The following is a 101,699-nucleotide window of genomic DNA, read 5'->3' as shown; positions in this document are numbered from 1 at the left end:
TGGCTTCAGATCAGTTTTATTTCTTGTGACGGCTTGGAGTGTAAACCAGAGGGCGAGGGCTCTTCTATGTTTATGTTTTGTTTTGTCTTTTTGCATGATTCTTGAACAGTGTGACAAATGGCGGGGGGGGGCAGGAATTGATCAAATGGCACGAAAATTTAGTTGTATAGAACTAAGTTTAGGAAATGCAACATAGTTTAGTTAACATGGCTGTTTTCTTTTGAAAAACTAAATCAATTGAAAGTGTTTGCAACAGAAGTAAATATGTGAGTTAACACGTTAGCTACAGTTGGTTGGATTCAATGTACCTCAGAACAGGGGGGCATTTTGGCGTTGCAGTTAAGAGACGGCAGTGATGGCTGGGTAAAATGCCTGCCACTCTTGTGGGAAACCCAGAGTTCCCAGCTGCAGCCCTGCCGCTCTTGTGGGGGGAAAAATATGCTGTACACACACAGCAAATATGTACAACAGTAACTTTTTTTCTTAGGATTTACTTATTTTGATTGGAAAGCAGAGTTACAGAGCAGAGGGACAGATCTTCCAGGATCTCCTCTCTATAGATCTGCCTTTCCAATAAAAATAAATACATCTTGGGCCCGGCGGCGTGGCATAGCGGCTAAAGTCCTCGCCTTGAAAGCCCCGGGATCCCATATGGGCGCCGGTTCTAATCCCGGCAGCTCCACTTCCCATCCAACTCCCTGCTTGTGGCCTGGGAAAGCAGTTGAGGACGGCCCAATGCATTGGGAGACCTGGAAGAGGTTCCTGGTCCCGGCTTCGGATCGGCGCGTACTGGCCCGTTGTGGCTCACTTGGGGAGTGAAACATCGGACGGAAGATCTTCCTCTCTGTCTCTCCTCCTCTCTGTATATCTGACTTTGTAATAAACAATAAAATCTTAAAAAATAAATAAATAAATAAATAAATACATCTTTTTAAAAGTCTTTTGATCAGTCTCTGATTCTTTTTCTGTCTCTGTAAATCTGCCTTTCAAGTAAAATGATTTGTTAAAGTGTTTATGCAGAGAGACACTGGTAACATTTCAAAAATGAAATTTATTTGAAATACAGAGTGAGGGAAATGGAGGTCTTCCCTCTGCTAGTTCACTCCCCTGATGCTGCGAGCAGCCAGGGCTGGGCCAAGAGGGACCCCATCCTGACCATCCATGTGGGTGTAGGGTCCAAGGACTTGAGTCAACATACACTGCCTTCCCAGGCACATTAGCAGGAAACTGGATCAGAAGCAGAGCAGCTGGGGCTACATACAACCCAGCGCTCGAAACTGCTGGGCACTTTGCAAGACCCTGAGTGAGATTTCTGGTCATATAGCAAATGAAGATGCATCCTACAAGCAGGATCCTGCTCCCAGGACCTTTTCTACATCCTAGGCACAGCCACCCTTAGGTGTAAGATCCCTGACTACCTGCTTCTCAGGGAGACGGGTCCTCGGGGATCGCCCCCTCCCACCTTCCCTGCTCATCACTGGACAGAGCAGCCATCCTCTCAGCAAACGCTGCTTGAGGCTCATCATCTGACAACATCCCAGGTGCGTGGATCCTCTGTGTCCACTAACACTGACCACAGCCAAGTTCACCCAAAACTGCACAAAAGCAAGAGAAAGACACTGACCACTGCTACTCAGTTCAGTGTCTACCAACAGCAAAAACAAACAGGAGTTTGTCCCCCTCCAGTGATATTCCGGGGACCTCAGCTCTTACTTGCTGGCTGCCTCCCTGCCTATGCCAGTGGCTCCTGTATTGAGTCTCTGCTCACGGTAAGGACCCTGAGTGCCAGGCTGCTGCCTTGACTAATTCAGGTTGATATGGTAATCTGGGAAGTGAACTAGCACTTGGATGATCTGTCTCTCTTTGACTTTCAAAATAGAATGAAAAAAAAATCTTTTAAAAAATATTTACTCATTCATTTTTTATTGGAAAATCGGATTTACAGAGAGGAGGAGAGGCAGAGAGGAAGATCCTCTGCCCGATGATTCACTCCCCAAGTGGCTGCAATGGCTGGAGCTGAGCTGATCCAAAACCAGGAGCCAGGAGCCAGGGGCCTCCTCTGGGTCTCCCATGTGGATGCAGGGTCTCAAGGCTTTCGGTCATCCTCAAAATTGCTTTCCCAGGCCACAAGCAGGATGCTGGATGGGAAGTTGGGCTGCTGCCTGGATTAGAACAACACCCATATGCGATCCCAGCACATTCAAGGCAAGGACTTTAGCCACTAGGCCACCGTGCTGGGCCCAAGGCTCGTTTATGTTGTTAAGTGGCAGGTTTGAGTTGCGACTTTTGAAGTATATGCTTGTGTACACTGACAGGTGTGTTGTCCCATACCTGAGACCTTATCAAGATGCTTTATGTTTCATCTCCCCAGTTTCTGAGCTGCACTTTGGACTAACATCGAATCCAGAAACCTACAGCCCTGTCTTCTCAGCGCTTTCCCACCAAAGAAAAGACCCAAGAAAAATGGTGGGTGCATTGTGTCTGGGTCGATGAGGATCATGTAGTAGCCTAAGCCGAGGCCTGCAGTGCTTCCATCTGATATGGGCTCAGGTTCGAATCCCGGCTGCTCCAGTTCCTATTCACTTCCCTGTTAATGCACATGGGAAGGCGGAAGAAGATAGCCCAGTAGAGTTGAAAACAAAATGGAGTTAACATGGGTAATTGCAATACTTTTCACTTTTGTAACTTCTGCTTTGCTTGCTTGGCCATGAGACTATGAGACTATGAGCTCGCAGGACAAGTAGCCTACATGACCTATGGCACGGATACTTTTCAGTTCCAAGTACTCAAGGTCTGAGGCTGGGTATCTCACAGGTGGTTTCAAGGCCTGAGTCTGGTTTATCTTCACCACTAGACTGGAGAAGAGCCAGACACAGGCTGTCCAGCCACAACAAGCTTTTGTAAACTGCCCCTATAAAAACCCTATAAATGTGCTCTTCGGGGCCACACTCTGTTAACAGGTGTTGATTCCGGTTGGTTGCCTTACCTTTCATTGTAATAAGATTTGTGATGAATGCAAATTCTGTTTCTGTGGTCGAGTGTGGTGGATTCAGCAGCCAAGTCCTTGAGCGCATGCATCCACCTGGGAGATGTGGAGGGAGCTCCTGGTTCCAGTCAGTCCTGCTTTGGTCTTTGCAGTTATTTGAGGAGTGAACCTGCTGGTGGAGAACACCTCACCTGCGTCCCCTTCTCTCTGTAATTGCTTTTCAAATAAAAATTGATCTTTAAATGGACGTAAATTTTGAGGTGACGAGACATTTTGCGTGACTTGAGCAGGTGGGTCGTGTGGCCAGAACTGGCGAGAAGCAGCACGGGGACTGCAGGAAGCCCGTCCGGGAGCCGGAGCAGCAGCTTGGGGAGACTTCACCAGGACTGGGGTCCGCAGGGCCGGGCGCTGCTTGCCCACGCACCGCTGTGGGGTCCAGCCCTGCAGACAAAGCCCGGAAGGCCATCCATACGGAGCCGGGCTCTGAGGCCGCTCCCCTCAAGAACACATTTTTTAGGTCCTTGTTGTGGAGTGTTTGAAGGGACAGGGGGTGGAAACTGTGGTTTTGCCAGCAAAAGACCCCGCAACGCGGCGTGGGGTCGCGGGTTTGCAGCTCGGTTTTCTCTCAGCACTTGCCAGGCCCGGAGCGTCCCGCGCGCCCCCTGCAGGCGGCGAGTGGCGCTGCGCCGAGAACTGCGCGGGAACGCGGCTCATCTGCATACCCACAGTGCAGTGCGCGCAGCACGCGTGCACAACGGCCACATTTACAGTCCAGTGCAGGAATGTCTGGTGAGGATTCGGACTTATCCCTCAAAACGCAACGTGAGTGCGTTTATTGTGCTGGTAGATGTCTCCGTGACGTAGTCACCGTGAGTTAAGTAGGAGTGTGTGGTGCCTGAGGAGTGAGTTGTGGTTGCTGGAGTTTATACTCTGGTTTCTCTTCAGATCGTATAAATCTTTCGCCTTTTACTAAAGATTTCCGTGGAGAGGAACAATTCTGAGTCTTTACCCAATTTTTTGAGGCCTTGTTTCGACAAGGCTATCTCAATATTGTTAAATAACAGAGTGGGCAAATATGTAGCGATATGCCTTACCGTTGTATAGGGGGTGTCTCAACCTACTCTTTGTTTGTAATAATCCGTCTGGGAATGCAGGTCTTAGTAGTTGGAGCTATTTTACTTCTAAGCCAGGTGCATATATGCAATAGTGCAACTTCTCAGTTTTTTGATTGAAACTGCAGAAGCCGAGGGGACTGCGAGCTAGGATGTTTATGTCTCCCAGTCTCCCAGGTGGTGCAGAGTCCCAATGCTTTAGGTCGTGCTCTGCTCCACTACTTTCCCAGGCCATAAGCAGGGAACTGGATGGCAAGCAGTGTCGTTGGGGTTAGAACCGGCGTTGATATGGGATCCTGACACGTTCAAGGCATCGAGTTCCTGAGTACCATTTGTTATAACAAAAGCAGATCGCCAGGCCAAAGAGGTTAAGAGGTGGGGAAGGGAGATTTGTTTTTTTTTTTTTTTTTTTTTGTCCCCAGCCTCTCACTTGGGTACAGGGGCCCAAGACCTTGAACCATTCTCTGCTGTTTTCCCTGTGTCAGAAATGGAGAAGCTGCAGCCAGGGCTAAAACTGGTACCCATGTGGGATGCCAGAAATACAGGCAGAAGCTGAACTGGCTACACCACAACTCTGGCCCCAAAAGATACGTTTAGGAGATAAATTACAGAAAACTGAATCCTAAATTCTGATAGCAAAGCTGCAGACTTTATGGGGTGCATGGTGCTGCAGAAGAAAGGCAAGCAGCAGCAGGAGGAGGAAGGTGAAGGAGAGGTGACTGTGGTTGGAGGGAGACCAGAGAGGACAGCAGGAAGAGATAGGATGTGGAAGCATCCAGAAGGAATAGGCAGTAGGCAGCTATGACAACGACTGAAACAACAGTTTTGGAGAAGGTGCCAAGGGAAGCCACTAGCCCAGGCTGGAGGCTTGTGATCAAGGCATGACAGGCTGCGCTGAGATGAGTAGGAACAGTGACTGCTAGGGCCTAGCTGCACCCCTACCCCACAAGGATGACTAGGGCTGAGTCCCCCTCCTCTGCCTCACATCCAGTTCCCTACTTATCCACCTGGGAAGGCTGCAGACAATGGCCCAAGTACCCAGGCCCTGCTGCCTACGTGAGAGACCTGGCTGGAGATACCTAGGGGCTGCTTCTTGTACCCCTCTTTTGATTTATTTTTTTGTTTGCCTTGCTTGCCTCCCACAGATATTCAGCAAGAATGCAGTGCTAGTCCTAGCTGACACGACGATAGCCGAGGCAGGCATCTGGCCCCAGGGTTAAGCAGCCTACACCCCACATCTGTGTACCTGGGCTCGATGCTTGCCTGGGGAGAGTAGGCATTGGTGCAATGGCTCAAAAGGCAAATCTTCCATTTTCAAGTGCTGACATCCCATATGGGCACCAGTTCATGTCCTGACTGCTCCACTTCCCATCTAACTCCCTCCTTATGGTCTGGGAAAGCAGCAGAAGATGGCCCAAGTCCTTGGGACCCTGCACGCACATGAGAGACCCAGAAGAAGCTCCTGGCTCCTAGCTTGAGACCAGCCCAGTTCCAGCCATTGTGACCATTCAGAGAGTGAGACTGAAGATCTCTGTGTGTGTAACTCTCCTTTTCATTCAAATAAGTGAATCTCTGTCTTTTTTTAAGATTCATTTATTTTTATTGCAAAGTCAGATATACAGAGAGGAGGAGAGACAGAGAAGAAGATCTTCCGTCTACTGGGTCACTCCCCAAGCTGCTGCAATGGCTGGAGCTGAGCCAATCTGAAGCCAGAAGCTAGAAGCCTCTTCCGGGTCTCCCATGTGGGTGCAGGGTCCCAAAGCTTTGGGCCGCCTTCGACTGCTTTCCCAGGCCACATAAAGGGAGCTGGATGGGAAGCAGGGCCACCGGGATTAGAATCGCGGACCATATGGGATCCTGGCGCATGCAAGGCGAGGACTTTAACCAATACACTATCTCACCGGGCCCACAAATAACTGAATCTTTAAAAAATAAAGTAAAGAAGAAAACACTCTCAGAGAACACAGCTCAGCCCCGTTTGCCCCCTACCCATCGCAGGGCGGTGGGCGAGTGGGTGGTATGTAGTGGAGATCACTGGCAGCTCCTCCTGAGTGGAGCCAGGCGTGGAGACGTGGAGATCCTCAGAGTGGCTCTGGCCTTGCCGGATGGCCCCTCTGTCCCCCCTGGGGTCAGCAAGAGAGGTGAGGATGGCTGGTGCTCATCTCATTGAGAAGGAGCCAACAAGAATAGACACAGAACATTCTGGCACCTGCCACAGCGTCAGCCGCGTGGGTAGGAGCGTGGCAGCACACCACCGCGGGTCTGTGTGTCAGAATCCCAGATGAAGGAAGGAGGGCACCCCAGGCGTGGAGGACATCTGTGTCCCCGAGCCAGGCCTGGCGGCCACTTGGCCATCTTACAACTGCCTCCCCACACTGCACACCACAGTAAAGACCCCTGGAAGTCTTGATAAAAGGGAGCGGATACACAATTCATTGCCACTTTAGGCCTAAATCAAAGGCAATGGCACACCCCTCCCCAACTTACACACCGGACCATTGTGGAATTTTCCAACGGTTCTGAAGCCTTTGAAGTGACCAGACCAGACAGTTGATTTATTTCCAGCGAACCTCTCCCTTTGAACCCAGAAGGGTCAAGGTTAATTACCTAATAAAACACACGGGCCCACAGCTGCCCCCAGAGGGCGCGCCGCTCTGCGGCTGGCATTCCCGATCCCGCCCTCCAACCATTTCCTTCATCAGGGTCCATTAAGAAGAAGAAGAAAACCTGATCCCTCATTTCCTCCCTGAGATATAAATTTTAATTTGCTGGAAAGCAACAAAGGGGCCCCAGACCCTGTGTCCTGCAGCCTGCAGGTAGGGACTCCTGCTCCCCCCTCCGGGAGAGACTCATTGATGCCCGTGCCATCAACTGGGTGCACCAGGCTTTGCTTGCCAGCTCAAGTGGCCGTTCACCAGCGCGCCCTGGGATGCTCACCAGAAGATTCCACTGGCAGCCACTTGGGGTGGCCACAATGGCAAGCTCCATGTCCCGTGAGGATGAAATAGGGTGTGTGTGGAGCCAGCAACAATCCCAGTGTTAGATTGGACGACACCTCTAGATCTTTAGTTGGAATTCTCCTCCGCTTCCTTCTTTTCCCACCTAGAGCTTGTTCTCCTGTATACTCCCTGTCCCTTCTCCCTGAGAACCCTCTCCTGACCCTCTACCTTTGCCTAGCCAGAGCCCAGGCTGCAAGCCTTGAAGCACAGTGTTGTACCCACAAAAATATCCCACTCGAGCTAACATCATGATGCCGTAGGTAAACCTGCTTTTTTACAACTCTGGCATTCCACATCCAACACCAGCTCCAGTCCTGGCTTCTCAGCTTCCGGCCCAGATCCCTCCTAACGCACCTGGGACAGTCCAAGTGCTTAGACTCCTGCACCCATGTGAGAGCCCTGATGGAGTTCACTGCTCCCGGCTTTGGCCTGGTCCAGACCCTGCCACTGCAGCTGTATGGAGAGGGAACGAAGGAGGAAAGATTCTCTGCAATTGCCTTTCTGGTAAGTAAGTAAAAATGTTTTTAAAATTTTATTTTTTATTGGAAAGGCAGATTTACAGAGAGGAGAGACACAAAGATCTTCCATCTGCTGGTTCACTCCCCAAATGGACACAATGGCCAGAGCTGAGCCAGTCTCTTCCGGGTCTCCCACATGGGTGCAGGATCCCTATGCTTTGGGCCATCCTCAACTAAACCAGGCCACAGGCAGGGAGCTGGATCGGAAGTGGAGCAGCTGAGATACAAACCCAAATGAGTTCCTGGCACTTGCAAGGTGGGGATTTAGTCACTGAGCAATCATGCTGGCCTGTAAAGTAATCTTTACAAAAATAAAAATAGGGGTCTGGTAGGCTAGTGGCTACCTATGTGGGAGACCTGGAAGAAGCTCCTGGCTCCTGGATTTAGATCGACTCAGCTCTGGCCATTGCAGCCACTTTGGGAGTGAACCAGCAGATGGAAGATCTTTCTCTCTGCCTCTCCTTCTCTCTGTAAATCTGCCTTTCCAATTTAAAAAAATCTAAAATAAATAAGTAAATAAAATAAAATGTAAACCACTAAGTACATTCATATATATGCTTTATTTCCATTGCATGATCATTTTATTATACTGCTATTCTGTATTATACTGCTATTCTTTATTGTCCTGTGCTTTAACTGTTTCAAATTTGTAAAAATGCATATATGTGTATATATAAAGGATTTATTTATTTGAAGTGTATTGTGATGGACAAGAGGGAGACACAGATTTTCCATCACAGGTTAGTTAAGACCAGGCCAGGCTGGACCCAGGAGCCTGGAACTCCATCTGGGTCTCCCGCATGAGTGCAGGGCCCCTGGTGCCTGGGCTGTTTTCTGATTTCCCAGCTGCAGCAGCGGGAAGCCGGATCGGAAGTGGAGCAGCCAGGACTCAAACCTGTGCTCCGATATGGCAGTGCTGGCCCAGCATGAAAGCATTAAAAAAAAAAAAGTTTTGTTTATTTTTATCGGAAAGGCAGATAGATCAGATTTATGGAGAGAAGGAGAGACAGATCCTCCTTCTGCTGCTGCTTCACTCCCCAGATGGCCACAATGGCCAGAGGTGAGCCAATCTGAAACCAGGAACTTCTGGGTCTGCCACGCGGGTGCAGGGTCCCGAGGCTTTGAACCATCCTCTCCTGCTTCCCCAGGCCATAAACAGGGAGTTGGATAGAAAGTGGAGCAGCTGGGACTTGATCTGGTACCTGTATGAGATTCTGGTGTTTGCATGTGTAGGATTTATCCATTGAGCCATCACATTGGGCCCACAGGAGAGCGTTTCTAATTAAAAAAAAAAAAAAAAAAAAGCCATGTTCTTTCCCAGTCCCACAGCTCTCTTCGCTCACTCCCACTTTTCTTGTTTTCTCTGTTTTGATTCAGACTCATGCAGTGGGTCCTGTCCCCTCTCTGTTTATCTGACTTTCAATTTTTAAAAAAACTCTTTTTAAAGATTTATTTTATTTTTATTGCAAAGTCAGATATATATAGAGAGGAGGAAAGACAGAGAAAGATCTTCCATCTGATGATTCACTCCCCAAGTGACCACAACGGCCGACGCTGTGCTGATCCGAAGCCAGGAGCCAGGAGCTCCTCTGGGTCTCCCACGCAGGTCCCAAGGCTTTGGGCCATCCTCGACTGCTTTCCCAGGCCACAAGCAGGGAGCTGGATGGGAAGCAGGGCCGTTGGGCTTAGAAACAGCACGCATATGGGATCCTGGTGAGTTCAAGGCGAGGACTTTAGCCGCTAGGCCACTGCGCTGCGCACCGCCCCCCCCCCAAAAAAAAAAAAACTTTAAGAAATAAGAAATCTTTCTCTTAAAAAAAAGGAAAAGGGAGGAGGAGGAGAGCAGCCAGGAACAGGAGTTCATGTAGGATGCCAGCAGTGCAGACGAAGGCTTAACCTGCTACACATACAACTCCAAGCCAGATTCCTTCCTTCCTTCCTTCTCCAAAATAAGCTAGCTTTTGAGTCCCAGTGTCAGACGGTGTGAAGACTCTTCATGTAGATACTGTCGCCTCCATGCCTGATTCCTGAGGCACCTGTACATATCCTTGGTCTCCCCTGAATGCATTAGGGACTGGGTGAGGTAGGAGGGAGTACTGCAAGCGACATGGCCGAGCCAGCCCGGGGGTCACTGGTTGGCATCTGGGAACTCGGTTTCTTCATCCAACAGGTGTGACCACTGCCCGCACACATCTACTGCCCCCTCCTGGCTGCTCAGTGAGTAACTACCCCCTCAACCCCCCTCCAGGCTTTTACCCCAGACAGTGCCTTCAGCTCTAGTGTCCTTCCACTCTTTCTACTCCTCTTAGAAGCCTTCCTTCTGGGACTCCAGGATCTCCAGTTGTCTCTCACAGCTTGATTCCGTGATTAGGATAGGCTGGGTCGGAACACATCCTAATTGATAAGATTGAATCTGATACCGGTAGGGGATTGGGTCAGGGTCCCTATGCTGCAATACCCGTTGACACCACAGGGTGGCAGCAAATTCCTCCAGTTACAGCCTTTCTCCCAGGAGCTCAGCAGGCAGCTGTCCCTACAAGCCAGAGAGACCAGGCCAGGGGCAGGAATCCAACCATTTTTTAAAAATGCATTTATTTGGGGCCTGGTGCGGTAGGCTAATGGCTAAAGTCCTCGCCTTGAACGCACCAGGATCTCATATGGGCGCTGTTTCTAAACCCAACAGCCCTGCTTCCAATCCAGCTCCCTGCTTGTGGCCTGGGAAAGCAGTCGAGGATGGCCCAAAGCCTTGGGACCCTGAACCCACGTGAGAGACCTGGAAGAGTTCCTGGTTTTGGATTGGCCACCAGACCTGCATGCCTGTTGGAGTCCTGCTCCCTGTAGTGGCCTGGGAAAGTAGTGGAAGATGACCCAAGTGCTTGAGAGATACAAACGAAGCTCGTAGGTTTGGCCCAGTCCCAGCCATCGTGGTCATTTGGGGAAGAAACCAGTAGATGGAAGCTCTCTGGTTTTTGTTTTTTTTTTTTTTTTTTTTTCCTTCTCTCTTCTCTCTCTCTATCTCTGCCTGATTTCAAATTAAAAAAAAACTGAAACCTTTTTTAAAAAATTAAAAAATATCAGACGTTTTTGAGGATGTGAAGAAGTTGGAACCCTCGTACATGGCTGAGGGGCGGTAAGACAGGGCAGTGGCTGTCACCATCCGCTGGTCAGCTCCCGAGAGAGCTGAACTCAGTCATTCTGTAACATGTAGTTCCATTCTTCAGTGTGTGGGACAAATGACCCCACACCACAACATGCCTGAAGCTATAACACCCTGCAACACACACACACACGATATACACAACCGTGTCACCCAGCATGGACAAAAAGCAGAAACATTCCAAACGCCCCATAGCGGTCAACTAGAGAGCTAGAACGTGCTAGATGCATACAATGGAACAGTATTCAGCATCAAACAGGAGCGAGATGATACCGTGTGCTGCCCAGAGGACGGGTTAGTGGACGACGGATTCTGTGAATCATGCAGAACAGCTCAATCTGTCTCTAGGGAGACAAAAAGCAGGCTGGCGGATGCCAGGTCAGGGGCCCGGGGCCAGGTGCACTTTGCAAAGTCAGATATATAGAGAGGAGGAGAGACAGAGAGGAAGATCTTCTGTCCGATGACTCACTCCCCAAGTGATCACAACAGTCGGCACTGCACCAATCCGAAGCCAGGAGCCAGGAACCTGCTCTGGGTCTCCCATGCGAGTGCAGGGTCCCAAAGCTTTGGCCCGTCCTCGACTGCCTTCCCAGGCCACAAGCAGGGAGCTGGATGGGAAGTGGAGCTGCCAGGATTAGAACTGGTGCCCATATGGGATCCCGGCGCGTTCAAGGCGAGGACTTTAGCCGCTAGGCCACGCCGCCGGGCCCATCCCTAATTATTTTTTAAGATTGATTTATTTACTTATCTGAAAGGTGGAGTACATTTTCCAGAGAGGGAGAGACAGAGATCTCGCACGGCTGGTCTTCTTCTCAAATGCCAGTGATAACCAGGGTTGGACCAAGCTAAAGCCAGGAATTCCATCTAGTTGTCCCATACAGCCGGCAGGAGCCCAAGCACTTGGGCCACTATATCCTGCGCTGCTCAGGCCTGTCCCAAGTAGGAAAATTAGGGTCCCTGCCTGACTCTAGCTGACAGATCTCCTAGGGTGGGAATAAGGACCTGAAAAACCACCCCAGGAGGGGCCCTTACCCAGAGTACACACAAAGCTGGGGGTCCCTGTGGCTCTGGGCTCCCACCCACCCCCAGGACCTGACAGGCCCCCAAGCACACCAGACACAAAAAGCTCAAGTTTCACTTTGGCAACAGGACTTTTATTGAGTCAAAAATGAGTGTGACAAACCCGAGCCAGGTGGCTCCCAAGAGAAGGGGGTGAGTGGAGGAGAGGGAGGACCCTGGACACTGCCTGTCATTTGGGAGAAGGGCAGAGCCCGCCGCCACTCCCAGAGTCCCCAGGGACCTGACGTGGGCTTCCTAGGCAAACACACAACTCCTAACCTGGGTCAGCTACGGGAACACGGAGGAGGGGTGGGGGTGGGCAGGGCTGTACATTCTAGTCTCAGTCTTAAGGAACACACATAGCTTTCATTTTGTTTTTAAATTTTTTTTTTCTTTCTGCTGTATAACCAAAAATAGCTATTTGTCTCCTTGGTTTTTTCCTCTTCTTGTTAAGTCATTCAGAGAGCAACACAACAGAAAACAAGACCTGAACAGTCACTGGACATTAACAACCCTAAGGACGCCTTGTAGAAAAATAGCTTCCGGCCCCTCCATGTCTCCTGGCGGCTGCACAGCTGCCCAGAGGTGGAGCAGGCTGGCGTGTCCCACCGGTCAGAGAACACTGCCCTCACCCCACCCCAGGCACCTGACACCTGTCCCTCCTGTGGGGCCTTTCAAGGCCCTGATCTGGGGAAGTGGCACCATCCCCACTCCTTCCCAGTCCACAGGAGGCAAGAGCAGAGTGGACAGCAGCTGGAACACTGCGGGTCATGCCCAGTGGGATAACTGTTTTCACTTCTCCTTTCCTCTCATTTTTGGCTTTTTGTTTGTTTTTCACATTTTCTCTGACCAATTCCATCTTCAGTTCTCTGCAGCCCTAGGGGCCACCCTTTTGGGGGAAAATGTGGGGGGGGTTCAACACGGCTGGGGCTGCAGGGGGGGTCCAGTGGCAGCACCCCCCAGCCTTGAGGTAGATGGCTCTGTCACACCTGCAAGGGGGACGTGCCTTTTCTTCTTCTTCTTCTTCTTCTTTTTTTTTTTCCCATTTTTCTATTCTGGACAAGAGGGGAGGGGAGTAGGGGGTGGGAGGCCCCTGGAGGGGGCTGAGGTAGGAGTACGTTGGGGCTCTAGGGAGCAGGGCAGGGCCAGGCCCCACTCCCCTAAGGACATTCATTTCGGCTGAGGTAGGTGCTGGGCACACAGCAAGTTCCATCCTGAGAAGGCAGCGCGCCACAGGGCGGTGCCAGGGAGGGTGGCAGCCGGGGCCGTGGGCCTAAAGTCTCCACTTCCCTCCCTCGCTCACTTTTCTAAAGGAAGTCATTCAGTTCCAAGTCGCAGGATGAGGGGTGCTGGGTGGCAGTTGAGGGGTGGGCTTGAACCCCTCGGGCTCCCTGGGAAGGCCTTCGACATCCCCCAGGGGCTGTCACCTGGCAACATGCAACTGGAGAAACCACATTTAACCTGAGAATGGGCTACTGCCCCGCAGGGGTGGGGCCTGCGTCCTGCAGGAGCTCGGGGGCACTTGCTTGGCTCCTCCCCTCGGGCAGGTGCAGCGGCATCAGTAGCACCGAGGGCTGGGTTTCCTCCCAGAGAGCCGCGCTGGTGGGATCCTGCTTGGGAAAGCCAGACACAAGGAGTTCAGCCAAGGGCCAGGCTCTGGTCCCGAGCAGGGCTGAGGACCCCCAAGGTGACCCTGCACCTGATCAGAGGCACAGAGACGCGCTGGCTCCCAGGGAACTCACCCTTGGTCTGGGCCCGGACTGCGCCGCGGTCCCTGGTGAGGGGAACAGTTGCTCCAGCTCCTTGGCATCCACATTGCCTTTCTCCTCCAGGCCCCGCTGACCCTGCTCACGCGGCCGCATCGCGTTCAAGGCCAGGATGCTAGGGTCCCTGTGGCTGCGAGGGCCCTGAGGAGGGGACAGCTGGTTTTCCACATCTTTACACAAAAGCACCCTAAAGGGTAAGACCAGAGTGAGATCGGAAGGACAGGGGGCCCCAAACTCTCTATCCCTGCAGGCTCCGCCCTTCACCCATCCAGCCTCCTCCCCTACTCCCTAGCCCCTGCACACCTGCCCCTTTGGCCAAACAGCAGGAAGAGGACGCAGAAGATGATGCAGGTGACCCCGATGTGGATGCCGATGACAATGCCTGCGGTGGACGTCTGGTTGCTGGCTTCCTCCTTGCGGCAGTCACAGGGTGGGCTCAGGACTGGGGACGGGGGCAAGGTGTGGCTGCGGCTCTCCCGGACTGAGGCATCGCCCACCCACCTCCCCACCCGCCTTTGGGGCCAACCCCCCAGCGGCTGCCACCCCCTCCCAGAAGTGGCGAAGATTCAGCCATCCTGCTTTATTGTTTTAGTTATCACTTCCTGAGTTTGTGCCACATATAGGGAGGGGGCCCTGAGCACACACCACCTCCTCCTTGCCACAGCTTTCTATAAAGTAGAGATTATTTTCTGTGGGTTATAGCAGGCAAAACTGGAGTTTGCAGGCTGGCGCTGGGGTACAGTGGGTTAATTGGCCACCTGTGATACCAACTGACCCATAGAAGTCAGTTCCAATCCAAATCCCTGCTAATGTGCCCAAGAAAGCAGCAGATGATGGTCCAGGAATGAAGACCCTGGCCACTCACATGGGAGACCCAGATGGAATTCTAGGCTCCTGGCTTTGGACTGGACCAGCTCTGGTGGTTGTGGCCATTTGGGGAGTGAACCAGTAAATGGAAGATCTCTCTCTCTCTCTTTCCGTCTATAACCTTACCTTTCAAATAAATAAATGTTAAAAATGAAACAAATCTGTGGCTCAGAATTCAAGGAACTTGTCCCCAGGCTACACAGCGAGGCTCCCCGAAGAGCATGACTTTAAGTTCATCTCCCCACAAGGGCTCTGCCACTGTTCCGCCTTCTGTCCCCCTGCAGCCCCCAAGCCCTGCTCTGCCTTCCTCAGATCCTCCCTGTCCCATCCAGGACACTCACTGGCCCTCTCAGATGTTCCCTGCAAAGACACGAGGCGGACGGTGGCGTTGCTGTCCCCGTGCTGGTTATAGGCGAGCAGCTTCACCTCGTACACTGCAGTGGGGTCTGGAGGAGGCAGAGGCAGGTACTCAAAGACTGCCCCACCAAGCAGCCATGTCCTGGCAGGAGAGGGAGGGGAGCCCACTGGCCACTTCCTGGCCCCCAGCCCCAGACTGTGTCCACCTCACCAAGCTGGCTGAGGTTGTAGGAGGAGGCGGTTCCGGGCAGCAGGATGGGACCAGTGAAGGCAGCCCCGCTTGCTGGGCGGTAAAACAGCTTGAAGCCACCCTCACGCTGGGCCAGGCGGGGCCAGGGCTCCCACAGCAGCTGCAGGGAGGTGTCGCCCAGAACCCGTGCTGACAGCATGGGTGAGGCGGGGGCTGTGGGTACAAGGAGGACTCTAGTGAAATTCTGCTTTAAATTCACCATTTAGATATTTTTGTTTTATTTGGAAGGTGGGGACAGAGAGAGGAGAGAGAAGGAAGATCTTGCATCCACTGATTGACTCCCTAAATCCAGCTGTGTAGCCAGGGCTGGGCCAGGCTGAAGCCAGGAGCCTTGGAGACTTAATGGAGTGGGGGGGCGGGTGGTCTCCCAAGTGGGGAGCCATTCCAAGTCCTTGAGCCACCACCTGGGATCTCTGATGGTGGACATCAGCACATTAGCAGGCATTGAAGGTAGAGCAGGATTTGAACCCAGGCACTTGGATATAGGAATGAGGCATCCAAGTTGGCAGCTTAACCACAGTACCCATCAGACTGTTCACTCTGAAGCTCTGACCACTCGCCCAGCCCCTGTTCTTTCTTCAGTCATATGAGCTGAGGCTGGACCAGTGGACTCATGCGTGGGCTTGCTCAGCTGGTGGCGCCTTCCCAGGGGATCAGAGATGAGCAAGGAGACCCAGCCCAGGGCGCCCCTGTGCCCTGACAGCCTGGGTGTGTCTGGTTAGTACTCCACATTCAGGCCTCACCTTCACCCCGGGTGCTGGCCATGGTGGGGACAGAAGCCGAGCTGGCCCCTCTGGGCGTGTAGGCCTTGATGTAGAAGCTGTAGGCCGTGGAGGGCTCCAGGTCACTGACCACATGCTGAAGGGTGCTTTTGCTGACCGCTTCCTGGTACTCCAGCTCTGGTGGGTCTAGGGAGGCAGCACATTTGGGGGTAGGGAGGTTAAGGGGGTGAGGGATCCCCATGGAACCTGGTAGAAGGAGGGTGGCCAGGGGTGGAGTTCAGAAAGCATTGGATCAGGACATTCGAGATCTCAAAGGAAGGGAAAGGGGGGCTTGGGCAGCGCCTTTACGCCCCATCCCACCCACCGGTGGCCTTCCGGATGTGCAGGACATAGCCAATGATGTCCTTGGTGTTGACCAGGGGCTCACTCCAGGACACGCGGACCTCAGTGGGTGACATGGAGGTGGCCTGAACGTTGCGAGGAGGCCCAGGCAGCCCCTCGGCCCACAGCACGGTCAGCCGGGCACTGGCCTGAGATGAGCCCGCACTGTTCTCAGCCACACATTGGTAGATGGCTTCATCCTCAGGGCCGATTCCAGAAATGGTCAGGGTGCTGTGAGGGCAGGCGAGTGGACAGAACTTCAGGTGCCTGTCCCCGGTGGGTCCCTGGGCGCCAGCCACCTCCTCCCACAGGGTTCATCCATCCCAGACCCTCACCCCAGCACACGGGCACCTGTTATTATTCTTGAGCCTGACGTGGCCTCCAGGCCCCAGCACCTGTCCATTCTTCAGCCAGGTGACGTGAGGGGGTGGCTCCCCCTGCGCTTGGCAGGTGAACATGGCCGTGGTCCCAGCTGGCCTGGAGATGGACTGTGGATGCTGCACAAACTCAGCAGGGGCTGTGGGGTGCACAGTGTGGTGAGCCCCCTCCACACACATTCATGTTCACCCCTGAGACTCCTCAGAATGGGGGGAGCCCAGCCTCCACCTGGCTCTGTGCTCAGCAGGAGGCTTACCTCCCTCCCCAGAGAGGGCTCCATTTTAATGACTGTTTAAAAGACTGACATCTGTATCCAAAAGTAATCAAGCTGATCTCCCTGTTGTGGGGAGGAGGGGGAATTGCTACATAAATAAGCATGCTAATAGGGTTGGCTGCACCCCAAAGTGATAATGACGAGAAGATGGATGCACCCCCAGAGGCTCTCACTCCCTCTCTCAATTCCACTCTCCTCCAACTCCAGGCTCGCAGTCTCCACCAGCAAGCCTCTATCATGTTCACTAACAGCCCATAGAGTTCTAAACCGATGGGACTGATGACCCCGCCTCCCCCATCTCCCATTCTAGGGGAAGGAAACGCTCCCCAGAAAGGTCCTGAAAAGGGAAATCCAAGCCTAGGTCCTGTGGTCAGTTGAATCTGATGGCCGGAGGCTGGATGGACTGGCTGTAGGCCGGTGCCTGGCTGGCTGCCTGAGCTTTGTCTCAGCTGGGTATGACAGTGTGCAAATACTCAGGATGCTGGGCATGCACAGACAGCAAATGTGAGATTGGAAGTGACACAAGTGTGAATGAACATGGCACACGGGGGAGAGACGTGGTGAGCAACATGGACATGGGTGGAGGGCAGCTGACATCAGCAAGGAGGACCAAGGCAGCCATGAGGCCTAGTGGCTGGGAACTCTGACGTCCCCCGAACCCTGTTCCCGACACACACATTCCTGGGCATGGCCTGGCAGCACAGAGTCAGCGCCAGTGAAGGACCTGGTGGTGGTGGTGTTGGGGTAACACAGGGTTCCTGGCTTCGGGTGGGGGTGGGGGCTAAGACTGCTCCTGAGAGAGGGAAGCAGGTAGTGGGTAAGTCTGGGGGTGGGTGAGGATGGCCAACCTCGTACCTTGCACCACCAGCCGGCCCTGTGCCGTCCTCCTCACCCGGGTTCCAGGCCTGTTGGCCGCACACACATACACACCCGAGTGTTGGACCGTCACATCTGAGATGATGAGGTTTCCTGTGCCCAGCACCTGGATACCTTCCACTCCGATGGGGCGGCCATCTGAGGAGCAGTACAGAGGGGCTGGGGTCAGGGAGCTGGGTGTGGGGCAAGAGGGGAGCAAGCCCAGGAACATTCCAGAATTCCAGAGAACTGCCCTTTTCATCAGTCTCCCAGCCCGGGGAACTGCAGAGGCAGCAGAGCCCCTGACCCTGGCCCCTCCTGACCTTGGAGACCCCTCCCCTCCAGCCTCACTCAGTGACAGGGATTAGATCAGCAGTTCCCAGCCTGATCTGACTCCCTTTGTTCCTGTACATTTGTTCATCATGCTTGGCTCCTGGAATGCCTCTAAGTCCCACAGGAAGAGGTTTGGTTAACTGTCTCCCAAACTTGTGGGAGCCCCATAGCAGGTTCATCCTCTTGACCCATCAGGGCTTGGAAATGCTGGGCCAGATGGTCCTCCGAATGCCCAGGCCGTTCCTCCCAGCCTCGGGCTGGGACAGGGCCCCCAAGCCCCAGCCCAGGAAGAGATTAGCACAGTCAGAACGCAAGGAGACAGCTCCCCATTCAGTGGCTGAAGTGGTGAAATCTACTCCATTATCCCAGCCACCCCCTCCCTCTGGTCCCCGAGCTGCCACAATGCTGCACAGTCTCGCAGCCCCACCCCGCCCCCTCCAGAGTGGCCCTCCCCGGTGACCTCTCCGTGGGGACAATGTGGGCCCATCTGCACCCTTCGATTCTCTCCTTCAGCTGCCGAGGGATTTAGGCTGCACTGGGGTTGGGGGCGGGTGAGGGCCCCTCCCCCGGGTGAAGCTTTGACAACTGGAACTTTGGAGAAGCTGCGGAGTGAGTGGGTCGGGGAGGGGACAGAGACTGGGGTGCCCAGAGTTTTGGGTGAGGGGGGAACGCCAGATCTTGATGCGGTAACCCCGGGAGCTAAGCCAGCCTCGTTGGGGGCCCGGGGAATGCACCAGGCAGGCCAATCTGACTCTCCACCCACCCAACCCCCATCCTACCAGACGGACGCCCAAGGAGAGCAAATAGGACTCCAAATGCCCCCACACCCCATCCCGCCCCAGGAGCTGGGGGCAGGAGGGGAAGCTCACCCAGGCGGCTCCAGGACACAATGGGGCGCGGGTTGCCCGTAGCGACGCACTCCAGCACCGCGGTCTGGTGCACTGTCAGGGTGAGGTTCTCAGGACCCACGAGGATGGTCGGCTCCTTGTAGGCCCCGGAGCCTGAGCCTAGAAGATGCAGAACTTCCTGGCTTCCAGCCTCCGAGCCCACCCACAGCCTAGTTCAAAACAACCGGCAAAGACAAGGCAACCTGCAGAGGGAGCTCCAGTTCCTAGCTCAGGGCCACAACTCCACCTGGGGCCCTGCCCCTCGCCCTGGGGCAAGGAGGGAAGCAGAGGGGGAGCCTTCCAAGGTGGGAAGACTCCCCAGAGTCCCTCTGAGCCCTCAGCAGCACTGAACTTGACTCTCTGCAGGTAATAGGGAGAGAGGCAGTGAGAAGGAGGAGGAGCCGGGAGGCTCAGGCACTCACCTGAGACCGTCAGCTTGGCCCCGTGGCTGACCCGGACGCTGGCGATGTTGGAGGCCACACAGTGGAAGATGCCGCTGTCCTCAGCCCGGAGCCCTGTGATCTGCAGGACACCCTTGGGCAGCAAGGTGTACCTGTTGGGAGGAGGGGCACCGTGGGCCCCTGAGGCATGGAGCACCAAGCGTCCAGGTGCTATGTTGGTATCACAGTCATCATCATCACTCTGACAGGTGGATGTCCCCACCAGCCCTCCCCGCTCCCCCCGGGACTCCAGCCTTGGTGAAGATTGTACAGCCATGTCCATCAGCCCAGCAACCACTAAGAAAGCCAGTGCCAGCTACTGCTGGAGGCAGGTGATTCCACCTCCCAGGCCATGGCCATGGGCAGGCCTCATCCAAATCCCTGCCCCAGGCTCACCTCTCATTATCCGTGTCGATGGGGACTCTGTCCTTCTCCCACATGATCAGGGGTTTGGGAAGCCCGTGGATTTGGCACTGGAAGCGGGCCACACCACCTTCCTCTCCCACGGTAGCCTGGGGATGCACGTGGAAGTCTGACATGGCTGGGGAAAAAGTGAATGGACTGGATCAGGTGCACTCCCGAAGTGCCGGGGGCTCATTGGATGGGATGTGTGGGTGTGGCCTCAGTATGAACCATCTTTCCCAAAGATACCCTGAGAAAGATCTGGACAAAGTCCTGAAGGGCAAATCTCTAACAGGGAACCCTTGGGCTGTCATGGGCCCTGGTGGAAGGGACACTGGTTCTCCTCCAAAGCTGACCCACGAAGGCATAGGTGCACAGGGCCACGGAGAAACATGCTGCATGTTTGTTTTTCAGAAATGGATGCTGATGTCCAGAGAGGAGAGCGACAAGCCCAGGGCCTCCCAGCTGGGACCCTGTGACTGAGACCCACTGGATTTTATTTTTGTCCTTCATTGCTCCCACTGTACGCGTCCTTACTCTACCTGCCCGTTCTTCTGCAGCTTCAGCATGCCTCAAAGGGTGGGGTATTGCTGGGAGGTGACAGGCAGAGCCAGCAATCTACATTTCAATGTGTCATAAATATTCAGGTCCCCCTCCTCACCTTTCAGGGAGCTGCTGGGCTGGCTTAGAGGGTGGGGTGCCTTTCCCCGGTTTCAGGCTGGTTAAGTGTTCCCGCCCACCCCCAAACCCCACCCCAAGAAGCCGGGGAGGAGGAGACCCTCCTCAGTCGGTTCCCAGCCTCTGCACTAAGGCTGCAATTTCATTAAAATCCACTTTGCTTCAAGTGCGAGAAGGCGGCTCGCCATCTGTCCAGGCAGGCGGGCGGGCAGCCCCTCCCCTCGGGCACTCCATCACCGGGGACAGGGGCTCACCTCCCAGGAGGGGCCCACCTCCCAGGAGGGGCCCTTCCCACCCTGCTGCAGCAGACACACATGAGGGTGTGGGGCCTGGCCCCTGCTCTCAGTGCTCTGGCGTGAGCAGGCAACCCTCTCCGTGGCCTTGCACGCCCTGTCTCAGGCATGCTTCACTTCAGTCTTTGTGCCCTCTTCCCCAGGGTCTGGGGCGGAGTGGCAGTGGGGGTGATGCTGGATCCTTTGTGGCGCTCCTTCTCCATCTCATCTGCATGCAGTTCATTAAATATAAACATGCATAAAAATCCCCGCTCTGGCCTCCTCCTCTCTAAGGGCCTCCTGGGAATTGGCTGATGGGTGTGTGTGTCTCTTTGTATGTACGTGTGGCACTGTGTCTCTCTGTATGTGGGCCGAGTGTCCACGTGGCTGGGGATGGAGGATTGACTCTGCCAGCTCTGGGGCTGCCGTAATTCTGGCTATCAATCACATGTGTACCTTGGAGCCCTTGGGTAGGAGGTGGAGGCCGGTGCCCAGCTGGGACCCATCAGGCCTGGGAAGGTCAGCCTCCCCGTGTCTCAGGCCAAAGGCCCGCAGGTCAGCCTGGAAGGCTCAGGGGAGGGGACCAAGTTGCTGCTGGGGCCCCACTACTGCCTGTGGCTCCAAACTGCATGCAGGAAGGCAGGGCTGGCTGTGGGCTGGAGGGTGGTGAGGGCACCCGGTTCCGGGTCAGTTGTCCCCCGCCCCAGGGCCCTGTCCATGTGGAAGCTGAGGAGCTGCCTGCGCCTTCCTCCCTTCAGCTGGAGAGAAGCAGCCAGTCCCCTAGGGACCTGGGCAGGGACTAATGGCTCTGCCGACTACAGATGCTTCCTCATTAAGGAACCAAATCCTTTTGTTGTTTCCAGTCCCAACTCTGGGTCCCTTGGATGCGGCCACAGTCAGGAGCTGGCCAGAAGAAAACTAACCATGGAGACCATGGAGACAGGAAGAGTCTGGTCTCCATGTCTGCCTCCCACCAAGAATTTCTGAAGGACAGTGGGACAGCTGCAAGTGCTGGGGTACTGGATAGAAGCATGAGAGCTAGGAGGTGTCATGGGTGATGATCCTTGGTCAGCCGGTAGCTGGAGTCCCAGGTGCCTGGGAGCCCTTGCACACAGCTGAGCCTCTGCCCTGTCCATATGGGCCTTCCATCACAAAGCCACCTCGCTGCAGTTCTGCCAAGCATTTTGCGTGGGGTAGCTCATGGGGCAGGCACCTGCTGCTCAGGGTTGGGATGCCAATCCCCTGCAGAAGTGCCTGGGGTCAGGGAGTGCACTGAGTGAGCTGGAGCTCTGCTTCTGATGTGGGCTTCCTGCTAACGTGCACCTGGAGAGGCAGCAGGGGTTGGCTTGGGTACGTGGCTCCATGCCATCCACGTTTGTGGGAGACCTGGATGGAGTATCTGTCTATTAGATTCAGCCTGGTTGTTGGGGGTAGAGGGAATTTTGGGGGTGTGAACCAGCAGATGGAAGACTTCTGTTTCAGCAATGTTGTTCAGAAGTGTCTGAAGACAAAACACTTCGCATGTGAAGGAAAAGCAGTGGCTGAGGCACCCTCCTGGGCATCTCTGTTCTCCAGTGCCTTTCTAGTAGTCCCAGAGCAGGATACCCTGCCATGTATACTGCCTGTTGGAACCCTCTCTCTTCACAGGTTGGAGCCCCAGGAATGGTCCCTCAACTCCATTCCCAGGAGCCCAGCTGCATAGTTGTGGTCCCAAGAGAGGTACTATGCAATAATAGGAAGGTGTGGCCCTGTTAGTCCAAGATTCACCCCCCCTACTTTTGCAGACTGTGGCACACAGCCCCTAGAGGAGCGGTCCTCTCAGCTGTCAAGGGAGTCCTGGGCCAGGTGCTCAGGGCCCTCCCAGCCCCACAAACAAACTCTGTACATCTCCAGTCTATGGGCAGGCAGACTCTGCTTAGGTGGAGAACCTCAAGTGTCTTGCACAAATGCATTGTTCATGAGTCATAGTGTTTACGGCCTCAGGGCCAGTCTCCCCAGGCGGGTGCAAGGTGCATTGTGTGTGGGTTTGACCTTGCACTTGGCTTGCACTAGGAGTTACACTAGGGTCACAGAGGAATTGTGGCCATAGCCTCTGGGCAGAGGATTCCTCAGCAGAGCTGGATGAGTGAGGTGAAGGCTGCAGCTGCAACCAGGAGCACTCTAATCACTGAGCAAGTCATCCCGGGAGGCCACTGGGTGGTCAAGGAGAGGGTGGGTGAGTTGCTGCTGTGGCTGAAGACCCCATTCACAGCCAGTGATAGAGGTCTCGTATCCACGGCTGGTGGATGGGGCCTGCTGCTGGGACCTGGGCTGCCAATGCTTTATGCTCCTGCTGTTGCCTGTTGGCCTGGTCGGGGAGTTTTGGGTCCCCCACTTGAAGCTGGAAGAGGTAATGACAGAAGTTTGCAGGGGAATCCTTCCAGGTGAGAAGCCATAGAGAGCCACAGGGAGGCAGTTGGGAGCAAGGAAGAAGAAGGCATCTTTGTCCCCAGGCTATCTGGGAAGAAATAGCTGGGCTCTCCCTGCCCCCACCATGGGTATAGCCAGGGGGTGGAGGGTGAGCTAGGCAGTGTACCTCGTGGGCAGGAAACAGTTCCGGACACCCCTATAAATCACCCCGCAGGGAGGGGGGTCTCCTAAGAACCAGAACTAGGGCTACTTGGGGAGGGGAGGGGGCACTTAGGTCCTGGACCAGGGACCTCTGGTGAGGTCAGGCCTGCATTTGATTAGACAGGCTCCAGGGGGATGCAGGGGTCAGCGAGGGGTCGGGGCAGAGTGCCGGAAAGGAAACTCGGGTCTCCCGCCCTCCCCCCCCCCCCAGCCAGGCTCCTATCCAGTGTGTGATGATAAAGAGATGTGTGCAAGCATTTGCATCAGGATTGTAAGAACAGACTTTGCAAAAGCATGTGGCACAGGGGTCTGAGCCGCCAGCTGTTCGATCTTTGTACAGCCATCCAAGAGGGGGCCTGGAACCACAGAGACCCTTCTAGGGCCCGTGGGGGCCAGGTTACTCCTTGTGTCCAGCCTTGCCGAGGATCAGGGTCATGCAGCCCCCTGGATCCCAGCTCCTACTTAGGTAGTTTGAACGATTGTAACATTTCTGGCTACATCAGACACATGCCTGAATCCCAGACACTTTAAACCACCGCCCCTGACTTTTCCTTCAAGTTTCAAGTAAGTTGGCCCTCAGTATCCATAGGGGCTAGGACCCAGGACCCCCGCCCCTCTGGAAAACACCAAAATTTGCAGATGGTCAAGTCTTCACTTTTAGGGGCCAGTGTTGCAGTTCTGATGCTGTTTTTGAGGTCACAGGCCCTTCCTCCAGTCACACTGAGGTCTCCCTCCCAAGATGGCATCTAGAAGTGGCCACAGGATCCAACACGATAGCCTTGTGGCTGAAGTCCTCGCCTTGCACGCGCCGGGATCCCATATGGGCACCAGTACTAATCCCAGCAGCCCCGCTTCCTATCCAGTTCCCTGCTTGTGACCTGGGTAAGCAGTCGAGGATGGCCCAAAGCCTTGGGACCCTGCATCTGTGTGGGAGATATGAAAGAAGCTCCTGGCTCCTGGCTTCAGATCGGCTCAGCTCCAGCCATTGCAGCCATTTGGGGAGTTAATCATTGGAGGGAAGATCTTACTTTTTGTCTCTCCTCTTCTCTGTATATCTGACTTTCCAATCAATCAATCAATCAAACAATAAATAAATAAAAGATTTTTGTTTGTTTTTGAATATTTATTTATTTTTATTATAAAGTCACATATAGAGAGGAGGAGAGACAGAGAGGAAGATCTTCTGTCCGATGATTCACTCCCCAGGTGTCCACAATGGCCAGAGCTGCACTAATCTGAAGCCAGGAGCCCAGAACCTATTCCACATGGGTGCAGGATCCCAAGGTTTTGGGCTGTCCTCGACAGCTTTCCCAGGCCACAAGCAGGGAGCTGGATGGGAAGTGGGACCGCTGGGATTAGAATTGGCACCCATATGGGATACCGGCATGTTCAAGCAAGCACTTTAGCCATTAGGTTATTGAGTTAGGCTCAGTAAAATAAATCTTTTAAAAAAAAAATGTAGGCACAGTCCCTTGGGAACAGTCTGCACCCACAGGGCCTTCTGTCGGTTAATGCTAGTTTCGACTGTCCCCTGTCACCTCCCTGTGCTATTCGGTATATGGAGGCCAGGAGCCATACAGTTCCTTAGATTCCTTAGCCACGTGTCAGGTACTCAGCCACCATAGGTAGCTCCATAAGAGACTACACCCATGGACTGTCACTAAAAGATGGCATCCCACAGTTCCAGACCAAGCCCATGACTCCCTGCTCACCCTTTCTCCCTGGCTGTCCTCCTCCTCCTCCCCCACCTCTTCCCCTCTTTATCATCAGCCCAGTGCTGCCCCACCTGGGCTGGTGTGGAAGTAGGGTGGGGTGGGAATTGGAGACCAGTGATCAGGCCCATGGGAGATGCTGCACTAAGGCTGTCCTTTGTGCCCATACAGAAGCTGCCACACAGGACGAACTGGGCTCCCAGTGGTGTGGGGAGGGACACCCGCTGAGAACTTCTGTCCCAGAGGATCGTCATGTCTGCATCACAAACTTCCCAGACCTCTGCCTTTCACTTTTGCCCTTCACCTGGGGGGCCATAAGTGGACAGGTCAGTAAGGAGTGCCCACACCTCCCCCTCCACTGTGGAGGGAAAGTGGTGGAATCTTGTGTGAAGAGACAGCTGAGCAGGTGGTGGGGGTATTGGGGAAGAGGGGTTGGGACCTCCAGACCTCAGTGCGGAGAGACAGAATGGGTAAAATCTGATTGGGGGGGTGCCATGAGGGGGGCTTGCTTTTCTATCTTAGCTGTGCCCTGCGGGCTTCAAAGAGGCCCCCCAATCAACAAGCTGTCAGTTGGAAGAGGCCGCTGGGTCATTGAGGCCTTGATTCTTCTAGTAAAATGTTTATGAAGCCTATAAACTTGAACATTTATTGGCCAAGCTCATTGTGGGGGTTGGATGTGGCTCTCCGAGGTGCAGTTAAAGCACCTGCTGAACTTGGGCCCTAGTGGCTTGACCAGGGCTTCTCCCAACCCCACCCCAGGGAAGCTCTGCTGGGTCGGGGGCCTGGACACAGTGGTCCTGGGAGGATCCTTACATATTTCCTATCATGGATGGTCTGTGAAAACAGGGAAGTATTGGCAGAGAGTCCCAAGCCTGGGAAGTTTGTGACCTGCTCAAGGTTCTCTGGCCCAGCCCACCCTTTCCAACCCCCTGTCCCATTCCTCCCATCACCCACCCAGTCCTGATCCAGGCTCTGATAGGGAAGAGCTGCAGGCTGAGGGATAAGAGAAGCAGGAATATAGAAGCCAACCTAAGGGTTGAATTACGGTTATGTGTCTATGGGCCGACATTAGGGTGCAGCTACCAATCACAACAAAGGCCAGCATCCCATGTGAGAACCAGTTTAGTTTCCTGCTCTGCTTCTGACTCAGCTCCCTGTGCCTGCGAAAGCAGCAGAGGATGGCCCAAGCACCTGGACTTCAACATGCATGTGGAAGACCCAGATGGAGTTTCATGCTCCTGATTGCAGTCTGGTCCAGCCCTGGTCACTGCAACCCTTTGAAGAGTAAACCAGCAGATGGAAGATTTCTCTACCACTCTGCTTTTCAAATAAATAAATTTTTAGATTGAGTCCAGGAACAGCCATTGGGCATAGTGGTTAAGACACTGTTTGGGATGCTCTCATTTCTCACCAGAATGCCTGGGTTCAAGTCCCACCTCTGCTCCTGATTCTAGCCACCCTGGCAGGCAGCAGATGAAGGCTTGAGTCATATCCTGGGCTGGCCCTGGCTGTGATGAGCCTGTAGGGAGTTGACCAACAGATGGAAGATCTCTCTCTGTCTCTCAAATGAATCATAAAAAGAGTTGGAGTCTGGACACTTTGTAGAGCAGGGAGGGGCTGTGTGAGGTCTGGTGTTGGACGTGGGAGTGAGTGGTTTGGGAGGACCACAGTGGCTCCGAAGCCCTGCTCAGCCTCACTAGGAGTGAGTGACCCAGCTGGGCCTTGGCCGGGTGACTCTGCCTTCCTCTGTCTGCCTCCACAGGCCCCTCACTCCCTCCCATGGGCCCCTGAATCTCAGCCCCTCCTTTCCCTGCACTCCACCACCAGCTCTCCACTCCTCCCCCACCCCCATTCCAACACAAAAGGCAACTTTGTCTTTCAAGTCAGCAGCCATAAATCCCATCTCTCCCTTTCTCAGCCACCTCGGCTACCTCGGACAAATGGGGGGCCTGGCTGGGGGTGAGGGAGGGCCGGGGTTAGGGGTGGCGAGCTCAGCTCGAGAGGCGGCCTAGCATCCTGCAGTGGCTGCTGGGGGACCCTTTGATGCCAATGGCCTCTGAGGCCCAAGGCGTGGCCACAGCGGAGGCCTCTGGGGGCTCTCACAGTGGCTGGGCTGGGCCGGCTGCTTGTAATCAATCAGTCTCACAGGCTGGGGGCTCCTACAGGTCAAGCCCAGCTCCTGCTGCCCCTGCCCTGCAGCAGTGTGCCATGTAGGCTGTGGGCCCTGCTTTGTACGCTCCAAAAGTGATTCTCATTTCCAACAGCATGGCTCTTTTTCCATATATCGGGGTGTGGGGGGGCTGCATCTTGGCTGGGGTGCATGCGTGTCTGGTTCTTACAGCAGTCCCACAGGCTAGCTTCTAAGCTTTCACTCTGGCATGCCACACAGGGTGTTTCGATTATCGTCCTCCACCCCAGTGGCCCTTTACTCATAGGTGCCATGCCAGGTGGCCATAACACATACTGGGCAGATGATCATCACTGCTGGGCCAGGTCCTCGCACAGTCATCTGACTCTGAAATCTGCAAAAATGCACAACCACATTAAGATTCGACAGTACTTACACAGGTCACATCCCGAAAGGCAGGGACTGGCAGCAGGTCATGGGCCCTGGGTACATGAGCCAGGCAGTGAAGGTAGTAGCAGCAGTTACAGAGCGGGCTGACTCAGAACCCAGGGCTCTGTCCCTGCACCCCAGCTGCACACCCCTGCATGGGGCAGAATGCACTCAAATGCTACTCAGACTTGACTACAGATGGCTCCACTCTTATTTAGTTGCCCTAGGGCTTGGTGCTGAGTTTTACAGAAGGTCACAAATGCACAAGAGCACCAAGATAAGGTGGTGTGATAACCGCCACCCCCATGGTCGCTGTACCCAGTCTCCACAGTTCTATCAGCACAGATGGATAAACAGCCAGGGTGCTTGGTCCCAGGGTGGCCTCTCCCCTAGCACCTCCAACTCTGCCCTCCAGGGAATCATCCCTGCAGGAGCTTGGGCAGGTGGGGGCAGGTAGTGGGGGTGCTTACATGCCTATACCCCTTGCATGCCATATGCGGGATGCACTGGTCTTCCTGCTTTCAGGAGCCATGGGACAAATGTTCTGGGATGCTAATGGCTCCCCATGGCAAGCAGGAGTGGCCTCAAGCCTTCTAATAATTTTGTGTATGATCCTGGTAGTCACAACCCCTCTCTGGCCCTCTGTTCTCCTCTGTAAGATGGGCAGTGGAGCAGGATGAATCATAAAGCACTGCCCAGCTGTAACCTTGGAGACTCCATTGCTCCCAAGCGCTAGCCCTCAGGGACCGCATCAGGGGCTGGGAGTTGACCTGGGAACCCCGCTCTGCCTTGGACTTGAGAATGTCCAGGCCCAGCAGAGCTCCCTCTGTACAAACTGCCTTCCTCTGCCGGTGTCAGGGTCACCAATCTTCCTTAAGTAAACCTGCCTGGGCCCACAATATCCTGAACTTCCGTGGATCTGCTCAGAACGCCGGATCTCCTCTCCTCCCGGAAGAGCATCTGGTTAGGGGGCCCAGGCCGGAGCTATTAAGTAAATTGCTTTCACATGACCATGAGGACGGCCTCACCAAAACAGATCCTTCCTCCAAATTTCCAGAGCTATAGTGCAGGATTTGTAAGGACCAAGACAAGCTGTGTGGCTAGGGACTGGAGAAGCAAGCTGGGACGTAGCCTGGCTCTGTCCCAGGCTCCTAATGCAGACTTTCTCCTCCAAGCTTCATTTCCCTCATCTGAAAAATGGGAGTAGGGGTGAGGGGTAGACAGGAGTCTCTAAGGTCCAGCCCAAACCTAGCACTCCAGGACAGGGGCAGATGCTGTAACATAGTGAGTTAAGCAGCTGCTTGGTATACCCACAGCCAGTAATAGTGCTGGGACCAAGTCCCGTCCCTGCTTCCAGTCTAGTTTCCTGCTAATGCACCTGCTAGGCATGGTGATGGTCCAAGCATTTAGGACCCTGCTAGCCATGCTGGAGACCCAGATGGAGTCCCTGCTCCTAGCTTTGGTCTGGTTCAGTCCTGGATGTTGTGGGCATTTGGAAGAGTAAACCAATGCATTGGAATATCTCTTCCTCTCTCTATAACTCAGCCTTTCAAACAAACACATTAAAATAAAATATATGAAAGTAGCACTGTGCTCTTGGAACACAGCTGTCCCATCGAATCCTGGTGGCTCAACCTTGTACTGCCAAGGATTAATGCCAGCAGACTCCCCAGCAACTGCCTGGAACATGGTGTTGGGGAAGGGGAGAGTCCCGGACTCTCTGATAGTAAATGGGTTACCAATCTTGGAAATGGACTTATTTGGAGAACCCTACTGCTGCCCTCTAGTGGTTGAAGTCTCCTAAAAACTTGCAGAAGGTTTCAGATGTTTTCTTCCCAATTCAAATAAGCAATTATTCCCACACCAGCCCAGAAGTCGCTTCCTCTTCCCATCTATCAACAACCTCATTGTGCACCAATCGCCCAAGTTACAAACTAATAAAGTTTTTGTTCTTCCTCAGCCCTCCTTCTCCCATACTTAACTGGTCACTCAAGTTTTCCCCCTACAAGCTTCTCACCCCCAGTCCTCTGCCTCCTCCATCCAGAAGCCTTCATTCTTTTCCTGAATATGCAAGATGATGCTCAGGTTCTCCATTGCTCCAAGTCTGCTGGTGATGGCGTTCAAGGCCTTCATCATCAGGGTCCTCTTTCCATCTTCAAAGCCATCAAATTCTGTGATCACACAAGGCAAGTTTGCCTTCCTCCTACTTATCACAGGAACTCACCCTTTCACACCTTGGCAGCTGCAGGCCCCTCTCCCTGCAACCCACCTGCCCCTTTCTTTAAGAACACTTCCGCCTTCCACAACCCCTCAAGGAAGCAGAATTAGTGCCTGACACTGAGGTGCTGCCTGCACCTGCGTCCTAGCAGGTAGCTGATTCTGAGGGTCAGCTGCCCACACATCTCATCTGCTCACCCCCCTTTTTCTCTCCTGCATCTGGAACAAACACCACGGAAGTGGTAAGCCCTCATCCTGAACCTTTAAGCGTCATTCCCATCATCCCCACTCTGCCTTCAGGAAGTCCTCCACCTGGGCCTCATCTTCTTTCAGGACGATAACAGAGCTGGACTGCCCCCACCCCTTCTCAAACCTGCAATGTCACAAGGGCAGATTTCTAGACCCCACGGCCAGAGGTTCACAGTCAGGGTCTGCTGCGGTGCCAGGAATCTGCATTCCTAGATCATCACACCCCCCCCCACCCTCCTCCTCGGGCGAGTCAGATGCATGGAGACCCCTGACCCTGGGCCCGGCAGGGTCTCTCTCAATCAAGCCTCCCAGGCCGCCTGCAGGTGCGGGAGGGCAGCGGGCCTCCACCGCCAGGGAGTGCTGCGCGGAGCCCGGCTCTCCTCCGCCGGGCCCCCAGTCCAGGCATTCGCGCGGCCGGCGCCCGGGGCGCTGCGAGCGGCGGCCTAAGTGGGACCATCTGCTCCCGTCGTCGGAGGGCAGAGCTTTGTGTCACGCTCCCAGCCCCCTCACTCGCCGCGTCCCGGGGCTCGGAGGAGAAGAGCCCCGGAGGTCCGGCTGAAGGTGCGGGCCGGGCTGGACTCCCCTGGGCGCAGGCGGCAGCGCGCGGGAGCCAGCGCGGGCAGGCTCGGTTCCCACCGGCGGCCGGGCCACGGGGCCCCTTTGAAGTGGCCGCAGCTGCGCCCCGGGCCCCGCTAATCCGCGCCGCCGCCTCCCCCAGCACCGCGGAGCTGTCGGCGCTGAATGGCGCGGGCTAATTACCTCGCTCGCACCGCCGCGGGTGAATGCGAGAGTCCGGCATTGTGCGCGGCGAATGGAGAAAATAAGACGGCCATTGTCCCCGCACGCCAAACGAGGGTTTGATGTCGCTGAGGCGAGCGAGGCACCATTTCCCGCCACCCTCTTCCCCCACTCCACCCCCAGCCCTTCGGCTGCGGATCGCCTGAGGGAAACTGAGGAAGCGGCTGGAGGTGTCCTCTTGGGGAAGGCGGGCTCCTCTTCCCCACCCGGGCCATCACCTCCACGGGCTGAGGTGATCCCCCGCTCTGTCCCTAACGCAGATAAGCCAGGCCTGACTCTGCCTGCAGTTACAGCTGGAGATTTCACCTGGGATCGCATAAAGCGATGGGATACCGTGCACTATGGCTACCTCAGGGCCATCCGCCAGCTGAAGGAGCTGGGAGAGACACTCAGGGGACAGAATGTGGGGGGCACGTAAGCAGCCAGGCCGACGTGGGCGGTGGAGTGAATGGCTGGAGCAGGGAGCGTTTGGGTAACGGGTGCTTACGGAACCCCCGACTCCACGCGAGCCCGAGGCCTTTCTTTATCACCCCATCAGGATATGGGGCAGCTAAGTCATGCAAGCTGTGGACCACACTCTGCACCCCAGGGGTTCTCCCGCTGCCTCTGCACACCTGCAGAAGGGGACTGTTTGTGGGGTGGGGCTGCCTGCCGCTATCGTTCAGGACCTAACAATGTCGTCCTCCGGATACCTCTCCACAAGCAGGTGTCCAGACTTTGAGATTTGCATTTTTTTTTCTTTGAAAGCCAGTTATACAGAGATCTTCTATCTGTTGGTTCATTTCCCCAACTTCCATAAAGTCTGGAGGTCCCTCACCTCCTCTACTTCCCATTCCAGCTTTCCACTAAATCTATACCCCAGGAGGCAACAGGTGATGGTTCCAGTACTTGGGTTCCTGCCATCCCTGTGGGAGACCTGGACCAAGTTTCCCAGCTCTGGGTTCAGCTGGACCAGACCCCGCATTGGCAGGCTTTGGGGAGAGTGAACCAGCAGGCACAGGATCTTTCTCCTTCTTTCTGTAAATCTGATCTGCCTTCCCAATGAAAATAAATAAATTTTAAGAAAAACGACATTGGGCCTGGTATAGTAGCCTACTGGCTAAAGTCCTCACCTTGTATGTGTCAGGATCCCATATGGGTGCTAGTTCTAATCCCAGCGGCCCTGCTTCCCATCCAGCTCCCTATTTGTAGCCTGAGAAAGAAGTAGAGGACAGGCCAAAGCCTTGGGACTCTGCACCTGTGTGGGAGACCTGGAAGAAGCTCCACTCTCCTGGGGATGGTCTCAGCTCCTGCTGCTGGGGCCGCTGGGGCCACTGGGGCCACTGCGGGAATGAATCGGCGGGCAGAAGATCTTCTCTCCTCCTCTGTATATCTGACTTTCTAATAACAATAAATAAATCTTTAAAAAAGAAAAGAAAAAGAAGGTAGCGTCTCAAGGCTTTTTCATGAAAAGGTAAGACATAAGCCCTTTGCAGTCTACATACCATCAAAGCCTTCAAGCAGGCACATCTGCCCAGCCATTGCTCACTGGAGAATAAAAACAGAGAAGGGACAACAGCCATTGTGGAGGGACGGAACAGGCAGCAGCCAAGCCATTCCTTGCCCTGCCAGCCAGTCACAGTGGATGCTCCCAGGCACTGGCTGTAACCGGGATCCGATCCTTGAGCAGCATACGGCTCAGCTCGCGGCTTTCCCAACTCTTGATCCTGAAGCAAGGTTTAATCAGCCTCAATCGTCACCCCAGACGTGGTCATCATGTTTTCTTTTGTAACTCTCCTAGCTGAATCTTCATCTGAGAATCGTATTTCTGCTGCCTAAGGCTCTAGCAGCATACGTCCACTTGGCATCCCAGCACCTGCCATCACCAGAACACCCTGCTACATGGGCCCATCTGTCCCATGAATCAGCTAGAGAACTCCACACATAAAAGTAGACCTGCTTGTGATTGGGAGGCTTGGAGCTCCAACTCCAGCCTAACTCCCTCTTTTTTGCACCTCCTGCCTCTGACCACTCCTCCATTACCCGCTTCCTTCCAAACCGAGAACTCGAAGGAAAGACAGAGTCACCTGTTCTAAGGGTGGGTGGGTGGGGGGAGACTTATCCAAGGGAAAAGCAGCACGAGTTAAGACCATTCTAGTGCCTTCCCCAGGGTAAGCCCTGCCTGGCCCCCACCCTTCTCCTAAGCAGCCTGCAGACCGGGGGAGAGATAGGCCAGATTGTCTGCCCCAGAACAGAGCTGGCCTTCAGATCCCATTCTCCCACCCCCAAGAAGCACAGCCAAGCACAGGGGCCAATGGCTTCTTCTTGATCCAATCGAAGCATCACACCAGCTTGCTTCTCAGGACCCTGACTTTGGATAGTTGGACGGGAAGATGATTTCAGAAGTAAAAAACAGAAACAGAAGAAGGCACATTAGACGGGCTCTGTCCTCAGGTTCACACTGTGGAGTCTCACTGTGTGTGATCTGAGAGGATGGATCCAGAAGAGCCCAATCCCGAGCCAGGTGTTGGTTGCAGCCGTGCAGATGCTGCTTGAGACACTCACACACCCTCCTGAGGGGTGCCTGGGTGAGTCCTAGCTCTGCTCCCACTTCTGGCACTTAAATGTACACCCTGAGAAGCAGGTGATGGCTCAAGTGTTTGGGTCCCTGCCACTTCCGTGGGAGACCTGGATGGAGTTCCAGGCTCCTGGTTTTGGCATTTGGGGAGTGAGTCAGCAGATGGAAGGATCTCCCTCTACTCATTTCTCTATCTCTCCTGTTAAAATACCTAAGATAAACGCATTCAGAAAATTTTTGAAAGAAGAAAAATTTTTGAATATTCTAATCCGATTTGCCCATCACACCCAAATTAGGGCACCTTAGGGTGTCAGAGGCTTTGAATACAGCTTTAAGAAATCTCAAAATTCAGAGTGAAGAAGATTGTTGCAGAAAAAGGGCAAATGAGAAACAAGTGGCAAAACAAGAATAACCCGAAAGGGGGCAAAGGTGGAAGTGGCAGAGCAAGATCCTATAACTGTCTATTACCAGCTAGGTACTGGGTTTTGGTTCTCGAAGGTGCCACTTCGTGCTGGGCCTGAAATTAGAGCTCAAAATCGCTGAGACCCATGAGCACCCTGGAAAAGAACACCCAACACCTTTGTGTCACAGCTCCAGGCACCCAGGTCTTGGTACAAGCCCCGTCCATGTGCTGCATTTTCACGGAAGTGACACAAACACAGGCAGGACAGGAGACTGGGGGAAGGAACAAGCAGGAGCACAATGAATCAGCAAACACTCCCTCCCCTCATGCCTGAACGATGTGCACCTGCTCATGGTCAAGTCTACCATCAAGGTTTCCGGGGATTCCTGGAACTGGCCCATTTCCAGGTTGGCCCACACACTTGCCTAGCTATAGGCCCTCACTGGCAATTCCAGGACTACACACTCCTAGCCAGATGGGAGCGAGGGAGCTGAGAACTGAGAGCTCCCTCTCCATTCCCCTTTCCCATGTTTGCCCACTCCAGGCCTCTTCCAGCTTCCTGGTTGGGAGAGGATTGAAATGTGGGAGATATTCTTTTGGATGCTGTGTGCAGCAGTCTGAGGCCAGTAATGACTCTGAGGCATGACCTCCTGGACGCCCATGCGTTTGCATAGCACATACTGGGCTCACACCCGCCCAGACACACAGGGGCAGGGAAGAGGTGGCCGCACACAGTGCCAGGGAAGGGGATGACCCTCCTAATTCTCACCTGTGCAGGAGGAGCGACCAACTCCTTCTCCACCATTCCGTGCCACCCCCCCTCCTCCTCCGCTAGACCATGGGCAGTGACCATGTCCTAGAAATCTGCCTGGGCCAGCCACTTAGGACCTGGGCACAGCTAGGCCTGCACAATGGAGGAAGGCTGAGCTAAAGGGGATGAGAACAAGGGTACTTTTCTGCAGAACTTGCATCTGATGTTCTAGAAGAGAGGCCAGCACCAGTGAGTTGCAGAGTAGGGGTATGGAGGGCATGGGGAGCAAAGGGAGGGGTGGGAACTGGGAACACCCATGATCAAGACAAAAACTAATTCAGGTTCCAGAATATTCCAGAACTAGGAAGGAACTATAGGTATCTTTGACTATGACATTCTCCACACTACCCTTCACCCGTGGGGCCCAGGAAAGCAAGCAGATGAGGTCACAGTCCCACAGGAGGGAGCTGAAATCTTTCCTTTTAAAAAAATCTATTTATTTTTATTTGAAAGGCAGATTTACAGAGAAAGAGAAGGAAAGACAGAAAGAGGTCTTCTATCCACTTGTTCACTCCAAATGGCCACAATGGCCAGAACTGGGCTACTCGGAAGTCAGGAGTCTGGAGCTTCTTCCAGGTCTCCCAGGTGGGTGTAGGGGCCTAGGGACTTGGGCCATCCTCTTACAGCTTTTCTCAGGCAGCAGGGAGTCGGGCAGCAGGGACTCGAACCCATATCCATATGAGATGCAAGTACCCAGATGGTGATGCAGACTAAGGTTTAATCTACTATGCCCCGGTGCAAGCCCCTGAAATTTAAGATTTTAAGAGCAGCAGCTTCTCTCTTCCTCTTTCTTCCCTCCAAATAAAAGCAAAAAGGGGGAGAATGTTGGGTTGAGGTGTAGGGGTTATGATACTGCTTCGGACACCCACGTCCCCTATCAGTGTCCAAGGTTGAGTCTCAGCTCCTCTTCCGATTCCAGCTTCCTGCTAATGTACACTGTGGGTGGCAACTGGTGATGGCTCGCACATTTAGGTCCCTGCCACCCGGGTGGAGGACTTGGATGGAGTCCTGGGCTTCAGCCTGGCCCAGTCTGGGCTGTTGCAGCCATTTGGAGAGTGAAGCAACAGATAGAGGATCTCTCTCTCTCTGTAACTCTGCCTTTCAAAGAAATAGATCTTTAAAAAAAAAAAAAAAGGAGGTGGAGGAGGGGCAGGGCACTGCTCCCTCCGTTTCCCACAGAGGCAGATGGAGGTTGCTCCACTGTGCTAAGAGCAGGAGAGAACTGAACGCAGAGCTGGTCCTCAGGGTGCCTGCAGTGTCCCCACAGCTGGGCAGGAGTGGGTGAGGCTGTAGTCCCAGGAGTGTTTGGGGATGAAGTCTGGGGTGTCCCTGATCTCTCTCCTACAGTCACAGAGTGCCTGCAGACATGTTCCCTGGTGGGTCAGGGCTAGGTTGGGAGGAGACTGTGCAGAGGTGGGTGCAGTGTTGGACAGTGTCATGATCCCCTGGCACTCAGGGCCTACAGGCTGGGGATGGGAGTGGGAACCAGGAAGCTCACCAGGAGTCAGGTTGCAGAGACCTGAGTGGGGAGAAGCTCTGAGCATCTAGGGACTGTTCCCTGGTCCCCACTCTTGGCTCCAACCCCAGAGGTCCAGAACCCCTCAGACACAGTGCCCTACTCTCCTCCCTAGTCAGGAATCCCCAATCTATGCTTGGAGCTGGTACCTGCCTGGCAGACCCAGCCGCCCCAGCCTGCAGGGCCCCATGGTTACCAGGCAGCTAGTTGTCCAGCCATCATTGAACAGGCCAAGAGGGCAGGGGCCCCCTGCACACCCTTCCCCCAGGCTGGGAGAGGTCTCCCCACCTCCACAATAGGCAGGGACTATGAATGAGAGGAGAGGGAGAAAGAGGAGAGGACGTGGCTCCTTGAGGTTTTAAGCCACCTTGCCCTGGGGACACCGGTGGCTATGGCCCAGGCAGGGGACAGGACAAGGACACTCCAGCTTGGGTTCTCCAGGCTGATTATGGCTTCTCCCCCCAAGTCCCCCTCCCGCCAGGCCCCCTGGGGAGAAGGAGCCTTCTCAAGCCCTGATAGTTCCTCTCCTGTGATTTGTTCTGAATTTTCAAACAAAGAGTAATTATGACAGATGTGCAGCAATCAGCATCATTATGCAGAAGTAAGGCAGGGGAGGGAGCTGGGGGGGCAAGGGGAGGGGGCTGCCTTCCCTCCTGGGAAATGGCAGTTCCACAGCCCCCTTCAGCAGCCCCAGCACCATCTTCTTGCCAGCACTGTACCTGGCCCCTCTGGGCCCTGCCTCCCAGCTGGTGCCAGCCTACCCGAGGTGGGGTGGGGGGAGTGAACAGCAGCAGTCCAGCAGCAGCAGTCCAGCAGCAGCTGGGGCCAACTCAGCCTAACCCATGCAGAAATGGCTCCCAGCTTGGCCAAGCTGCTCTCTGGCCCCAACTCCCATGCTCACCCCAGATATTTGATATTCAATGCTGCTTTACTGAGGTGGGCAGTTAAAGACACCGTTAGGATATACCTGCTTCTTGTATCAGAGTGCCTGGATCTGAGTCCCAGTTCCATTTCTAACTCCTGCTTCTCGCTCATGCATGCCCGGGTGACACCACGACAGGTGTCACAACACCTGAGACCTAGGGCGCCTGCATCCAAGGCCTCTGCAACCCACCATGGATACAAACAGCTCAGGCCCTAGCCTGCACAGTGAATTACCCTGTCAGGGCCTCAGCATTCTAACCTATAAAATTAGTCTCCAAGTCTTGTCCCACCATTTTCCTCTTTTCTTTAAGATTTATTTATTTGTTTGAAGGAATGGCATAAAGACAAGGAGAAAGAGAGAGAATTTTCCATCTACTGGTTCATTTTTTTTTTTTCATTTTTTATGGTTGATTCACTTTTTCTATGACTTCCACAGCTGGGGTTGGGCTCAGTTGAAGCCAGAAGCCAGGACTTTCATCCCAATCCTTCTCCCACATGAGGGCAGGGGAGCAAACGTTTGGGCCATCCTCTGTTGCTTTCCCAGGTAAATTGGCAGAGAGCTGGATGACAGTGAAGCAGCCTACGATCGAACTCGTGCTCCAGCATGGTATGCTGGCATCACTAGCGGTGACTTACCCTTATTCGCTGGGCCTCGCTGGTGTTGGCCCCTATCCAGAAGCTCTCAGCCCCTCCCTAGACCTCCACTTGAAGACTGGGGAGCTATCTCATGTCCTAGGTAGGATGGGATGGGATGGGCTGGGGACATGGTAAGAACCATCTGCTTCAGCCTGCAGTTCATATGGAAGGGTCTGGAACTTGGTTATCTGTCCCGGTGGTCCGCCCCCTCCTCTCCATTTAGGTGGTCTGGTCTCCATCTGCCCACCCCAAGTCCTTAGGGCCTCCTGATAACAGCACACTCCCAGTCCCCCCTCCCCAACTAACATTCCAGTGGCCTTGAGGGCAGCAGCCAGACCAGAAAGTCCAGTTCCTGGTCATTATCACTGCCTTCCATCTGCACTGCAACCCAACACCAGCATTCCAGACAACAGCCAGGGCTGCCCCCACACCCGCTGTGGTGGTCAGTGTCAGCAGGCCAGGCCCCAGCCGGGCTAGGAGCTCTCAGATTCCACTCCGTGAAGTCGGCCTCAGGGGTGCTCTGATTGGCTGAGGAGGCTACCAGCCTCTCTCCCTTGGGGGTTCTCTTCACCTTGCCCTCTGCAGAGGTCTGAGCTGGAGAAGAGATGCCCGCCAGGCACAGCCCCAAGATGGGGGCACCGGGATTCCCACCATCGGAGGAAGCAGGAGGCGGATGGAATGAGAGGAAAGAAGAGACAGAGAAGCTGCAGAATGAAGGGAGGTGGTCAGGTCAGTTAGGAGAACTGGTAAGAACTGAGGCACATTAGAGATGAATACACCCAGGGGAAGGGACGGGGATGGGTGGGAGAGGAGGTGGGTGGTCGGGTGGTTGGAGTGACAAAAGCCAAGAGCATTGAAACTCAGATCCAGAGCAGATGGGGCAGGGTGAGTGTTAGGCCCAGTCACTAAGATGCCTCATGCCACAGGAGAGTGCTGGGTTCAAGTCCCAACTTCCTGCTAAGCAACCCCCTGGGAAGCAACAGGTGATGGCTCTGTTCCTTGGGTTCCTGCCATCTACCTGGGATACCTAGACTGAGTTCTGGCTTCAGCCTGCTGAGCCCTGGCTATTGCTATCTAGCATTTGGGGAGTGAAGCAATGGATGGACAGTGTCTTGTTCTCGCAAATAAATAGATAATAGTTTTACCTGGGCCCAGTGCGATAGCCTAGCAGCTAAAGTCCTCTCCTTGAACACGCCGGGATTCCATATGGGCACCGGTTCTAATCCTGGTGGCCCTGCTTCCCATTCAGCTCCCTGCTTGTGGCCTGGGAAAGCAGTTGAAGACGACCCAAAGCCTTGGGACCCTGAACCCGCATGGAAGACCCGGAAGAGACTCCTGGCTCCTGGCTTTGGATTGGCTCAGCTCCAGCCATTCGTACCGCTTGGGGAGGAAATTAGCAGACATTAGATCTGACTTTCTAATAAAAAAATTTTTACTTAAAAAAAAAAAAGAATTATCCTGCCATAGCCTGAATCAAGTGAATGAGCATCCCCAGGCCCGTCTAGCTTGCCTGTGAGACTGCCCACTCCTCCAACTCCCTGGAGTCTGGGGGCCTGGCCAGGAGTGCCTCCTGCTAGAGGTGTTTTGTACCTTTGCTCTGCCTCTGAGTCTCTCTCAAGGACTCCTCTTAGATTGGAATGCAGCACCAAATGAGCATATCTCTTAGAAAATATTTACTTTACTTGAAAGCCAGTTACAGAGCAACACAGAAACATTAATTTTCCATCCACTGGGTTATTCCCCAAATGGCTACAATGGCCAGACCTGGACAGGTCCAAAGACAGAGCCAAGAGCTTCTTCTGGGTCTCCAACATGGGTGGTAGGGGTCCAAGGCATTAATTTAGGCCATCCTCTGCTGCCTTCCCAGGCCATTAGCAGGGAGCTGGATTGAAAGTGAAGCAGCCAGGACTTAAACCATCACCTGTATGGGATGCAGGTGCTTACAGGTGGAGGATTAGCTTGCTATGCCACCATGCCAGCCCCTAAGAAAGGAGTGCAAAAAAATTGACGCAAGGAAAGCCAGCTCAGACACCAGAGATGCTGTTTGAGGAGGTGTGGGTAGCACAGAACAGCAGCCAGGTGTCTGAACACTCACTTCATGAACCAGAAAACAATAAACCAGGAAGCTATCTGAAGCTGGGCTTAGGGCATCGTCAGCTTAGGACGCCTGCATTCCATATCAGAGTGCCTGGTTCAAGTCCCTGCTATGCACTTCTTAACCTGCTTCCTGCCACTGGGCACCCTGGGAACAGTAGCGGGGATGGCCCAGATCCTTAAATTCTTGCCACCCAGGGGGAGACCTGGAAGGGGTTCTGGGCTCCTGGCTTCAGCCTGGCCCAGCTGAGGCATCTTGGGAGTGAGTCAGAGTAGATCTCTCTCCTTTGTGTCTCTGGTCACTCTGCCTTTCAAATACAACAAAAATTCATCAATAAACATTTCTTTCTTTCTTTCTAAGTGTTATGGATACCAAGTAGGGCCCATATGGGATCCTGGTGTTTATAAGGGAGAGGATTAGCCAACTGAGCCATCACACCAGGCCCTGTAATGTAAATAAACATTTCAAAAAGAGGTAACTATGGCTTAAATGCTTGGAGGTGCCCACAGGCCTACAATGGGCAGCTGCCAGCCTCTGCCCTGAGGCACTGGGCTGGCCTCCTCTGGACTGGGTGCAATTGGCCCAGATAGGGTCTGGTGGAGTGCCCTCCCACTGCCCCTGGGTTGGCTATTTCTCTCCACCCCAACACAGGCCCTCTGGCTCGTGGGAGGAGGGATTCCTGCAGGAAAGTTCTTTCTGGACACATAGACCCAATGCTGCAGCTCGTGACACGCATCCTTGGAGCTGACTCCTGTAGACGCAGGTGCCCATCCAGGCACACACACCATGGCCTCGATCATCCCTGTTGTAGCCAGACATTGGCAGTGCCATAGGAGTCTAGTGGAAGCAAGCAGGGCTGTGCAGTTCAGACAAAGACAGGAGCAAGCTGTGGAGTGTTTCTGGATGCCCTTCTGTCCCATTCTACTTTTATTGAAAAGCTGTGCAGACCAGCCTTCAAGCTGCTGAGGGGAGTAGTCTCTCTCTCTCTCTCTCTCTCACACACACACACACACACACAGCCTGTGGGTGGTGGTGGTAGGCGGTGTTTTGAAGAAGAGGGCAAGGCAACACAAACCATCCAGGAGTAAGAGGGTCTTTTCTCCTGGGGGTGGGGAGGGAGCGAGGGTGGATGGGCCAGTGCTGTTGCATTCGCAGGCTGCAAATGCCTGTCCTATTCAGTGGCCCACATTCCCAGCCCAGGCGCCCGGCCTGCTGACAATGCCGGGCACGGGAACAGAGAAGATTTGCACATTGTGTTCAAGGGGCCAGCTGGCTGCCTGCGCAGTGCGGCCAAGGTGTGGGAACCAGAAGCGCGCGACTTCCACACTCTGAGTCTGGTGGGTGGGGCTGCAGGGGGGGAGCCTTGTCCCCCCTCCTCCTCCCCTCTCCTCTCCTCCCCCCCACCTCTTGCAGTTGGGGCCCAAAGAGCCTGAGGACATAGGCTCCAGCCAGCCAGAGAGAGGAAGGGCTAAGTCAGGAGACCCAACGCAGCTTTTCCATCTGGGAAGTTGCACTCCATCTGGCTGCGGAGTCTCCAGGCACTCGCAGCGTCTGCCTTCTTGCCACCCCCATCACAGACACACACACTGCCCATGCACGTTATAAGACCCAGGCTGCCCCTCACCCTGCTCCCTGCGGCCATGCTGTCTATTACAGGCAGGAAGAGGGGCACAGGGGCAGAAAAGAGGAGAGAAAGAGATCCTGAGAGAAGCAGTGAATGTTGGAGCTGTGACCCAGGCCACCAGGCTACGCACTCCTTCTGTGTTTACAGAGTTTCGTGGGCAGCGCCACAAGCCAGAGAAGCACAATAGGGTGGGAAGCTTGCACTCTCACGGAGGAGACAGATGGGTACCCAGCCTCCAGAAGTCACTTAACAAGGCCAGCAGTACCCAAGGGAGGGAGGGTGTGCCCGTAGGCCGCAGACCACAACACGGGATGCCAGCAGCTGAGCAGCCTTTGGGGAGGCATCAAGCATGGGAAGGATGGGCCAGAACTCACCAGCAAATGCCCGAAGGAGACAGGCATGTTCTGAGTGGACAACAAGGAAACCTCAAATCCCCAGAGCCGACACAGAGGTCTCAGTGTTCAACCACCCTCTGCAAATTCATGATGAGAAAAGCAAAGCCCAGAGAGCGTAAGCGGCTTAACCACAGTCACACAGTACTCCTTCAATCCACACAGGGCCTCGTCACGCCTCCCACAGCTTCTCAGGTGGGTCAGAAGGGGCCTGCTTTGTGGAGTGCTAAGCTCTTTTCCTTTTTTTTTTCTTTTTCTTGGATTTTTTTTTTTTTAATTGGACAGTCAGATACATAGAGAGGAGGAGAGACAGAGAAGATCTTCCATCTACTGACTCCTTTCCCAAGTGGCTGCAACGGCAGGAGCTAAGCCAATCCGAAGCCAGGAGCCTAGAGCTTCTTCCGGGTCTCCCATGTGATTGCAGGGTCCCAAAGCTTTGGGCCGTCCTCGACTGCTTTCCCAGGCCACAAGCAGAGAACTGGAAGGGAAGCGGGGCCGCCAGGATTTGAACTGAAGCCCATATGGGATCCCGGCGCGTGTGAGGTGAGGACTTTAGCCACTAGGCTATCATGCTGAGCCCAGCTCTTTAAAAAAAAAAAATTACAGGGCAGATAAACAGAAGGGGTACAGATCTTTCCATTTGCTGGTTCACTCACCTGGTGCATACAACCACTAGGGCGGGATCAGGAACTCTATCCGGGTCTCCCATGTGGGTGGCAGGGACTCAAAGACCTAAGTCAAAATCTGCCATCTCCCAGGTTGTGTATTAGCAAGAGGCTGAATTCCAACCTGGACACCCTGCACAGGGTGTGAGTGCCAAGCCAGGTGCCTGCACCTCCATGCTAAGCTCTCGTACGGAGCACAGCGAGTGCCTAACCTTCCCTCCCAGGGAAGCTTATTTTCCCTATATATTTTTTTCTAAGATTTACTTATTTATTTGAAAGACAGAGTTACATGGAGAGAGGGACAGAGGGACCAATAGAACCACTGGCTGGTTCACTTCCTCAAATGGCCACAACAGCTAGAGCTGGGTCACTCCCAAACCAGGAACCAGCAGTTTCTTCTGGGTCTCCCATGTGGTTGGCAGCATCCCAAGTGCCTGGAATATCTTCTGCTGCTTCCCTAGGTTCAGTAGTAGGGAGCTGGATTGGAATAGGCACAGTTGCGATTTGAACCAGTGCCCATATGGGATGCCAGCACCATAGATAAGGGCACTGCAAGGCTAACCCTTCAAAATTTGAATTTGATCAGCTCCAGGCTGAATGGTAGGTCACAGAGCTTTTCACTGTTTTCCCGAGACCAAGCTGAGGTCAACAAGTGAGGGACATGGATGCATCAGGCGCTGGGGCCCCCAGTAATGTCCTTGCCTGAGGTTATTTAATCCTTCTTGGGGGTCATCCAGGCACACAAATCTAGACAGGTGAGGGCCAATGTGTGTGGGCTCTGGGTAGGGTGGCAGGAGGACTTATGAGCTACCAGACTCAGCCTACACCCAAAGGGTTGGAAGAACCTGCAGGCTGGTCCAGGAAGAGGTTAAAATCCATCAAGATGCACTAAGCTCCAATAATTTCACTCCCCAATAGGTTTCCCTGGAGTGTGCCCTAAAAGGACCCTGGGGAGGGAGGAGCTAGGGGCTGGGCATGGAGAAGGCAATTTGCTGTTACTGGAGATGAACCTGCACAGGCAGCCAAGACTACACACGCCAGGCTGTGCCACGGGCAGCACCTATAAATAAAGTATGCAGAGTGGAGGGCCCCTCCCTGAGAGCTCCTGTGTGCCAGGCAAAGTGTGGGCATGAAGGGCCTCCATAGGCACAAATATAAATTTATCTTTAAAAAAAAATTATTTGAGGGCCCAGAGCAGTAACCTAGTGACTAAAGTCCTCGCCTTGCTTGCGCCAGGATCCCACAAGGGCACTGGTTCATGTCCTGACATCCCGCTTGTGGCCTGGCAAAGCAGTCAAGGATGGCCCAAAGCCTTGGGACCCTGCACCTGCATGGGAGACCCAGAAGAAGCTCCGGGCTTCCGGCTTCAGATTGGCTCAGCTCCGGTCATTGAAGCTGCTAGGGGAGTGAATCAACAGATGGAGGAACTTCCTCTCTGTCTCTCCTCCTCTCTGTTTATCTGACTTTCCAATAAAAAAATAAAATAAATCTTTAAAAAATTATTTGAGAAACAAAGAGAGGTAGATAAAGCTCCCAACCTCTGATTCACCCCTCAAATGCCTGCAATGCCTGGGGCTGGGTTAGAGCCAAAGCCAGGAACTCAATGGAGGTATCCCACTGAGGAGGAAAAAAAAACAACTACTTGAGCCATCACCTGCTGTCACCCCCAGAGGGCCTGTACTGACAGGAAGTTGAAACTGAGAGTGGAACCAAATACCAGGCACTCTGATATGGGGTGCGGACATTCAAATCAGTGTCTAAATCATGAGGCTCCCAGCCTGAACTTAAACTTTTAAGTGCATTTTTCGTGAACTTTCTGGAATTCTCTCATGCAAGATATGCCCGCTTGTTTTTAAAATTGATTGCATTTATTTACTTTATTTGAAACTTTGGGACACACACACGCGCACACACAAATGAGGGAGAGAGAGAAGTATTTTTCATCTACCGTTCACTCCAAAAAAGCTTGCAATAGGTAGACGCCCAAAGCCAGGAGCTCCATCTGGAGCCCCCAACATAAGTGGCAGGGGCCCAACCTCATCCTTTACTTTCAGAGAGTACAAATCAGCAGGAAAGTGGAGCAGGGAGTTGAACCCTGAGACTGTAATATGGGATACAGACATTTCAATTGACACCTGGTATGCCCATTTCACAGGTGAGAAAACTGAGCTCAGCATGCATGAACTTGTCCAGCGTCTCACCACCACCGAGGTTCAATTTCAAGGCAGAGCACTCCAGGGCAGAGAACCATGCTGCCAGGCACCTGCACTGCTCCATCCTACTGGGTAACAGTAACAGCCTGTGGGGCAGCCCCTGGGTCAGGCTGAATTTCAAAGACATGCTAGGACACTAGGGCAGATGGATGAAAGGAAGAACACTCTCTCCCAGCAACCGCACCATGTCAGCCTTGCAGGGTTGGCCACCAGGTCCTACTGACAACTTTTCAACTTTTCAAAAGGCTGATGGGTGGAAAGAGGACAACCCAGGCAGCCCCATAGCTTTGGGGGTTATTGGGCATGCTGGCACACTGGTGTGAGAAAAGGGGACCCAACCATGCTTGCTGCTCAACAGCCACCCCAAAGTGCCAACGCTCCCTCCTCTCCCCTCTGTCCCGCCCTCCTACCTTAGCTCAATTTCTTACCCTGTTAGGAGTCCAGGGAAACCAAACATTTTGAAAAACACATTACCTCCCAAGGGGCAGACACAAAGCCCTGGGGACTTAACTCCCCAGAATCCTGGGCCGGTGGGGCTGTGGCTTCAGTATGGACCCAGGCCACGGAGCTGGGTGCACCCATGAGAAGTTTCCTTTTTCTGCACTCACAAACCTTCCTGAGGTTCCCCACCCCCTCACATTCAGCCATCTGCTCCGGCTGCACAGGGATAAAGGGTGGCTGAGCCAGGAGAGTAGCAGGCAGTGTCCAAGTCCAGGGCAGCCTCCCAGCCAGCTCCATATGGGAGCCCACAGCCACCTTCCTTCGAACAAAGGGACATGTCCCACACTGCCTGCCTTGGAGCCATTCATCACTGGCCAGCCGCTCAGAGCAACTGCGGAGCAACTGCTCAGAGCGAATGCCCTCAGAGCCTGGAAGAAACTTGTCAGTGTTTGTTCCTTCATGAGGAGAGAGGCAGCAGCAAGCAAGCTGGAGGTTGTGGACACCAGGCAGTCCTGGCTCTTTTACTGGCATTGAAGAGAAGGAGCTGGACCCACAAACATGTCACTTGAGGCACCTGTATTCCACACTGGGTTCGAGTCTGATTCCAGCTTTCTGCTCATTGCACCCCAGGCAATGGTTTAAGTTCATGGGTCCCCGACACTCAGGTGGGAGTTTCTGATGGAATTCTTGGCTCTCGGCCTAACCTACTCTTGGCTGTTGAGGACATCTGAAGAGTGAACCAGCAAATGGGAGGTCTCTTTCTATCTCCGTCTATCGCTATCTATCTAAATGACACAGATGTGCTATCCACTGGTTCACTCCCCAGATGTCTGCAATAGCCGAGGTTGGGCTAAGTCAAAGTCAGGTTCCTGGAACTCATTCCAAGTCTCTGCACTGAGTGGCAGGGACTCCATCATCTGCTGCCATCTATGATGTGTATCCGCAGGAAGCTGGATTGGAAGTGGAGGAGCTGGAGTCGAGGTTTCTACCAGGCATTCCAATAGAACAGGTGGGCAAACCAACTACTATGCCAAAAGCACAAAATAAAGGTTAAAATAAGGTTAAACCTTAAAGTTTTTTGTTGTTGCTTTTTTCAAAAAGATCTATTAATTTTTATTGGAAAGTCAGATATTCAGAGAGAAGGAGAGACAGAGAGGAAGATCTTCCATCCACTGATTCACTCTCCAAGCAGCCGCAACGGCCAGAGCTGAGCTGAACCTAAGCCAGGAACCCAGAACTTCCTCCAGGTCCCCCAAGTGGGTACAGGGTCCCAAGACCGTGGGTCATCCTTGACTGCTTTCCCAGGCCACAAGCAGGGAGTTGGACAGGAAGCAGGTCTGCCAGGATTAAAACCGGTGCCCATATGGGATCCCAGCACATGCAAGTCAAGGAATCTAGCTGCTAGGCTACCTTGCCAGGCCCTGTTGTTGCTTTTTTAAAATGAACACGGATATCCCCTAAGGCTCAGTTTACTCCTCCATGAAATGGAATAATAATGGTCTCTGTTTCCAGGTTCACTGTGATGAATAAACAGGATAACACTAAAACGCTGCTGATTCCCACTGACTGCGCCACTTCCCATCCAGCTCCCTGCTAATGGCCGAGGGAAGCAGGAGAAGATGACTCAAGTGCTTAGGCCTCTGTACCCATGTGGGAGACCCCGATGAAGCTCCTGGCTCCTGGCTTTGGATCGGCCTAACTGGCTATTGTGGCCATCTGGGGAGTGAATCAGAAGATGAAAGATCTCTCTCTTCTCTCTTTCTCTGTCTCCCTCTCTGTGTAACTCTGACCTTCAAATAGATAAATCTTTTCTAAGAAAGAGCAATAATTCTCAGCCATGACTCCCACCCCAGCCTAGGCTGCCACCTCCCTGACACATGGATAGCTCAGGTTACACAGCAATGCACCCAGATTAAACAACTGTGGCAGAATGTGTGTGGGACCGGCGGTTAAAGCGCAGACATTATTCTCATCACGAGCAGTCACTCAGCACGGGCTTGCCCTTCTCCACTCAGAAAAGCACTTTAGCACGAAGGTAAGCAGGAGTGAGTGCATCATTGAAATAACACTGAAATTATCTTGCCAGATTTTTTTAAGTTTCTTTATTTGAAAAGCAGAGTTACAGAGAAGGAGGAACACACACACACAGACTGAGAGCTAGCTTCCATCCTCTGATTTACTCCTCAGATGGCAAGGGCCATGTTCAGGCCAAAGCCAGCAGCCAGGAGCTCCCTCCAGCCTCCCACCTGGGTGTAGGGAGCCAAGCACTTGGCCGTCCCCAATGCTTGTCCAGGTACATTAGCAGAGCGCCGGATAGGAAGTAGGACAGCAGGAATCAAGCTGGTGCCTGTGTGGGATACTGACATTGCAGGTGGCAGCTTTATCCACTCTGCCATAATACTGCCCCTAAATAAACCTTTTTAAAACATGGCGGGATTGGAGTTGGCATGGCACATTGGGTTAAGCTGCTACTTGTGACACCGCCATCCCATATGGGTGTTGGTTCGAGTCCCTACTTTTCTGCTTCCAATCCAGCTCCCTGTCAAAAGTGCAGGAAAAGCCTTGGAAGACGGTCCAAGTGCCAACCACCCACATGGGAGACCTGGATAAGGTTCCCGGCTTCAGCCAGGCCCAGTCCTTGTGGTCATCTGGCAAGTAACCAGCAGCAGAAGTGGTTTCTCTGTGTGTTTTCCCCTCTGTCTTACCCATGTAGTGATTTGAAAGGTAGCGCCACAGAGAGAAGAGGAGGAAGAGGAGAGCCACATAGACAATTACATGTCTTCCATGTGCTGCCTGAGACTCCAGCCAGGTCTCCCACATTAGCGGCAAAGGATCCAAGTACTTGGGCCATCTTCCACTGCCTTCCACTTGCACAATAGCAAGAAGAGGGTCAGAAACAGAGCAGCGGGAACTGAAATGGCTCTCTGGTATGGGATGCTGGAGTCACAAACAGCAGCTTAAGCCACTGCACCACAGCTTCAACCAACCCTGTTTTGTATATGTTTATTCATTTTCACCTACTTGAAAGAGTGACGAGAGACAGAGAGAGAGAGAGAGAGTGTGTATGGAGAAAGATACAGAGCTCTTCCATTGCTGGTCTTATGCCACAAAATACCTGCAATATCCAGGATTGGGCCAGGACAAACCCAGGAGCCAGGGATCCCGTACAGCTCTCCCATTTAGGGAGCAGGAACCCAAGCACTTGAGCCATCATCTGCTGCCTTCCAGCATGCACAGTAACAGGGAGCTGGATTAGAAGCAGAGCTACTCTCATGTTGCATCCCAAATAGCTGCTTAATGGACTATCCCACAATGCCCCTACTCCAGGACTTTAAAAATCAACATAGAATTAAAAATTGCTTGTAGCTAAAACTGTTATAGGGTCTGTTGCAGTAGCCTAGTGGTTAAAATCCTTGCCTCGCATGCACCAGGATCCCATATCGGTGCTGGTTTATATTTGGCTGCTCCACTTCCCAACTGGCTCCCTGCTTGTGGCCTGGGAAAGCCGAGGACAGTTCAAAGCTTTGGGATCCTGCACCTATGTGGGAGACCCAGAAGCTCCTGGCTCCTGGCTTTGGATCGGCTCAGCTCTGTTCATTGTGGTCATTTAGGGAGTGAACCAGCAGATGAAAGATCTTTCTCTCTGTCTCTCCTTTCTGCCAATCTGCTTTTCCAATAAAAATAATAAATAAATCCTTAAAAATATTTTATAAGTCATTATTAAAGAATGGCAAGTGTTTAGGCACAGGAATCCTACTCAGTGGGCAGGGAGACTCACAGCAGGTATGAGAGGCCCAGAGAAACTGAGGGTGCACACCAAGGGGTCCAGCCACCCCCTCTTCCAGGAGTGTGCAGGTACATTCCTGTCAAATCACATCTAAACAGTTATCAGTTACTCCACCGCCAATCATCAGTTATTGCCAGGGAAGTCTCTATGGCCCCCTGCTGGGCAAGGAATGCTCCAGAAACCACATACCCTGGGACTGCCCCCACCCCACTCACTGGCAGGCCCCAGGGTCACAGCTCACACAAGGGGGAAAGCAGGGACGTCCACTTACTTGCAGCCTGGATGCGGGCTTTGCGACTGACCACCAGCCCGAAGCGGTTCTGAGCCACGCACTCATAGTCGCCCTCATCTGAGGGGCTGCCGTCTGGCTCCAGCCGAAAATGGTGGATCATCAGGGAGCCGTTGCCAAGCAAGGTGGAGTGGGGGCTGTCAGGCAGTTCCACCCCGTTCTTTCTCCAGGTGACTCGTACTGGAGGGGTCCCCTCCACCTGGCAGCCCAGGACCACAGGCTGCCCAGGTACTGCCACTTCATCACTGGGCTCCATAGCAAACGCTAGTTCTGCAGAGTGGTCGAGACCTGCATGCAGGCGGGGGTGGAGAGATGTGAAGAAAAGGGGGTCAGCATGGAATGAGCAGCCAGGAGGAAGTCCCTCTAACCGCCCCCTCCCCTGCCAAGTCCCCGGGCTTCAAACCACTTGCTGAAATCCTGCTGCTTTTTGGTAGCCAAACCAACAACAGGGCAAGGGCTGGGATGTGTGGTCCCAGTCCCTAGGCTGTGCCTCTTTTGAGCCACCCTAGAATGCCCTGGGCATAGTGAGGAGTGATAAGGAGTGGCCACCTCCAACTCTAATTTCACAGCTCTCAGGGAGAAAAGGTTCCTGGAAGTTTTACATTCAGCTTTACATTCAGATGGACTAGGGAGTTGAGAGAAGGAAGCTGAGTTGAGGGAACAGGGCACTCCAGCCGCTCCCCACCCCCCAACCCCGGTTGCGAAACCAAGTCACCGTGCCAGTGACAACCTTCATCCCCGCAAGAGGGATGAACCCGGCCATAGACCCCTTCCTTGTCTTCCCAAGGAGCCAGCGACCCCACAGCCCGTCCCTCCCAGCCTGGGACACTGGCGCGAACGGAAGGGGAGGGAGGAGGAGCAGCCACGCCGGGGCGTGCCCACCCCAGGTAGTGTCTTAAGGCGTCTAAAAAGTACTGGTCCTCCAGCGTCCCCCAGACCGCCCTTTCAGTCGCCAGAGCCCCCAGCCCCACCCGTTACCCGCCTCCGGGCCGAAGTTTGTCCCGGATGCGGACAGACGCAACGCTCTCCTTCTCGGAGGGGACAAGCAGAGCCAACAGCCCAGATAGGGTCTGCAGGGACCTTGGGCGTGGGAGGTGGGGGTAGGGGTTGGATCCGCACTCCTCTCCGGGGAACGTAGGCCCAAAGCAGCCACCGCTACCGAGGTGATGGAGGTGGCCGAGTCCTGGGCAGTGGAGCCCACCGGGCCCGTGAACCTGGGTCAGGGTCTCCCCGCGGGAGCACTCTCCGGGAAGGGCGGGGACCTGGGCATCCCCGCCACTCGCTGGGGCTGGATCTCGGGGCGCCTCTCCTCCCGGTCTCGGCTCCTGGATCCTGTGCCCAGCCTCCCCTTTCCCACGCGCTGCCCGCGGTAGTCTTCCCTCTCTTCTCCTAGCCCCAACTCTTTTCTCCTCGAAAAGTCTTCTTCCTCCTCCTCCTCCTCGGACTCTCCCGCGCACTCGCTAGCTAGGTCGGCTTAGCACAGCAGATCAAGTCCGGGTCCCCAGGCCAGTCTGTAGTCTTCTGTCTCGGCCGCCTGGACTTCTTCGGGTACACCGCCAGGTTCCGCGCACCCAACTTACGCCCTCCGTTGGGGACCAGCCGCATGGAATCCCCTGGCTCGTTTCCCTCTGTCCCCAAGCCCAGTGCACCCAGCAGCTCTTGCCTCACCGCACTCCTGGCTCCTCGGGCCGGGTTTTGGGTCATGCCCTGAGTCCTGCCCTGAGTCTCGGAGTTACAGTGCACCCAGCCCTGGTTTCTCCGTCCTCAGCATCCCCCCTTCCGCCTCCGGCCGCCCAGTCTCACCACTTGTCCCAGTCCCGCTTCCCTTCGTCCCACTCTGTCCCTCCCGCGTGGGATCGGTCCTCAGGTCGGCATCCTACTCTCTCCCCCTAGCGCTCGCGGACGCTCCTCTCGCTCTCCCTCGGGCTCTATCCGGAGCTGCCCGTGCCGCGGCCACCCTCGCTCACCCTTGCTCGGCGCGGGCAGCAGCAGTAGCAGCAGTAGCAGCAGCGGCGGCGGCTTCAGCAGCAGCCGGGGCCAGCGCGGCACTGGCGGGCGGCACGGGGACGCGGCGCGCGGTGCAGCCATGGGGCTGTGGGTCCTCTTCAGCTCAGCGACGCGCTGCTCCCGGGCCTCGAGCAGCTCACAGTGTCCCACGGGGCCGGTGCCAGGGCCGGGGCCGGGACTCCGGCCGGGGCCGAGCCCGAGCAGCGGGGGACTGGGTCTGCATGCCTGTCTAGAAGCTCAAGGCGCACAGGGGGAGCGCTGCTTGCGCCATCTTGCACCCACCCTGGCGATCTGTCAGCCTCGCCCGGGGTGCGCGCTCACCACTCGCACCGCCCGCGCAGCCCCGCCCTTCTCCTCTGCCCGCCGCCCCCTCTCCTCCCCTCCCAGTCCCCTCCCCCCAGTCCCTCTCCCCGGAGGCCCGAGTCTGGGGAACAAAAGAGCCGGTGAGCGCTTTAAGCGGCCGGACATTCCCGGCTGTGCGGCGGACGCGCCCCCTGCGCTTTGAACTGTGGCTGGAGCGGTCGGCGCCGTCCGGGGCTGCCCGGGACCCCCTCCCACCAGCCCCAGACTCGGGGTAGGGGTGAGGAGGCCAAGGCAGTGAATCTCGGCTGCGGAAAAACGCGCACAGCTACTGGATTTGTTCTGAGCCACTCTGCCCGCCGCACCCTCCTCCGTGGTGCCCCGGTGCAGGTTTCAGAGATCGTCGCCTAAAAGCTAAACAGAGTTGGTGAAGACTCTGCGGGTTTCCTACACTCAAATGCCAGGGCGTTCAGCTGCAAGATCTGCCTCTTCAGGCTGAGGGGACGTGTCGCTGGCCGGGGCTGGGTTGTGCTTGGCTCGCTGAGAATGATGAAGGAGCCCAGGTCCCGCTCGCTTCCGTCCACCTGCTGCGTGACCCGGCCGAAGAGGAGGGTCTCTATCCCTGGTTGCAACCTGGAGACCTTTAACCGGCCCACGTGGCCTGGTCCCTGGAAAATCCCCTTAAAGTTAGCGTCCCACTCACCCATCCTTGCCCCAGAGATCTTCCATGTTTCCAGACGAAAAGGCTGTGGCGAGTAGGTTTGTGTCTTAAGACGTCTATTCGAGTGGACTCCTTGCATCTTGGTCATTCAGTGTGAATCTAAGGCTAGCACCATGTGATAGGCTGCTGAGCCCATGTCTCGCAGCAGCTGCTGAGTTATGGGAGGTGGCCGGCTGGAGGAGGTAACTTCAGCTCTTGGCTCCTCAGGCTTGGTCCTGAGATACTAGGGCTTTGATCCCAGCTCTGAAAGTTCGGGTGTAGCAGCAGGAAAGTTATAACCCAAACCCAGGTTTACACCAGACAGCTTGTGGATGGGCCTGGTCATTAATGATAGAGTTTGCACACAGTCCAAGGGTTCCTTACACTGCTGGGACAGCTGAAAGCCAAGCATGGCAAAGCGTGAGAGCCACAGAAGGTGGTGGAGAAATTGATGGTCAAGGATCTCAGAACACTAAAGCCACTTCCCACCCACCCATCCCAGTATACTTCCTGGTGGGGAAGGGAATGACTGATGGGGCTGTGGAGGCCACAGGCAAGGTGGCACATGCGTGGACCCCAAGGTCCTGGCACTCCTCTCTGCCAAGGCTGAATTCCCCACAAGGGCTTTTCCAGCTAGTGCTGACTCTGGCGAGGTCAAGGCTGTCCTCAATCACTGTTACTTTAAATTCATTTTGAAAAGTGTTTAATTTTTCTTTATCGCAGCCCTTGGTCTGAGACTGATATGCAAATGATGGCTCTCTTGCCGCTTGCAAGTCATGTGATATCTTTCTGTAGGACCTGCCAATTAGCTCTGGGTCTACCCCTCACCCGCTGCCCCAGTCACTTTGGGGGTGATCTGGCGCAGGGCAGCACCCTGGCCCTTGGTCCCCTCCAAAAGAAAGAGCATAATCTGGGTTGGGTGAAGAACGCAACACAGCTGCCGGGCTGTGATCTGGGGTGAGTGTAGTGTGGAATTTGTTGAGCCCCTGCATGGTGAAAGGACCCCAATATCTGAAGGTTACGGTGGAGAGGCACATGTAGAGTCTGACCTCTGGAAAGAGCATCCAGAAGTACAGCCAGGAATAGTTTAAGAGAGAGAGAGATTGATTTACATGTGGGGCCTTTGTCTTGGCTTAGTGAACTAAACCTCCCTCTGCAATGCCAAGATCTCAACTAACTTCACCTGCAAACATCGACATCCCATATGGGCACTAGTTCGTGTCCTGGCTGCTCCACTTCCCATCCAGCTCCCTGCTTGTGGCCTGGGCAAGCAATGGAGGGTAACCCGAAGCCTTGGGACCCTGCAGCCATGTGGGAAACCTAGAGGAAGCTCCTGACTCCAGATTGGCTCAGTTCTGGCCATTGCAGCCACTTGGGGAGTAAACCAACAGATGCATGGTATTTCTGTCTCCTCCTCTCTGTAAATCTCTTTTTTCAATAAAAATAAATATATCTTCAAAGGAATGTTTCCTGTCCTGGTAGAAATTAAACTGTGTAGGGTACAAAGGCTCCACAGAGAATGATACACACACACACACACACACACAATCTGCAAAATAGTTTATTCATTAGAGGAAATGATACATGATCAATGCCTTAGCTTAACACTAAAGAATATAATTGCAAGGAGGGAACAAAAAAAATGTTGGGGAAAATAATTAAATAAAATAACACAACACAAACAGAGATAAATGAGCAAATACCGATTACGCTTGTCATGCACAGGGAAAAGGAAGATTATAAAATGAGACTCAAAAAAGTAAGGCCTCCATGGCAGGTGGATGAAGGGCTTTAATGCCCTGTAAGAGGGCAAGAGGTTCTTTTCTAATAAAACCACTGCTACAGAGTTATAAGTCTGACGCTTCCAAATCACTGAGAGCCCAAATCCTACATACCGCTAGTGAGGAACGGTCGTTTTCTTATCAACTCTGACTTATAGGCAGATACCAGATTTATTACTTATTTGCTTTTGAGAAACAATTTTCCACCCAACCTAATGGGTTATAAATTGTCTCATTTGCAGCTATTTAATTTAAACCAGAACCTTGGTGCCTGTTAAACAAGAACATGAAAAATGACTATGCGCTGTAGTGCTCAGAACCTACTGTTAAAACAGCCACTTAACTCAGGGCCATTTTTTTCTTTTCTGAAAAAGAAAAAAAAGAATCAAACCAGCAAAAAATAAAAATGAAGCTTCTGACCTTCAAAGCAATGAGGAAAGATACACTGTGCTGTTCGCCGCTGCGACACTGAAGGCTGCCGAAATGGAACAAGTGACAATTCTGTCTTTAACGAGATACAAGTCCAACATGAATAATCCGTAGTTATCCTAGGCTGGCTGTGGCGGGAGGAGGGATGGGCTGGTAAAACGTAGGTGCAGATGTCAATTGTGAGTGACATCCGAGTGCTGAGTGCAATAAACACGGATGCTCTAGGGTTCGGAGGAAGCTCGACTCTGCTGAAGACATTTCACCTTTTTTTTTTTTTTTAAAGAAAAACGCAAGATAGACTGGATATTTCTAATTTGGCCCAGAAGCCAGAGTTAACTCTTGAAGTGCCAGTCAGTGAAAAAGACACAAGGAGAGAAGCAAGGATTACCTCCCCCCAACCATGTTTTATATTCCTGTGAGAAGAGGAGGTGAAGAATCAAAAAACGACATAGCTGTCACAAAGCACAGAATAATCACCAAGCTTGTCCCCTGTGTGGTAGGATAACAGCAGATGACTTCAGGATTCAGTTGAAAGGGCACACAAAAGGAAATGAACCAACCACCCTTTTTCTGTGCAAATGGAACCCAGGATGGAGTCGCAGGTGTACAGGTGGGAAGCCTTCCCCTCCTTCATCCTCAGCTGCGAAGCCATCTCCTAGCACGGAAGGAAGTTGTGGCACGCTAAGCTTCGGGGTCACAGCCCCCTTCCCTGTCTTAAAAAGTCTCTCCCCCACGTGACTTGGGTCCCCCATCTCTCCCTACCCTGACCCCAATGGGAAAGATGCCAGGGCAGCTGGCAGGCCTTCCCCAGCCCTGTGCCTGGGTCTTTCCAGGCCAAGGAGGGTGTGCCAGGGGAGGTCCCCAGCGGACACAGCAGCCCAGCCGTGGTCTTGAAGCGAATGTGAGGTAGCCATGTTGTTAGGGAAAAGCAGATGGCAAGGTCAGAGGGAAGTATGAGAGACAGCCAAAGTCTAGGCTGGGGCTGGGATGTGTCCAGACAGTGAGGACCACAGAACTGGGGTAGGGGGTGGGGAGGCATGCAGTAAAGGCCAGTGGGAGCGAGAGAAGCAGTGTTTCTAAACCAGGCACTTCCCGAATCACAAAAACTGAGTGGCACGTAGGGGGGCTGCAGCCCTGGGAGTGTCAGGGTCCCAGCCCAATCAGGCAGGAGAGTTGGCTTGTCATTGTCTGTCAGCGAGGGCCAGAAGACACTCTCAGAGTGTGTAATACCAGGTTGGGGGCCCACAATGAGGCTAGGGACTGGCCCTTCAGAGGCACTGCCCTGATTTGGGGGGCCAATGAAACCAGACGGCCCACCGCCTGGGCCACGGCTTGCCAGCTCACCCAGAGCACGTACACGTGCTTCCCAAAGTGCACATCACATGCACCTGTGTGTCCTCATGATCCATTTCTTCCTCTGCTCTCCGTCCTCCCAGCCCAAGCATCCCAAGAGGCTCCAAAGGGCTTGATGGGTTTAGGAGCTATAGATGCACAAACGCACATGTGTGGCTTTGCATGCCACACCCCCTGATGCAGAGCAGCCTGATCTAGACTGCACCCTTCAGGAAACTAAGCAGATGAGGAAACCGGAGCTCGGGGCAGGCTGGGGCTGGCCCCTAGTGTGCAAGGGGCTTTGGGCTGGCAGCTCTTCCCCGGGGTCTCCTCCAGGGTCTCCCTAGGCTGGAGGTCCTGGAAGGAACAGGGACTGCTGACTACCTCTGGTGAGCAGGTGAGTTGGTCTGGCCCTGGAGCTGCCTCACTCCCTCCCAGGTCCCTGTCCAGCCAGTCTGCCCCCTGCTCGATGCCCATGATGCCCGAGGTCAGGTCAGGGGCCTCCAAAGGCCGGGGACTCTCAGGCTCCAAGTCTTGGAGTTGAAGATCAGGGCTGCCGTGGGAGGCACTGAAATCAGAGTGCACGATGACCTCGGCCTCCACTTGGTTCCTGCAGGCAGGGGGTGGCTTCTTTCTTCCGGTGCCCTGGACAGAGCAGGGAACACAGACAAGATGGCCATCGTGAGCAGTGCATGGGGCAGTGGTTGGGGAGGGGACTGACGCTTCATCACAACATCGTCTTGTGGGCAGTGCTGAGGACACGTGAACAGTGCAACATGGAGGCCAGCTGGGGACATGGAATTCTCCCCCATCTGCTTTTGTCCTGCACTTCCACGAAGGCAGCCTCAGCCAGGCTCCTCCCTGGAAGTGGGGGAAGAGCCGAATGCTCTCAGACCAGGGTTACCCGCATCACCATGGTCCACGATGATCATGAGTGGAGGAAGGACTTCCCCCACCTCGAGGGACTCCCCACACCCCCATTATCCCTCCTTCTCCCATGCTCCCTCATTCCTGCTATAGTCCTCAGGGGAAAGTTACGGCCCCAGGGGTGCACAGAGACCCCCATGCTTCCTCCAAGGACACTGACCTTGATGGCGTCATACACCAGAGCCTGCAGCAACAGTGTCTGCCCAGTACCCGCAGGAGGCAGCAGGGCCCGGGTCAGAGCAGGTCTGGGGCCTGTCTGGGGCAGTTCACAGCTAGCCCAGGGACCTGCCCAGCTCGGCCCACCTGGCTGGGCCCAGGAGATCTGCAGTGGAAAGAGAGGAGGATGCTGGGTGTGAGGGAGGGCCCTGACCAGGATTGGCTGGGCTGGGAGGAAGGGGAGACAAGGAGGGAAGGAGAAGGGCCTCACTTTGTTCCAGTCCCCGTCTCTCTTGGCCACAGCCACTCTGACCACGCTGGGGAATGCTGGTCATGGAGCTGACACCCAGCTCCAGGGATGTGGTGTCCTGTCCAAGGGTACCCCCTCCTTGTCCACGCCATGGGAACCAAGGGCACACGCTGTGCTCTGGCGCCCTCTGGCGTCCTATCTGGAAACGAGCCCAACTCCGGCTCACCTTTCTCTTAGAGTGGCCCAGGCAGTCGGACACACCGCCTCCCATCAGGCTGTGCACTTCAGCCCTGTCCTCCACGTCGGAGGGCGGCGGGGACCAGTCCTGGGGGCGGGGATGCACGAGGGACTCAAGTTCATGGGCAGCTGGAGGGCTTGGGGGACCGATCCGGGCTCTGGAATACAGCGCTGGGTTGCCAGGGGTGGCTGTGGAGGACAGCCCCGGCAGGGCTTCCCTGGAGGGGAGAGATGGAAAACAAAGCATAATGGGCAGAGGGTGAGGGGCTCTGGGGGAGGGTCCTGCTTGACGCTGCAGCCTGGTTTCTTCATCTGCCACTGTCCAGGTGACCTCCTCCCCCTTCAAGGCATCCCATCATCCTACAGGCATCCCAAAACCTGGGGTCCTTCCTTCCAAGAAGCTGGGGGCAACTGAGAAAGCAGCAGCAAATACTGTGGGGCTAGGAGTTCCCCTAAAACCACCCTCCTTGTCAAGAATATATCACTCCCTGCCCCTTACATCCCAGCTGGGAAGGGATTCTTGCAGTCCCTAAGGCCCATTGTAGCCTCATTCCTGTCCCTGCTGGCTGATCTCGGGGTGGGGCAATCTCCTGGGCCCACCTGTGGGGGCTGCGGCGCAGGCCAGCGCACATGCAGGCCAGGAGGCAGAGCAGGCCCAGGCACACGCCCACGATGATGCCGGTGACTGAATGCACATCCAGGGAGTCTACCAGGGAGAAGAGGGTCAAGGCAGGTGAAAACCAGGAGATGCAGCTCCCACTGCATGGTTGCCACTGGCCTGCACCTCATCCTGGGACACTCCATGATCTTCTGGGATGAGGACAAGAGGGGCTGGTGGCCTTCCAGGAACCCCCCCCCCGCTCACTACCTCCCGGTTCCCCCTGCCCACTGTACTCCTGCAGCAGCCCCAGAAGGCATCACACCCCCTCTCCTCCGAGGCTGCCACCACCTGAAAGCCATTCCTACTTTCTTAAACTGAAGATGCCCTGCATGTTCATGTGGCACTCACCCCTGGAGCTTGTCGCCCCACCAGGCTGGTGGCAGGGGGTGTGAAGTGGGATAGGGTGGGGTAGGGGACACCCTGTTCTCCCCTTCCCTGCTACCTGACAGCCTCTCTTGCAGAGTGATCACGTCCTGCAGATGTGAGAAGGGCCCAGGTCCCACCTCCGTGCGAGCTCCCATCTTGAAAAAGTACCGGGTGTCGCTCTCCAACCCGTGCACCTCTGCACTGAAGATGTTTCCTGGAGGGGAGAGGGAAGGGGCGTGGCTGAGGCTGGAGGGAGGAAGGGCTGACAAAGTCGGCTCCTCCCTCTCGGGCTCTGGCTCCTGGGTGCTCCCTCCAAGAAGTCCCACTCCCTAACACCCGCAGCACCACCCTAGGCTAACCCAGCTGAAGCTGACTGGGAAAGTGCCGTGGTGCTCACCCTCCGTGGTGAGCAGCGTCCACTGGTGCTCGGGCTGGGTATGGTTGTTGCTGTACAGGATCAGGTACTCCACAATCTCTCCATTGGGCTCTGTGGGCGGGCACCAGTGCAACCGGACCGTGGACGGTGTCAGGGGGCTCAGGCGCAGGTCAGACGGGGGCGTCGAAGGCCCTGGGATGCAGAGGAGGATGGGAAGAGGCAGGGTCGTGGAGAACCCAGTGTGTGCTGGGGGAGCCAGGCCACGAGGTCACAGTCTCCCGTCTTCCTCCCAGGGCCACTCACGGTCAGGTAGAGTGGAGCGCTCCACCACAGAGCCGAAAGGGCCATCCATGTCCACGCCATGCGACTGCACTGCAAACTCGTACTTGGTGAAGGGCTTCAGGCCTCCGATGAGGATGTTTTCTCCCGGGCTGGCGAGGCAAGCACCAATCTCTCCCAGTCTGCTCCTCTGCCTTCAGCCACAGGACCTAACCTGGGCCAGGAGAGTTGCCAGAGCCTCCTATTCCAGGAAACCCTCCTGGGTTACATCAAGTTCTGCTCCACCCGAGGAACCACCCACTGGGCGGCATCTCCTCCTGGGCTGGGTCCTGCTGATGGGGTGACTTCAAGGCTCAACTGCCCCTGATGCAGGGTCTGCCCCGCCCCATGAGCTGGACCGCAAGTAAGTGCCCCTGCCCATCAGGGTGGACACGCCTGGAGAGCAGGACCATGCAGACCTACAGGCACGAGGCAGAGCCCCTGCAGCCACTCACTGTGGGGTGTGACATGTATCCCCACAACTCCCATGCCACCCTCTGCCCACCTGGTGTAATACGTGACCAGGGAGGCGTTCCGAAGCCCCCAGGGGCTGAAGCGCACAGTGTAGTTGACGATCTTGACTGTGGTGAAGTCTGGCTTCTTCCACCGCAGCCAGATGGATGTGGAACTGTTGGATTCGGCGTGGACATGGGCTGGGGGAAGTGGGGGACCCCTCTGGATGGGCAGGTCTGCAAAGTGAAGAGCATGGTGAAAAGTGGCTTACAGTTCTCGGGCACCCCCTCTGTCCGTGCAGTGAGCTGGGAGGCACCTTTCGCACGTCACAGGTAAGAAAACAGAGGCTGTGGGATCGAGCGGTAGCATAGCAATTATCTGCCTGAGGTGCCAGCATCCCCTATGGGCACCAGTTCAAGTCCCGGCTGCTCCATTTCCCATCCAGCTCCCTGCTTACAAAAGATGCAGAGGACGGTCCAAATCCTTGGGACCCTGAACCCACATGGGAAACCCAGAAGAAGCTTCCGCCTCCTGGCTTCAGCCTGGCCCTGTTCCAGCTATGGTAGCAGGTGGAACTGACAGATGAAACTCCTCATTCTCTACCTCTGGCTAGCTGTGTGACTTTGAAGAAGTGGCTTAACTCTTCTGTGCTTCTGTTTCCTACCCTGAGGAGTGCAGCAGTACCCACCTCGTGGGGTTGTTTTAAGAATGAAATGAGTCAATTTCTATAAAGCAGGTAGGAAAATGTCTGGCATATGGGAAGAGCTAGCCGACGATAAATGTCTATCTTACACATGTAGACCATCATCAGTGACAGAGGGGACCTAATTTGGGTCATTCGTCACTACAACCGCAGATGCTCAGTAAAATATTGGCTGAAGGACTGAACAAACACACTGCAGAACCCACGGTTTTGGCTGGAGTGCTTGCTCAGCCTGCTAGACCACAGGGTTGCATGCCAGCCTGGAGCCAGGGGCAGGGGGAGGCCAAGGAGGTCCCTCATGGAGCGCTGTGCAGCTCCACTGTGGTGGGAAGATGGCTGCCTGGGAACCAGAGTCCTGGGCCTGGGCTGGGCGTTGTGCCATCTTGCACAAGCCCCTGGCCTTGCTGAATCGCAGCTTTCCAGTGGGTCCCATGGGAACATGCTCCCTGCTGGGGTGTTCAGGGATAACCTTTTATTTCCAGTCTTTAAAAAATGATTTCTTTATTTGTGAGGCAGAATTGAAAGTTTTCCATCTGCTGGGCCATTCCCCAGATGACGGTAATGGTTAGTGGCTACTTAGGCCAAAGCCAGGAGCCACAAGATTTATCTGGGTCTCCCATGTGGATGCAGGAGCCCAAGCACTTGGGCCGTCCTCTGCTGCTTTCCAAGGCTCATGAGCAGGGAACTGGATGGGAAGTAGAGCAGCCAGGACGCGAACCGGTGTCATAGGGGATACCATCACTTGCAGGCAGAGGATCAGCCAACTAAGCCACCGCAGCAGTTCCATTAATCTTTAAAAACCAAAACAAATAAAGCAAGTGCAAACAGCAGCCATCAGGAACCAGAGAAAGCATCTATCTGGGAGAATGGGCATGAAGGTAGGTGGAGATGACCGCACCTGTGGCCCACCAGGGCTGGCTCCCGACCTATGGGTTGTAACTGCCTGCTTCCCTGCCCTGCCCTGCCCTGCCCTGCCCTGCCCTGCCCACCACCCTCACCTGGAGTGGGTGCCTTTTCCGTCTTGCCCTTCCACACGGCCGCGTAGCCGTCCTCATGCTTGTTGAAGGCCACAAGCTTCACCTCATACAGCTGCCCGGGCACTGTGGGAGCACAGAGGGTCAGCCGCTGGCCCCTAGGACCACACGCACCCAGCCTGTCCCTCCACCCCTGCCCAGCGCTCCTCACCCAGCTGGGTCAGCTCATACTGCTTCACTTTCTTCTTGAGGCGTACAGGTCCCACGTCCCACACCTGGTCCCCACGGCCCCCTGGGGGGCGGTCACCATTGGCTTCCTCCTCCTCTTCCTCGTCGGCCCCCACCTCCCGCCAGTAGAGTTTGTAGCCAGAGATCTGGGCAGGGTGTGGGGGTGGCTGCCAGGAGATCACCAGGGACTCCATCCTGGCCCGCACCTTCAGCTCTGCAGGGGCAAAAGGGACTGGGGGCAGAGGGATAGGTGAGGTGGGCGGGTGGTGGGGGAAGGAGACAGGAAGATGGGTTCAGTGAGAGCCTTCTCCCAGGACTGCCCCACATGGCTGTCACCTTGGGTTGGGGGGCCCTGGGCTCATGCTGGGATGGCTCCTAGGCACTGACGACCAGGTGGGGCACCTCTGGAGGCACAGGAGGCATCACTGCAGGTCCCCCAAAGGAATGATGTAGATGAGGGGTCACCCAGGTGAGGGAGGAGGAGGGGGACCACGAGAGCCCACTAGGAGCCCAAGACACAGCAGTCTGTTACACGTTAGACACCACTCGATGCCTCTGCGTTAGAACTTTGTCCTCCTAACCCTACAAAACAGCCCAAAATACTACTACCCCCATTTTACAGATTAGAAAACTGAGATTTACAAAAAAATCATCCAATGCCCATATGGATGGCACCCATCCCAGGTTGTGCCTGCATTTAATCACTCATTCGTGTGTACCTCTTGTGTAAAAAAGAAACAGTTTATTTCTGAAGCACAAGTCACTCTCCTGCCCCCTACAACAGCCAGTGATGCCTCCGGGCTGTGGCCCCTGCATGTGCACGTGGGATCACATAGCAGACAGAGGGGCCACCTGGGTTCCTCGGCTCCACCCCACACCATCATCCGCACTGCCCTGTCCCAGCAGCCATACCATGGCTCTGATTGTGCACGCTGGGAGTTCTGTGCTGCACCCACTGAGACGGGGCCCCATAGCCGGCCCCTGTACTTGCTGAGATCCGCACTCGGTAGCCCTTGTTGGGCAGAAGCGAGTGTAGCGTCAGCTCGGTTTCATTCCCCGGCACCTCGGTGGAGGAGATCTGATCTGCGGGCACAGGGAGGGCTGGGCTGTGGGTGGCCACCCTGGGCTCCCCTGTATTGTCTCTTGCTCCTCTGCTGTTGGCTCCGCAGTGTCCACCAGAGTCAGAGGCCTCAGCACTGACCCTGGAGTTGACTCTGGGGTCCTCAACCACACTTGTGCTCAGCCTGGGGCTGTGCCAGGGGCACGGGGCAGAGAGGGATATGTTCTCCTCACCCTTGACCCCCACACCAGGGTGCAGGCCTAAGGGATTGACTTGGAAGGCTAGCAGGTGTAACTTGGTACCTAGAGCCCAATGACTGCGCCCCATGGTTGCTTCCTCACTCTTCCTTCCTCATCCTCACCTTGGCCCCCACTAACCTGCCTCCTATGTATCCCTTTCCCAGCCCCACCCATAGATCACTTACACCTGCCATAACACAGGTGTCCCTGTGCCTCAGTTTCCCCATCCTTCGCCTACCTTTTAGGCTGAAGGGATGCCAAGGATGAGCCTGGAGGTCAGCGCTCAGGAGCACACACCACAGACCCAAGTCCCCCTCTACCTACGTTCTTCACCCCTGCAGCCAATCCCCCAGTCCACACTCTTCCACCGTCCCCCTCCCCATCACACCTTGCTCTCCTCATTACCTAAAACCAACCCTTCCCATTGACCCCCAGCCGCCCCCCCGCCCCCATGCTCACCTTCCTTCCCCAGACCATACTCAATCTTGTACTTCACCACCTGCCCGTTGCTCAGGCTGGGGGGCAGGGGCAGCCATGCCACTCTGATGTCTGAGGGGTTGGGACTGGATAGGGAGAGCTGGGGCGCCATGCTGGGGACTGAAACAGAAGCACTTCCGTTGGCTGAGTTGGCACCACTGGCATGGGCAGGGGAAATGGGTTGGGGGGCCAAGGGCCTGGGTCACACGGCAAGGAGGCCCAAGCCCAAAGTGGGCCTCTCAGGGGAGCCCCAGGTTGCAGCAGGAGGCTGTGTCCTTTCCACTCGGAAGCTGCTAAGGGTTTGGAGGTAGAACCTTCCAGAACGAGTGGGCCCTGTGTAACACACGGGGGTCAGGGCAACTGAACAATAGAGGGAACGCAGCACCCGAGCTGGAAACCCAGCTGAGATGATGGCCAGGCCATGTCCCTCTCCTCTTCTGGACCTCAGTTTCCTAATTGGAAACTTGGGAGGAGCAGCCATGCCCACTCCCTCCCAGGGTGCAAAGGAAGTTACAAGGTAAGGAGAGGTGACTTGGAATACATCAATGAGAGAGGACAAGTGCCCAGCCCCAGGGGACGCACTGGGCCCAAGCTGTCAGGTCCGGAGACCCCTACCGTCATCCAGGGTGTGGACCAGTGCTGGGGTGGATGTGCGGCTGGCCCCTAGCTGGGAGTAGGCCACCACGTAGAACTCATAATCCGTGTTGGGCTCCAGGTCTCGAACCTGGAGCTCAGTGGTGTCATTGTTCACTGCAAACTGGTATTCCACATTGTCCATGCCTGGGGGTTGGCAAAGGAGACAAAGGGGGACAGTCACACGGTCACCCCAGGCCCCCACCAGCTGTTGTCTGTCTAGGGCCCCTTCTTGTTGTCCCAGTTGTAGAGTCCCTTCGCTTCTGGGGAAGTTCTTCTGGGTGTCTAACTGAGATGACTTCTGTTGTGGTTGGTTAGAAAAGATGAGAGATGATCCCACGAACACAAAGGGGTGTAGAACCTCACATACACCTGACCCCTCCGGTACCAGGCTGAAAAGAGGTGTACAACCCATCCAGTCCATAGCCCCGTGGTACCATCAAGACACCCCAGGCACCCCCCACCTCCCCTGACCGCCTGGGGTCACAGAGGTACCTCGAGCCTTCTGGTAGTGCAGGGAAAACCCGATGATCTGTTCACTATGCAGCTCCGGCCGCTCCCAGGCCACCAGCACAGCCGAGCTGCTCAGCGGCGTGGCGGTGACACGCGTGGGGGCGCTGGGCAGGCCCTCGCGGACCACTACTGCCAGCGGGGCGGCGGCGCACGCAGTCCCCGCGCCATTCTCGGCCACGCACTGGTAGTAGCCGGCGTCCTGCAGGCCGATCTGCGTGATGACCAGGCTGCCGCCGCCTCCCTGCACCTTAACGCGCCCGTTGGGCCGCAGTGGCGCTCCGTCGTGCAGCCAGCGCAGCGCGGGCCGCGGCTCCCCGGACGCGCGGCACACGAAACGCGCGGTGCTGGCCCGCGTCCGCGACAGCGCCTCGGGTGCCTGCGAGATGGCCGGGGCCGCTGCAGGAGGAGCGGGCGACGCTGAGCACGGGCGTCAGGGGCTCGGACTCCCCCGCCCCCGGGTACCCCGACAGCCCCACTCCCTCCTGTGGCCACGTGGGACTCTCCCAGCCCCTACTGCTTCGATACAGCTCCGTGCCTTCTCGATCCCATGGCCTCTGGAGCTCTTCCTGTCTCCAAACTGTCCCAGGTCTCCTCCCCTTCCCCCTAAATACCTGCCGCCCTGGCATCTGCGGCACTTGCCGCTTTTCTTTCCACCGCTGGCTCCCAAGGTGCCACCCGATCCCACCCTCCACCGTCGCCTCCGGGTGCTCCAACCTGGCCCTCGTCAGCCTCCTGCCTTTCACTCCATCCCGTCCACGAAGGGCTCTTCCCCATCAGCCCTGACTTTCCCTCGACCCTCCCGACCTCCAGGATCAGACCCCGGGGTTCCTCTGCCTCCCGCCCGCGTTCCCTTCTGCCCCCACCCCTAGCCGCCCCGACTCACCCAGCACGCGGAGCTCGGCGGCGGCCGTGGCAAAGTCGCGCGTGCGGGGCTTGTTGGCGCGGCACACGTACACGCCCGAATGTCGGGGCTGCGCGCTGGCGATGAGCAGGTTGGTGCGGCCTAGGACGATGACGTCCGTGGAGATGGGCTTCCCGTCTGCGGAGCGGTGGGGTAGGGAGAAGGGCTAGGCGAGCTGCAGGGAGGCGCTGGGAGCTGCCTCCGTCTTCTCTCCAGCCCTCAGGAACCGGAACCCTCCATACCCGGGAAGGGGAGTCCAACAAGCCCCCCAACCAACTCTCCTGCAATCACAGGATGTCCTGGGGCGAGCCCTCCAGCCTCAGATGAGGTGGTGGGAGGTTTAGACCGAAGGGACTCCTCACTCCCGCAGCGCCATGACAGAGCTGAGGTGCAGAGAGCTCCAAGGGAGAGGGGCGCCGCGGACAAGCTCTGGCCTAACCACAGGAATAAATGCAGATGGCCGAGAAGCAGGGAGTGATCACCTACATGGAACCAAAGACACGCATCCTAGCAACACGGATGTGGGTACAGGTGCTGCGGCACACACAGCAGGCTAAGTCTGCTTGGGATGGTGACAGCCCACACCAGACAGTCCCTCCTCCTTGCTGATGGCACAAGGGCTTGAGTCCCTGCCACCCATGTGGGAGACCCAGATGGAGCCCCTGGCTCCTGGCTTCTGCCTGGCCTAACCCTGGCTTTTGCAGATATCTGGAGAGTGATTCAGTGAATAGGGGTTATTTCTTGCTTTCTAAATCTCATCTTCTATCTCTGCCTTTTAAATGAATCAATGAATGCATCTCTTTGAAATTGAATGTTGAGGGACTAGTTCCGTGGTGCAGTAAGCTAGTCCTCCACCTGCAACCACCAGCATGCCACATGGGTGCCGGTTCAAGTCCTGGCTGCTCCACTTCCTATTCAGCTCCCTGCCTATGACCTGGGAAAGCAGTAGAGAATGATCCAAGTCCATGGAAGAAGCTCCTGACTTCCAGCTTCAGATCAGCTCAGCTCTGGCCGTTGCAGCCATTTGGGGAGTAAACCAGCAGATGGAAGACCTTCTATTACATGGACATTAAAAACAGTTTGGGGAAAAGTTTTGAGGTGTGGAAATGCTTATGATATATTACTAAATGAATGCACATCTTGAAAACATTTTCCTAATTTTAGGGAAAATTTTAACATGTATATAAACATCTGTAGGAAAAAATACACTATAATAATATTTTAAAAAATATTTGTTTATTTTTATTGGAAAGTCAGATATACAGAGCAGAGGAGTGACAGAGAGGAAGATCTTCCATCCCCTAATTCACTGCCCAAGTGGCTGCCATGGCCAGGGCTGAGTTGCTCCGAAGCCAGGAGACAGAAGCTTAACTGGCACCCATATGGGATCCCTGCGCATGCAAGGTGAGGACTTTAGCCACTAGGCTGCTGTGCTGGGCCCTACAGTAACATTTTTAAAAGTATTTTTAAAGACTATTTGAAAGTCAAAGTGGGGCCTGGTGCGGTGGCCTAGTGGCTGAAGTCCTCACCTTGAACACGCTGGGATCCCATGTGGGCACTGGTTCTAATCCTGGTGGCCCCACTTTCTGTCCAGCTCCCTGCTTGTGGCCTGGGAAGGCAGTCAAGGATGGCCCAAGGCCTTGGGACCCTGCACCTGTGTGGGAGATCCCGAGGGGGCTCCTGGCTCTTGGCTTCGAATCGGCTCAGCACCGGCCGTTGCGGCTCACTTGGGGAGTAAATCATCAGATGGAGGATCTTTCTCTCTGTCTCTCCTCCTCTATGTATATCTGACTTTCCAATAAAAATAAATAAATCTTTAAAAAAAACCCAGAAAGTCAAAGTGGCAGAGAGAAAGAGAGACAGAAGTCATCTGCTGGTTTACCCCTACATGACTCCAACAGCCAAGTCAGCAAGATTGAAGCCAGGAGCCAGGTACTGCAGTCTGGTTTCCCACATAGGTGGCAGACACACAAGCCCTTGGGACATCTTCCACCACCTTCCCTGGTTAGTTCAGCAAGAAGCTGGAATTGGAAGCCCCGCACTCTGATCTGGGCTGCAGGAGCCCCATGCAGTGTCTCGGCTGCTATGCCAAAGACCCTCCGCTGACCTGAATGGTGGTCTGGGAAAGTGGAGGATGGCTCAAGTTCTTGGGTCCCTGCACCCACGGGGAAGACACAGAAGAAACCTGTGGCTCCTGGCTTCTGCCATTTGGGGAGTGGAACAGCACATGGAAGATCTCTCTCTGTTCTCTCTCAACCTCTGCCTTGCAAATAAAACAAGAATTTTTTTAAAGAGAAAGATATGTAAACTTATAGAGAGGAAGCAATACAGAGCTGACAGGATGCATTCATGTAAGGAACACCAGCTTGTAGCCTCACTTCTGCTAGCAGCCTGGGACAGGTTGCTTAGCAACCAAGGGCAACTGGAGAAGCCTTCGCTTGCCAGCAAAGAGCACATTGGGGGTAGCATGGCTTCTAAAGCTTGGGTCTCGGCTGTCCACTCCCCAAACCCCCAGTTTTGTAATCTTTCCCTTGGGAAGAGGAGTCCTGTGGCTCTGCCTCTCCTCAAAGGGCCCCTGACGGTTAGGACAGGACATCTGCTTGGAAGGCTGCAAAGTGCCACCTGTCACAGCCACAGCTCCGGCCCCGAGGCAGCTCCAGTAATTCTGCCCCCTTAGCACTTCTCACCCGCTGCCCTGATACTGTGGAACTCCTCCACACCGTGTGTCCTGTCTTCCTTCCTCACACTGTAAGTTCAGAGGGGCAGGTCCCTGCTTCTCTCATCTGTCTGTGCTATTGCCATGCCCATGCTGAGCAGCCATACCAGACACGCTGGTTGTGGGGGCGGGCACAGCCGGCATACGAAGGTTGGGGACCACTGAGTGGTCACTCATGCCACTCCCTGGCTTGCAGGTATGTGAGATGCCACATCCTCTCTTCCCCCGCCCTCAGATCCCCCCAAGATAAGCTTGTCCCTCCCTCCCCGCTTACCTTGTCGGACCCAAGACACAAAAGGGGTTGGGTCAGCCGAGGCTACGCATTCCATCACTACGCTCTGGCCAGATACCACGGTGGTGTTCTCGGGGGCCGCCACAATGACCACATCCTGTTCCCTAGCAGACACCAGGGACCCTACAGCGAGAGGCCAGGCCAGATGTTCAGTGACCTGGTGGGGTAGGTGCGGCCCAGAAGCAACCAGGGTTCCATCTGATGGTTGCAGAAAGCAGCCACCAGGTCCAGCAGAGCCAGCTGGGAATCAGAGCCCTTTGTCTTGGAGCCAGAATAGCCTGGCCTCTGACCTGGCACAAGAGCAGTCCCTGGGCAGGCCACAGCAGCCCCATTCATCCCTCCCAAGTCCTCTAACTCTAAACAGAGAATGGCAGGCATCACAGGTGGAGTGTCTGACTTGGGGAAAAGAGTTTCCAATTGAAGCACTGTTGTGACTGTGTGGCCTTAGGCAAATCCCACTCCCAAAGGGCCACAGGCTCGCATGTGCAAAAGGTGATGAGGGGATAGGCTCCAGTTGCTGTGGGCTTGGCACCTCCCCAAGTCCTGACTCCCTGCCAGGGGCTGGGGGGGTTGCTGGCCTGCTGAATAGAACAGCGAATACTTGGTTCGACCAGCAGGTGGCAGCAGAGACCCCCAGGTGCAGGTGGGAGCACACAGTAGCTGGAGAGCTGGTCACCTCTTTCCACCACCAGTTCAGCCCTGGAGAGTGGTTCCTAATCCAGGAGTGGGAGTTGGGGGGTGAGGGGACAGGAGGTGGGAGGGAGGCCAGGCAGAGGAGGGACAAGCCAGGAGCGAATCAGCAGAGCCCCTGTGGGTGGCCGTGTTCCCCTCTGAGTGTGGCTGTTCTGATGCCCTTTCTTAGCTGGGAATTTGAGAAGGCGCCCAGGGTCACACAGATGGTGAGCAGAGAAGGCAGGATTCAAACCAGGTCTTTCTGACCCAGAGCCTGTGCCCTTGCCCCTTCTGCCACATGGGGGGAGGGGCTTTTCAAAGGAGGAGGGAAGGATGGCAGTCAAGGCATGGGGTAGGGGTGCGATACCTCAGCGCTGGAGCCCTAGGGGCATACTGTGGGGCAGGAGGGACAGGGCTTCCCAGGAGGGGACACGGGACAGCATCTCAGATGTCTCCCTTCCCTGTTCCTCTCCAAGCTTCAGGCACGCAGAGACCCTGCAAGGGGCTGGGTATTGCCCTGATAGTGGGAACCCTGGCAGCCAGTCCTGCTTCTATCCCCCACTTCTCCTGCCCCAGGGGACCGATGCACCTGTCACCTAGGTGAGAGAAGAGCCTGGACCTCTTGAGGCACCTGCTGGCTCCTAGGTGGCTGACTCCAGAACCAGCATCCCTCCCCAACCCCCCAGGATTCCCATCCCTATCCTTTACCTCTGGGGACCACACTGAGCAGGGCCTCCTGGCTGACGCGTTGGCGGGCCATGTTTGTGGCCACACAGCGGTAGGAGCCGGCATCGCTGTCCTGCACATCCAGGATCTGGAGGACTCCATTGGGCAGAGTGATGAGCCTGTGAGGGAGAGGGCAGCCGTGAGGTGGGCACACAGGGGGCCGCTGCAGCGGGGGCTCCTGGTAGGCCAGAGGCCTTCTCCACCTGTGAGGTCAGTAAACGTGAGAAAGGTTAGAAAGGAAGAGAAGGGACGGGGGGCGTGGTGGGGGACAGGACAGCTGCCTTGCTGGTGGTCGTGCAGTGGGGGCTGGAGACATCCTAACACCAAAGTTGTGCAGCACTTTTGACCCAGCAATTGCCCACTCTGGAACTTGACCCTACAGAAATGTCACAGGATATTCACTCAGGCCTGCCTGATGGGTGTTAGCAAGAAGACCGGAAACACTCCATTTGTCCATCTAGGTGGGGACTGGTGGATCGGGGTGGGTACCCAGGTGGCTGTCCTATGTGTGCCAGTAGGGAGTGATCATGAATAATAAATGGGGTCACGTCTGCCTGTGACCTTGTCAGTGCACTGAATGTCCCTGTGGTTGGGAGATGGTGAGGGGAGGCTTCTGTACAGTCTACCTGCTTAAAGATTTATTTATTTTTATTGGAAAGGGAGAGTTACAAAGAGAGAGGTCTTTCATCTGCTGGCCCACTCCCCGCATGGCTGCAATGGCTAGAGCTTGAGCTGATCTGAAACCAGAAGGCAGGAGCTTCTTCTGGGTCTCCCGTGTGGGTATAGGGGTCCAAGGACTTGGGACATCCACTGTTTCCCAGGCCATTAGCAGGGAACTGGGTTGGAAGTAGAGCAGCTGGGACTCAGACTGGCACCAATGCGGGTTGCCCGTGCCACTGGAGGAGGTTTAGCCTGCTATGCAACGGAACTGGCCACCAGTCTAAATATTTCTACTTCCTGACTGTTACTTCCTCCTTCCCTGGGAGAGGGGGAATCTCTCTTTGGTACACATCAACATATTTGACTGGAAAATAAGTCCAAAAGGAACACAACTTCCATTTGGTGGCAAAATCGAGGCTTGGGGCTGCCATTGTGGTGCAGCTCGTTAACCAGCCACCTGCAGCATTGGTGTCTCATGGAGCACCGATTCAAGTCTCAGCTGCTCCATTTCTGATCTAGCTCCCTGCTAATGTGCCTGAGAAGGCAGTGGCTGACGACTCAAGGGCTCAGCCCCTGACACCCGTGTGGGAGACCCCGAGGGAGTTCTAGGCTCCTGGTTTTAGCCTGAGCCAGCCCTGTCAGCTACAGGCATTTAGGGAGTGAACTGGCAGATTTTTCTTCCTCTTTCTCTCTTTTTAAAAGATTTATTTTATTTTTATTGGAAAATCAGATATATATAGAGAAGGAGAGACAGAGAAAGATCTTCCATCCGATGATTCACTCCCCAAGTGACTGCAATGGCCAGAGCTGAGCCAATCCGAAGCCAGGAGCCAGGAGCCTCTTCCATGTCTCCCATGTGGGTGCAGGGTCCCAAGACTTTGGGGCGTCCTCAACTGCTTTTCCAGGCCACAAGCAGGGAGCTGGATGGGAAGTGGGACAGCCAGGATTAGAAGTGGCGCCCATATGGGAAACCGGTGCATGCAAGTTAAGGACTTTAGCCACGAGGCTACCGTGCCAGGCCCAAATGCTTTTCAAATAAATAGATAAACCTTTTTTTTTTTTTTTTTACAGATTTATTTATTTTTTATTGGAAAGTTAGATATACAGTGAGGAGAGACAGGAAGATCTTCTGTCTGATGATTCACTCCCCCAAGAGGCCACAATGGCTGGAGCTGAGCCAATCCGAAACCAGGAGCCTTTTCCAGGTTTCCCACGCGGGTGCAGGGTCCCAAAGCTTTGGGCCATCCTCGACTGCATTCCTAGGCCACAAGCAGGGAGCTGGATGGGAAGTGGGGCCGCTGGGATTAGAACCAGCATCCATATGGGATCCTGGAGCGTTCAAGGCGAGGACCTTAACTGCTACGCTATTGTGCCGGACCCCAATAAATAGATAAGTCTTAAAGAAAAATGTAAAAACAGGCCTTAGAAGAAGGAGGGTGTTTTCTGAGATTCTCATAGCTAGAGTGGAGTTAAAACTTGAACTTCTGGTGCCAAACACCATGTTTCCCCTCCCCTGCCCTAGCCTGCCCGTGGCAGTGTCTGCCAACACTGATGCAAGGCCAGTGGGGTCCACCCTGTTACTCAGGCCTTTAGCATGATTCAGGGCAGTCTCCATGGGGTGGGTGCAGTGAGGAGCAAGCAGGTGGTGATCCCTGCTGGGCCAGTACCAAGGGCAGAGTGCCTCTCTCAGCAGAGCCAATGGGGCTGGCTCCTGTGCCGCAGACTGTGGCAGGCGCAGAGGGAGCAATGGGGCAAGAACCTTTAGCTGTTTGGGGAGCAGGGACTGAAAACAAAAACATGGGGGAGGAGGAACCCAAGGACCTGGAGACTCGAACACATAAACATTCAGAGAGGGGGCTGGCATGTTGGTTTAACTGGCTAGTCCTTCATGTCTAAGTGCCAGCATCCCATATAGGCACCGGTTCGTGTTCCAGCTGCTCCAGTTCCCATTAAGCTCTCTGCTTGTGGTCTGGGAAAACAGCGAAGGATGGCCCAAGTCCTTGGGCCCCTGCCCACATGGGAGACCCAGAAGAAGTTTCTAGCTCCTAGCTTCGGATCAGCTCGGCTCTGGTCATTGATGTCATTTGGGGAGTGAAGATCTTTCTGTTTCTCTTTCTTTCTGTAAATCTGCCTTTTCAATCAAAATAAATAAAACTGAACAAACAAACAAACAAACAAAAACCTCAGAGAGAGACATAAAGTGGCATCAGTTTTTTCCTCGCCCCTAGACAAATGTGCCTCTGCCCAGCCTCTCTCAGGCCCCACAAGAGTGCTGAGGTTGGTTAGGGGGATCAAGGGTGAAGGCATAGGGAGGCAAGAGTGCCTGGAGGAAGAATTTTTTTTTAAAGATTTTTATTATTATTATTACTGGAAAACTGGATATATAGAGAGGAGGAAAGACAGAGAGGAAGATCTTCCGTCCGATGATTCACTCCCCAAGTGAGCCGCAACGGCCGGTGCGCGCCAATCCGAAGCCAGGAACCTGGAACCTCTTCCAGGTCTCCCACGCGGGTGCAGGGTCCCAAGGCTTTGGGCCATCCTCTACTGCCTTCCCAGGCCACAAGCAGGGAGCTGGATGGGAAGTGGAGCTGCCGGGATTAGAACCTGTGCCCATAGGGGATCCCGGTGCGTTCAAGGCGAGGACTTTAGCCGCTAGGCCACGCTGCCGGGCCCCTGGAGGAAGAATCTTGAAGTCGGGTCCCACTTGCTGCCATGGAATGGCTGGGATGTCCCTTCCTCCAGGACTCTCCATCATGTTCTGGCTCCACATTCTTGCCATCCTGTCTCCGTCTAGCTGCGCTCACAACATGGCCAGGAGCTGCCCTCACTTCCTGACTCCACAGGTCCCTGGTATTTCCAGGGAAATCATGTTTCAAGGACCCAAGGACTCCAAGGGCCCAAATAAAATAATTTTTAAAAAAAATTACATTTTGTTGGGCACGGTACAATAAAATCCTTGCCTTGCATGTGCCGGGAGCCCATACGGGCACCAGGTCATGTATCAGCTGTTTCACTTCCTATCCAGCTCCCTGCTTGTGGTCTCAAAAAGCAGTGGAGGATGACCAAAGTCTTGGGACCCTGCAACCGTGTGGGCGACCTGGTTCGAGTCCTGGTTCTGCTTTTAGTCCAACATCCTGCTCAAGTGGATGCTGGGAGGCAACGGGTAGGTGGACAGCTCAAGGAAAACCTGGGTGGAATTTCTGGCTCCTGGCTCCGGCCTGGCCCAGCACAGGCTGTGGTAGGCATTTGGGGAATCAACCAGCAGATGGAAGATTTCTCTTACTCTCTCTCTCTCTGTGTCATTTTGCCTTTCAAGTAGATGACAAGAAATAACAGTAAGAAGTCTTCTCTGCATTAAAAACAAAATGTTACATTGCATTTTTAGATGCCCAAATATGAGGTTAGTGGGGCAAGAAGACATCATCGAACAGTGTCCATGAGGCAATTCTATTTTTGGAAAATAGATAATTGGCAGGCTAGGATGTGCCCAGGGAAAGTCAAGGATGGCAGGTTGGAGAGCCGCTTTCTTTCTTTCATGGGAGTGGGATGACTGGAGACTTCTGTGTTGTGCTTGTGAAGATCTGTGTTTTTACAATGAATATGTATTAGTTTGGAAATCTAAAAAAAATTTTAAATTCAAATGTTTTAAGGCATGTGTTCCCATTCACTTTGTTTTGTAACTCTAGGCTCCAACAAGACAAGCTGCTGTGGTGTGGTAGAGAGAACTGGTTCCAACATGTGTGGCTTTGGCAGGTGGCACCGCATCTCCGAGCCACCACTTTCTCATCTGAGAAGTGGGTCGAGTTCCCCTCCTGCCCGTTTCAACAATGCTGAGCGTCTCCTCATTAGATAGTGGACTTGACCAGTAGATGACCTGCAAGCTCCACGCTTGGGAAGGGAACAGGCTCTAGGGAAATGTTTACGAAATTTCCAGGGAACACTGCAGATGGCCACAGCTGGGCTCAGCCGGTGGGTAACTTTCTGTCCTTTTTGTTAGTGTTGGCATGACTGATCAATGAAGAAAAAATTCATGCAACAAACTGGAGGAATGTACTAGGTATGGGAGGCAAGCCTACTCCAAAGGATGGGATTATTCTTTATCCAAAGAATCCAAAGACCCCTTGGATTCAAGGACACAGAAGGAGCGGCACAGCTGCTCTGAATTTCCCAAGAGCCACGGAGCCCCCGCCCCAGCCGCTGTGAGCTCCGCCCGTGGGAGGCCGGGATTACGGGAGGTTGAACGTCCACGGCGGACATGGGAGCGAGCAGAGCAGAAGACAGCACCAAGGAACCTGGGCTACTGAGGTCCACTTCTTCTTGTGTTCTTGGACTGTGAGCAAATGATGGCCACACAAGGACTTCAAGGGGCTCTGCTGGACACTCATTTGTTTTACTCCAGTGGTGGCAGGTTTATCTTCAACTCCTTTCTATTTTCGGTGTCACTGGTTTTATTTAGGATGTTTAATATTTCTGTTTTATTGATAATGCTTTTTTTTATATGTGTTAGAGCAAGTTGTGATAAAGAAAAGTAGCAAGAATGCGCCAGGATCCCGTATGGGCGTCGGTTTGCATTCCAGCTGCTCTACCTCCCATCCACTCCCTGCTTGTGGCCTGGGAATACAGTTAAGGATGGCTCAAAACTTCGGGACCCTGCACCTGCATGGGAGATCCAGGCTTTGGATCAGCTCAGCTCTGGCCATTGCTGCCACTTGGGGAGTGAACCAGCAGATGGAAGATCTGTCTCTCCTCTCTATAAATCTGCCTTTCCAATAAAAATAAATGCATCTTTTTTTAAAAGAAGAAAAAAGTAGTAGCAAGAGAGGAAATGGTACAAAGATGGCCAACTCAGGAAGTCAGTTGGGCATGCCCAGCAGGTGGGACGCATCCGTCACCAGTTCCTATGGAAGACAAATTCTCTCAGATAAGTGGACATATGGGTAAGTCCTGCAGAATGGCATGGAGGTCTGGTGTGCACTGTGAGTTCCAAAAGCACACGCTGAGTGTGTCCATGCAGCGCACATGTGCCCAGCCCCCACCCTCCTTCAAACCCCAGGGCTGGGTTCCTGAACAGCGTCATGTGTTCACAGTCTATCTGGGTATGCGTCAAAATACATACTTTGGGCATCATCAAGTTGCTGTTTGAAACAACTCTCTATCCCAACCCCCACACTCCCCAACACACACACACACACACACACACACACACACACAATGTGCTGGTACAAGTGAGCCACGCTTATTTATAGATGGGGATCATTTTTCAGAGCACCACGGGGTGACCACTCCTACAACCAAGGCTCTGGCCTGGGGCTTCAAAGGATCAGAGGTCTGAACTAGATGCTGAGAGGGGAGGGTTGAACCCCTCTGTTTGCTGGGAAAATGTAGTGGGGGGCACGTAACTTCTTCGCTCTGAGCCCATGCTGGACCAGAGATTCTGCATGGCACCTGCAGCCCCCACTCAACCAACCTCCACTCTGCATCTGCCAGAAATTAGAGTATCACCCACAGCAGAGCTTGGGTGCCCCGCACTCCAAGGACAAGCTGTGGGAGCTGGGCTAAGTGACTCCCAGCTCTGATTTTCCCTTACAGAGTAGCCCAGCTCACAGCACCCATCCCAACCACCCACACAGATCTGGAAGGGCACTCTCTAGGTGTCAAGTAAAAATAAATTCAGTTTGTGATAGGACTCCATTTTATTTTAAATAAAAGATAACCGCAAGGCATCTAGTGTGCACTGTAGGCAAAAGAGGCTACTTAGAGAGGCTGGTGTTGTGGCACCGACGGGTTACATTGCAGCTGTGACAATGACATCCCATAACAGACCCTGGATTCAAGTCCTGGCTGCTCCACTCTCCACCCAGCCCCCTGCTAATGCACCAAGGAAAGCAGTGGCGGAAGGCCAAGTGCCTGGCCTCCTGCATTCACATGAGACCTGGATGGAGACCTGGATGAAGTTCGAGGCCCCTGGTTTTGGACTGGTCCAGACATGGCCATTGTGGCTATTTGGGGGAATAAACCAGAGGACGGAAGCTCTCTCTGCCTCTCCCTTTCTCTGTAACTCTGCCTTTCCAATAAAATAAAGGAATCTTTATAAAAAGAATTCTTAAGAACTTTTATTCTACGGAGACTGCTTTTTGGGAAACCGGTTTCTAATTTGGTCCTTTCTTTTCATTTTGGAGACAGCAGGGGAGTGGGGCTGGCATAGGGTGGGCACAAAGAAGAGACTTGCTGAGAGCCACCGGGGACTGACCCGCTGCTTAGGTCGGCAGGCTCTCTCATGCCCCCTCTCCTCTCCTTGGCTCCCACAACCAGCTGTGGCTTCTCTCCCCCAAGTGTCTCCTACATTCACATCCCAACTCAGACTTGGACAAAAAGCCTGAGGGGTGTGGCCGACCCAGCGCTATCTAACAGCCTGTGATCCTGGGGAGGAAGGGAGACTCTGGGGTCCAGTATCTTAGAGCCCGAGGAACCCCACTCCCACCTGAGGGGATAAGGAGACAGATCCAGCTGGTTCACTGCACCATGTCCAATGACCGAGGCAGGACAGTAGGTCAGAGAGCATGCCTGGCCTTCCCCGTAGCCCCAGCAGGGAGCAAGGCCTAGGTGTAGCCGCTGTGTCCCCTCCCTGGAACTGCCTCCCTGCCACCCCTGGTCCATCGTTTTGATGGGGAAAGAGGAGGTGAAACAGCAAGGACTTCTACAATCCACTCATCAGACAGCTGCCCACCTCCCAGCACCATGATACCGCTAGACAGACCAAGGGGGAAAAGACACTATGGGCCCAGGAGGGAACTGCACAGGGGAGACAGCCCTTCCAATACCTCAGAGCCCCAACACTGCGGCACTCACGCTCCATGGGGCCTCTCTGGCCCTGAGTGTCCTCCAGAAAGCAGGTGTCTGTGCTCTCCCCGGGCCTGGGGACCACCAACCTCCCCACCCAGGTGCTCTTCCCAGTCAAGAGAGGAACTGTAAGTCAGGGATTGGCAGGCTCCTGGTTCAGTTTGGGCAGAAGAGACCATCCCCTTCCCCGCCCCGCACCACCTTTCCTCTGCATCGTCCACCTGCTGGGACCCACCTGCCACAGGGCACTCACCGAGGCTCCTCAGGCAGCGGCAGTTGGTCCTTCTCCCAGGTGATGCTGGGCGCTGGCAGCCCCTGGGTGTGGCACTCAAAGCGAGCGGTCCCGTTTTCCTCCACTGTCTGTGGCTCCGGGTGCAGAAAGAAGTCTGCAAGCTCTGGAGAGGTGGATTGCAAGCGAGAAGCAGGAGAGAGGCCACCCCCACACACATGGGCATGCATGGATGGACACACAGATACATGGATATACATATGGACACACAGCACAGCAAGTACAGACCAGGAACAGGCAGTTGAAGAGAGGTAGTGAGGGGTGAGAAGTAGCAACTCTTGGTTAGATGCTGCCGGCACTATGGAGCCCAGCACCCTCTGCCCCCTCCCACCTCCAAGAGGGCCAGACTTCAGTAAGGCCAAATTTTTTTTGGCCTGCAAATGATTTCAAGCCACCTGTGCTTCTGGGCTATGTAACTGGCCTTGACTGCATATACTGCACCTGTTGCTGTGCGGGAGGGACTCCCCAGGAGATGCCTGATGCTGTTGCTAAAAATCCCAAATGCTAGAAAGCAGGAGGGAGGGCAGTAGAGAAAGTGGGAAGATGCAGGCACTTACTGGCGAGTCTGACCACGGCAGCCTGGCTGGCCACCACTCCGAGGGGGCTGTGTGCCACGCAGGAGTAGCTGCCCTCAATGATCCCCGAAGCCCCAGGGGCTGCCTCGTCACTATCATCAGGTGCTAGGGGCTGGGACAGCTGCAGAGAGCCACTGGGCAGCAGGTGCAGGTGGTCATGCTCCGGCAGGGTGTCTCCATCCTTGCTCCATGTCACCCTGGTGGGGGGTCCAGCAGCAGCAACCCCCAAGCTGCAGTTGAGCACGGCAACCTGCCCTGGACCCAGGATCACTTGCAGCGGCCCTGTGTCACAGCTCAACTGCACAGCTGTCTCCTGGGGCAACAGCGGCTCCCCTGTGGAGAGGAGGAGGTATGAAGCCATCAGTGTGGGTCCTCCCACCTCCCCCAGTCTCTGCTTTTGAGTTACCCTCCCTCAAGAGAGGGAGGGGGCAATCATAGGCAGAGAGGTCAAATAGGAAGACCCTGGGTCTGCATCCCAGCTCTCCCCAGAAAGCCACACCTCTGTGACTATCTTGTACTGCTCAGTTCTCCATCCACAGAAAGACACAATCAGCCAGACAGGAGATGCAAGCCGAGTGTCTACCTGCTGACACATGAGTAAATCCATCGCTCGGTCAGGAAAGGAATCAAGTACAGACACATACCCCATTGTGGCTGAACTCCAAAAACCTTACAGTAAGTCAAAGTCAGTCCCCACATGTCACATACTCTGTGTGCTTATTTCTGTGAAACAGCCAGGATGAGCAAACCCATCAGGACAGAAAAGAGGGGCAAGTACTGGGGCACACCACATTAAGCTGACACCTGTGCCACCTGTACCACCACTTTTCCCACATGGATGCTGGTGTGCGTACTAGCTGCTCCACTTCCAATTCAGTTTTCCCTACTGCTGTACCTTGGGAAGGCAGCAGAAGATGGCCCAGGCACTTGGGCCCCTGCACCCATGTGGGAGACCCAGGCTCCTGGTTTCAGCCAGCCCAGCCCTAGCTGTTGTAGCCATGGAGGGAGTGAACCAGTGGATAGAAGACATCTGTATCTTTGCAGTGGTGCTTTTCAAATAAATGCATAAATCTTAAAACTGGAAAAAAAAAAAAGCAAATAGACAGTCTATGTATTCTAGCCAGAGCTGCGATAGGGGGAGTTGGGGAGGGCAGGGGGAAGAGTGTAAAATCCAGTCACAAAATGGAGTCACTTTCATTCGGGCCTGCATAAGTTTGCTAACTTGCTCTTTACGTTTCTGTACAAAATGCTTTGCCAGTTTCCTGCTTTTTGGCCAGAGCACAAGGAATAACATGCCCTGCCAGCAAACCCTGGTCCAAGGAATCAATGTTATATGATTTATTCACTCATTGTTCCTAGGGCTGCCTCCTATGGCTGCCAGAGCCCACCCGTTGTCCCCATGGCAGCCTCCTGTGGTTGCTATAGCGCAAGCATTGTCCACCCATTGTTCTCTGGCAACCTCTTGTGGCTGCCCAACTCACCTGGTTCCCATGGCTGTATAACTCACTCTTTCTTTCTTTCTTTTTTTTTTTAAAGATTTATTTATTTTTTATTACAAAGTCAGATATACAGAGAGGAGGAGAGACAGAGAGGAAGATCTTCCGTCCGATGATTCACTCTCTAAGTGAGCCACAACGGGCTGGTGCGCGCCGATCCGAAGCCGGGAACCAGGAACCTCTTCCAGGTCTCCCACACGGGTGCAGTGTCCCAATGCATTGGGCCATCCTCAACTGCTTTCCCAGGCCACAAGCAGGGAGCTGGATGGGAAGTGGAGCAGCCGGGATTAGAACCGGCGCCGATATGGGATCCCGGGGCGTTCAAGGCGAGGACTTTAGCCGCTATAAAAAACCCATCTAACCCTCACCTCGGGATCACTCTCTGAAGGAGAGTTGACCTCAGCCGGTTGGTCTGTTTGCCTACCTTCTCAATAAACTTGACTGCTTTGCGGAATTGTCTGGGCTGCACTTCTTGGGGATAGGCTCAGTTTGGATGCAACAAGAGGTGGACAGGGAAAAAACTGGGAAGAGATTGAGTCTTGTTTGGGGATGATGCGAAGTTCCAGAGGAACTTCCATGGCCACACAGCCTTACACATACACTAGGATGATTGGCTCATACCCTGCCAGAAGAGAACTCCGTGGTCTGTGAATTGTATCTAAATAATAGAACACACACACACAGTAACTTGTTCCTCACAGGACTGTTGTAAGCATTAAGATGGTACTAGAGGTTGGTACTGTGGTGTAGTATGCTAAGCCTCCACCTGTGGAAAGGCGAGCATCCCACACAGGCGCTGGTTGGGGTCCTGATTGTTCCATTTCCCATCCAGCTCCCTGGGAAAGCAGCAGAGGATGGTCCAGGTCCTTGAGCTCCTGTACCCATGTGGGAGAACCAAAAGAAGCTCCTGGCTCCTGGTTTTGGATTTGCCCAACTATAAGACATTGTGGCCATTTGGGTCGGTGGAAGTTCTCTTCTCTTCTCTCTCTCTCTCTCTCTCTCTCTCTCTCTCTCTCTCTCTCTCCCTGTGTCTCCCCCTCCTTATCTCTGCTTTTCAAATAAAAGATAAATTTTTAAAAAGATGTCTCACAGGTATGAGAAAGAAAATGAGTTAAGTGTGTCTGTGAATACATATATATCTTGAATAAAGAAAAGTAAGTCCCACAGGTGTATATTGTAGTGCAACAGGCTGTCATCTCCTGGAAAACCCATATACCACATCTGAGCATCCCACAATGGCTGGAGCTGTGCCGGGCCAAAGCCAGAAGCCTGGATCTTCCTTCAGGTCTACCACTTGGATGCAGGGCACAAGCACTCGGGGCCATCTTCCATTCCTTTCCGAGGAACATTCGCAGGAAGCTGCATCAGAAACGGAGCAGCCAACCTGGGACCTTGAACCCAGCTGGTGTGTGGAGCCAACCAGAATGAAGAGAGGCAGACTTGCTTGCCATTGCCCAGGCAGGGAGAGGGGAAGGGCTGCATGCCCGCAGATAGCAGCTGGATTCCTCCAGCGGAATTGGGGGCAAGTTCCCTATGGGACTGAGCTCTGCCAGAGGCACCCTCTCCTACACAGGTGCTGGAGACACTGAGCATGCCAGCCTGAGCTAAGCTCCCTCAGACCTCACAGCAGGTCAGGGTCAACCCCAAGGCAGGGTTCCCAAGCCCTAGAGGGTCTTACAGACCCCCAGTGCTGGCTTTGCACGGAGAAGGCAACACCTGCCATTTAGGGTTCAGAAGAAGAGAACATAGGCCACATTCACAACTTTGCTCTCTTTCTTTCATTTTTAAAGATTTATTTATTTTTATTGGAAAGAAAGATATAAAGAGAGAAGAAGAGACAGATCTTCCATCCACTGGCTTATTCCCCAAGTGGCCACAATGGACAGAGCTGATCTAATATGAAGACAGGAGCCAGTAGCTTCTCCCCAGCCTTCCACATGGATATAGGGTCCCAAGGACTTGGGCTGTCCTTAACTGCTTTCTCAGGCCATAAGCAGGGAGTGGGCTGGGAATTGGAGCAGCCAGGACACTAACCGGTACCCATATGGGATTCCTGTGGTTGCAAGGTGAAGATCTAGTCACTAGGCTATCGCGCTGGGCCCAATATTCACAACTTTGACCTGCATCTCAGTCACCATCACCATAGAGAAAGGACTGGTCCTCCAAGGTGTGTCTTGAAAGAGGATGACACCATGCCTGCCTGTCCTGCAATGCTCAGTGACCTGACATCCCCTCGTAGCCTCTGGCTGATGCCCCACTTCACAGTAGCATGGTGTCTCTGAGTGTGATCCAGGAGCACAAGCCAGGACTATGGTCCAGGCTCTGGCAAGGCAGCATCCCAGGGGCCCAGCACAAAGCACCATGCCTGGGAGACCAGGAGACTCCTTCATTATAGTCCAACTGTGTGACCTTGGGTCAGTAATTTCCCCTTCTTTAAAAAAAAATTATATTTGGGGCAGGCACAGTGGCATAGTAGAATACTACTCAGCTTGCAAGTGTTGGCATCCCATATGGGTATCGGTTCATGTCCCAGCTGTTCCACTTTCCATCCAACTCCCTGCTTATGATCTGGCAAAGCAGTGGAGGATGGCCCAAAACCTTGGGACCCTGTATTCATGTGGGTGACCTGGAAGGAGTTCTTGGCTCCTGGCTTCATATCAGCCCAGCTCTGGTCATTGCCAGAGCCATCTGGGAAGGAACCAGCAGATGAAAGACCTCTTTCTTTCTTCTACTCTCTCTGTAAAAATCTGTCTTTCAAATAAAAATAAATATGTAAATGAATCTTTAAAAACACTTGAAGGACACAGCAACAGAGAGAAAGAAGGAGAGAGTGAAATGTCCTATCCACTGGTTTACTCCCCAAATAGCCACAATAGGCCAAAGCCAGGAACCAGAAATGCCACGGGGGTTTCCTATATGGATAATAGGGGCCCAAGCACGTGAGCCATCTCCTCCTGCCTTCCCTGGTTCACTAGAAGAGAGCTTGATGGGAAGCGGAGTACCTGGGACTTGAACCAGTGCTCCAATATGGGATGCCTGCATTGCACGCAGTGGCTTACTACACTGCACCACCACACTGGCCCCCATTTCCCGCTGTGGCCCTCAGTTTACTGGAACATGGCAGGTGATCTCTGGAATTCTGTGATTGTATCCGAAGATATAGACACACATTCCAGAATAAACACGACACCATCTCAGATATACTCACAGAACTGGCAGACACACACACACACCTGTCTCCGTCACGCTTATCACATGTCACCTCCTGCACACACACACGCACACACCTGTGTGTGGACCCCAGGTTCCCTTCTCACTACTTCTATAGAAGGACAGGACTTGGGGAAGAAAAGAAGTCACCAGTGGCTTAGATGAGGAAGGTTGACAGAGGAGCTGTGAGCTGGGCCATTGCCTTTTTCCAGCCCATCAGCAGGGCTCTACTGGACACCTTGAGCGCCCTGGTGGGAGGGGCAGCCCCTGCCCTTGCTCAGTTTCCATAGTGGCAGAGGTGGAAAGAGCCTTTGGCCTTGGAGCAAGGTTCCACTGTCCCTGCCCTACCTGTGAGCTCTATGAGAAGCCACCTACCCTTCCACAGGTGTGCAAGCAACAGTGAGGCTGGAGCAGAGTGAGTCCGGGTCCCAGCCCCGGGGCCCCACATGCCTCACTGCAGGACTGGGAATGCCCTCTTTTTTTTTTTTAATTATTTATTATTTAACTTCAGTAATTACATTGTATTATGTGACACAGTTACATAGATACTTGGGTTCTCCCCACCCCTCCCCAAACCCTCCCACCATGGTGGATTCCTCCACCTAGTTGCATAAGCACAGCTCAAGTTCAGTTGAGATTCCCCCATTGCAAGCGTATACCAAACATAGAGTCCAGCATCTTATTGTCCAGTCAAGTTCAACGGCTTCTTAGGTATACCCTCTCTGGTCTGAAGACAGAGCCAGCAGAGTATCATCCCAGTCAATTGAAAGCTCCAACATACCATCAGCAAAAATTTACATCATTATGGAATTAATTGACATAGTAATGAGTAACCAATATGTTAAAAGTAAATGCGAGTTCCCAGTCACCTTCTGTGACCACCTCACCTATACTTCAATTTTAGTTTATATACAACATATAACATTCAAAACATAACATGTTATACATAACATCATATCATCTTAAATTAAGGCAAACATGTGGTATTTAACCTTTTGGGATTGGCTCATTTCCCTTAGCATTATGGTTTCCAGTTTGGCCCATTTGGCCACAAAGAACTGCATTTTGTTTTTTTTAATAGCTGAGTAGTATTCCATGGAGTAGATGAACCATAGCTTTCTTATCCAATCCTCTGTTGATGGGCATTTTGGTTGCTTCCATGTTTTTGCAATTACTGATTGTGCTGCTATGAGCATAGGAGTGCATGTTGGTTTCTCATAAAACATGGGAATGCCCTCTTGAGAGGCAAATGTTCATGGCCTTCTAAGCAGCCAGGCCCCGGATTCCGCCAGGCAAGGCCGGGCTGCCAGCCCAGCAACTTCCCAGCACTTAAAGCAGTTGGTTTGGGTTTCAGGAGAGAACAGCCCCACACAACACCAATCCCCAGCCCTCGGGCAGCCTCCCTGCCCTCCACTGCACTGTCCCAGGCTTGGAAAAATCCCCTGCCGCGCTGAACAAACAATGTGAACAGTTGGGGCCCCTGGGCAGCTGCTGGGTTTGTCAGCAGCCCTGGCCAGTGGGCAAGACAGCCCGGCAGCCAGAGCAGGCTCCCATGTCAATCTTGCTGAATATTCATGGATCAGCAGATGTCTGCCTTCTGCCAGGGCACCCCCTCTTCCCAACTCGGAGGAGTCCAGCGGAGCAACATCAACAGAGGGGAACAGGGGACCCCCTACCCACGGCAACAGGGTCTGAGAAGCTGGAGGAGTTCCATTCTACAGATGGGCAAGCTGAGCCCAGAGAGGGACTCTCAGTGCCTTTCAAGTGATGGGCCCAGCCTGGAGGAAAGAATTGCTCTCTGCTGTGGTGCCCATTGTCACTTTGTGCCCAAGACCCATGTGCTTAGACGTGACTCAGGTGCCAGCCCCTCTGGCAGGCTGCCCCGCCTTCCCCAAGTTCCTTATACAGAGGTTCCTGGAGGTCCCTCACCCATTCACCCCCTTGCCTAAACAGACAACGGGGTGTGGCAAGGAGACAACCTTTGTCCCTAGGGCCAGTGTCCTGGGTTGTGCCAGGTCACTTGTCACAGGGCTTTGAGTCAGCCACTTTTTCCCCTCTGACTCTGGAGGACTCCAGGTTAGGATGAAGATGCTCCCTGCTTCTCAAGCACTTTCACCAAAACTCTCCCAGTGCCCAGCAGCACAGGGCTCATGCCTGCCCGCCTGGCAGGTTTCTCTTAGGCCCACCAGGCACTGATCATTTTTCTGCACAGGAGGATCCTCCATGAGCAACCTTCTTCTAAACATGGAGACACACAGGGATGTGTTTGCCCAGGGGCTTCAAGGCTACCCCTTTCCTGTCACCTCAAGGCCATTGCCATTGGCTGGCATCTGGAGAACCCTCTCCCATGGACAGTTTCAGCCCCGCCCTTAGGACCAGCACAGACACCTAGTGGGTGCCCACCACCAACTTGATCTCTGACAATCTCTCATCCTTGTCTCCACTGTTGGGCAGGTGCAGCCAAGGCAAAGGGCTTGTGCTTTTGGGAACCTGGGGCTATCTCTCAGCGACCCTCCCCCTACCTTAATCTCCCCCACCCCTTACACCTGGTCCAACAGATCACTGTGTCCACTTACGGGACAAATTAAGATTTGCAAGGACTGGGGCCCAGCACGGTAGCCTAATTGCTAACGTCCTCGCCTTGCATGCGCCAGGATCCCATATGGGTGCCGATTCGTACCCTGACTGCTCCACTTCCCGTCTAGCTCCTTGCTTGTGGCCTGGGAAAGCAGTAGAGGACAGCCCAAAGACTTGGGATTCCGTACCTGCATCAGTGCAGAAGAGGCTCCTGGCTATGGATTGGCTCAGCTCTGGCCACTGTGGCCACTTGGGGAATGAACCAGCAGATGAAAGATCTTCCTCTCTGTCTCTCCTTCTCTCTGCAAATCTGACTTTCCAATAAAAATAAAATAAATCTTAAAAAAAAAAAAAGATTTGAGAGGGCCAAGAGGAACTCAAGCAGAAAGAGTCTCAAAGCCCCAAGGCTAGCTCAGAGCAGCCAGGGAAGGCAGCAGGGAGCCCCAGGTGGTGGATCTTGGGGGATCTCCCAAGAAAGGAGCGGGGTGTGGGGTGGGGTGGGGCTGAGGGAGGCCAGGCTCTCTCCTTCATTAAGCACTGGGCTGGGCATGCTCATCCATTTTCAGGCTGATTTGCAATTTGCTCTCAAGTCTGTCTCACTATCCCTGCAGCTCCTCTCCTAGGAAACAAGAGCTTCTTCCAGAATCTGGGCTCTAGTCTCACCCCTCACCCAGTCCCTCCCACCCACAGCTGGAAGGGGTGCTGGGATGTGGCCTGGGGGCCCAGGCAGGCCTCAGCCTCTACTTTATCTGCTGTTCAGAGGCAGCTATCGGCAGAGCCACACTCAGTTGGAGCTGCCTCCTGGCCTGACCCTGTCCCCGAGGGCCCTCCCTGTGTGGCCACACCCACCCCACCCCCCAGTTCTCTGAAAGCCAGCTCTGCTGTTCCCACTGCTGCTGGCACAGCTCTCTGTCCCTGGGGACAGCTGCTCCATGCTGCCTAACTCGGTCGCCTCTCCTGTTTCTGTTCCTAAGGCACCTGTGGGCACCTGGGCCATAGCAATCTAGCACTCTGCTGAGATTGTGTCCCTGCCAGTTTTGTGGCTTCTCAGTGTCTAGCATGGTGCTTGGCATATAATAGGAATTGGTATTCCTGGATCTGATGAACAGGACATGGGAGGGGGGACCATGCTCTGAGGCTACAGAGCCCCTCCTCAAGGATTTGGGCCATCCTCTGTTGCTTTCCCAGGCTATGAGCAGAGAGTCGGATAGGAAGTGGAGCAGCCAGGAGATAAACCAGAGCCCACATGGGATGCCGGCGAAGGTGAGGATTTAGCGCCTAAGCCATCACACTGGGCCCAAGTTGGATTCTACAGGAGACCTGGATTCAGTTCCTGGCTCCTGGCTCCTGGCTCCTGGCTCCTGGCTCTGACCCCAACCACAGCAGGTACTTGGGGTATAAACCAGCAGACAGCAGGTCCCTGTGTCTCTCTAATTAACTCATTAATATCTCTTTTTCCCATCCCTACCTGCATCTTCGAGCACATACTTGTCAGAGCTCTGTCCTCCTAACTAGGTGAAAAAGTAATGAACCCTTTAGTGAATCACCATGAGTTCTAGGTTGGTCCCTGATACAGACCTCACCTGACCCTAGTGACCCCACAGTGTCCGGAGCCAAAACCTCAGTGGAAGCTGGCCACAGTGGCTTGCGGCTCAGTGGGTCCAGAACACAAGGTTTGGTTTCTCTGTAGGTTGAGCCCCAGAACATTCTCTCTGGTTGTCCTTCCCTGCATTGCCACCACCCTGCCCCATCACCAACAGCTCCCATCACCCGGCCTTTGCCAGGCAGGGGTTCCTCTCTGCCAGCCACTTTCACTTCTCCTCTGCTGCCCTCCACTCCAACAGAGAGCTGGAAGCCCCCAGGCCCACCCGGCACTGACATCTGTTCAGCATCTGGAGTTCTGTGTCAAATCTGCTTGCTGCACCTCAGAAACACTGGGAGGGAATGGGAGTGTGAGTGTGTGTGTGTGTGTGGGGGGGGAGATGCAGGGTGGATGCCAGAGCCTAGCCAGACTGGCTGAGGTCAGGGATGAGTGGATGGGTGGGGGGGAACACAGGGCCAGAGCTGAAAGCTTGTGGTGTGTTGGGGAGAACAGGGCTGTGCCCCAGAGCCAATAGGAAGTTTGGGAAGTCAACTAGGTTTTCTCATCTGTAAGATGGGTTGTGCTAAAGCTACTTACCAGCCTCTTGCGGTACTGATATAAGAAGATGCTCTAAATGTGAGGTCACTTACTTGGACAGAGTTGCCTTTGGGACTCAAGAGGTGTGTTCCTGTTGACTTCTTTCTCCCCCACCCCCTCCAAGCCCATTCTACTGATTTCATTCACTCCCTCCCCATCTCAGGCAGCTTCTCCCACACCGCGGCCACCACAGCTTCTTCTGCAACAGCCTCCTAAGGGACCCGGACTTTCTGCCTCCAGACCTGCCAACCTCATTCACTAGCGGGGCTGCAGCTGGCTGTCACAAAGCATATTTCACACCTGCCAAGGGCTTCACCAGTGGCTCTGGGTCAAGGGTTACAAGGCCCTCCTGAGCTGGGGTTGCCCCCACCTCCAGCCTCTTTTTGCAATAACGGTCAACTCCTGGACCATCCCTCTCCCACCTGCTCAACTCACTCCTGGTACTCTGCAACTGCAAGCAATCAGTCACCTCTCCCCATCACACTCTCCTAGTGCGAGACTAACTGCCCTTCGAACCCCGAATTCTATCCAACACCACTAGGTGTTGGATAGAATTGGTCCCTGGTGCACAGCCTGCACCAGGGACCAAGTCTGTCTCTTTGGTCACCGTTGACTGGGCTCGTCCCATGGGTTGCCCTACAAACACAGTCAAGATGTGTTGAATAAATGAATGATTTTAGCCCAGATGAGGGTAACTGCACAGGAGTGTTCCCAGGCCTGCTAAGCTCTGCACACTCAAAGAAGGGGGGGGGGGGGCGAGGAAGGCCAGCAGGGGGCCTCTCCGGAGTGGGGTGGGGATAGGGCCTTCTTCCAGCAGGGAGCGGCCAGTTGAAACCCTTGCCGGGCAGACAGCATTGGACAAGGCATCTACGCGGTGCCCAGTCCGGATCTTGGTTTGCTGGGTGATCCTGAGCCAGCTTCCGCAGCTCTGGCAAGAATAGAAAGCGGGTGGAAGGCGCGACTGTTCTTTAATCCCCCGTGCGCCCCGGAGGGCAAACGCCCCTCGGTCACTTCCCCGCCCCTTTCACCTGACCACTGCGGGTCCCCTCCCCCGGGCCAGCGTCCCGCGGCCCGGGCTAGCTTCGTGGGGCGTGGCTTCGTGGGGGAAGGCAGGGGTCGGCACAGTTCCCGTCACTTTCCCACCCGCTGTTTTCCTGGAGATGGGCCTGGGGCTGGCCGGGCTGAGGCTGCTCCTTACCCCGCTCCGCCCCGCCGCCCTCCCGCCTCCCTCCCACGTGGCCTGGCGGAGTGGATCTAGAAAGCCGCAGCAGCTGGAGAGCAATCCCCCTCCCCACCCCCACTGCCTGCTCCCTCCCGGATTCGCCCCGGACACAGCCTCCGCTCCCCGCTCGGCGGGGAAGGCAGGACCAGGCGAACAAAGCGGGCAGCCCAGCCCCCTCCCGGCCCGGCCACCGACCCATGTTCCACGGGCCGCCCCCAAGACGCACACCCGATCTAAAGCCAGAGGGGCCGGGGGCGCAAGGAAGGACACCCCCTTTCGCCCCCCGCGCGTCACACTCGCGAGTCCAGCTCCGACTCCTAGTTGCATGGACAACTGTGGTTACCCCTATCCCAACTCGACCCCACGGTGCGGGGCTGAAGGGAGCCCGCGCCGATCTCCGTGGGCCCCTGGCGGGAGTGGGGCTGGAGTGACACGCGTCCCACTCCCACCCTGAGAGCCGGCGTTGGACACGAAAGCAACCAATTTCTGGCTTTCTGACCACCTCCCCTTCAAGCCCAATCCACTCTGGGCCGAGGGCTTGGGGGAGCTACACCGAACCCCCTCAAGTGGTGCCAGGCACCACACCCACCGAGCAAAGTTGCGCGTGGCTTTATCACCAACCAGTCAATCAGCACAGTCCTCCCCAGGGGCAAGGACACACCCCACAAGCCAAGGCCAAATAGCAGCTGAGCCCCAGAAACACCGTCGCACACACACAGACACCCGGAACAAGCGGAGATACAGTCGCAAGCCCTGTCCCCTGCTCTTCCACGCTCTCCGCGGCGCGGGTAGGGACAGCTCCGGCCCCGCCGAGGCCACGCCGCGGCCGCCACACGCACTGCGGAGCCGCGCGCCCGCGAGATCTGCCACCCCGCCGGACACACGGCACACACACACAGGCGCGCGCGCGCGCCACACTTTGCCAGCCCAGGACGCACACCCGCTGCGGACAAGTGCGCGCCCCCGCCCGCGGACCCCCACCCCAGCAGGATCCCCGCCCCCATCTCCCCGCACGCGTGCATTACGGACCGGGACGCACGCCAGCCCCGCAGCCCAGTGCGGCGCGGGGCTACTCCCGCCACCGCCGCGGCGCCCGCCCTTACCGCGCGCCGCCAGCAGGCAGAAGGTCAACACTAGCAGCCCGCGCCCGCTGCCCGCGTCCCCCCCGCGCCATGGGGCCCGCCTCGGGCCGCAGCCGCCGCTGCCGCCTTCTCCCGGCGCCTCGGCCGCCGCCGCCGCCACCGCGGGGGGAGGGCGCGCCGGGCGTCAGTGGCCCGGGGAGGCGCGGCGCCGCGGGCGGGGGCGCGGCCTCGGGGGCCCGGGCCCGAGCGGGGGCCGGCGTGGGGGCCGGGGCCGCGGCCGGCTCGCCCGCCCCTCCATCGCCATCTTGGGCGAGCGGCCCAAGCGGGAGGAGTGCGGGGTAAGGGGGGGCGCTAGGCACCCCGCGCCGCAGTGCCTTGCCAGTCCGAGTCCCTTCCCAGGGTCGGCTCCTCGATCTCCGGGTCTCTCTGTCTTCACTACTTTGCCCTGCCTCGGCCTCGGGAATCTGCTCCGTCCTGTGTTTGGAGGTCGAACCCCAAGACTGGTCTAGAGAGCCTTGTCCATTCTGGTACAGGTCATGGACCCGAGCCCCCCACTGTAAGGCACCCACCGAGGACCAGCTCATCATATCCCTTCCTTCCCTGCTTTTGGGCCTCCTTCCCTGGTTCTTGCCAGTAACCAAGGCTGCAGGACACCTGCCCTGCCCTGGTCAATGCTATCTTCCCAGCAAGCCTTGGGAAGGAAAGACGAGATTGGTCCCATTTTACGGATGGGAAAACGGAGGCTTGGGACGGTGAAGTGGCTCTTTAGGTGGGGTCCAGGACACAGCAGCTGACTCTTGAAGCTCTTCACCATGCAGTTTTTGTTTTGTTTTGTTTTTTAAGATTGATTTATTTTTATTGGAAAGGTAGACTTACTGAGAGAAGGAAAGACAGAAAGATCTTCCATCCACTGGTTCACTCCCCAAGTGGCCACAACAGCCAAAGTAAAGCTGATCTGAAGCCAGGAGCCAGGAGCTTCTTCCAGGTTCCCCATGTGAGTGCAGGGTCCCAAGCCTCCGGGCTGTCCTCGACTGCTTTCCCAGGCCACAGGCAGGGAGCTGGAACGGAAGCGAAGCAGCTGGGATACAAACCAGCATCCATATGGGCTCTCAGCACATAAAAGCCAGTAGGCTGCCGTGTGTGTTGGGGGGCGGGGCCCTCACCGTGTGGTTTAAGGCCCAGCAGTACTAACTTCCCCTCACATGGCCAGAATGGTGGCCTCAGGTGGCCATACAGAGTTAATGTTCTAGCAAAGGAGTAAGCTGTCACGCCCAGGGTGTGAGAGGAGCACAGATTTAAAGACCCATCTAAGTCCCCTTCCAGCTGCAAGGTGACACAGTTATTGGTGTTCCCATGACTTAGGGCTATTGTGCCTTGGCACCCGTTTGCTCCTGTTTCTCCCACATGGGTGATAGGGACCCAAGTGCTTGAGCCACCATCGCTGCCTCCAAGGCCCCTCAGCAGGAAGCTGGATCAGAAGCAGCAGCAGCAGCAGCTTAACCTGCTTCAAACACAACGCCCACCTCCACCTGTCAGATTGTTCACTGTCCACTTTCCCATTCTGACCTCTGCACTGTTGCAACAGCTTTCTTCCCAGTCTCTGTTCTGGCCTTGTCCCTGTTTTGCTTTTTTCTCAGCTCAGCAGCCAGAGTTATCCTTGTGTGGAAGGCAATCATCGGAGCCAGCATGGTGGCCCAGAAGGTCAAACTGCAGACGATCTATACTGGAGCATCATTTAGAGTTCCGGCTGCTCCACTTCTGATCCAATTCCCTGCCAACATGCCCAAGAGGCAGCACATGATGGCCCAAGGGCTTGGGCCCCTGCCCTGCAACTGGGAGATTCGGATGGGGTTCCAGGTTGCTAGCTTCAGCCTGATCCAGCCTTGGTCATTGCAGCCATTTGGCCTCAGCAAACAGAAGATAAACTGTGTTGTCTCTCTCCCTTCCTTCACTTTGCTTTTCATATAAATTAAACTGTTGGTCAAATCCTGCAAGTAGCGCTTGTCTGTAGAAACCAGAGCCTGTGTTAGGACCCACTGAATCTGGAACCATGTTGGAACCCCCTGACTTATCCTGTACCATTCATCCCCTTTATTTACCAACACCACACCCTACCTCCAACTACAGTGTCCTCCCTGTTGCAACTAACATGGGGGGAGTGGAAAAAACACCTGCTGCAAAGGTATATACATTGGCAATGAAAATACATTGCAACGGCTGGCACCATGGCATAGCATTTAAAACTGCCACCTGCTGTGTTGGCACCCTATATGGATACCAATTCAGGTCCCAGATGCTCTGCTTCTGTTATAGCTCCCTGTTAATGTGCCTGGGAAAAAGCAGCAGAAGATGATCCAAAAGTGCTTGGGCCCCTGTACCTATGTGGGAGACCCGGAAGAAGCACCTGGCTCCTGGCTTCGGACTTGTCCAGTTCCAGCTGTTGGGATCTTTTGGGAAGTGAACCAGCAGATAGAAGATCTTTCTCTCTGTGTGTTTCCTCTCTCTGTGTAACTCTGACATTTGGGCCCAGTGCAATGGCACAGAGGGCTAATCATCTGTCCTATGGTGCTAACATCCCACATGGGTGCCAATTTTAGTCCTGGTTGCTCCACTTCTGATCCAGTTCTCTGTGGCCTGGGAAAGCAGTTGAGGAAGCACTGGGACATTGAAAGCATTGGGACTCTGCACCTGCATGGGAGACCTTGAAGAAGCTCCTGACTCCTGGTTTTGGAATGGCTTAGGTCCAGCCATTGCAGCCACTTCGGAAGTGAACCAGTAGACTGAACATCTTTCTGTCTGCTAGTTCACTTCCCCAATAGCCATAATGGCCAGAACTGATCTGATCCAAAGACAGAAGCCAGGAGCTCCCCCTAGATTTCCCACGTTGACTCAGGGTCACAAAGACCTGGGCCTCCACTGCTTTCCCAGGCCACAAGCAGGAAGCTGGGAAGGAAGTGGAGCAGCTGAGAGATGAACTGTAGCCCATATGGGATCCAGTGCATACACAGCAGGGGATTAGCCAATCATCATGCCAGGCATTCCAGATAAATCTTATTTTAAAAAAGGATTGATTAGTAACAATCATTTAAGCTGAAGAAAGGTGAGATCAAAAGCTCTGCATGAATGACAGCCAAGTCGATAAGCATCGTATGGATTCAGCTCTAGTCACTGGGATGTCAACACTGGATAGATACCATCTGAGTCACACTAGGGATGTAGTGAAAGGATGAGGGGGAGGAGCAGACCTAGGAGAGAAAAAAAGCAGCTAGATTGTAATCTTTCATAGTAGAACAGCACTTGAAAGTGTACACAAACTGAAAAAAGCCCGCCGAGCCACAATATAAACCTGTTATTCAGATTTATTCTGGAACTGGTTTCAAACTCTGTGCCTGTGTGGTCATGAGACAATTAAAGCTTAAAACCTTTTTGGAAGAAAGGAAGCCAGTCACAATATCCTTCCATTGGATGCCTTCCTGCCCTGGTCCACCCTTGCCTCTCTCTGCTTGTCCACCTGCCCTGTTTTCCATCAGTAGCTCCTTCCTGCCTGGAGCAGAGGGCCTGATGCCTGGATGCCTGCCCTGCTCTGGGTGCCCCTGCTCCCTGCCCATGCTGCTCCTGGGAAACAGGGATTCAGCCAACTCCTCTTCAGCCACCCTGTGCAAGGGCCCCTGCATACCCAGCACCACAGGCTGACCCTCCCCAACCTCCCCCCAACTCTCTGCACACTCTGCCGGTCGCCAGACACACTAACTTGGCAGCATGGGGTACCACCAGCCCTGCTATCACCCCCTCCTTGGAAGCCACAAGCCTGTTGCTGGATACTTTGTGTCCGGGACCCCTGCCTAAATCTGGGCCTCCCCCACGAGCCTCCTTCCTGGGTACTTTCCATGTAAACAGGCACACGCGCACACACACATACATACATCTGTCCCATAGCCTGCTCGCTTCCATGACAAACAGCCTGCTGAGGTGAAGCCAGCAGAAGAGCTGGGGCAGAGCTGCAAGCCCATTGGCTCCCATCCCTTCTGCATCCGTGGCATTCCTGCCATCTCCCAAGCGGCATGGCATCTTTTTAGTTCTATCATGTCTGCATTTGGAGTATTCCCTTTCCCTGGAATGACTTCTTGCCTGGAGGAGCCTTGTATTTCAATGCCTGCTCTAAATGTTGAATATGATCTGAGTGCAGCCCATCCAGGCCATCCTCCTCCTCCTCCTCTTCTGCTGCCCAGTTAATCAATAGCTTTTGTCTGGCTAATGTCTATATACCAGGTGTTGGGAGCTGGGCTGTGGGATTTCTCCCATCAGGACTTCAGTGGTGGGGGCTGGCATGACGATTCAACTGGTTAATCCTCTACCTTCAAGTGCCAGCATTTCATATGGGCACTGGCTCATGTCCTGGATGCTCCACTTCCCATCCAACTCCCTGCTTGTGGCCTGGGAAAGCAATCGAGGATGGCCCAAAGCCTTGGGACCCTGCACCCATGTGGGAGACCAGGGAGAAATTCCTGGCTTCAGATCAGCTCAGCTCTGGCCATTGCGGCCATTTGGGGTATGAACCAGCAGATGGAAGATCTTTCTCTGTCTTTGCTTCCATCCGTAAATCTACCTTTCCAATAAGAAACAAACAAATCCTAACAATAAAATAAATAAAAAGATTTCAGCAGCCACCAGCTCTCTGTTGTGAACTAGGAAGCAGAAACACAGAGAGGTCAAGCCACTTGGTTGAGATCGCACAGCAGGGAGTGAGTCTGAATGGGGCAGCACGGCAGGCCCCTCACTGCTGTTCTTCCAGGGAGCTGATGAGTCTGTTTTTGCAGGGACCCTCTCTTATTCACAACCCCCGCAAGCCCCTTCACTGGAGATCCCTTCGTTGTCTGGCTCCTCTGCTACTGCCCAGATCCCCAGCCTGTGGCAGGGACCAAGCCTGTGGGAGGCGGGCAATCCCTGCTGCCCACCAGGAGTGAGTGTCGCTCTTCTGCATCAGGACCTCAGGCAGGGAAGAGTAATAGTGTATCTCCTCACCAGTCCTGTGTGCTGTGATGATGGATGGACCAGTTAGGAAAGACCGTGAGAGCAGCTGGTACTCAGAGGAAAGTACGCACCTGCTCCCTGGTAGCACATCATCTCCCCAACGAGGGCCTCACAGTTGCTGATGGTGCTGTTTAGTGTGCGGTGCCACACCAGGAGATCTAGAAAAGAGCTCCGGCCAAGGCTTCTGCTTCCATCCCGTTGCTTTCCCCACTTCCCCGCAGCTGAGTCATGACCCTCTCCCCTCCCCTCCCTTCCTCTCCCTTCCCCTCCCTTCCCCTCCTCTGCTTTCTCCTGGGGACCAACTTGACAGCTCAAGTTCTACAGAGCACACTGCTCCGCTTGGCAGCCCTGAAGGGCCTGGAGCCTGATCCTGGGGAGGAGGGCCAACTTCAGTTGTTGTGGAAATTGCATCCAGGGCCTCCCTCTGCTGTGCCAAGCCTGTCCCTGGCCTTTTGCCCTCCCAGGGAAGGCTGTGGGGGTGTCAGCATCCTCTCTGAGAGGCCAGCAAAGTAAGGTCAGAGAGCAGCAGGGCTGCTCCGGTTCCCCATGGCTGGACTGGGACCCAGGAAGGCCAGATGCCAGATTTGCTTCTCTGTCCCAGCCACCCCGGCTGCTATTCTGCCTTTCCCTGGGTGAGTTAAGGCAGATTGCTCACCAAGACCCACCCAGAACATGCAGCATGAGCTCAGTCCCCAGAGCGGTTCAGAAATCAGGCAAATATCCACACTGTCTTGATTCCAAGATACTCTGTAAAAACATTTACTTACTTGAAAATCAGAGTCAGAGAGAGAGAGAGAGAGAGAGAGAGAGAGAGAGAGAGAGAGAAAGAGAGATCTTGTATCCACTGGTTCACTCTGGAGATGGTCATAACTGCTCGGGGCTGGGCCAGGACTAAGCCAGGAGCCTCTCCTGGATCTCCTACGTGAGTGCAGGGACCCAAGCACTTGGCCCATCTTCTGCTGCATTCCAAGGTGCATTAGCTAGGAGTTGGATCAGAAGTGGAGCAGCCAGAACTCAAACCAGGGTCCATATCAGCATCCCAGGTGGTGGCTTTACCCGCTATGCCACAACACCTCCTGCTTGACAATTTCTTAAGCCACATTTTAATATTGGGGGGGGGGTGTGATTTTTGTTTATTTACTTGAAAGGCAGATGACACAAAGAGAAAGACTTCATTCCCCAAGTGGTCTTAACAGCTGGGGTTAGGTCAGGACAAAGTCAGGAGCTAGAAACTCCATCATGGTCTCCCACGTGGGTGCAGGAGTCCAGGCACTTGGGCTATCCTCTGTGTTTTCCCAGGTGCATGAGCAGGGAGCTGGATGGAAGTAGAGCCCCTGGGACTCGAACTGTGGACCATATGGGATGCTGATGGTGCAGGCAGCAGCTTACCTTACTGCTCTACTACACTGGCCCCAGGATTGCATGTTGAACCTCCTAGTGCTGCTTTCCTAGATCCTTGTCCAGCTCCTAGTTCGTTCTGTGCCTTAGGGAATGTTATTTGACCTCCTGTACCTCAGAGAGCCAGCCTGAGTTTGGTGCCAGCCGTGTCCCCGACAGTGGTGTGGCTTTGCAAGGATCTCAGTGTCTAAGTTTCCTTATCTGTGAAACAGGAAGAAGGACCTCTGATTTCTGACTAATTGTGCTCAGCTGCAGGATGTGGAAGAAACCCAGCTGCTGAGGGTGAAATCAAGGCTGGACACTGGGCTTTGCTCTGTGGATGCCACCCAGAACAGACTTGGTCAATTCCTCTGCTGAGCTGCGGACCAGGAGCAGGCGGAGACTGCTGGGGGTGAGGCAGAGGCTCCGCGGTCTTCGGTCTTCGTAGCAAAGGAGAGCAGTCGGTGTGGTGGTTTCTAAGGATCTACTCCCACTCTGGCTTGGCGGGAGTAAAACCTCGCAGAGACTATTCTGGCTGTTTGAAAGGGTCACTGAAGGAGCTTGTAAAAAATGAAGAAAAAAAATTGTAAGCAGGGCAGGACCCCAGTCCACCCCGCCTCGCCATTTGGATGCAGTTGGCTCAAAGAGGGACTCTGGGCTTTCAAAGCTCCCCAGGCAATTGTAACAACTATCCAGGGGAAAGCACCCATGGCTTCAGGGGGAACCCCAAAATAAAAACCCAGTGACAGTCAGTGAGCTAGCCATCAGGCAAGCCTAAGTGAGGGTGGGCAAATAATTTTGTTTGTTTTTGTTAAGATTTATTTGAAAGGTAGAGAGTTATACAGAAAGAGAAAGAGAGAGGGAGGGGATGAGCCATCTGCTGGATCACTTCCCAAATGGCCCTGACGACCTGGACTGGTCCAGGCCAGGTCAAAGCCAGGAGCCAGGAGCTTTATCCAGGATGCAGGGAGCCAACGGTGTGGACCATCTTCTATGGCTTTCTCAGGCACAGTAGCAGAGAGCTGGATCGGAAGTGGAGCAGCTGGAACTTGAACCGCTGCCCATGTGGGATGCCAACACTGTATGTGGCAGCTTAATCCATATGCCACAGAACCACCCCCAGATATTTTCTTCCCTTTGGAAATTTTATGGTATTCAGGTATCCAATTAGTGAGTCCCACATACTAGACTCCAGAGTCAGAATAATGAGGAGACTGAAGCAAGCATAAGGGGCAGGGGGCAGTGTTGTGGTACATCAGGTAAACTCCGCACACTACAATGGATCATTTGTTTCGATCCTGCCTGCGTTCCAATCCAGCTGTGCGCCAATACGCCTGGGAAGGCAACGGATGACGGCCCAGGTGCTTAGGTTCCTGCCACCACACAGGGGGAGCCTGAACAGAGTTCTGAGCCTGTAGCAGTCCCGGCTGTTGGGGCCATTCGAGGAACGATCTCTCCTTCTCATGCCACCTCTCAAAAAGAATATGCTAGAACATTAGCTGCTGTACCTGAGAACATCATTACTAAACTCTCTATGTGGGGCACCAAGTGCCTCATGTGAAACAACCAATGTTAGTATTCTTAGTTCCTGTTCGTATTGTTGTCTCACAGCTGGGAAAATGAGCATCTGAAGACAACGTGAACTTGAGTAGTTTATGTGCTGTGGGCCAGTAGTAGCAGCAGGGGTCAAAGGCCACTGCTAGTCTCCTGGTGTTCCTCTGGCTCTCTCCCAGGGGGTGATTACTGACTATTCCCTGTAGAAGGCCCGAGGGTCCACAGGGCAGCTGGTGGGGACTGTGCACGGGTTAGGCTCATCAGTGACGTGCAGGGCGTGGTTGATGAGGGAAGGCAAGAGATCAGATCAGGTGGCTTGCAGCCTGAAGTATCAGGCAGAATTCAGAATTTCATTCACAATGGCAGCACTACTTACGGCGGTGCAGAATGAGAAACAGCTTGCCTGTGTGTGTGTGTGTGTGGTCGGGGAGGGGGGAGTGACATGGAAGGCCAGCTGGAGCGACTGGGTCCAGGCCTCAGCTGTGCCTCCTGACTCCAGCTTCCTGCTAATGTGGACCCTGGGAGGCCGTGGTGATGGCTCAAGCCATTGGGTTCTCCCCACGGGAGAGCTGGATTGAATTCCAGGCTTCGGCTTTAGCCTCTCTGCTCTTGCAGGCTTTGGGGGTGAGCTGGCAGATGGGCACGCTCTTTGCCTCTCAAATAAATAAACCAAAGGTATGAGCTTGCCTTTAGGGAAGTGGCTGTGTCTGCTGCGGGGCTAGTGCCAGTGGGGTGGGAGTAGAAATAGGAGAGCCTATTGAGGTTAGGTGCTGTGTCCTGGCCTGCAGCTGTTGCTCATTGGAGGGAGTCCAAGCTCAGAGGGGAGGGTGTGGGCACTGTGGCTCAGCAGGGGAGACTGAGTCGCACCTCCAGTTCCCATCCAGCTTCCTGCTAGCATGCACCTGCACCCTGGGAGGCAGCCCATGATGGCTCAAGGACTTGGACCCCTGCCCTGTCACATGGGATGCCACTGTGGAGGAGTTCCTGATGCCTGGCTGCTTCTTGAGCAAGCTTTGGTTGATATAGTTATTTGCAGGAGCGATCTAGATCTCTCTTTCCTCTGGCTTTTACTTGTAAATAAAAAAGCATTTGAAAAACAATTTCTAGGGTCTGGTTTGATAGCCTAGTGGCTATATCCTTGCCTTGCAATGGCTGGGATCCCACACAGGTGCTGGTTCTATTCCTGGTGTCTCCATTTTCCTTCCAGCTCCCTGCCTGTTGCCTGGGAAAGCAGTCGAGGACAACCCAAGGCCTTGGGACCCTGCACCCGCATGGGAGACCCAGAGGAAGCTCCTGGTTCCTGGCTTCAGATCGGCTCAGCTCTGGCTGTTGTAGCCACTTGGGGAGTAAACAGGTGGATGGAATATCTTTGTCTCTCCTCCTTTCTGTAAATCTGACTTTTCAATAAAAATCAATCAATCAATCAATCAATCAATATTAAGGATCCCACATGGGATTCTGGCAGTTGCAAGGCAAGGATTTAGCCACTAGGCTATCACATTGGGCCCCAATAAATAAATCTTTAAAAAAATACTTTTTTTCAAAAGTTGTTTGAGATTCTATTCTCCTTTCCCAGGCTAGTTTGAGAGAGCTGATGCAGTCACTCAGAATAAGACCATAAGTTCTAGATTAGGACCAGAGCAGCGATAGGAATGAAGAACCAATGCAGAATTGGCGCTGTGATGTAGTGAGTAAAGTTGCCACTGTGTCATTGGCATCCCATGTGGGCACAGGTTTGAGTACTGGCTGCTCCATTTCTGATCCAAATCCCTGCTATGGCCTGAGTAAATCAACAAAAGATGACCGAAGTGCTTGGGCCTCTGCCATCCACATAGAATACCCGAAGCTCTAACTACCCTTCCAGTGAGTCGACAGAAACAATTTAAGTAGAAAAGCTTTGAGACTACAGCACTTCCTGGGCTGTGACTTGACTCTGGAACACTGCAGCCCCCCAGTTGTTGGGAATGTTTACCTCCTTTGCTGGGTCCTGCTTGGCGTGTTTTGGCTAGGCTGGAAAGCTGGCGTCTTGATTAGTGACAAATCTGGGCTGCACTGTGGATAGCACAGTGATCTTGTTTCCCACCCCAGTGCTGTAAACAGGTACATACACCGAGACACCTCTCTGGGGCTGGGACTGGCTGGGACAGGCTGGGATGGGCCTGGGCACTCACTTCCAGCTGTGTTCCCAGAGTCTCACACACGCCTTGTGTGTCACACACACGGGGTTGGAAAGCAATGACCTGCAGTGTTGCCTTAACTATCATCTTTGTTTTTCATCATTTTTGCATGGCAAATGAAAACAAAATAGCCTTACTGCAGCTATGGTTCTTTCGATTACCATTCCCTGAGTCTCACAGTGCCAGTGCTTTCTCTAGAATATACCACTGCTCGCTAAGAGCTTACAGAACCCTGATTAAGTCTGTTTTACAAAGGTGAGCAGATAAAGCCATTTATCAAATTTAGAGGGTTCATCTGCCCCATACCACTCCTTTTTAAAAAAGATTTATGTATTTTTATTGGAAAGGCAGGTATAGAGAGAGGAGGAGAGACAGAGAGCAAGATCTTCTGTCCAATGGTTTACTCCCCAAGCAGCCGCAATGGCTGGAGCTGAGCTGATCCAAAGCCAGGAGCCTCTTCTGGGTCTCCCACGAAGGTACAGGTCCCAAGACTTTGGGCCGTCCTCGACTGCTTTCCCAGGCCACAAGCAGGGAGCTGGATGGGAAGTGGAGCTGCCGGGATTAGAACCGGTGCCCATATGGGATCCCAGCGCATTCAAGGCAAGGACTTAAACTGCTACACTATGAAGCTGGGTCCCCAATCACTCCTTAATACAGCTTTGGTAAACAAAGAAATCTCTGAACAAAACTACACTGAACTCCCTAGGAGTCAGCACACAGATACACCACTACACGATATATTCTGGGTGGCAGTCCCAGAGGGGACGGGCTCAGCCAGCTCCGTTGCCAGCCCCAACGTGTAGCGTCAAGTGCTGGGAACCAGATCCCCTCTTGGGGGGGGAAGTCTTTTCTCCCCTCCCTCTTACCCCTTTGCCAGTATAAGTCTTCTCTGTACCACTCCCTCCACAGCTACCGCAGATCAAGGTAAGCCTGTACCAATAGGGAAGGATGGGGGGAAACAATGGACATTTAAATCAGTTAATTTCAGCAGCATCTTTATTGCAACAAATAACCTGTAATAAAATGCAACAAAAACGAATGTTTCACTTTACATGATTAAAAGCCATGTTGCTGAAAAATGAGAAAACCCATAAATTTACTGAAGTGAGACATGCAAGTCTTTTATACAAGTAAATGCTTAAAACAGCAGGCACTTTATGTCTAAAATTAAAGACCTGAACTCCAATTTTGCTGAATAAAACATAAACCTGCGCCTGGTTATTTAAAAACAAACATACAAACACTACTTTCTTCTTCTGTGTGAGGGAGCCTTGGGTGAGCACTCAGAGCCCGGCATCTTGCACTGACACACTCCTGCAGTTTAGGTGGGAAGTGGAAAGGTGAGGCTTGGTGGGTGGGTGGGGGGGCTGCGAGGGTGGAAGTCAGGGAAATTTCCCTATATCCTTTTGTGTCTGCTGGGATTGAAGATTCACCTTGCATTACCTTAGTTTAGATGTGGTCATGCCTTATACCAGATTGCTTGTAAGACAGGGTCCCAGGCTTAAGCAAACACTCAATACTCCACTGGCTTAAGCGCCACTAGACAATTTTAATTAACTTCAAAATGTCATGTACTAATGAGGAGTACTGTTTCATGAGTAAGCATGCCTAGCATTTACTTTAGAATGGAAAAATTAACCATTTTTATGTGGTTACCTTTAAAATGCTTTAAAGGAATATATTAATAAATACTTCTTTAAAAACTCACCCTTTCTATATATTTTACTCCTGTAAGGCAGGACATTTTGATGGAGTCCAGTACCAACTGAATTGCTACCTGGCTGTGTGGCCAGGGCTATATTTCCTCATTTCTC

General features: G+C 54.2%; 2 protein-coding genes and 1 non-coding gene across 3 annotated transcripts; 1 reads left to right on the top strand and 2 right to left on the bottom strand.

Annotated features, from left to right (window-relative positions):
• The first annotated feature begins 3,911 nt into the window (after positions 1–3,911).
• Positions 3,912–4,027, top strand: LOC118759252 (U5 spliceosomal RNA). Its single transcript, XR_004996056.1, has one exon. It is a non-coding gene; the product is annotated as a U5 spliceosomal RNA (small nuclear RNA).
• A 9,507-nt stretch (positions 4,028–13,534) lies between these two features.
• Positions 13,535–51,498, bottom strand: IGDCC3 (immunoglobulin superfamily DCC subclass member 3). The gene is made up of 13 exons (XM_004578338.2): positions 51,157–51,498; positions 49,172–49,477; positions 19,738–19,882; positions 19,324–19,454; positions 18,884–19,021; positions 17,682–17,840; positions 16,526–16,691; positions 16,158–16,405; positions 15,815–15,979; positions 15,033–15,224; positions 14,806–14,910; positions 13,901–14,039; positions 13,535–13,784 (listed from the first exon to the last, which is right to left on the bottom strand). The coding sequence occupies exons 1-13, from the start codon at positions 51,275–51,277 to the stop codon at positions 13,535–13,537; spliced, it is 2,265 nt and encodes a 754-aa protein (XP_004578395.2). The 5' UTR covers positions 51,278–51,498.
• Positions 51,499–55,797: 4,299 nt separating this feature from the next.
• On the bottom strand, positions 55,798–89,927 carry IGDCC4 (immunoglobulin superfamily DCC subclass member 4; the record flags this gene model as incomplete). Its single annotated transcript, XM_058665278.1, has 20 exons — positions 55,798–56,383; positions 56,826–56,987; positions 57,298–57,526; positions 57,909–58,014; positions 58,412–58,549; positions 58,733–58,903; positions 59,015–59,142; positions 59,535–59,718; positions 61,184–61,285; positions 61,371–61,619; positions 62,300–62,470; positions 63,146–63,283; positions 63,779–63,943; positions 64,292–64,705; positions 65,193–65,348; positions 68,201–68,341; positions 69,599–69,735; positions 77,370–77,511; positions 77,963–78,313; positions 89,768–89,927. Coding segments are annotated over 20 exons (3,852 nt in total), but the record flags the coding sequence as incomplete, so codon positions are not given.
• Positions 89,928–101,699: the final 11,772 nt, after the last annotated feature.

This window comes from Ochotona princeps, chromosome 6 (assembly GCF_030435755.1).
Source record: "Ochotona princeps isolate mOchPri1 chromosome 6, mOchPri1.hap1, whole genome shotgun sequence".
Taxonomy (NCBI): domain Eukaryota; kingdom Metazoa; phylum Chordata; class Mammalia; order Lagomorpha; family Ochotonidae; genus Ochotona; species Ochotona princeps.
The sequence above is the reverse complement of the archived record's forward strand: the minus strand, read 5'-3'. Positions and strand labels throughout refer to the sequence as shown.

What these genes read in the sequence shown, in the direction of transcription:
- IGDCC3 (XM_004578338.2), bottom strand. Translation starts at nt 51,277, where the DNA reads ATGGCTGCACCGCGCGCCGCGTCCCCGTGCCGCCCGCCAGTGCCGCGC. An exon ending in AGGCTCAAGAATAATAACAG is followed by an intron (nt 16,406 to 16,525) that starts GTGCCCGTGTGC and finishes CTGCCCTCACAG; the next exon opens with CACCCTGACCATTTCTGGAA. An exon ending in GGCCAGCACCCGGGGTGAAG is followed by an intron (nt 15,225 to 15,814) that starts GTGAGGCCTGAA and finishes TTGTACCCACAG; the next exon opens with CCCCCGCCTCACCCATGCTG.